Source organism: Somniosus microcephalus, chromosome 4 (genome assembly GCF_052327205.1).
Source record: "Somniosus microcephalus isolate GS21.2 chromosome 4, FLI_Smic_1.0, whole genome shotgun sequence".
Classification (NCBI taxonomy): Eukaryota; Metazoa; Chordata; class Chondrichthyes; order Squaliformes; family Somniosidae; genus Somniosus; species Somniosus microcephalus.
This window is the reverse complement of record NC_140990.1, coordinates 205,268,243-205,412,421: the sequence shown is the minus strand read 5'-3', so window position 1 is coordinate 205,412,421 and position 144,179 is coordinate 205,268,243. Positions and strand designations below refer to the sequence as shown.

General features: G+C 45.6%; 3 pseudogenes; all 3 read left to right on the top strand.

Annotated features, from left to right (window-relative positions):
- The first annotated feature begins 4,340 nt into the window (after positions 1–4,340).
- LOC147120174 (gamma-crystallin S-1 pseudogene) lies at positions 4,341–14,497 on the top strand (annotated as a pseudogene).
- A 31,351-nt stretch (positions 14,498–45,848) lies between these two features.
- LOC147120173 (gamma-crystallin S-1 pseudogene) lies at positions 45,849–47,011 on the top strand (annotated as a pseudogene).
- Positions 47,012–66,381: 19,370 nt separating this feature from the next.
- LOC147120172 (gamma-crystallin S-1 pseudogene) lies at positions 66,382–122,371 on the top strand (annotated as a pseudogene).
- Positions 122,372–144,179: the final 21,808 nt, after the last annotated feature.

Genomic DNA, 144,179 nt, shown 5'->3' with positions numbered 1-144,179 from the left:
CTCCTTTCCCTTTACCCTAGCATTATCCCAATCGATATTTGGATAATTAAAATCCCCCAATATTGTTATGTTCATTAATAACTAGACATTCTTATTATGAACAGCTAGCTTAGAGCTAGACATTTATTCGTGCCATGTGGACTTGTACAGCATCCTGTAGAGGCAGCCATCTTGACTACTGCTTTCTTCTGCTATTTGCTTTGATTTTGTGTCTGACACGGGCAGCGCAGCAGTGACCATACTCACATGAACATCCATGTCTTCTTCAGTAGAGCTCACATAACTCATTGTGGGTGCTCGGGATAGTGCATCTGCTAACACTATGTATTTGCTTGGTGTGTAGATCAGTTCAAAGTCATACCTTTGCAGTTTCATCATGAGTCGTTGAATCCTTGGAGACATCTCATTCAGGTTCTTTTTTATGATGGCAACCAATGGGCTGTGGTCTGTCTCAACTGTGAAGGTGGGATGTCCATATATGTAGCCATGAAACTTTTCTAGTCCAACTACCAAGCCTAGACATTCCTTTTCAATCTGGGCGTATTGACACTCAGTATCAGTCATGGACCTGGAGGCATAGGCAACAGGCTTCCAATCTTCACCCTCTGCTTGTAGCAAGACCGCACCTAGGCCATCTTTTGATGCATCCGTTGACAATTTGATTCTTTTTGTTGAGTCAAAGAAGGTGAGTACAGGTGTGGTTGTCAGCACTGTTTTGAGGTTTATCCACTCTTGTTCATGTCTTTCTGTCCATGCGAACTCATTTGTTTTACGTAGCAGGTCTCGCAGACAGGTTGTCTTGGCTGACAAGTTAGGAATGAACTTTCCAATGAAGTTTATCATCCCCATGATGCGTAGCACTCCTTTTTTATCAGTGGGTCGGGGTATGTTGAGTATGGTGTTTACTTTTTCCATATCTGGCTCTATTCCTTTACCAGATAGATTATCTCCTAGGAAAGTGACTTCCTGGACGCCAAACTGACACTTGGCTTTGTTGAGCTTCAGTCCATTCTGGCGTATGCTCTGTAGCACTTTAGTCAGTCTCTCACTGTGTTCTTTTATTGTGGAGCCCCAGATGATGATGTCATCAACATAGACCCAAACTCCTTCCAGACCTTCAATTATTGTGTTCCATCACCCTATGAAAGATTTCAGATGCAGATATTATCCCGAAAGGCATTCTGAGGAAACAATACCTGCCAAATGGTGTGTTGAAGGTACAGTATTTGGTGCTCTCTTCATCCAGTTTTAGTTGCCAAAATCCTTGTGAGGCATCGAGCTTTGTAAAGTATCTGGCACCTGACATTTCACTGGTGATTTCTTCTCGCTTGGGAATCTGGTAGTGTTCACGTTTTATGTTTGCATTTAAGTCCTTTGGATCCATGCATATTCTTAGATCATTGTTCTTTTTCTTTACACATACCATGGAGTTAACCCAGTCTGTTGGCTCTTTGACTTTCCTGATGACTCCTAGTGTGGTCATTCTGTCCAGTTCTTTCTTGAACCGGTCACACAGGGGTGCTGGAACTCTTCGTGGAGCATGTACCACTGGCTGAGCATCCTCCTTTAGCTGGATCTTGTAAGTGAATGGTAGAACTCCAAATCCTTTGAACACATCCTGGAAATTACTCACTACAGAATCCACTGAGTCATCTAGTCTGCTTATGGCACAGTTTATACGGTAAACTCTCTTGACCAGTTCTAAGTCTTCGCAAGCTTTGTCACCCAGTAGTGAATCAAGTCCTCCAGCCACAACAGAAAACATGAGATGATGCACTTTGTCTTTGACTGTCACTTTAAGTCTGCATACACCTAAGCTATCCATTTTCTGACCATTATAGTTCTTCAGTAGTACTGACTTTTTCTGTATTTTGGGCTTTTCTTTCATATTGTTAATGTCACTCATACTGATTAAGTTTGCTTTTGCCCCAGTATCTAGTTTCAATGTGACTAATGCTCCATTTACCTGCAGTGGGATCATCCATTTGTCCTCTTTTACTGCATTAACTTTATGTTCAGCATTGTTTATTCCTGAGGGCTGCACATTTTCTGTGTCCTTTTCTATATTGTCACATGACACCATTCGTACAAAAAATGTCTCACTTAAATCAGTGTCCTCAATCACATCGACTTGTTGCCCTTTCTTTGTTTTTACTTTTGAAAAGCATTGTTCTTTCCATGACATTTTGTGCACATTTTTCCAAATGCTGGGCATTGTTTTAACTGATGTTTGTAACCACAGCTTTTACAATTAAAAATTCCTCCCTCCGATTGCTTTTCATTTCTGTTCTGCCCATGTTTCTTCCCTTTGTAGGACACAGCACCGACAGCAGCACTTACTACATTACTGATTTCACTGAAAGTCTTCGCGTGCTGTCGAGCTAGCTCACTGGCTTGGCATATTTTCACAGCATTTTCCAATGTCAGTTCGGTTTCTCTCAACAGATGTTCCCTGACCTTTTCATCCTGAATACCAAACACAATCTGGTCACGAATCATGGATGATTTCAGCTCAGAGAAATTACATGTCTGTGCTTTCAGTTTCAGATCAGTCAAAAAGCTATCAAAAGCCTCATTTTGCTGCTGTGTCCGTGAACAGAAAACATATCTCTCATAGGTTTCGTTCGTTTTGGGAGAACAATGTGTATCAAATTTCTTTAGCACATCGTCTAATTTTTCTCTGTTCTCCTCTGGATTAAATACAAATGTATTAAATACCTCTATCGCCTGTGGGCCTGCAACCATGAGCAGCAATGCTATTTTTCTTGCATCTGGCTTCGGCAGCAATGTAGAGTTCGAATTGTTGTTTGAAAGTCCGCCAATTGTAGTCGACATTTCCCGTGAGATTCAAAAACTCCGGTGGCCTCAAATTCTCCATGTCGCTTTTCACAATTTTCAGCAGATCTTCACCAATCCTGGAACCATGTTATGTTCATTAATAACTAGTCGTTTTTATTAAGAACAGCTAGCTTTTGCTAGATACTTTATTGAGCACATGTGGACTAGGTACAGTATCTGTAGAGGCCTCCATCTTGACTGCTGCCTTGTGGGTAGCCTAGTGCATCATGGGTAGCCCACTCTTATATACATACAGCACCACCTAGTGTACCATTCCAGAATGACAGGTTACTGATCATTACAAATATCACCACTCTATAGCTCTTGCATATCTCTGCAATTTCCCTGCTGATTTGCTCCTCTACCTCTCTCTCACTATTTGGAGGCCTATAGAATACCCCCAATAGCATGATCATACCCTTTTTTTCCTCAGCTCTAACCAAATGGATTCTGTCCTTGTCCCTTCAAAACATCCTCCCTTTCCAACACTACAATGTCTTCCTTAATCAGCACTGCCACCCCACCGCCCTTTTTTTCTTCCCTATCTTTTCTGAACACCTTGTCCCCATGAATATTAAGCGTCGAGTCCTCACCATTTTTAAGCCATGTTTCCATTATTGCCACAACATCATATTGCCACACAGCTAATTGTGCTTGTAGCTCGCCAACCTTATTCACCATACTTTGTGCGTTTATGTACATGCATTCTAAACCCATTTTTGATTTTTTCGTAGTCTTTCTTAGTCTGCTCCAATCTAATATGGCACTACTACCACCTCTAGTACTATCCAACACACTCGCTCTTTTATGCACCTTATTCCTCTTTTCTACTCCTTTTTGCTGGTACCCATCTCGCGTCTGAGAACCTTGGAGCTCTCTTTCTGGCCTGTTGTTCCATTGCTGAATGTTTCCCAGTTGAAACTGCCTTCTGGAATGACTTCCAGCACCTGGTCTCGTCAAACTGTACCTCCTCTTTAAGAGGTGCAGGCTGGCTTTACGAAGTGCAGTCCAGCGTTAATTGGTGCTAGCCTTACATGAACATGGGTCCCTGCTGAGCGTGCAGCCATTCAGCATCGTGTTTAGTGCTGGGCTACACACTGCTATCATTTACATTAGCAGGCAGCACCGAGTTTGCATGCCGCGCCCGTTTTTGGGGCTATCAAATCTTTAGCCCAATATTGATCATTTTAGCATCTTTTTTTTAATTTTTTATTTCTGCTGTCTCACTGACAAAACAAAAGGCTTTCACCACTCCAGGTTACATATGAAATTATACTCTATGTCATACCGAGTGTGGTAAATTCTCCACTGTGCAAACCGAGCAGCCCTTTTGTGCTTGAAGAATGACAATGACAGATAGAATGTCGACAATTTGAAAGCTGTTACATCAGTTTTAAAGTGAATTCTGTTCTGTCATTTGCATGCCAAAGGCTTTTGACTACATCGCAGGTTGAGTGAGTTTATAAAAAGAACAACCACTGCAATATCTGACATCGCTTGCAATGAGCTATTCCTCTGAAGCAGCTGCAAAATGGGAAAGGTAGGTCTCCTTTTCCAAACCATTGCCCTCCCGGCACGCAGATCTAGGTATTGAATTTGGACACGACAATGGCACACCCAGCCCAGTCGACCCTACAAAGTCCTCCTCATTATCTTATGGGGACTTGTGTCAAAATTGCAAGAGCTGTCCCACTGGTCAAGCAACAGCCTGATGTAGTCATACCCACAGAATCATACCTATCAGCCAACGTCCCAGACTCCTCTATCACCATGCCTGGGTATGCCCTGCCCCACCAGCAGGATAGACCCAGTAAAGGTGGTGGCACACAGTCCGGTATGCAGTTGGGAGGGAGTGGCCCTGGGACTGCTCAACATTTATTCTGGACCCCATGAAGTTTCATGGTATCAGGTCAAACATGGGCAAGGAAACTTCCTGCTGATTACTTCCTACCGCCCTCCCTCAGCTGATGAATCAGTGCTACTCCATGTTGAACACCACTTGGAGGAAGCACGGAGGGTAGCAAGGGCACATAATGTACCTGGGTGGGGGGCTTCAATTTCAACGACCTAGAGTTGCTCAATAGCACAACAACTGACTGAGCTGGCCAAGTCCTGAAGGACATAACTGCTAGACTGGGCTTGCGGCATATGGTGAGAGAACTAACGTGAGGGAAAAACTTACTTGGCCTCATCCTCACCAATCTACCTGTCGCAGATGCATCTGTCCATGATAGCATTGGTCGGCGAGACCACCGCACAGTCTTTGTGGAGAACAAGTCCAGCCTTCACATTGAGGGCACCCTCCATCATGTTGTGTGTCACTACCACCATGCTAAATGGGATAGATTCAGAATAGATCTAGTAGCTCAAAACTGGGCATCCATGAGGCACTGTGGGCCATCAGCAGCAGCAGCAGAATAGTATTCCACCACAATCTGTAACCTCATGGCCTGGCATATCCCTCACTGTACCATTATCGTCAAGCCAGCAGACCAACCCTGGTTCAATGAAGAGTGCAGAAGAGCATGCAAGGAGCAGCACCAGATGTACCTAAAAATGAGGTGCCAACCTGGGGAAGCTGCAACACAGGATTACATGCATGCTAAACAGCAGAAGCAGCATGCAATAGACAAAGCCAAGTGATCCCATAACCAACTGGTCAGATCAAAGATCTGTAGTCCTGCCAAATTCAGTCGTGAATGGTGGTGGACAATTGAACAACTAATGGGAGAGGAGGCTACATGAATATCCCCATCCTCAACGATGGCAGAGCCCAGCACGAGTGCAAAAGACAGGGCTGAAGCATTCACAACCATCTTCAGCCAGAATTGCCGAGTGGATGGTCCATCTTGGCCTCCTCCTGAGGTCCCCACCATCACAGAAACCAGTCTTCAGCCCATTCAATTCATTCGATGTGATATCAAGGAATGGCTGAGCGCACTGGATATAGCAAAGGCTCTGGGCCCCGACAACATCTTGGCTATAGTGCTGAAGACTTGTGCTGCAGAACTAGCCGCAATTCTTACCAAGCTGTTCCAGTACAACTACAACCCTGGCATCTACCCGACAAAGTGGAAAATTGCCCAGATATGTCCTGTCCACAAAAAGCAGGACAAATCTAATCTGGCCAGTTACCACCCCATCAGTTTACTCTCAATCATCAGCAAAGTGATGGAAGGTGTTGTCGACAATGCTATCATATGGCACTCACTCACCAATAAACCTGATCACCGTTACTCAGTTTGGGTTCTGCCAGGACCACTCACCTCCAGACCTCATTATAGCCTTGGTCTAAACATGGACAAAAGAGCTGAACTCCGGAGGGGAGGTGAAAGTGACTGCCCTTGATATCAATGCAGCATTTGACTGAGTGTGGCATCAAGGAGCCCTAGTAAAACTGAAGTCAATAGGAATTGAGGGGAAAACGCTCCACTGGCTGGAGTCATAACTAGCACAAAGGAAGATGGTTATGGTCATTGGAGGACAATCATTTCCTCCCCAGGACATCATTGCAGGAGTACCTGAGGGCAGTGTCCTAGGGCCAACCATCTTCAGCTGCTTCATCAATGACCTTCCCTCCATCATAAGTTCAGAAGTGGGGATGTTTGCTAATGATTGCACAGTGTTCAGTTCCATCTCCAATTCCTCCGATGATGAAGCAGTCTGTGCCCGTAGGCAGCAAGACCTGGACAACATCCAGGCTTGAGCTGATAAGTGGCAAGTAACATTCATGCCACACAAGTGCCAGGCAATGACCATTACCAACAAGAGAGAGTCTAACCCTCTCCCCTTGACATTCAATGGCATTCCCATTGTCAAATCCCCCCCATCAACATCCTAGGGGTCACCATTGACCAGAAATGTAACTGGACTAGTCACATAAATATTGTGGCTACAAGAGCAGATCAGAGGCTGGGTATTCTGCAGCAAGTGACTCACCTCCTGACTCCCCAAAGTCTTTGTGCCATCTACAAGGCACAAGTCAGGAGTGTGATGGAATACTCTCTACTTGCCTGGATGAGTGCAGCTCCAACAACACTCAAGAAGCTCGACACCATCCAGGACAAAGCAGTCCGTTTGATCGGCACCCCATCCACCACCTGAAACATTCACTCCCTTCACCACCGGCGTACCGTAGCTGCAGTGCGTACTATCTACAAGATGCACTGCAGCAACTCGCCAAGGCTTCTTCGACAGTACATCCCAAAGCAATGACCTCTACCACCTAGAAGGACAAGGGCAGCAGGCGCATGGGAATACCATCACCTGCAATTCCCCTCCAAGTCACACACCATCCTGGCTTGGAAAATGTATTGTAGTTCCTTCATTGTCACTGGGTCAAAATCCTGGAATTCCCTACATAACACCACTGTGGGAATACCTTCACCACATGGACTGCAGCGGTTCAAGAATGTGGCTCACCACCACCTTCTCAATGGCAATTAGGGATGGGCAATAAATGCTGGCCTTGCCAGTGACGCACACATCCCATGAATGGATATATTTTTTTTAATGTTTCTGCTAGCTTGCACAATGGGAGAACTTATCCACATTACCTGTTTCAGATCACCTTCTACGAAGAAAGAAACTTCCAGGGTCGGCACTATGAGTGCGCTGGTGACTGTGCTGACCTGCACTCTTACTTCAGCCATTGTAACTCCATCCGTATTGAGAGTGGCTGCTGGGTGGTATATGAGAGACCCAATTACATGGGATACCAGTATGTTCTGAGCAGAGGAGAATATCCTGACTACCAGCGCTGGATGGGATTCAATGACTGTATTAGATCATGTCACATGTATACTTACGTAAGTTCTTAGAACTATGACTAGATTCTTTTAATGACTGTACTCCAAATATGTAAGTATAATTGTATGGAACTGAAAAATTGGGCGAAGAATGATAATGCAATCTTTGATGCCCACCAATCTCTTGTGCTGTGTGTTAAGTCTGTGAGTTATCTAGTTAATTAAGACACAGACTAATTAATAACAATCAAAAACAGGTCTTTACTGGTTGGAGGTAGGGACTATTCTGAATACAAGATTACTGCACAGTGCTTATATACCAGTGTGTTCACCCCCGGTATTACGTCTACAGCAGCCTGAGAAAGTAGTACATCTCTTAAGGCGGAACAGGCTTAAGCTCTCTTAAGGTGGAACAGGTTACATACACAACACTCCTCCCTTCTTAGCTTTATAGTCATCCCCCCATTTAACCTAACGTAATAACAGATATACATATATAACTTCATGTTTAACGTAACATAATAACATATATACATATATAACTTCATGTCAAAACAGATCACAGATTCAGTCTCTGCGGAAAACAGTTCACAGATTCAACCTCTGTGGTGTAGTCGGTTCACGTTACTCATTCAATAGTCCTTTCATGGATTTAACAGCTTGAACTTCCGAACTGATTTGGCTCCGTTCGGAGGGACCACGTGTGTGATCTGGTAGAGGTGATAATAGTTCAGATGGGTCATCTTCTGTTTCGACTTTTCCTTTTCTGCTTCTTGGATCCTCTCTGGGCTCCACTGTCAGCTGCCAGCTGCATGCAAAGTTTCTCCTTCTCTTCCTCCTTTTTCAGTAGTAGTGCCACCATCTCCCGGTGTTTCTTAGACTTTTTGTGATTCATCATGGTTTCTGCACTTTGGGAGTTTTCATCACAAGCTGGGCAGACCAGGTCACTATAATATTCAGTGTCACTCAATAGGTCATGGTAATATTCGGTGTCGTCCTGATCTAGGCCAGCGAGAGGGTCTTCTATTTCCTCCATACCCAGCTGGGCGTTAGCCAGCTTTTGTTCCAAGTCCAGACATCTTTCCTGAAGAGACTTCTTCATGCGTACCTCTTCATCCAGCTTTTTCTGGGCTTTCAGCAAGTCGTTTACTAATGACCTCATTTGAGATTTTACTACTTCAACTTCTTTTGGAGATTGATTGATCGGACTATTCAATCCCTCTACCGGAGCAGCTGTTTCAGCGGTCTGTTGTTCTACGTTGACGTGAGTCAGCGTACTTTTGGCATCCAAGGGCTGCTCTGTTGCAGTCATCTCAGTCTGTGTTGCCACCTCAGCTCTTCCAATAACCTTTGAGAGCTCCGAACCCCTTTCGTTTGAATATTGAAGTTCGTGTTCAAGTTTTTCCTATTTCAGAGTCCTGTCCTTCAGCATATGCAGGAGTTGGCTGACCGTTAACTCCTCTGACATCAGACGTTTTGTGTGCTCCTGCTCCATTTTCTCCATCAGCTGCTTCTGTTGTCTTTCCAGGTTCTCCAACTCTATATCAAAGAACTCTTTCGTTGCATTCAACTCTTGCTCAAAACGGCGAAGCATTTGTTCTAATTGCTGTTGTAGTTTGAAATGGAGTTGAGTTCGAGCCCGGTGTCCCTCAGAAATGGGCACATCAGTAGACTTGCCAGACTCAGAATCCACAGTTAAACTATGTTGTTGTTGCTCAGTGGAATTCTGTGCTGAAACTTTGTCTTTTGCACCTGAGTTGGGCTTACCATCATCCGTTCCAGAGTCTGGGCCGACTATCTTCACCGAGTTCTCACTCGTTATTGTTTGTAGGAAATGCCAGTCCATATTCATTTTCCTAATCCACTCCCGTCCTAGTAGTGGAGGACCTCCTTCAGATATCACATATAAGTCCATTATTTGACTGTCTTCGCCCTTGTGGACCACTGCAACCTCTATTTTCCCGATGGGGTACACTCTTTGCCCTGTGTATGTTTTCAATATAATCCCCGTATCCTGTAGGGGAATATGTTGGAATAACTTTCCGTAATCTTTCTTATTTATGACCGTCAATGCCGATCCAGTGTCCAATTCCAGTTTTACTTGGACTCCTTCTATCTGAAGAGTGACCCAAATTGTCTGGAGGTCTGCACCCTTACCAGCGTTGAGCACTCTTAAGCTAGCCAGTTCATTACAGCTTAAGCTAGCCAGTTCATTACTGCTAGCGTCTGAATCGGACTCCTGTTCGGTCACCTTGTGTACCTTTGCGTATTTTCCTTGCGGTGACTTCTTGTTGCTGGTCTTCTTCCCTGACCTGCATACTCTAGCTATATGTCCAAGCCTACCACATGTTCTACATTCTTGGTTTTTAAACCAACACTGGTTCTGATCATGCGTTGCCTTTCCACAACGATAACATTTGACAGAACTCCACTCCAATTTGTTTGCACTGAGCTCCGGTGACCGTAGCTGCATTACTGCCGTGCCTCTCGCTGCGGCTTCGTGTGCTGCTGCCATAGTGACCGCCTTCTCAAGTGTCAGCTCATTCTCCTCGAGCAGTCGCTTTTGTGTATCTTGTTTAAATAAACCACACACAAATTTGTCTCGTAGTGCATCTGTCAGTCCCGTTCCAAACTGACAATATTTCGCTAATTTACGCAATTCCAGCAAATATTCAGCATTGCTTTCATGCTGTAGCTGCCTTCTGTCGTAAAATTTAAATCGTTCCGCTAGCATCAGCGGCGTGGGGTTTAGATGATCTTTCAGGACAGTAACAATCTCATCGAACGTCTTATCCGCCGGTTCATCTGGTGATAACAGGTGTTTCAATTGCCCGTATGTCTTCACACCCATTAAATTTAATAATGTTAGTGCTTTATCAGCCTCACGAATTTTATTGGCCTTACAATAATTTTTAACTCGTTCAACATATATGGCCCAATCTTCGATGTCACTATCAAAGTTGCTAATATTCCCGTGTTTAGGCATTGCAGTACTTTATCAGATTTGCAATTCTCAGATTTTTTTTTTTACTGCTATCCAAGATGGCGGCTTCCCGCCCTTGCCGTCGTCCTCCACCCACAAAATGGCGGTTTTCCCGCACTTGGCGGTCTTCACCCGTCCCCCGACGCCGTCTCCCTTCAGCCCCGAGTGCGGCCCTTATCTCCGCCGCGATCGATGGCCCGCGCTTTTCACCGCGGTTCTCGCGCCTTCAGTGTCTGCCGACGCTGCGCCTTTCAGCCCGAGTGCGGCCCTTATCAGGGATTGCGATCAATGGCCCTTATCTCCCGATCACGATCGCCCTTGTTCCTCCGACTTCCCCCAGCCCTGTCTTTGCAGCCAACGCTGCTCGGCTTACCCACCACCGAGGTTGAAAAAGAAGCTGCAGGATGTCTTCTGTCCTCCAGTTTTCAGTCGCTGATGGAGGCTTCAGGGTCCTAATGCCTGTCGCTTCCAGTGGGGTGGTGCGGTTTGAAACCTCTCTTCAACGTCCTGTCTGTGGACGAAGCCACCGTGGAATAACTGCCGCAGGGTAAGAACCTGACTCGTCGCCAGTGTTAAGTCTGTGAGTTATCTAGTTAATTAAGACGCAGACTAATTAATAACAATCAAAAACAGGTCTTTACTGGTTGGAGGTAGGGACTATTCTGAATACAAGATTACTGCACAGTGCTTATATACCGGTGTGTTCACCTATTACGTCTACAGCAGCCTGAGAAAGTAGTACATCTCTTAAGGTGGAACAGGCTTAAGCTCTCTTAAGGTGGAACAGGTTACATACACAACACTGTGGGCATCAATGCCCATATTATTGGGTGATGAAGGCTATACAGTGCCTTATGTGCACTATGCATTACAATGTACCTCGGAGTGCTTAAAACACAAACGGCCTATACACGTGTTGCACTCAAGGTTCAGTAGATCTCCAAAATTTGTGTGGAGTAGTGCCCCATGACGTGCCTGGAATATCTAAGGAGTGTGCCAAGTGCTGAGTGCTCATTTCAGATGGGTGCTGGAAGGGAGGCTCATTCCCTTATTGTATGTTTTTCCTCTTAAAGGGGACTCATGCTGTCTCAATTACTAGCCGTCTCTGCTGTAGTTCTTTGATTCAAATGGAAAGTACTTTTGCAATGTAGTTGTTAGATACAAAGAAGCTGTATACAGGTAGCTTCGTAAACTTGCCATGCATCTGCGATTTCTGCTTCTTTTGCCAGGGATTAGCTCACACTGGGATATCTATGTGGGTATCTGTCTATAGTTGCAGGATTTGAAAGAGAAAGTTGAGGGTTCAGTGGAAGACTGTCAGACAGGGGTGTTTGCTATAACAACAGAAAATGCTGGAAACACTCAGCAGGTTAAGCAGCATCGAGGAGAGAGAATCAGAGTCAACGTTTCGAGTCAGGGACCCTTTGCTGGTTAGGCACTCAGTTTGGTGACACCCTTATGTCATCACCTTCTGCATGGGGCCAAGCAATAGTACATAGACATATCTGATGACTATGGCCAATGGAGATTATAAGCCCTGATAGAGGCAGTCAGACAGTTGTGCATACTTCTTCAACCAGTTGTAGAAAACAATGGTTCTATCAGTGGCTGTCCACGTAACAAGTGCCTTGAACTGGTATGCTGCTGGATCTTACCTACAAACGTGCAGTGCACAGTTGCATCATGCCGATTTGTCTACCCACACTTCTCAATACATCTATTTCCCCATGGAAAATTCTCAGCAACAAGAGCAACCCATACGCTTTGCCAGTCTGGCTGGATTCCCCAAAGTGCATGTGGCCACGTGGACCTCTACCGCCAATGCCCCTCCCCTCTCCTGAGTAGAAAGGAGTTTCACTCCATCAATATGCAGTTGGCCTGTGGTCATTGGTACAGACCATGGCGTGAATATCCACTACCCCTTTGCCACCTGGACCATTCTTGCCAGCGCCCATGGGTTTTCATCAATGCAACTTCATTCCTTTAATCGACTATATTCAGTACTATTCCAAACAAATTTTGCAGGTACATAAAAATTCTATTTTGAACAAATTTTATTCACCTTAATAGAGTGTGGAGTAGGTACGTAGCAGTTTGATACAACTGAGTGGTTTGCTTGGCTACTTCAGAGGGCAGTTAAGAGTCAATCACATTGGTGTGGGACTGGAGCCACATATAAGCCAGACTGAGTAAGAACTACAGGTTTCCTTTCTGATAGACACCAGTGCACTTTTACAACAATCCATCACTTTAACTGATACCAGCATTTTATTTCCAGATTTTTTTAAACTGAATTCTAATTGTCAAATTACCATGGTTGGATTTGAACCTACATTCTCTGGATTATTAGATCAGTTGCATAACCACTGCACTACCGTACCCTGATGGAATACAAGCCAAGTTTCTGCAACCTGTCTTTATAATTTAACCCTTTAAGCCCTAGTACCCTCTCCAAGGTCAATATATTCTTCCTGAGCTTTGGTGCCCAAAACTGAATGCAGTTCTCCAGATGAGGTCTGACCAAGGCTCTGTACAATTGAAGCAGAACTTACTCCCCTTTGAATTGCAGCCTCCTTGAGATACCGACTAACATTCCATCAGCCTTTTTGATTACTTTGTGCACCTGTGCACTAGGTTTTGGTGATTTGTGTCCATGGACAGCTAACTTCCTTTGCTACTCCACAGTTCATAGGTTATTGTCATTAAGAAAATATTGCGACATCTCTTTCTTGGATCCAAAGTGAATGATCTCCCACTTCCCTATAATGAACACCATCTGCCGCAGTTTTGCCCACTCCCTGAATCTGTCTATGGTCCTTTGTAACTTCTTGCTGCCATCCACGCAACCTTCCTGAGGTCAGCAGATTTCTTTCCTAGGTTTTGTGGATAGCTGGTCCACCGCTTCCATCCACACTGTTCTCACAGTATTTTTTACTGGAGGATGGCCCTCAGCTCCAAAAAAGGCTACCCTTCATTGCAGAAGACTCTGCACTTCGCCACTGAAGCACGTTCATTAAATAGAGCTCTTCGACCTCTTTATCTTGTTTCAGCCATTTCAGCATCTATTCAGCAGCAAGAAAACTTTAAGAGCTGCTACTGGCTGGGCGTATTGCCCTGATATTTAAAACTGGAGCATTATCTGGTGAGATCAGCACACACAGTGCCTGATATGGATCACACACATCACTCAGACTCCTGATTTCCCAGTGCACGGAAACTACATCATCAGCCCCCATATTTGTATCAAGCTGACTGTTTAAATGTATTTTTCCAATTTGCAGTGACAATTATTTACATTTAAATTTACAATAAATTATTACAGGTATTGAAGGTACAGTTGGCTATTGTAACAAATAAAGTAGATAGAGAGGGGGTAATCTTCAACTTAGGGCAGGGGCGTATAACTGGTGTTGTGAGTTGGTCGTCCATTATGGAAACAGCCCAATGGAACGGAAAAGCGAATAGTTTGTATAACTGGTCACCAACCCACAATGCCAGTTTAACGCTCCAGCGGTAAGTTGCAAATTATGCCCCATGGTTTCAACTTCTTGGCTCCATTTTCAAGTGGTTCATCAAATTAATGATTTCCATATCTTTTTTGTTAACACAGCCTAGGGGAGGCTCCTACAGAATGAGGATTTATGAGAGGCCTGACTTTGGAGGACAGATGATGGAATTCATGGATGACTGTCCATCTGTTTACGATCGTTTCCGCTACAGTGACATTCACTCCTGCCATGTGATGGACGGTTACTGGGCCTTCTATGAACATCCCAACTACAGAGGCCGCCAGTACTTCATGAGACCCGGTGAATACAGGAAATTCAGTGACTGGGGCGGCCACAGCTCAACTGTCGGCTCCTTCCGCCGTATCATGGATTTCTAAAACACGAATAGTCAATCTTGTTCTGCTGTAGAGGCCCTATGATTAAAAATTAAATAAATGTGTTTATAATCTATGCCTGTGCTTAATGCGTCTTTTTAAGGTTTGATACAGACATGTGAAAGGAGCTGATAATTTAGTGAAGTGTTACTCTGTGGGGGAGTTGTAGATATCACTGACACAGTACAGGTGCTCTTCTCAAGTGTGGTTCGGTCAAAGGCCAAAAAATATAATGGAAACAAATTTCTTCATAAGAGATCTTGGCTGAGACTGGCAAAAAGGGAAAGACTGAGTTAGAATGTTACAAAGGGATTAGAGTTAGAGTCTTCCTTGGGACTTTAATGTTTTATTCCTGTAGGAGCGATCAAAGCGATAATTCAGTGCTCTCTGGTAACCTTACAAACAGAAATGGAGATTACTCTAGCTATCACTAATGGGCTACTGCCCTTATCATGACAGTCAGATAAAATAAATCATCCATGGGCACATGCAAAATTCCAAACATTTCGGACCTTTTACCAAGGATTGCCAGAATTTTAGAAATACTAATCCAACTAATTCAAGTTTGGTCCCTATAGCATTGTCTGTTATTTTCAATGGAACTGAAGGCTGGGAATTCTTCCAAAGGGAGATTCCTGAAATTATGTAAGAGAAAACCATTTACCAAAAAACTGAATATAAAGAGAGTGGAGAGAGGGAGGGGGAAGAAAGGAAAATACAGAAACATGGAGAAAAGGCAGTAGACACAAACTTAGAAGAAAAATGAAATAAGCAAGACATTTTTGAAAAACTGACGGTCACAGTCACTGTGTAGTGTTCCTCCAATACATTTTGCTATGGAGCAGTAGGATGCAGGTTCAATCCAGCAAATCCCTGTCCAGTGATTTCTTCCTGTGTCAACAGTGCTGGCTTTTGAAGATAGTAATCCATCTTTGTATCTCACAGAAATAGAAAGATGGAAAATTGGCACCAAGTTCAATGTCTAATGGTCTCACTCACTTCCTGAATGGAATGTACATGTTCAGCTCTCAATTTCATTTGAGTAGAGGAAGCGGGTCATACCAGGATTATTACTGTTAAATACATATTTTAGGACCTATTATTTTATCAGAATTTCTCAATGACTTAACGATATTCATTTTCTGCTTTTGCGTATGTAATTTCAAAATGTCATTATATGCTGGTGAAATGCAGAACTGTCAATACTGGGGTAGAAATTGGTATGCATGCGCTCATTTTTTGGGCGTAAAACGGGTGTAAAACATACCAATTTAGCAGTGGGATGGCCTGTGCTGAATTGACTCAGGCATTAGTCCCACTGCCAAATTTGTGGGAATGTTTTTACGCGGGCTGGGTCTATTCCACTTCGGTCATTGGTTACATTCACTGAAGGGGTGCTGGTTTAAAGATGTTCAGATAATCCTTCAGACAAACTGTGCACAAACCATAATATTGGGTTAAATCTGCTGACCGGGCAGCCTGTTCCCACACACTGACTTGCTGCATCTTCAGGAAGTCCTTCAGGAGCAGTTTGAGATCACAATCCTCCTGAAACTTGTATCATGTTCCCCAAGGCTTGCAGGTGGAAGGTCACAGTTCTGGAGTCCATCCTTGTAAACAAACTGAGGGAATAATTGCTCTGGTAACTCAATGTAGTATCTCAATAAACATGATTTTTTTAAATACATTTATAAAGTTGCTACACAGAGCAACCCAAGCACTTCTTCCCTTACTGTCTAACAGGCTGTGAATAAAATTCAAATTCCAAAACTTGAAATTGCCATGTAATCCTGGAAGAGAAGTGATGTGGGTATATTGACTGAAATAATATTAAAATCTGCTTCCAAGCAGCAATGTTAGCTTGTGACATTTTGTTTAATCCCTAATTGTGTGTTGTTGATTGTTCACTTTAAAGATTCCCAATGGGCAGATGATCAGAAACAGATTGTTACTGAATCCGTATTATAAATAATAGATTGGAAGGAATGACCCCACCTTCCATTATCTCTCAGGTTCCATGAAGCCATTTCCATAGTGCTCAAGATAATGGCAGTGGTGAGAACAAGAGACAGAAATTCAACTGCACTAATCAGAATTAACAGTGACACATGTGAAAGGAGATCACTTGCTCCATGCTACCTGATTCACGAGAATCACTGAATTCAGTCAGATGTCTTGCTGCTGTAGCGGAAGAAAGTGTGGGGTTTTGTGATTCTTCCTCTTTCTCCGGGTCAAGATCTGCAGTATGACAAGAGGCTGGTACTGACTGTCCAAAAGAAAATGATGTTCAACATGTACCATAAAAGTGTGAACATAACCACCTAAAGCAAATGATAACAAACAATAGGTCACAAAAGAGAAGTTTCTTTTTGTATTCACCTGGCCACAGAATGGTTCAGCAGAGCCTACGGGACATTGCCTATTTTCCGTCAAATCTAAGCCTCTTGTTATGGCTTCTGATACTGACGTGTGGCTTGCTGCAAACTTCCCAACCACATAAACACTCGTCACATTCCAGTGAAAATACATCTCCTCTCATAAATAGAGCTTTATCATTTAAAGGTGCAAACACCCACTACTTACAAAACCTTAGGAGTTGAGTAGTTGCTTCTTTTAGGCTCATTTGTTATTTAAAATAAAACAATCTCTCTTTGTTGAACTGCTACCTGAAATAATCCTGCATTTTTTCCAATTAGTTTTATGGGATGTGGGCGTCGTTGGCAAGGCCAGCATTTATTGTCCATCCCTAACTGCCCTTGAGAAGGTGGTGGTGAGCCGCCCTCTTGAACCGCTGCAGTCCGTGTGGTGAAGGGACTCCCACAGTGCTGTTAGGGAGGGAGTTCCAGGATTTTGATCCAGCGACAATGAAGGATCGGCGATATACTTCTAAGTCAGGATGGTGTGTGACTTGGAGGGGAACTTGGAGATGGTGGTGTTCCCATGCGCCTGCTGCCCTTGTCCTTCTAGGTGGAAGAGATCGCGGATTTGGGAGGTGCTGCTGAAGAAGCCTTGGCGAGTTGCTGCAGTGCATCTTGTAGATGGTACACACTGCAGCCATGGTACGCTGGTGGTGGAGGGAATGAATGTTTAAGGTGGTAGATGGGGTGCCAATCAAGCGGGCTGCTTTGTCCTGTCTGGTGTCAAGCTTCTTGAGTGTTGTTGGAACTGCACTCATCCAGGCAAGTGGAGAGTATTCCATCACACTCCACACTTATGCCTTGTAGGTGGTAGAAAGGCTTTGGGGAGTCAGGAGGTGAGACACTCACCGCAGAATAATAGCCTCTGACCTGCTCTTGTTGCCACAGTATTTATGTGGCTGGTCCAGTTATGTTTCTGGTCAATGGTGACCCCCAGGATGTTGATGGTGGGGCATTCGGTGATGGTAATGCCATTGAATGTCAATGGGCGGTGGTTAGACTCTAGCTTGTTGGAGAAAGTAATTGCCTGGCACTTCTGTGGTGCGAATGTTACTTGCCATTTATCAGCCCAAGGCTGAATGTCGTCCAGGTCTTATTGCATGCAGGTATGATCTGCTTCATTATCTGAGGAGTTGTGAATGGCACTGAACACTGTGCAGTCATCAGCGAACATCACCATTTCTGACCATATGTTGGAGGCAAAGTCATTGATGAAGAAGCTGAAGATGGTTGGGCCTAGGACACAGCCCTGAGGAACTCCTGCAGCGAAGTCCTGGCGCTGTGATGATTGACCTTCAACCACCACAACCATCTTGCTTTGTGCTGGGTATGACTCCAGCCTGAGGAGAGTTTTCCCCCCAATTCCCATTGACTTCATAGAAACATAGAAACAAAGAAAAATAGGAGCAGGAGTAGGCCATTCGGCCCTTCTAGCCTGCTCAACCATTCAATATGATCATGGCTGATCGTCTATCTCAATACCATATTCACGCTCTCTCCCCATACCCCTTGATGACTTTTGCGTCTAGAAATCTGTTTATATCCTTCTTAAATATATTCAGTGACTTGGCCTCCACAGCCTTCTGTGGTAGCTAATTCCACAGGTTCACCACCCTTTGAGTGAAGAAATCTCTCCTCATCTCAGTCCTAAATGTCCTACCCCGTATCCTGAGTCTGTGACTCCTCGTTCTCGACCTCCCACCCAGGGGAGACACCTTCCCTGCATCCAGTCTGTCTAGCCCTGTCATAACTTTATACGTTTCAATAAGATCCCCTCTCATTCTTCTAAACTCTCGTGAATACAGGCCTAGTCAACCCAATCTCTCCTCATACGACAGTCCTGCCATCCCAGGAATCAGTCTGCTGAACCTTCGCTGCACTCCCTCTATGGCAAGTATATCCTTTCTTAGGTAAGGAGACCAAAACTGCACACAGTACTCCAGGTGTGGTCTCACCAAGGCCCTATATAACTGTAGTAAGACATCCTTGCTCCTGAACTCAAATCCTCTTGCAATGAATGTCAACATACAATTTGCCTTCCTAACTGCTTGCTGCACCTGCATATTTGCTTTCAGTGACTGGTGTACAAGAACACCCAGGTCCCTTTGTACATCAACATTTCCCAACCTATCACCATTTAAATAATACTCTGCCTTTCTGTTTTTGCCACCGAAGTGGATAACTTCACATTTATCCACGTTATACTGCATCTGCCATGTATTTGCCCACTCACTCAACTTGTCTAAATCGCCTTGAAGCCTCTTTACATGCTCCTCACAATTCACAATCCCACCTAGCTTTGTGTCATCAGCAAACTTGGAAATATTACATTTGGTTCCCTCATCCAAATCATTGATATATATTGTGAATAGCTGGGGCCCAAGCACTGATCCCTGCGGTACCCCACTAGTCACCGCCTGCCACCCCAAAAAAGAACCATTTATTCCTACTCTCTGTTTCCTGTCTGTTAACCAATTTTTAATCCATGCCAGTATATTACCCCCAAACCCATGTGCTTTAATTTTGCACACTAACCTCTTAGGTGGGACTTTATCAAAGGCCTTCTGAAAATCCAAATACACCACATCCACTGGTTCTCCCTTATCTATTCTACCAGTTACATCCTCAAAAAACTCCAGTAGGTTTGTCAAACACAATTTCCCTTTCATAAATCCATGTTGACTTTGTCTAATCCCATTGATATTTTCTAAGTGTCCTGTTATCACATCCTTTATAATAGACTCTAGTATTTTCCCTACTACTGATGTAGGTTTTACTAGGGCTCCTTGATGCCACACTCGGTCACATGCTGCCTTAACGAAACATCCAGGGGTATTTGACTATTAGGAAGGACAGACAAGAAGGAAAGCAAGGTGGGGTGGCTATGATAATAAAGGATGGAATCACTGCAATAGTGAGAAATGATATTGGATCAAAGGATCAGGTTAGTGAAACAGTTTGGGTGGAGATAAGGATTAATAAGGGGAAAAAGTCACTAGTGGGCGTAGTCTATAGGTCTTCGAACAGTTGCAACTCTGTTGGTCGGAGTATAAATCATGAAATAGTTGGGGCTTGTAATAAGGGAACAGCTATAATCATGGGAGATTTTAACTTTCATATTGACTGGACAAATCAAACTGGGCAGGGCAGCCTTAAGGAAGAGTTCATAGAGTGCATTAGGGACGGGTTCCTTGAGCAGTCTGTTACTGAACCAACCTGGGGCCAGGCAATCTTAGATCTGGACCTGTGCAATGAGACAGGATTAATAAAAAATGTCCTAGTAAAGGATCCCCTTGGAATGAGTGACCATAACATGGTTGAATTCCAAATTCAGTTGGAGGGTGAGAGAGTTGGATCTCAAACCAGCGTACTAAGCTTAAATAAAGGAAACTATGAAGGTATGAGAGCAGAGTTGACTGAAGTGGACTGGGAAAATAGATTAAGGTGTAAGACGGTACATGAGCAGTGATGTACATTCAAGGAGATATTTCACAACTTTTAAGAAAAATATATTCCACTGAGGAAAAAGGGGCGTAAAAGAAAAGACAACCATCCGTGGCTAAGTAAAGTAATTAAGGATAATATCCGACTGAAAACAAGGGCATATAAAGTAGCCAAATCTAGTGGGAGGATAGAAGATTGGGAAACATTTAAAAGCCAGCAAAGAATAACTAAAAGATTAATTAAGAAAGGGAAGATAGATTATGAAAGTAATCTAGCAAAAAATATAATAACAGATAGCAAGAGTTTCTACAGTTATTTAAAAAGAAAAAGGGTGGCTAAAGTGAATGTTGGTCCCTTAGCGGACGAGACCGGGAAATTAGTAGTGGGGAACATGGAGATGGCAGAAACACTGAACAAATATTTTGTATCAATCTTTACAGTAGAGGACACTAAAAATATCCCAACACTGGACAAACAGGGGGCTATAGGGGGTAGGAGCTAAACTCAATTAAAATCACCAAGGAGATGGTACTCGGTAAGATAATGGGACTTAAGGCGGAGAAATCCCCTGGGCCTGATGGCTTACATCCTAGGGTCTTGAGAGAAGTGGCGGTAGGGATTGCGGATGCATTGGTGGTAATTTTCCAAAGCTCCCTGGATTCAGGAAAGGTCCCAGCAGATTGGAAAACTGCTAATGTAAGGCCCTTATTTAAAAAGGGAGGTAGACAAAAGGCTGGAAACTATAGACCAGTTAGCCTATCATCTGTGGTTGGTAAAATGTTGGAGTCCATTATTAAGGAAGCAGTGAAAGGACATTTGTATAAGCATAATTTAATCGGACAGAGTCAGCATGGTTTTATGAAGGGGAAGTCATGTATGACAAATTTGCTCGAATTCTTTGAGGACGTAACAAACAGGGTGGATAAAGGGGAACCAGTGGATGTGGTGTATTTGGACTTCCAAAAGGCATTTGACAAGGTGCCACACAAAAGATTACTGCACAAGATAAAAAATCACGGGATTGGGGTAATATACTGGCATGGGTGGAAGATTGGCTATCTAACAGAAAACAGAGAGTTGGGATAAATGGTTCATTCTCGGGTTGGCAATCAGTAACTACTGGTGTTCCGCAGGGGTCAGTGCTGGGACCCCAACTCTTTACAATCTATATTAACGATTTGGAGGAGGGGACCAAGTGCAATATATCCAAGTTTGCCGATGATACAAAGATGGGAGGGAAAGCAGTGAGTGAGGAGGACATAAAAAACCTGCAAAAGGACATAGACAATCTAAGTGAGTGGGCAGAAATTTAGCAGATGGAATATAATGGGCCAGAAATTCCAGAACGGGGCTTGCAGCGCGTGCAAGCCCCGTATTTGCACTTACCCCGCGCTCCTGCCGATCAGCTCCAGGGACGCCTGCACTTGCAGAAACTGAAAGAAGAATCCCGGGCAGCGTATGACGTCACGCCGCCCAGGAGTGCAGCCAGCGCGGAGCCAGGAGCGTGCAGTGTAAGTGAGACACGCCCCTTGAGGTCTCAGTTTCACTGGACATGCCCCCAATGTTTCTGTCAAGCTGCTTTGCTTTTTTACATGCAAAGCAGCAGTTTAAATAGGTTTTTGGAAGTTTTTTGAAGATTTTGGTAACTTTTATAAACTTTTTTAAATGTTTACATTATTTTGAGTAATCTGAAGTAGTTTTAAAAAGAATTAAAGCAATTTAAAGACTTTTAAAAGCCCTAAAAGAATTTTTTTAATTCCATTTATTTATTTAGCAATGTCGTCGTCATACGTGTCTTCACACTGTTCCCTTTGGGGAACTGTATGAAGTGGTGGAAGGATTTATGGCCGTGATTAACGCTCATTCCGTGACCGTAACCATCTTTGAACCAGCCATTAGGGCGGTTAGTCCTATGGCGGGAGGGTTTTACGGGCTCCCACAAGCTATACAAGGAGGGGGGGCCACCCACACCCACGGACGCAAATATCCCACTGGATGTCAACCCAGAATTTAGAGCCGATTCTCCGACTCCACTTGCCGGGACTGTCTGGAGCGGGGTTCGAAACCCTACCCTGATCTGGCCCAGCGGCGGGGATCCTACCGCTATGACAAAGGCCCAATCCGATTAGCAACGTGAAATGGCAGCATAGGGCTCCAGTCACGGGGAGGGAAAAGGCGCAGGAAACGTATGGGTGTCACCTTTTGTGCGGAGTGGGCCTTTTGCGTAGCAGTAAGCATCCCCGCTGCTGGGCCAGAAGGAGTAGGGTTTTGAACCGCACTCCAGACAGTCCCGGCAAGTGGAGTCAGAGCTCCAACTTTAAAGTCTGGGTGGACATCCAGCGGGATACTTGCGTCCGTGGGTGTTGGTGGCCCCCCCCCCCTCAGATGGGTTGTGGGAGCCCGTAAAACCCTCCCGCCATAGGACTAACCACCCTAATGGCTGGTTCAAAGATGGTTACGGTCACGGAATGAGCGTTAATCACGGCCATAAATCCTTCCACCACTTCATACAGTTCCCCAAAGGGAACAGTGTGAGGATACGTCCGATGATGACCTCTTGCGCAATGCACCTCCTTGGACCCTCAGTCGCAGATGTGAGGGGGCAAGTCGTGCAATTGTTAAATTTTTTATTTTATTGACATGTAAAATGTTGGCCCAATAATTCCCTTCCAAATGCGCTAGTACGGGCAGGGTACTTACGCATCTGGCCGGATGAAATGCCGGTTTTCAGCATGCACAGTGCATGTGGGGAAAACCGGCATTTCCTGTCCTCTGAACGAAGGGGTTCAGAGACAGAACGCGTGCGACTGCACAGGCAGCGCGTGCGCAGTATAATTCGCCGCTTTCATTCATGCTTTCAGTGAGGTCCAGTCATTACAACTTACACATGAAAAAAGCATGGGTACAGTTGCTACAGAGGCTGCGGAGGAAGATATTTCTTATCGTGGAGCTTCTGAAAGTATGTATGTCTGTATATATTCCTTTGCGTGTTATGTATATATTCCTTTACTTATGTGTATGAATGTATTATTTAATTATGATTTTCAGAGAAAGTAACTTATTGGAAAATCATAATTAAAAACATACATTCATAAACATTAGTAAAGGAATATAAAACATACATACATATACGTAAAGGAATATATGTGGACATACATACATAACTCATTCTCACATTCCATTCACACAGCCACAATTGCTCCTTCTACCTACCGTTCTGAAAACACTTTTAAAAAAAAAATTTAAACTTTTAAACTTACTTAAAATTTCTTAAAATAACTTCCCTCCCTTTCCCAAACAAAAATATTGCATTTCAAAAGCTCCACGATAAAATATATCTTCCTCCGCAGCCAATGAACAACTTTACACTTGCTTTTTTCAAGTGTAACTTCTAAGGACTTACATCAGTTGTGGGCAAAATGCTGGAGTCCATCATTAAGGATGAAATAGCGGAGCACTTAGCAAATGGGGACAGGATAGGACAGAGTCAACATGGATTTACAAAGGGTAAATCGTGCTTGACTAATCTATTGGAATTTTTTGAGGGAGTAACTGGTAGAATAGATGGGGGAGAGCCAGTAGATGTGGTGTACCTGGACTTCCAAAAGGCCTTCGATAAGGTCCCACATAAAAGATTAGCATGGAAAATTGAGGCTCATGGGATAAAGGGGAAAGTTTTGGCGTGGATAGGGAACTGGCTGTCAGATAGAAAACAGAGAGTTGGAATAAACGGCTCATTTTCTGAATGGCAGGCAGTAACAAGTGGGGTACCACAGGGATCTGTCCTGGGCCCCCAGCTGTTCACAATTTACATTAATGACCTGGATCAGGGAGTCGGATGCAGCATTTCCAAATTTGCAGACGACACTAAACTAGGAGGTGGGGTGGGCTCAGAGGAAGAGACCAGGAAGCTCCAGAGCGATTTGGACAGACTGGGCGATTGGGCGGATAAATGGCAGATGCACTATAATGTGGACAAGTGCGAAGTTATCCACCTTGGGTGCAGGAACGGGAGGGCAAATTATTATTTAAATGGCAATAGATTGGGAGAGGGGGAAGTACAGAGAGACCTGGGTGTTCTTGTACACCAGTCACTGAAGGCGAGCATGCAGGTGCAACAGGCGGTCAAGAAGGCAAACGGTATGCTGGCCTTCATAGCAAAAGGGTTAGAATACAGGAACAGGGATACCTTGCTGCAGCTGTACAGGGCACTGGTGAGACCACACCTCGAGTACTGTGTACAGTTTTGGTCGCCTCATCTGAGGAAGGATGTTCTTGCCATGGAGGGGGTGCAGCGGCGATTCACCAGGCTGATACCAGGAATGGCGGGAATGACCTATGAGGAGAGACTATGTAGTTTAGGGATGTACACACTGGAGTTTAGAAGATTGAGAGGGGACCTCATAGAAGTGTATAAAATTCTGACAGGTCTAGACAGACTGGATGCAGAAGGAATGTTTCCCTTGGCGGGTGAAAACAGAACTAGAGGACATAATTTAAGGATAAGGGCTAAACCATTTAGGACAGAGATGAGGGGGAATTTCTTCACTCAGAGAGTGGTGAACCTGTGGAACTCATTGCCACAGAGGGCAGTGTACGCCAGCTCATTAAATATATTTAAGAGGGAATTAGATATATTTCTACGGGCAAAAGGGGTTAAGGGTTACGGAGAGAAGGCGGGGACGGGATACTGAATTAAAGGATCAGCCATGATCTCATTAAATGGCGGAGCAGGCATGAAGGGCCGAATGGCCTACTCCTGCTCCTATCTTCTATGTATCTATGTATCTATGTAACCTCACGGATTTCATGAATGAAATCCACGAAGTTCACTGCGCAAGCGCTGCCTGTGCAGTCGCACGCGCTCGAGGTCTGGAAATGCCGGCGTTCCCCGCATGCGCTGTTCATGCTGAACGCCGGCATTTCCAACGGCCAGAAGCGTGAGTAAGCCGACCGTACTCACGCTTCTGGCCTGGAATTTCTGGCCCAATGTTGGAAAGTGTGAGGTTATGCACTTTGGTAGAAAAAATCAAAGAGCAAGTTATTATCTAAATGGAGAGAAACTGCAAAGTGCTACAGTACAAAGGGATCTGGGGGTCCTGGTGCATGAAACACACAAGGTTAGTATGTAGGTACAGCAGGTGATCAGGAAGGCCAATGGAATCTTGGCTTTTATTGCAAGGGGAATGGAGTATAAAAGCAGGGAAGTCTTGCTTCAGTTATACAGGGTACTGGTGAGGCCACACCTGGAATACTGCGTACAGTTTTGGTTTCCATATTTAAGAAAAGATATACTTACTCTCGAGACAGTTCAGAGAAGGTTCACTCGGTTGATGCCGGAGATGAGGGGGTTGACTTATGAGGAAAGGTTGAGTAGGTTGGGCCTCTACTCATTGGAATTCAGAAGAATGAGAGGCGATCTTATCGAAACAAATAAGATTGTGAGGGGGCTTGATCGGGTGGATACGGGGAGGATGTTTCCACTGATGGGTGAGACTAGAGCTAGAGGGCATAATCTTAGAATAAGGGGCTGCCCTTTCAAAACTGAGATGAGGAGAAACTTCTTCACTCAGAGGGTGGTGAATCTATGGAATTTGCTACCTCAGAGAGCTGTGGAAGCTGCAACATTAAATAAATTTAAAACGGAGATAGACAGTTTCCTAGCTGATAAGGGAATTAGGGGCTATGGGGAACGGGCAGGGAAGTGGACGTGAGTCCATGTTCGGATCAGCCATGATTCTATTAAATGGCGGAGCAGGCCCGAGGGACCATATGGCCTACTCCTGCTCCTACTTCTTATATTCTTCTGTTATGATGGGGAAGTAATTGGCCGGATTGGATTTGTCCTGCTTTTTGTGGACAGGACATACCTGGGCAGTTTTCCACATTGTCGGATAGATGCCAGTGTTATAGCTGTACTGGAACAGCTTTGCTAGAGGCGCGGCTAGTTCTAGAGCACAAGTCCTCAGCACGATTGCCGGGATGTTGTCAGGGCCCATAGCCTTTGCTGTATCCAGTGCACTCAGCTGTTTCTTGATATCACGTGGAGTGAATCGAATTGGCTGAAGAGTGGCTTCTGTGATGTTAGGGACCTCAGGAGGAGGCCGATATGGATCATCGACACGGCACTTCTGTCTGAAGATGGTTGCAAATGCTACAGCCTTGTCTTTTGCACTCACGTGCTGGGCTCCACCATCATTGAGGATAGGGATGTTCATGGAGCCTCCTCCTCCCGTTAGTTGTTTAATGGTCCAGCACCATTCACGACTGGATGTGGCAGGACTGCAGAGCTTTGATCTGATCTGTTGATTGTGGGATTGCTTAGCTCCTACTATAGCATGCTGCTTCTGCTTTTTAGCATGCATGGAATCCTGTGTTGCAGCTTCCCCAGGTTGGCACTTCATTTTTAGCTATGCCTGGTGCTGCTCCTGGCGTGCTCTTCTACACTCCTTATTGAACAAGGGTTGGCCCCTGGCTTGATGGTAATGGTAGAGTGAGGGATATGCCAGGCCATGAGGTTACAGATTGTGGTGGAATACAATTCTGCTGCTGATGATGGGCCACAGTGCCTTATTGTTGTCCATTCCTTCTTGATTTGGAATAGATAGCAGTGTAGGGGGTGGCGTGTGCCCAGTCAGTTATGCCCCTGACTGCTTGTGAGTGGTTTGAATCACTCCCACACCCCTGGGTTCTTGACACTGGACTTAGTTACAGGCGGCGATGGGGCTGGCTTTATCTACAATGCTGTAGGGCCCCATGTACAATGGTTCCAAACTTCCTACTCGGGCATAGTTCCTTCACCATGACCTGATCTCCTACCTCCCACTCGTGGTGCTTTCGGGGTTCGAGTAGCAATCGGTTACTCCGATGCTGTCTTCCCATGTTCCTAGCTGCCTGCTCGTGGACCTGTTTAAGGTGCTCAAAAAGGTTTCGGGCGAATCTGTCCCGTTTACCTCCCTGAGCTGACCCTCCATGAGCACCAGGGCTAGTACATGGGTGGGGGTCCGCATAACCCTGCCAGTCATCAGCTCATACGGGGAGTACCCCGTGCTTTTCGACTGGCTGGCCCGGATCCCCATCAGAACCAACGGTAGGACCTCGGCCCATTTGCGGGGCGAGTCCACCGTCTCCTTCCTCAACCTTTCTTTTAAGGTCCTTTTCATTCTTTCCACAATCCCTGATGACTGTGGGTTGTGGGTCACGTGCCACTTCCCCTCGATGCCTAGCAGCATAAGGGTATTCTGCATCACCTGTCCGGTGAAGTGGCTCCCTTGGTCGGACTCCACATACTGTGGTAGTCCCCACCACGAGAACATTTCCCGGACCAGGATCCTGGCAGTACCCAGAGCTGTGGCTGTTCTGCAGGGGAAGGCCTCTACCTACTTGGTGAACACATCCACCAGGACTAGGCAGTACTTATAGCCTCCCTGGCCGGTGGGCAGAGGCCCGATGTAGTCGATCTGTATCAACTGCCATGGTCCCTCTACCCTCCTGATGTGTCCCATAGGTATCTTCCTTTTGTGGGGGTCAGGGTTATCAGCAGTGCACACAAGACAGCCGGCACAGAACTCGCGGACATCTTCCCTGAGTCCCGGCCACCATCCCACCTGTTCCACCTGCTGCCAGGTGGTCTCAGGCCCGGGGTGTCCCGCTCCTGGCCCCTCATGGGCCAGTTGAAGGAATTCCCTCCGGTGCTGTTGCGGCACAACGCACTGTTCCCCCCGGAACAGCATGCCCTCTTTGATGGAGAGGGTTGCTGTGCCGTATGGATCCTCTACCCTTTTTCGCTCAGTCACCGCACTAAGGACCGCCTTGAGGACGGGGTCTTGGGCTTGGACCGTCTTAAGGTCCGGGGCTAAAGCTACCCCTGTACTCCCTTGGGTCCCGTTCCTACCTCTGACCGCTGCCATGGGTCTGGACCCTTACGGGTCCCAGAAAGTGCCTGTGCAGGCACCCTCCTTGGCATGGCGAGCATGTCAGCCTGCTGGTTGCCTTGACTATGGGGTTCTGTGGAGGAATGGGCCTTCACCTTGTGGATGAAAACCTCCCCTTCCTCCCCCACTGCAGCTAGGATCTTTTCCAGCAGGGGTTTTACTGTGAGGGGTCTCCCATCAGCGGAGGTGTATCCGCGGCGGGACCAGATGGCCAGGTACTCCGTACACGAATTGCACGTAAACATGCTGTCCGAACAGATCGTGTATGGGGTAGGGAAGATTTTGGGGTGTGTAAGGATGTACACTACCGCGGACAGTTTAGCCTGCTGGGCGCTCATGGTGCTGGGGAGCTTAATCGCCAGGGCAATGTTTGCCGCTGGGTCATAAACTCCACACCCCGTGAGACGCTCGCCAGCAGATACTGTGCTGGAACCGTCTGCATAGACCTCGCGGCCCGTGTGTTGTATCCCGGCCCGTAAACCTATGTTCACTTCCCAAACCACTTCAATGGATATACCAGGTTGGCTGCGAGCTTTGGCTCGCAGGGACCCTTCACCTTAAGGTCCATCTGTGAGAGGAGCAGGGTCCAGCGGGCAATGCGGGCACTGCTCACTGTTCCATCCTTGATCCTCCCATTCAGAAGCATCTGGGTGGGCGTGTGATGGGTGAGGAGGGTGATGGGAGAGGTGCCTGTGAAGATTAGTGATCTCTTCACAGCCCAATGCGTGGCCAAGAGGTGCCTCTCACAATTGGAGTAGTTCCTTTCCACATCTGTGAGTATCCTGGAGGAATAGACCACCGGCCTTAGCCTGCCGTGCTGCTCTTGGAGCAGCACAGCACTCAGGCTATCCCCGCTGGCTGCTACCTCCAGGAAAAACTCTTTCCCCCCATCTATGGCCCCAAAAGCTGGTGCGGCCTGCAAGTCTTTCTTGAGCCTGACAAATGCTGCCTGGCAACCCTCATCCCAAAGCCACTCTACTCCCTTGTGTAGGAGTTGGAGCAGAGGGGCTGCTGTGGCTGCATAGTCCTCAATAAAGTCCCTGCAGTACCCGGTTAGCCCTAGAAGTGACCTCACACCCGTGACTGTATTGGGGACCAGTAACTCCTGTACCGCTTCCCTCCTAGCCTTATTATGGCCCTTTCTCCAGCACGGACGGTCAGACCCAGGAATTTCACCTCCTGCTGGCCGATCTACGCTTTCTTTGGGTTTACCTTAAAACCCTTTTGCCCAAGCAGCTCCAGCAGTTCGGCCAATAGTGGGCCATGCTCCTCCCTTGAATCAGTGAACAGGAGCAGGTCATCCACATATTGGACCAACAGTCTGGGCTGGCTAAAATCCTTTAAACTGTTTGCCATGCACTGATTGAAAATGCTGGGGCTGTTGTGGAAGCCCTGCGGCAAGCAGTTCCACATGTACTGTTGCCCTTTAAACGTAAAGGCAAACTTGTACTGATCCTCCCTCCTTAAAGGGATGGACCAAAACCCGTTGGAAATATCCAGCACCGTGAACGTGGTCGCGGACGCTGGGATACTTCCTATCAGGTTGGCAACTGCTGCTACCGTGGGTGCACAGGCTGGGATGTTACTATTGAGCACCCGATAGTCCACCGTGGCCCTCCAGGAATTGTCCGGCTTTCTAACCGGCCACAATGGAGAGGTTACGTGGGTGGCTATCGGTCTCAGAACTCGCTGCTGTACTAACGAGGACATGGCTGCTTCCATGTCTGGCTCCGCTTCCCTGTGGAAGTTATACTGTTTCTGTGGTCGGGCCATGGGGTTCCTGTCTACGCTGACTTCAAACCTGTTGACCCTCCCGCAGTCGTGTTTGTGTGTGGCAAATGTGGCTAGGTGGGCCTGCACAAATGCCTGGAACTCCTGTGGGGTGTTACTGACCATAAGCTCGAGGTTATAATCCTCTTTGGGCTTCATGGTGCATAGGGTCCCCTTCCCTTCCTTTCCCGGGATTACTACTATCTCGCCGTCCTTTCCTTTACTTGCCCCCCATAGACAATGATTCCTCAAATCTGCTAGGATTCCGTGGCCTACAATAAAGTCGGCTCCCAGGAACCCTCTTCCACCCTCCACTTCCCATTTCATCTGTACACAGGTCCACTTGGAGCGGAGCGGTCCTAACCGAATGGTTAGCGGGATGGAAAACGAGCCAGCCTGTTCTTTGCCTGTGAACCCCGGCAGACTGTATGGGACCCTGTTAGAGAGAGGTGAGGTGGTGGGGTTATCTGAATGTGTTGTGTATGTACCTTTAAGAGAATAACTGGTCTCAGACAGCAGTACCGGCAGTGACCACCCCTGTATAAAAGGCGCTAGTGAGCCTCTGTTGTTTCAGTTTCACTATTGACTTCCATCAGTAAAGACTTATTTTGTTCCACTCCTGCTGTCTGTGTCTCAATCATTCACGGACGTAATACTGGCGACGAGCAGATACGAACCTACCTACAGTCTGCACCACCTCCTGGGATCCATTCCTACAGCGAAGTGAGCAGAGGTCGAGGCCAGAAAGAAAAGAAAGTAAGAAGCAGTAGAAACGGGCGTCGACCGTGGGCATCCGCCCTGTGTTGCGGAGTTGAAGATTGCTGGAGAAGCTGTCGGAAGCGGGGCCTGGTTCCTGTCGACGGTGCTTCGGCTAATCGGGCTGGTGGCAGGTAGTGCACTGATCCTTCCTGGGCTGCGGCGGTCGCGAACTCGAGCGGGTGGTTTGCAACGGGGCCGAGCAGCGTTGTCGGGAAGAAGAGAGAGAGAGGGTGGAGCATACAGGGCGCGGCCGGTGCTACGAAGCGGGGCTGCGTATAGATCCGCGAAGAGGGAAGCAAGAGTCCCACAGGGTTGTTCCACGACGGGAAAATAATTTAAAAAAAAATATTAAACGTGCAAGAAACCGTGGAATGCAGCGCTAACAACAGCGGGGAAGAAGGCAAAGCGCGGGAGGCGCCATCTTAATCAGCGGGGAAGAAGGCAAAGCGCGGGAGGTGCCATTTTGTTAAATTGGGGAAGAAGGCAGAGCGCGGGAGGCGCCATATTAGATTTGCAAGATGCCGAAGACTGGCTGTATCACTGCTTTTGATAATACAATAGAGGACTGGACCACGTATGTGGAAAGAGTCGAGGTATATTTCGAGGCAAACGAAATAGCGGAAGAGAAAAAGGCATCGATATTGCTAAACTTAATGGGCGCTAGAACGTACGGCCTATTGCGGGACCTGATTACTCCAGCCAAACCGAAGGCGAAGAGTTTTAACGAAATTGTTGCTGTCCTACAGGAACAACTAAACCCTGCACCGCTGTTGATAGCAGAAAGATTTAAATTCCACAGGAGAACTCAGCATAAAGATGAGAGCAATGCTGAGTATCTTATGGAACTATGCAAGCTATCAAAGCACTGCCAGTTCGGAGCAGGACTGGCAGATACCCTACGGGACAAATTTGTCTGTGGACTCCTGAGTGAAGGAACACAGAAGAAGTTACTCTCAGAGAAAGAGCTGACGCTAGATAAGGCTTTCAGCGTGGCAGTATCGTATGAAGCAGCAGCCAGGGGAGCTGCAGAAATTCAACAAAAACCACAGGAATACGGCACCCACGAAATGACACGGGGATTTGCAAAATGTAATCGCTGCGGCAGAAGTAACCATGACCAGAAGGACTGCTGGTCCAAAGACAAAATATGCAGGCAATGCGGGAAGATGGGACACATTGCACGAGTTTGCAGGTCTGGGAAGAAGACCAGTGACAACAAAAAGGCTACTAAGGAACGGTACAAGAAAGTACAAAAGATGACGGACAGTAGTTCCGAAGACAAGATGAGCGATAGTGAATCCGGGAACAGGAGACTAAGCTGTCTCAAACTTCACAATGTAATCGCAAAAGAGGATCACCGAACAATTTAGGTCACCCTTACGATAGCAGGGTCCCAAGTTAAAATGGAATTGGATACAGGATCAGCGCTAACCGTCATGAATCGACGAAACTACGAGCAGCTATTTTCACACATACCCTTGAGACAGACATCCATCATCTTCACGACGTATACGGGGCAAAAAGTATACCCCAGAGGAAAAATAAGGGTGCCTGTCGAATACAACGTCAAGAAAATACGGAAATTGTATCTCTACATACTGCCAAATGGTGGACCACCATTATTGGGATGGGAATGGATCAGGAAGATAAACTTAGATTGGCACTCCATTCATGCAATGACGGTGGATGGTAAAAAAGATGAAGACGTCACTCCTGGACGATTGTCAACAATCTTAGCTAACGCCAAAGAGGTATTTCAACAAGAACTGGGCACGCTTAAAGGCGTAACCGCCTCGATAAAAATAGAAGAGAATGCGGGTCCCAAGTTTTTCAAAGCAAGACCGGTACCATATGCAATTCGCCCAGCCGTCGAGGAAGAGCTGGAGAATCTGGAGAAGGCAGGCGCATTGTCTAAGGTCGATTGGAGCGAGTGGGCGACACCCATCATTCCTGTCATGAAGAAAACGTTAAGCAATAAGTCCGGGGAGCCAAGGAAGATTCGCATCTGTGGGGATTTCAAGGTGACGGTGAACCCAGTCCTTCACACAGTACAATATCCTCTTCCAAGGATAGAAGACATCTTCGCCTCACTCTCTGGAGGGAAGCGTTTTACAAAAATTGACCTAGCACAAGCATATTTGCAGATGGAGGTTGAAGAGTCCTCTAGGAAGTATCTCACGATAAACACTCAAAAAGGTTTTTACCAGTATCATCGATTGGTATTCAGAGTAGCATCGGCTCCGGCGATATGGCAAAGAGCGATGGAACAAGTCCTGCAAGGGATTCCGGGGACTCAGTGTTACTTGGACGACATCCTTGTGACAGGTGAAGATGACAGTGAACACCTTAACAACCTAGAACAGGTGCTCACTAGACTACGGGAACATGGGCTGCGAGCCAACCGCCCCAAGTGCGAATTTTTTAAGAAAGAGATATCGTATTGTGGCCACGTGATTGATGAAGAGGGGTTACATAAGTCCCCTGACAAAATTGAAGCGGTTGTTAAGGCCCCAGCGCCTGAAAATGTGTTGCAACTGAGGTCATTCCTCGGATTGGTGAATTACTATCATAAGTTTTTGCTGAATTTGTCGACAATTCTGCACCCACTGAACGCCCTGCTACGAATGGGGGTAGCATGGAAATGGAGCGATGATGGTAAGCATGCCTTTCAGAAGAGTAAGGACTTAATCACTTCAAGGGAAGTATTGGCTCACTACAACCCAGCACTGCCGATCAGACTGGCGTGTGATGCGTCTCCCTACGGCATTGGGGCGGTACTTTCACATAAATTCCTTGATGGTTTAGAGAGGCCGATAGCTTTTGCATCACGCTCGTTAACTTCTGCCGAGCGTAACTACACCCAGATTGACAGAGAGGCCCTCAGCCTAGTGTGGGGGGTGAAGAAGTTCAATCACTACCTGCACGGTCAAAAATTTACTCTACTAACCGATCATCAACCTCTTGTCTCCATTTTCAACCCTCAGAAGGGCGTACCGATAATGACAGCACAACAGCTGCAGAGATGGTCCCTTTTCCTAGGGGCACACCAATATGACATCGAGTACAAAGGAACTAAACAGCATGGAAATGCTGATGGATTGTCACGCCTACCGTTGCCGACGGTGGAAGAAGAAGACCTTGCAGTGGATCCAATGGTGGTATTCCACTCGACCATAGTCGAATGTCTCCCTGTGACGAATGCAAACATAGAAAAGGAAACACGGAATGACCCGACACTATCACGGGTCTATGATTTAACGGTGAAGGGATGGCCAGCACATGGCGAACCACTGCTGCCAGCATTCTCGCCGAGAAGAGAACAGCTGTCAGTGTGCAGAGGAACCTTGATGTGTGGATCCAGAGTAGTAATTCCACCTAAGTTGACGGATAGAGTGCTCAATGAGCTTCATGAGGGTCATCTGGATGGGGTAAAAATGAAGAACTTAGCCAGAGCGTTTGTGTGGTGGCCGGGAATCGATAGAGAAATCGTAGAGATGACCAAGAGCTGTGCAGGATGCCAGAAGGTCCAAAACGCCCCACCACAAGCTCCTCTGCATCCATGGGAGTGGCCCTCATCTCCATGGCAAAGGGTGCACATTGATTTTGCTGGTCCCTTCATGGACTCGATGTTTTTAATTGCGGTGGATGCACATTCAAAGTGGCCAGAGGTAATAAAAATGTCCTCAACCACCACGGAAAAAACTATCACAGTTTTACGAACCATATTTGCCAGGAATGGGCTGCCTGAACAGATTTGCTTTGACAATGGACCACAGTTTGTGTCTGAAGAGTTCCGGACGTTCTTAAAGAACAACAGTGTTAAGCATTACACATCTGCACCATATCATCCAGCCACTAATGGATTGGCCGAGAGGTTTGTCCAAACATTCAAGAAGGCTATCAAGGCAATGTGTAATGAAGATATACCCCTACAACACAAGGTGGACAACTTCTTGTTTGCCTACCGGAAAGTGACACATGCGGTTACCAACCAAACTCCAGCCACGATGTTCTTCAATCGAAGACTACGATGCCGCTTGGATTTGGTTAAGCCAAACGTCCGAAGAGATGTGGAGAACAGGCAGTTTCAGAATATGAATGTGTGGTGATTATTCCTTGATTAGTAAAAGTATTGTGATTCGTTGTTTGTTAACTGCCTTGGGATATGTGTTGTAATCTCATTGGTAGTTGATGATCACATGATGTGTTGTGGCTACCTTAAATTCAGTCCTTTTCTAGCTTTAGTTGGGACTGGATGTAGAAAGATATGCTGCCGATTTTTAAAGTTAATAAAGCCTAACTTTGGAAGGCAAATCTATTCCTTATTTCAATTTATTAACTTTAATTTATGTTAGAATGGAGCGATATCTTCAACCAGAATGATTCAAGGCTGACCCCAATTCTGCTGGAGTGGATGATAAATGGAAACATTGGTATTGTACATTTAAAAACTTTTTGGGCGTGTTGGATCAAGAGGCTCTAAATAAGCTGAATATGCTGATCAACTACATTGACCCGGATGTATATAAATATATTTTGCACTGTAAAACTTATGAAGAGGCTACTTCTACATTGGAAAAGATTTTTGTTAAACCAAAGAATGAGGTATTTGCACGTCATCTTCTATCTGCCCGTAGGCAGCAGGTGGGAGAATCTTTGGATACTTATTTACAAGCACTTCGGTGCCTTAGTGTTGACTGTAATTATAAGGCTGTGACGGCTGAAGAATATAAGGACGAATCGGTACGGGATGCTTTTATTAATGGATTACTGTCTAGATCAATTCGTCAGCGGTTGTTAGAAAATAAGACTCTGGATCTTAAAAGTGCTTTTGAGCAAGCTTCTGCATTGGATATGGCTCAGAGAAGTTCGGATTCTTATGCTCTTTTTAATCGGCCTGCGACTATGGTTTCGGCAGTTTTGGATGAAAAGGAATTATGTGGACTTAATGGGAGTGGTTTACTAGATTTTGAAACAGTTTCTACTTCGGCGGCCGTTGCCTCTAGGATTCAGAAGTGTTATTTTTGTGGGAATATCCGGCACCCTCGTCTGAAGTGTCCTGCTCGGGAGGCTGTGTGTAGTAAATGCGGCAAGAGAGGTCATTATGCACGTGTGTGCAAATCATCAGGTTCAATTACCTTCCCTTCTCCTGGTGTGGGAGGGTCTTCCTCCACTACCTCTTCTGTGACTATTCAGCCTTTAGATAGGGCGTTTATTGCATCAATTTCTGCTGCATTTGCTCATGGCCTAAACAAAGCTATAGTTACGGCTCAAGTTAATGGGTTGGAAGTGAAGGCCCTTATAGATACGGGCAGTACTGAGAGTTTTATAAGTCTTCAGTTTGCGAAGGAGAAGCATTTGAAAATTTTGCCTGTTACGTATCAGGTGTGTATGGCTCAGACGACCCTTACTTCACAAATAGCTGGTTGTTGCTTTGTGAAAATGGTTCTTCTAGGTAATACGTATACTGATATACGCCTATCTGTTTTGCCTAATCTCTGTGCGGATATTTTGATTGGACATGATGTGCTTCAGTTACACGAGTCTCTTAGTCTTTCATTTGGAGGGACTAAGCCACCTTTATCTATTTGTGGATTAACCTCTTTATCTATTCCTCCATTATCACTTTTTTCCAATTTGATGTCGGATTGTAAGCCAATTGCTACCAAGTCAAGAAGATATAGTAGTCAGGATAGAGAATTTATTAATTCTGAAGTTCAACGTCTCTTATTGGAAGGAATCATTGAACCTAGTTGTTCGCCTTGGCGAGCACAGGTAGTTGTCACGACTAACGAGAGACACAAGAAACGAATGGTGATAGACTATTCCCAAACTATTAATAGGTATACTCAATTAGATGCGTACCCTTTGCCTAAGATTGATGAGCTTATCAATAAAGTATGTCAGTATAAAGTTTTTAGCACTATTGACTTAAAGAGTGCTTATCATCAGATTCCTATTGTTAAGAAGGATCAACCATATACGGCCTTTGAGGCTGGTGGAAAGCTGTATCAGTTTTGCCGAATACCATTTGGTGTGACTAATGGTGTTGCTTGTTTTCAACGGGCAATGGATGCTTTTATAAGTGATAACTCCCTCTCTGACACCTTTTCATACTTAGATGACATCACAGTGTGTGGCAAATCAAGGGTGGAGCCTGATTCTAATTTAAAAAGATTCCTTCAAGCTGCGGAAAAAGTTGGTTTAACTTTTAACAAAGAGAAATGTGTCTTTTCGACTACTGAGGTAAATCTATTGGGGTATATTATTTCGGGAAATAAGATTAAACCAGATCCAGAACGTCTGCGACCATTGATCGATTTACCTTGTCCTACTAATTCTAAGGCTTTGCAACGAGTTGTTGGACTGTTTTCTTATTATTCTAATTGGATTGCAAATTTTTCACGGAAGATCCGGCCTCTTATTCGGGTTACGACATATCCTCTATCATGGGAGGCCAGGACATGTTTTGAGAATTTTAAAAAGGATATTTTAGGAGCAGTTGTGCATTCCATTGATGAGCAGGCTCCCTTTGTGATTGAGACGGATGCTTCGGATTTTGCAATTGGGGCTACTTTGAACCAAAATGGAAGACCTGTGGCCTTTTTCTCATGTACTTTGAATAATAGTGAAAAAGACATTCCTCAATAGAAAAAGAGGCATACGCAATAGTAGAAGCATTGCGTAAATGGAGACATTATTTATCGGGGCGACATTTCACGTTGGTAACTGACCAAAAATCTGTGTCCTTTATGTTTGATGTTAAACATTTTGGAAAGATTAAAAATGATAAAATAATGAGATGGAGGATTGAGTTGGCATGTTACCATTTTGACATAGTTTATCGTCCAGGGAAGGATAATGTTGCTGCTGATGCACTGTTGAGGGCTTATTGTTCGGTGATTCACGGAGATACGCTTATTAATCTTCACAATGCCTTATGTCATCCTGGGGTTACGAGGATGATACACTTTGTACGCAGTAAGAACTTGCCTTTTTCAGTTGAAGACGTCAAGCGGATGACTTCATCATGTTCTATCTGTGCTCGGTGTAAACCAAATTTCTTTAAGCCTCAACGAGCTCATCTTATAAAGGCTACTTCTCCTTTTGAATGTTTGAGTGTTGATTTTAAGGGACCTCTTCCTTCAACTACTCAAAACCGATATATATTTACTGTTGTGGATGAGTTTTCAAGGTTCCCTTTTGCTTTTCCTTGTGCAGATGTATCAGCTGCTACAGTTATTAAATGTTTGACTCAACTATTTGTCATCTTTGGGATGCCTGCGTATATCCATTCGGATCAGGGAAGTTCTTTTATGTCTTCCCAGTTGAAGGAATACCTTCAGAGTCGGGGAATTTCTACTAGTCGAACTACCCCGTATAATCCCCAGGGTAATGGACAGTGCGAACGATACAATGGGGTGATCTGGAAGGCAGTTATGTTGGCGTTGACATCCCGGAACCTTAAGAATACACAGTGGGAAATGGTACTGCCTGATGCCCTGCATTCCATTAGATCATTGCTTTCAACGGCTACTAATGTGACCCCCCATGAAAGGCTCTTTAACTATCCGCGGAGATCTACTACGGGATATTCGGTACCTTCATGGCTTACTATGCAGGGACCTGTGTTGCTTCGACGCCATGTTAGATTGTCAAAATATGACCCCTTGGTGGAGGAGGTGGAGCTGTTGGAGGCAAATTCCCAATATGCTCATATTCGATTCCAAGATGGGAAAGAAAGTACTGTTTCAATTAAAGACTTGGCTCCTTGTGGGGGCCAGCCCTCTTCTGAGGATAATAATAATGGTCATGATTCGGATAATGTGGACGTTGTTACAGATACTACGAATATTTCCAATCCGATTGCAGATAATCATACTTCTATTAGTCAGCCTTTGATAGATGTTTATGACCGTCCCAGTGCAGCTTCTGATGGGATTTCTAATCCGGAAACCGTTGAGAATCGGGATATGGATAGCCTTCCTGTTGAAGATACTTCTGTGCCTTCTGGCGTGGGAGGGCAAGGAATTTCACCAAGGTTAAGAAGGTCGACACGAACAAGATATCCGGTCGACCGATTGAAAATGGACTTTTAAATTGATAGTAATGTTATTTTTGTTGTTGTTCATTTAGTATTGTGTTATGTAAATAGTTTTATTCTCGTGCATAGTTTAGTTGTAAATAATTAATTGTAAATTGTAAAAGTTATTAGGTTAGAGTATATTTTAAAGGAGGGGTGAATGTGGTGATTATTCCTTGATTAGTAAAAGTATTGTGATTCGCTGTTTGTTAACTGCCTTGGGATATGTGTTGTAATCTCATTGGTAGTTGATGATCACATGATGTGTTGTGGCTACCTTAAATTCAGTCCTTTTCTAGCTTTAGTTGGGACTGGGTGTAGAAAGATATGCTGCCGATTTTTAAAGTTAATAAAGCCTAACTTTGGAAGGCAAATCTATTCCTTATTTCAGAATGAAAGGCCGACCAGGAGTTTTAAGATAGGTCAACCAGTTTTGGCCCGGGACTACCGCACTGAGAAATGGCAGCCAGGAATGATTTGTGCACGACAAGGCCCTCTCATGTATACCGTGGACGTTGGGGAGAGCATTGTAAGACGCCATGCTGACCAGATTCTAGAGTCAATGGAAAACGTCAACTCCACACCACGATCTGATACACCTGGTAATGAAATCGACATTCCAATTGCAGCTACCGCAGAACCGATAATATTGGAAGCAGATGAACCAAACAACGACATTGATCCCGACTCAACATTGCCAGAAGAACCTGATACCCCAAAGAGGCGTTATCCAGACAGAATCAGGAAGCCTCCTCAAAGACTGAACTTATAATTGCTTAAACTTAACCAATGTATCTAGCAACCGTAATTGTGATTGTAATTAGTTATCATTTAGTTGTTAAATGAATGTTATGTACTGTTTATCTAAAAGGGGAGGAATTGCTGTGTATGTACCTTTAAGAGAATAACTGGTCTCAGACTGCAGTACCGGCAGTGACCACCCCTGTATAAAAGGCGCTAGTGAGCCTCTGTTGTTTCAGTTTCACTATTGACTTCCATCAGTAAAGATTTATTTTGTTCCACTCCTGCTGTCCGTGTTTCAATTATTCACGGACGTAATAGAATGGACCACGGTGCATGATGCCCCCGTGTCCAACAGATAGGTCCCCTTCACCCTTTCCACCTCCATCTCCAGGAGGGGTCTTTCCCATTCATCGTACCGGAGAGAACACAGGTAAACAGGCTGCGCTGGCTCTAGTCAGGGCTGTGGGTTGGATGGGGCTGACGGGGTTAGAGCACCGGTAGCGGCTGCTACTTTCCCGTGGCCAGTCAACAAGGACCTCATGGTGTCCAAGAATGACTCGACCGCCGCGGGAGGGATTCCCGCCTCCGCCTTTTGGGCTGGGGCCATGGAATTCTTTCCCTTGTTGTCTTTCCAAGGGTTTTTGCACTCCTTCCGCCAATGACCATCCTTCCCACACCCGTAACAATTCGTCTTTGTGTTGGGGGGGTTGTTCCCTTCCTGGTGCCACTCTTTCCTACCCGGTCCGGGTTTTACCTCATGCACCTTCCCCTTGGGTGGGTGTGCATCAGTTCCCCTACCGTTTTTATAGGCTAGAGTCAACTGTCTAATCACCGTAAGTTCAGTGGTCTGGGGGTTCTTGTGGTCGAACCAGACTTCTGCCTTGGCCCGGACCTGTGGTAAGCTGTTCGCCACCAGACAACGGAACCAATGGGCCAGGGGACCCCCTTCCAGGAACACCCGGTTCAGTGTCCCCGGACAGGCCCTCCGGTACACCGGCCATAACCAGTCCGCGAAAGCCTGCGGGGTTTCCCCTGTGAGCTGGACCGTCTTCTCCACACGGGAGAAAGGACTTCCCTCATTCATCCCCATGGCCTCTAGAACCGCATCCCTGAGCTCCTCATACCCGCTCTGCCCTTTCTTACACTCGTCAGAGAGGGATTGGAGGAGACTACTCTCCAGGGAGAATAGCAGCATTCTGGCCTGCTCAGCACCATCGCAGTCATTGACGCTGGCTGCCTGCTCTACCTCCCTGAAGTGGATCGAGGGGTCCCCTTTTTCGGAGAGCTTTGTGATATGGCTCACCATAGCCCTAAGCTGTTGGGTGCTGTAGGGTAATACGAACTGGTTTTGGAGGGGTCCCTCATCGTCGCCATTGACGGGTGGGCCGAACCTCCGATGCCGGGCTGGGCACATTGGTCCCGGCTCCGACCTCTCTGGCGGGGGTTGCTCCAGCTCCGCTTCCACCTCTGGTTCCACCCCCGCTTGCTACCAAACCTCCCTGAAACCTGGCGCTACGGGTGGTGGTCGTGAGACCTCCTGTCCCTCAACCGCGTCGTCCCTGGGCACTACCGGTGATGTTGGAACTGTCCTCCCCTCGTTCCCCATAAAATCCGCCTGACCTGCCTTCGGGCTTATAAGGCATACCATGCCTTTTGCTTTCCTGAGGGCCAGGCTCAGATTTTCTATCCCCTGCTTGCAGGAGCCGTGGTCTGCCTCCTCAAACCCCTGTTCACTCACTAGCTTATAAGCTGCCTTTACTTCCTGCAATTTCTCTTCCTGTTCCCTAACTTGCCTTGCCAAGCAGGCGTTCTTTTCCCGCAACCTTAAATCATTTCCCTTGGCTTCGGTGACTTGGCACTGTAGGTATTCCAACTGGGCCTTGTGTTCTCCCATTAAATACAATCTCTCCTGATTCAGGGCCTGCAATGCTACCATTAACTTTTCCCCTGCTAGAGCCTTATCCTGGATCTCCAGGGCTGACTCCTTTAACTTGGCTGCCTGTGCTGCAACGAGCCTGTCCAAAAGCTGGACCTGCTTTTTGAAACACATCAGCCAGACTGCCTTCTCTAAGGACTTCTTGTGTTCCTTCCCCTCTGTCCACTTAGCTGCTGCATCTACCAGACGCCCAGCCCTTAACAGAGTGGTGATCCACTTCTTAGTGATATTCACCTTGCTAAACACATAATCAGAAATCCTTTCCTCCATCATGGTTTGCTCAGCCGAACCACTGTCTACTGTATCGCAACCCTGTTGCCGGTGTCCTGCCGCAGTCGCCATTTTCTGTAGGGGGTGGCGTGTGCCCAGTCAGTTATGCCCCTGACTGCCTGTGAACGGTTCGAATCGCTCCCACACCCCTGGGTTCTCAACACCGGACTTAGGTACAGGTGGCAATACACAAAACGAGTAGACAAGTGGTTTGGTGTAAGAAAACCAAGATTTTATTAAAACAGAAAATAAAAATTACAAATACTGAAAAGTCACTATGTAGTTACAGGCTTATCAAAAGAATATACTCAAATGGGGAACACACGGCACACTGAGGGAACAACACACATTAATAAAATCCCTTAACCCTTAGCCCACCTATAATACCTAACTAGATTAAGCTAAGAGGGGCCAGGAATTCATGCTCACCAAGTCAAAATCTGCTGAGTTATAATGGTTGTGGGGTTTGGGGTTTGCTCTTTGTGCTCTCTGGGGCCTGCTGTCGTCACGTGGTCTCAGGGCACTGCAAGGGTGTCATCCCGGTAAAGTAACCCAAGATTAAAGTCTTTGCTTGGGTACTTTACCTTGCAGGGATGATGGTTCTTCTTCTTTGGGTGGCAGTTGAATTTTGCATGAAGATCATCGCAGGTACGCTGGATTGAAGACCCGATTATTCGAAGCGTTCTTCAATCTTCTTCCAAGTCATCTCATCTCATTTCATCTCATCTCGTCTCGTCTCATCTGGCCTGGTCTGCCCGTGTTCGCCTGGTGCTGTACCGGGCGTCCCTAATGGATTTGGGGAAGACACGGGCAGTGGCCAGGTAGCAAGCGCAGGAGGAAGAGCAACGTGGCTCCCAATGGGCCTCTAATTATACTCCCGTCGAAAGCCCTTATCTGCACGCCAAATCAGGTCAGTCCATTGTCCAATTTAGGCGGGCTCGTTTAATATAATTAATTATACCAATCTAAGTTAACTAGCTTTAGATGACTGTTTATCGCACCTGATGGCCCCGATGTCCGGGTTGTATTGTCATTAATGCATTTTAATCGGCCTGTCCAGCCTCAGTGGCTCCCTTGAGCTGTTTCTGATTATTTATGCGGACAAACTAATGGCCTTATGCTTAGGCCTAACTGGGCTTGATCTGTTTCGATCTGACGCAATGCATATTCAATGTTTGCCTAGCTATCTGGCTTTTCAAACACAAAGTCATTTTCACAGAAATGCATTTTAAGTTTTGATTTCCCAAAGCTGCCTGCTTGTGCTGCAGAGTCCATGCTTTTAAAATCTTACAGGCTTTTGGTCACGAGGTGCGGACGCCATCTTTTTGGGTACCCATTTTAAATTGTCCATACAGGGTCCCTTTTATTAATAACATTGGGGGAATGTGGGAATTTTGAGAACCTTACTCTGTGGAGTGAGTATTTAATTTTATTAATGGCATCTGCTATGAGAATGAGGGCTGATTTTCTTCTACTTAATTTACTAACTGAAACAATTTTTGATGAACCAGCCATTTAATCTCTAACCCTTGTTGTTACACACTCTTATGCAGTTTTTGCATTTTGACCCTCTTCCTCAAAATAAACCCATGGTAACAATCACTCTCTTCAGTCAGAATAGCAAAGGAAATCCAAATCATGAATAGCTTACAAAATGCTTTCCAAACAAATTGTTGAGACTGAAGTTTATCAGTAGTAATATGGATTTTAATATATTTTTGACTGCAATTCCATCGCTAAGTTAATTATGTTGTCTTAAAACAAAATCTTCATTCCAATCATTTCCACCTATTTTGAAATGGATCTTTCTCTTGTGATGTTAAATAACTTCCACTGATTTTCACACTGTTCGATGTCATTCCTTTGTTAAATGTACAGAAAGCTTCCATCTAACACTCTTACTCATATTATGCAGTGTTAAATATTTTGACCCTTTCAGTAATGACAGGTGTTTTACAGTCTGCAGTTTAATTGACAAGCATCCTTTGTCACTACTGTCATAAATAAAGGAACCATATGTAGTTTAATTCCCTTTTTACAATTTATCCCTCGTTGTAACTTTCTCTAATAGTCAGCTGTACCAGAGATGTAGTTTTGGCTTGTAGGCATCCCAAGTTCATGTCAGGAAACACATCCACTGCAAAATATATGGAAGAAGCAACATGCTCTGATGAAACGTTGGGCCAGAAATTTGGGTCGGAGGCTTCCCGCGGGTGCAAGCCCTCGACCTGCACTTACCTAGCACGACGGCCATTGTGCTGTGGGCCCGCGTTGGATTCTGATCCTGGGCCTGCTACAGCTGCTGGCACGCAGTGCCTGCATATCCCAGGAAGACCTGTCAAATCTATGAATAGAAATCGGCCCCAAAACATCACTAAAACTTCGAATAAATTTTTTTAAAACATCACATTTTTAAAATAACTATAAATTACATAAAATAACTATTTTAAACAATAACTTACATTTTTGAAAAAATAAATTGCAGTTTTTAACAGGGCTAAAAATAAACTTACCTTTCTTTAAAATATTTAAAAATAATAAACCTGTGGAAAAAATGTTATAATTTTACTTAATTCACCACTTATCTTGTTAAAAGCAGGCATTGCGACTGCTTTTTTAAAGCGTAGCTGCTGGAGACTTACCCTCCCGGAGAAACCTGTAAAAAAAACGGAAGTTCAAGGTGTACGCGCTGCCTCTCCAGCGCACGCGTTCGACCTGTGAACCCCTTCTTTCAAAGGAACGGAAGTTCCGGTTTCCCGCGCATGCGCAGTGCATGCAGGAAACCGGCACTTTTGTTGGCCCTATGCGTGAGTACGCAGCGTACTCACCCGTGGGGACCCGAATTTCTGGCCCATTGTATTAATTGAGTCTAGAGACGCACTGATGATCTCTTATGGAAGCTCCATTCTGACCACAGTGAGCTGCCCTCCTTGAAATTAATTCCTATAGAGATTAACAAACTGTGCAGCAGATACCAAGAAGCTAGTGTCACTGCAGCAATTGACTAAAGAGGAGTGTAGACAACTCCCACCAGAGGTGCGCTAATCATTGGCTGTTAACTGAGCTACCTGCTTCCATTTTATGTCAAAAACTCAGGTGACAACACTAGATATGAAAACACTATGAAATGGTGCGCTTTTAAATGAATTTAGTCTGTAATGCTCCATTCTCTATCAAGCTCTTTGAAACAAGCAAATTAATTTCATGGTGGGTTTCTTGGGCATGGAATACCAACACTGAGGTACCTTTCCATCTTTCTAAGTTCATATCTCACTTTTATGTAACCTCTGCAAATTTTATTTTCCATAAAGTTGAAAAGACTATGATATAAAGTAGAATTTGTGAATGGTACAGGAATAAACACATTTCCATTTGATATTGTGCTGAAAATTGACCAATTATTGTAATATGTATCATATATTACCAATTTAATATTTGAATGGAAATAAAAACTTAAAAATAATAAGCGCTTGGCTGGAAGATCATACTACTGTCATGACTTTTACTCGATGATTAATACTAGTTAACAAATAATTTGTGACTCACTGTAAACATATTGTGCTATGTCCCTAGATTTGTAAGCAATATAGAAATAAATTAATAATTCTTACATGAGGCATCTGTAATAAAGTTGCACACAATCTAGGAGCTATCATAGAATATGTGATGGAAGCCGAGCAATGTAATAGCACTGTACTTTGTGTTTGTATATAACTGACGTAGATTTGTTATAATGAATATTTTGGGGGCATCAAAAGGAGATATTTAGTATGTTCAATCTCAAAGAATGATTGTAATTTGCTGCAGTATTATTCTGTGGTACTTCCTCTCCAAATCCCTTTAATTCTCTGGACAGTTAAAAGCCTGCTTAAGATCAGTTTTTCCCATCAAGCTTCTGGTCACCGCTCCAATCCAAAGTGAAGCACTTTCACGTGTTTTTCCACATTAAAGTCCTGATATGTTGCAATCATTCCATTTGACCAATTGCAATAAAATCATATTTTTAAACGGTTATGAGTTTAAGACCAATTGTTTGAAAATGCACCAGCCATTCAGTAACTGTATAGGCAGCAAATTCCAGGGTCAGCGCTACGAGTGCAGTACTGACTGTGCTGACCTGCACTCTTACTTCAGCCGCTGTAACTCCATCCATGTTGAGAGTGACTGGTGGGTGCTGTATGAGAGACCCAATTACATGGGATACCAGTATGTTCTGAGCAGGGAAGAATATCCTGACTACCAGCGCTGGATGGGATTCAATGACAGCATCAGGTCATGTTGCACTTACCCATATGTAAGTTTTACACTTATTTTATTTATTCAGTTTTCATTGTTCTTTCTAACACTGATGTAACTATTAAGCACTTCAACTTTTAATCCCACAGTGGTTGATTTTTCATTGAACACAGCGGTAATTAATATTTAAAATATTGCACAGGTTGAGATATTCTTGTCAATGTAATTCTTCTCCCCACTAAAGAAATATTCACCATGTCACTCACCACTGGACGTACACGAAAAGTAGCTTCCATAACTCACCTAGGTATATTAAAATATACCCTTTGTAAAGGGCTTTGTGAAATATAAATAACAATCAATCAATGCTTGACTTCCATTTCAATTGATTAAGTACAAATAGCTGGAAAGTGCACAAGTGGAATGTTCGATATTTTCCCGTCATGAAGATGATTCATGAATTCACCACTGATAACTAATTGGAACCACTTTACCAAATGTAAACAAACAAGATATCCCATAATACTTCCCACCCATTGAGCATCTTGTGCATCAAGTAATAATTGAAAACATACCAAAACTATAAAGATAAATTACCTGAAAACTTCTGGCTAGTTTTATAACTGTGATAAATCTTTTGTCCATTTTGGGGCTTAAGATATTGACTGACATGATTCACTTACCATTCCAGTCCAGCAGTAACTCCTACAGAATGAAGATTTATGAGAGGCCTGACCTTGGAGGGCAGATGACGGAATTCATGGATGACTGTCCATCTGTCTACGATCGTTTCCGCTACCGTGACATTCACTCCTCTCATGTGATGGATGGTTACTGGAACTTCTATGAACAGTCCAACTACAGAGACCACCAGTACTCATGAGACCCAGTGAATACAGGAGGTTCAGTGACTGGGGCAGCAGTTGTCCATCCGTTGGCTCCTTCCGTCGTATGATGCATTTCTAAAATTTGTCTGTGCTGCTTAATTTGTTCAAACAAATGATTAAATCAAGCTGAAGTAATAAATAATTGAGATTTTATTGAGTCTTTGTCTCTTCTGATCTTTATTTGTGGGTTCTGTCATAGATACTGTAATTATAGGATATTTACAGTCTATTAACATATCCAGCCTAATCCCACTTTCCAGCTCTTGTTCCGTAGCCCCGTAGGCTACGGCACTTCAAGTGCCTATCCAAGTACTTTTTAAATGCGATGAGGGTTTCTGCCTCTACCACACTTTTAGGCAGTGTGTTTCAAACCCCCACCACCCTCTGGGTGAAAAATTGTTCTCCTCAGCTCCCCTCTAATCATCCTACCAATTACTTTAATTTATGCACCCTGGTTATTGACCTCTCTGCTAACTGAAATAGGTCCTCCCTAACCACTCTATCTAGGCCCCTCATAATTTTACCACCTCAATTAAGTCTCCCCTCAGCCTCCACAGTTCCAAATAAAACAACCCCTGCCTATCCAATCCTTCCTCATAGCTAAAATTCTCCAATCATGGCAACATCCTCGTAAATCTGCTCTAGTGCAATTACATCTTTCCTGTAATGTGGTGACCTGAACTGTACGCAGTACTCTAGCTGTGGCCTAATTAGTGTTTTATACAGTTCTAGTATAACCTCCCTGCTCTTATATTCTATGCCTTGGCTAATAAAGGAAAGTATCCTGTATGCCTTCTTAACCATCTTATCTACCTGTCCTGTTACCTTCAGGGATCTGTGGACATGAACTCCAAGGTCCCTCTGTTCCTCTACACTTCTCAGTATCCTACCATTTATTGTGTATTCCCTTGCCTTGTTAGCCCTCCCCAAATGTACTACCACACACTTCTCCGGATTGAATTTCATTTGCCTCTTTTCTGCCCACCTGACCAGTCCATTGATAATATCCTGCAGTCTACAACTTTCTTCCTCACTATCAACCGCATGGCCAATTTTTGTATCACCTGCAAACTTCTTAATCATCCCCCCTACATTGAAGTCTAAGTCATCGCTATATACCACAAAAAGCAAGGGACCTAGTATTGAGCCCTGCGGAACCTCACTGGAAATAGCCTTTCAGTCACAAAAACACTCATCAACCATTACCCTTTGCTTCCTGCCACTGAGTCAATTTTGGATCCAACTTGCCACTTTCCCTTGGATCCCATGGGCTTTTACTTTTCTGACCAGTCTGCCATGTGGGACCTTGTCAAAAGCCTTGCTAAAATCCATGTAGACTACATTGAACGCACTACCCTCATCGACCTTCCTTGTTACTTGCTCAAAATATTCAATGAAGTTAGTCAGACATGACCCTAAACAAATCCATGCAGACTGTCCTTGATTAATCCCACAACACGCCACCATCTCAGCACAACCCCAGCCCGGCATGAGGTTCAAAAGGCCATCCGACAACTGAAGAACAACAAGGCCTCAGGAGCAGATGGATCCCTGCCGAGGCACTAAAGCATGGTGGAGAAGCAATACTGGCGTGGATTCATGAAATCATTTCTCTTATCTGGAAGGAGAGAGCATGCCAGGGGATCGCAGAGATGCCGTAATTGTGACCATCTTTAAGAAAGGTGACAAGTCCGGTTGCGTTAATTACAGAGGAGTTTCCCTGCTGTCTTCCACAGAGAAAGTCATCGCAAGAATCCTCCTCAATCGCCTTCTCCCAGTAGCTGAAGCACTCCTCCCAGAGTCGTAATGCGGATTCCGCCCACTAAGGGGCACAATGGACATGATCTTCACCGTGAGTCAATTACAAGAGAAATGCAGGGAACAGCACCAACATGGCCTTCCTTCATCTCACAAAGGCCTTCGACACTGTCAACCATGAGGGATTATGGAGTGTCCTCCTCAAATTCGGCTGCCCTCAAAAGTTTGTCACCATCCTCCGCCTGCTTCACGACAACATGCAAGCCGTGATCCTGACCAATGGTTCCACAACAGACCCAATTAATTTACAGACCGGGGCCAAGCAAGGCTGTGCCATCATGCCAAAGCTCTTCTTGATCTTCCTTGCTGCAAAGCTCCATCTCACCCTCAATCAGCTCCCTGCTGGAGTGGAGCTAATTTACAGAATGCCGTCGCTTCCAGTTCAGATCCAAGGTCGTCCCATCCTCTGTCGTTGAATTACAGTAAGCAGACGATGCTTGCGTCTGCGCTCACTCGGAGGTCGAACTCCAAACCATCGTCAACACCTTCACCGAAGCGTACAAATGCATGGGCCTTACACTAAACATCCGTAAGACAAAGGTCCTCTACCAACCTGCCCCCGCCACACAGTACTGCCCCGTGATTATCAAAATCACGACAAGTCCTTGGACAACGTGGACCACTTTCCATACCTCGAGAGCCTACTGTCAACAAGGGCAGACGTCGATGGCGAAGTCCAAGACCGCCTTCAGTGTGCCAGTGCAGCCTTCAGTCGCCTGAGGGAGAGAGTGTTTGAAGACCAGGACCTCAAATTTGGCACTAAGGTCATGGTTTACAGAGCAGCAGTGATACCCGCTCTGCTCCATGCCTCAGAGACATGGACCATGTACATCAGGCATCTCAAAGCACTGGAGAGATACCACCAATGCTGTCTCCGCAAGATCCTGCAAATGCATTGGCAGGGTAGGTGCACCAACGTCAGTGTTCTCGCTCAGGCCAACATCCCCAGCAACAAAGCTTTGACCACGCTCGATCAGCTCTGATGGACGGGTCACATTGTCCGCATGCTCGATACGAGACTCCCAAAACAAATGCTCTACTCGAAGCTCCGACATGGCAAGAGAGCCCCAGGTGGGCAGATGAAACGCTTCAAGGACACCCTCAAAGCGTCTTTGAAAAGTGCAACATCCCCACTGACACCTGGGAATTCCTGGCCTAAGACCGCACAAAGTGGAGGAGAAGCATCCGGGAAGTCACTGAACACCTCGAGTCTCTTTGCCGGGAGCAAGCGGAAGCCAAGCGCAAGCAGCACAACGAGATAATGTCAACCCAAGCACCCCACCCATCCACCCCACGCATCCACCCCTTCAACCACCGTCTGCCCCACCTGTGACAGAGACTGTAGGTCCCGCATTGGACTCATCAGTCATCTGAGAACTCATTTTTATTGTGGAAGCAAGTCATCCTCGGTTCCGAGGGTCTGCCTAAGAGAAAAAGAATCAGTGCCTTTCTAAATGCTGATTAATTCTGTCCCTCAGAATTTTTTCTAATAATTTGCCCACCACCGAGCTTAGGCTGAATGGCCTGTAAGCTCTTGGCCTATCCATTTCTCCCTTTTTAAACAACGGTACATTAGCAGTCCTCCTCTCTTCTGGCACCATGCCTATAGCCAGAGAGAATTGGAAAATGATGGTTAGAGCCTCTGCTATTTCCTCGCTTGCTTCTCTTAACAGCCTGGGATACATTTCATCCGGTCCTGGTGACTTATCTACTTTCAAAGATGCTAAACCTCTTAATATTTCCTCTCTCACTAGGTTTATCTCATCTAATATTTCACACTCCTCCTCCTTAACTACAATGTCTGCATCGTCTCTCTCTATTGTGAAGACAGACGCAAAGTATTCATTAAGAATCATACCCACGTCATCTGCCTCAACACACAGGTTATCTTTTTGGTCTCTCATAGGCCCTACTCTTTCTTCAGTTATCCTCTTGCTCTTTATGTATTTATAAAACAGCTTTACGTTTTACATAGAAACATAGAAACATAGAAGATAGGAGCAGGAGTAGGCCATTCGGCCCTTCGAGCCTGCTCCGCCATTCAATGAGATCATGGCTGATCATTCAAATTCAGTACCCTGTCCCTGCCTTCTCCCCATATCCCTTGATCCCCTTAGCCTCAAAAAATATATTCAACTCTTTCTTGAATATATTTAATGAACTGGCCTCCACCGCCCTCTGTGGCAGAGAATTCCACAGGTTCACCACTCTCTGGGTGAAGAAGTTCCTCCTCATTTCAGTCCTAAATGGCTTACCCTTATCCTTAGACTAAGACCCCTGGTTCTGGACTCCCCCGGCCATCATAAACATCCTTCCTGCATCTAGTCTGTCCAGGTCTGACAGAATTTTATAGGTTTCGATGAGATCCCCTCTCAATCTTCTAAACTCCAGTGAGTATAAGCCCAATCGACACAATCTCTCCTCATACGTCATTCCGGCCATCCCAGGTATCAGCCTGGCGAATCTTCGCTGCACTCCCTCCATGGCAAGAACGTCCTTCCTCAGGTAAGGTGACCAAAACTGCACACAATACTCAAGGTGCGGTCTCACCAAGGCCCTGTACAACTGTAGCAAGACATCCTTGTTCCTGTACTCGAACCCTCTTGCTACGAAGGCCAACATACCATTTGCCTTCTTAACCGCCTGCTGCACCTGCATGCTTACCTTCAGCGACTGGCACACAATAACACCCAGGTCTCTTTGCACTTCCCCTTCTCCCAATCTATTGCCATTCAAATAATAATCTGCCTTCCTCTTTTTGCCACCAAAGTGGAAAATCTCACATTTATCCACATTATAGCGCATTTGCCATGTTTCTGCCAAATCACCCAACCTGTCCAAATCGTACTGCAGTTTCACGACATCCTCCTCACAGCTTACCCTCCCACCCAGCTTTGTGTCGTCTGCAAATTTGGAGATATTACATCCAAGTCCCTCGTCCAGATCATTAATATATATTGTGAACATCTGGGGTCCTAGGACCAATCCTTGCGGTACCCCACTAGTCACTGCCTGCCACTCGGAAAACGACCCGTTTAATCCAACTCTTTGCTTTCTGTCCGCCAACCAGTTCTCTATCCAAGTCAATACCTTGCCCCCAATCCCATGTGCCTTAATTTTGCATGCTAATCTCTTATGCGGGACCTTATCGAAAGCCTTCTGAAAGTCCAAATACACCACATCCACTGGTTCTCCCTTATCTATTTTACCAGTTACATCCTCAAAAAATTCCAGTAGATTAGTCAAGCATGATTTACATTTTGTAAATCCATGTTGACTTTGTCTGATCCTGTCACTGCTTTCCAAGTGCTTTGCTATTACATCTTTTATAATAGACTCCAGCATTTTCCCCACTACCGATGTCAGGCTTACTGGTCTATAATTCCCCGCTTTTTCTCTACCACCTTTTTTGAATTGTGGGGTAACATTAGCTACCCTCCAATCTATGGGTATCGTTCCAGAGTCTATCGAGTTCTGGAAGATGACCAGCAATGCATCTACTATCTCTAGGGCCACTTCCTTAAGTACCCTGGGATGTAGACCATCAGGCCCTGGGGATTTATCGGCCTTCAGTCCCATCAATTTTCCTAACACCATTTTCCTACAAATACTGATTTCTTTCAGTTCCTCCCTTTCATCAGACTCTATGTTCCCCGACATCTCTGGGAGGTTATTTGTGTCCTCCTTTGTGAAGACAGAACAAAGTATGTATTTAGTTGGTCTGCCATTTCCTTGTTTCCCATTATAAATTCCCCTGATTCTGACTGTAAGGGACCTATGCTTGACTTCACCAATCTTTTTCTCTTCACATATCTATAAAAGCTTTTACAGTCAGTTTTTATGTTCCATGCTAGCTTACTCTCATATTCTATTTTCCCTTTCTTAATTAATCCCTTTGTCCTCCTTTGTTGACTCTTAAACTGCTCCCAATCCTCAGGATTATTGCTTTTTCTAGCCAATTTATATGTCCTCTCCTTGGATCTTATGCTATCCCTAATTTCCCTTGTTAGCCACGGTTGAGTCACCTTTTTTGCTTTATTTTTATGCCAAACTGGGATGAACAAATTCTGTAGCTCATCCATTCAGTCTTTGAATGTTTGCCATTGCCTATCCACTGTCAACCCTTTGAGTGCCATTCCCCAATCAATCCTACCCAACTCACTCCTCAGACCATCGTAGTTTCCTTTATTTAAATTGAGGACCCTTGTCTCTGAGTCAACTACTTCATTCTCCATCTTAATGAAGAATTCGATCATATTATGATCGCTCCGACCCAAGGGACCTCGTAGAACAAGATTGCTAATTAATCCTTTCTCGTTACATAATACCCAGTCTAAGATGGCCTGATCTCTGGTTGATTCCTCAACATAATGGTCCAGGAAACCATCCCGTAAACACTCCAGGAATTCCTCCTCCACAGTATTGTTACTAATTTGGTTGGCCCAATCTATATGTAGATTAACGTCACCCATGATGACTGCTGTGCCCTTATTGCATGCTTTCTTTGATGTTACTTGCCAATATTTTTTAATGCCCTCGCTTTGCTTTTCTAAATTCCATTTTAATTTCACCCCAGCACTTTCTGTACTCCTCTAGGCTTTCTGCAGTATTTCGCTCTTGGTATCTGAAAAAATCTTTCCTTTTTTGCCTTATCCTACCCTGCATGGCCCTTGACACCCAGGGGGCTCTACATTTGGGAGTTCCACCCCCATGTTAAACATTCATACACAAGGGAGAAATAACATATTCAGATTAGTGAATAACATACTATTTGAGTGATGACCTTTACAGCAGGGGTGGCCAAAATGTTGGTCTTCTTAGATATGTATCATGGATCTTTTGGCCACCTGGGAAGATTAAATCCATGTTCCCAGTACTTTGCATATATCTCACATTGCTGATAGTGATAGAGCTTGGCATTGTGATTTTGCATTTAGCCACCAATGAGACAACAGTGAGAGAAACAATTGTTTCCAAACCTCCCGGTGCAGAACATTGAAACGGGCAATCGGTGGAACATAGATATTGGTAGGACAGCTTCACAGGCTAGACTGTAGGGCTCAGGAAGCACATGTGGCCCAGGAACAGCTGTTTGGACATCCCTGATTTACAATCTCTAATCAAATTCAGAAAATAGTCACAGTATTAAATGCTACTTCACCTAAAGTTAACCATTCCTCTTGAAATATCATGGAATATTGATGGTAAGACAAAAGTGAAAGAAATATATAACCACTGATCCTGAATATATATTTTTATTCATACTAGAGTTCACAAATCCCTTAACCGGAGGGGAAAAACATATCCATTTTGCTAAAATGATAAGGTGACATACAACACACGCAGGGGTCAATGACAGTGAAGTGCAATGACTGTGCTGACAATGTCCTCTCCCTGTCTTTGTGAAAGCCTCTAGACTCCACTGTGCACTTCTTCTTGTTATGTATTGTGTGTTCTCCTCCCACCTGTGGTGGCGCTGTCACAGGAGATAAATGGTTGGGTATTCTCTCAGTTAAGTTTAGCTCTCTTTGTTCGGAATTTGCCAGAACTTCCTTTCCTTCCAATAAAGCACTTCATGTTTGAATCTCTGAGTTCTGAGTCCTAAATTGTGTCTAGGTAGAAAGGTACCGACACAACAAGTGGCGACGAGGAGCGGATGAATCTGCGTACGTTACGGGTGCAGTGAGTAAACAGAAAATTTAATTTGAAACGTGAGATGGCTACTATATTAGGAAACATTGGTGATTTTGATGAAAATGTGGAGCAATGGAGCGCATATACGGAACGTTTTGACTATTTTGTATTGACGAATGCGGTGGCAAATGAAAAGGTCGTGCCTACCTTTTTGAGTGTAATCGGGCCGAAGACTTTCAATTTACTTCGCAGCCTCGTGCAGCCAGATAAGCCAGGAACTAAAACATATAAGCAACTGGTGGAAATTCTTGGAGCACATTTTTCACCAAAACCTCTGGTTATTGCTGAGAGATTTAGATTTCACAAACGGAATCAAGAGGAGGGGGAATCAGTGACGATGTTTATTGCTGCTTTAAAAAGGTTGTCAGAACACTGCCAGTTCAAGGAGGTGCTGAATGACACCGTTAGAGACAGACTTGTGTGTGGTCTGCAAAATGCAGCCATACTGAAGCGCCTTCTTACTGAGGACAACCTTACTCTTGAAAAGGCCATTGAAGTTAGTGCCTCCATGGAGATGGCGGAAAAGGAGGCTCACCAGTTGAGTTCAACAGGGAGAGTTCACAGGGTGTCGTCTGAGCCTAAAGGTGCGCGGAACGGCACATGTTACCGTTGTGGGAAAACGGGCCATCATGCTAATGACTGCTGGTGTACGGAGCTGGAATGCCGAAATTGTGGCAAAAAGGGTCACATTGAACGCGCCTGTAGAGGTAAAAAAAGAACAGACAGAGCTGGGAAGCATGGAAGCAAAATGTCTGTATTTGGACAAGAGAGGAAAAAGAGTGTTCATTCAGTGCAGTATGATGGAACAAGCAAAACAGAGGGGAGCGACACCTCTGAGGAGGAAGAGGTGCATATACTGACGGTTGCAGGTGGTTCAAATGGATACTGGGTGTCACCACTGGTGGAGGGACAATCAGTGCGGATGGAGTTGGACACAGGCGCGGCTGTGTCCCTTGTTTCAGACACTGCCTACAGCAAAATGCTAAAGCATCTTACCCTTCAGCCAACAAACATTGTGCTAAAGACGTATACCGGCAAACCTGTGGCCATGAGAGGCGTCACTGAGGTGACAGTTAAATTGAACGGACAGACTGCAAAACTGCCACTATATGTGGTAAAGGGAAATTACCCATCGCTACTGGGACGTGCGTGGCTAGAGAAAATCACGCTGGACTGGCCTGCAGTCCGCATGATGTCAAAAGGGGAGTCAGGTCTGACTGCAGTGTTAAACAAACATGCAGAACTCTTCAATGGGGAACTTGGGAGCATGAAAAAGATCAGCGTGAGACTGGACATTAAACCTGACAGCAAGCCGAAGTTTCACAAAGCCCGACCTGTACCCTATGCAATTAGGCCAAAAGTTGAGGCTAACTTGGAGGCCTTAGTCGAGAATGGAGTCCTGGAGCCTGTGAGCGTGAGCAAATGGGTCACACCCATTGTTCCTGTCCTGAAAAAGGATGGATCTGTTCGGATATGCGGGGAGTTTAAAGTGACTATTAACCCGGTGCTGTCTGCGGAACAGGACCCTCTTCCCCTCATTGATGATCTTTTTACGGGCCTGGCCGGAGGGCAAATGTTCAGCAAAATAGACTTATGCCAGGCTTATCTACAAATGCATGTCGATGACAAATCAAAGGAGCTGCTGACAATTGTGACACACAAGGTGCTATACAGGTACTGCTGCCTTCCGTTTGGAATTACGTCGGCCCCTGCTCTATTCCAAAGGGCAATGGATCAGATTTTGAGTGGACTGCCAGGAGTCCAGTGCTACCTGGACGACATCCTTGTCACTGGGACAAATGAGGAGAATCACCTTCTGAACTTGGATGCGACACTACAACGACTGAAAGAGTACGGACTCAGAGTTCGTAAAGACAAATGTGAATTCTTTCAGTCTTCAGTTGAGTACCTGGGGCATGTGATTGACGCTACTGGCCTGCATAAGGCGCCGTCAAAGGTCAAGGCGATCGTGGAGGCCCCAGCACCCCAGAATGTGAGCCAGTTACGTTCATTTCTGGGGCTACTTAACTACTATGGGAAGTTTATTCCAGACTTAGCAACATTGCTGAAGCCGTTACATCAGTTGCTATGTCAAGGCAAAACATGGAAATGGACTGAACTGTGCAACAAAGCTTTCGCCCAAGCAAAGAAAGCATTGCTGAATTCGGAGGTCCTGACACACTTCGGCCCAAAACTACCCATGCAGCTAGCATGTGATGCATCACCATATGGTGTGGGAGCAGTCATATCCCACATCATGCCTTCGGGTGAAGAGAATCCTATTGCCTTCGCATCACGCACCTTGAACAAGGCCGAGAATAACTATGTGCAGATCGAGCGCGAGGCCTTGGGAATCGTTTTTGGAATTCGAAAATGTCATCAGTACCTGTTTGGGAGAAGGTTCACACTCCTGACAGACCACCGTCCATTGACTTCAATCTTCGGGCCCCACACCAGAATTCCGTCTCTCGCTGCAAGCAGGATGCAAAGGTGGGCTTTACTGTTGTCAGGACACACATACGACATCAAATATCGCAAATCAGACTTGCACGGCAATGCAGACTGTCTCTCGAGTCTACCCTTGCCTGTTACTCCCCCAGAGCCTCGTCAGATAGACATCTTCTACTTTAGACAAGTGGAGGGAGCACCTGTCACTGCAGTTCAGGTGCGAAGGTACACCCGCAACGATCCAGTCCTGTCTGAGGTAATGGACGATGTCATTCGAGGGAGAGCGATAGGAGATTCTCCTAGTTTGAAACCTTACGTTTCAAAAAGAAATGAGCTCTCCGTCCAGGCAGGTTGTCTTCTTTGGGGACGCCGTGTCATCATTCCGCCACCTCTGAGGGAACCTATATTGCAACAACTTCATACAGGCCACGGTGGGATGGTTCGAATGAAAGAAATGGCAAGAAGCTACTTCTGGTGGCCAGGTATCGATGGGAATATTGAGGAGAAAGCCAAAACATGTTCCCCATGTCAAAGGGTCCGGAATGTTCCACAGCTGGCAACCCTACACCCCTGGGATTGGCCTGCAGAAGTGTGGCAGCGAGTACATGTGGACTTCGCCGGTCCTTTCGAATGGAAGATGTTTATGGTGGTTGTGGACGCTCGTAGCAAGTGGCCGGAGGTCGCTCTGATGAGGTCTACTACGGCAGAGAAAACAATTGAGAAACTTGGTGAGATGTTCAGCCGTTATGGCTCACCGGAACAACTCGTAAGTGACAATGGTCCACAATTTGTATCACAGGAGTTTGCAACCTTCCTGCATGTGAATGGTGTCCAACACATCAGGTCTGCGCCCTATCATCCCTCTACTAACGGCCAGGCAGAAAGGTTCATGCAAACTTTGAAGCACGCCTTGAAGGCATCGCAAGGTCAGGGCTCAATCCACCAACGTCTGAACAGCTTCCTGTTGTCCTACAGGAACGAGCCGCATGCCACAACCAAAACTTCCCCCGCTTCGCTCATGATGAAGAGACAGTTGCGGACAAGTTTTGACTTACTCAAACCTCCAAGGGCAGAACAGGTTGTCCATCGTCAACAACAAGCTCAAGTTGAAAAGAGAGAGAAAAGAGCCAAGGAGAGACGGTTTCATCCAGGAGAGCACGCCCTAGCTCGAAACTACAACACTGGACCGAAATGGGTTCCTGCTACGGTGATCGCGCAGACGGGCCCTGTGTCTTACATGGTTGAGACTGCTGAGGACATCGTCTGGAGAAGACACACAGATCAACTGTTGCTAGGAGCAGAGACAGCCACAGAGGCTCCAACAGCTGGTTGGCCTGAACTGTTTCCGAATGATACCGCAAACCAGCATCCTTTGCCACAGTGCTCTTCTCCAACACAGGAAGTCAAAGAGACTGGTCCACCTGTGCAAACTCCTGACTTTCAAATGACACAGGCACCTTCTCCATCCAGGCCTGTGTCAATGCCTACTGCTGTGGAAGCCAGCGATGACCGCCGGTATCCTGTCAGAGAGCGGCGGCCTCCAAGACGCTTGGATCTGTAGGCTTAGTGATTTACCCACAAGACTGGGGCAGAATAAACCCCAGGGTAAAGTCAGGGTTTAAGGCAATCTACCTCTACCCTAGGTTAGTTGAGAGTATTGAAAATAACTTACCTATTGAGGAATACTGTGGACCTTCCATTTAAGAGGGGAGGAAATGTTATGTATTGTGTGTTCTCCTCCCACCTGTGGTGGCGCTGTCACAGGAGATAAATGGTTGGGTATTCTCTCGGTTAAGTTTAGCTCTCTTTGTTCGGAACTTGCCAGAACTTCCTTTCCTTCCAATAAAGCACTTCATGTTTGAATCTCTGAGTTCTGAGTCCTAAATTGTGTCTAGGTAGAGAGGTACCGACACAACACTTCTGATGTCATGGCTGAGGCCTGTCACTCAAGATTTGGGAATTGCAGATGCTAACCCACATTCAGGCACGCAGCGGAACAATGCAGTTGCCAACCAGCGCCTATATCGTTCAGTTCCTTCACTTGTTTCTTTTTCTGTGTCTCTTCCCCAGTACTCTATTAATTTGTTACCTTTATGGTTCTTTCTTTTCATTCGCTCTTTCTGTCTCTGTTTCTCTCTTTCTGTTTCACTCACTTTTCATCCTTTTTCTGTCTATGTTTTCCACTCATGCCTGTGTTGTGTCTCTGTGACAGTTTTGATGAACACTGAAATGCGACCATTCTAGCTGTTTTCAGAAACTGTATTCAGATGCAGGAGGGTCGCTAACCAAAGGACACAGAATTAACGTAATTGGCAAAAGAACCAGAGGCAAGATGAGGAGAATTTTTTTTTACGCAGTGAGTTGTTGTGATCTGGAATGCACTGCCTGAAAGAGCGGTGGAAGCAGATTCAATAATAATTTTCAAAAGGGAATTGGATAAATACTTGAAGAGCAAACATTTGCAGGGCTATGGGGAATGGGCAGGGGAGTGGGAGTAATTGGATAGTTGACGTCAGAAGAACTGCACAAGTGGAGTCTAGAGCCTTTTACAGAGAGAGGGAGAGGACATTGTCAGCACAGTCATTGTACATCATTGTCATTGAGCCCTGAATGTGCTGTGTGTTGCCTTATCATTTTATCACTGGATGGCCTCCTTCAGTGCTGTATCATTCTATGATTCTATTCCAATTCTCAACAGAAAATGCTTTTAAAAAATTTACTAATGGGCCAATGCAAAGATGATAAAATTGAAGAGTTCTTCAGATAAATAACTGGGGGCCAATTTTTGCTGAATACTTTAGGTGCTAACGAGGTGCACAAGACGGGGTCTTAAGCTGAAATGCTGGTTTAGCCACATTTAGTGCAAGACGTCATCCTGGTAAACGGGTTGGAGCAGCACTAGGAATGGCCACCCAGAGGCTCGTTAAACAGCTGATTGCCACTTAAAATGCCAGCCAGCGCTCATTAAAGAGGCTGCACAGCATTTTGGTGTCCAACACTTCAAATGATGGCCGCTCCAAACAGTGACCAGCTGTTTGGGAGTATACAAGGCATTGATGTCGATTTCAAGCACTACGTAAAGGGATGCTCACCATTTCATGATCATTGCATGATGTGAGAGGACCTCTGAAACAATTCGGGAGACTTCCTGGGACACTTTGTCAAGACATCACCAATACTTGTGCAACATTTATTCCAGGAACACTCTGAGGACTTCAGCTAATAAGAGTGAATGCTGTGCTACTCCACCTTATTGGACAACTTATAGGAGTCACCAAGAGAAAGGGAGTGCATGGCCATGAGCATCTTGCTAGGGCTCCCCTTGGTCTGGAGGAGGAATAGGAGGAGGAGATGAGGCCAGGCGGAGCAGCTCCAGTTGCTGCAGGAGAGAGGGACAGGAGGGCAAGGTGGACTCCTTCCCCCCTGTAGGTACAGGAGATCCCTCCTCCACTGGCCCTCCTGTACCAGGACTTCTTGTAGTGCATTCGAGAACCTGTGCATCGTCTCCCTCAGTCCCTGAGCCATCCTGCATCGTGCCGCTGTGTGCCAATCAGAGCACGCCACACCTCCACAAAAATTGCATCTAATCAGTACTTGAGTGTTAAACCTGCAGATGTCTGTTTAGCACCTCCCGGCAAATTCAAGTTATGGTAATCAGCAATTAGGATCAAAATTGTGTGCTAAATCCAGACATTCAAACAGGTGTGTCTTTAGTGCCTGTTTTCACACTTGGGCCTTTTGATCGGTAATGAAAATCTTCTTTTTTTAAATTTCTTCAAAGGCATATCTCCTTTATGGCTCTTGCGGGTCCAAACAATAACTACCACCACTTACTTTTCATGGATGTCCCTTCGTCTACATCCTCTCATGCCTAAGTATCGCCTCTGCTACTAACATATAACTACCAAAGTTAAAGCTATTTCCAAGAAGCCCAGTTTTATTTTTCACCGCAAGCACTACTTTTCTTTTCAATAACTGTTTCCTGAAGCAAAACTTGATCCAAAGCTTGTTGTTTGATAGTCAATATATCTCTCCTCTCCAGCCTCAATCTGTTAATCCATTTCAATCCTTTTTGTCACTGTGTTTTATCACAGGAATATAGGAGCATGCAGAACCAGAAAAGACTAATGCAGCTCATCTGGCCAAAGCCAGTGTCGAGAGAATATCATATCCCACGATACCTCTCATACCCTGCTAGCAAATTCTTCACCAGATACTTATCCTACTCTCTCTTAAATCATTCATTACTGCCTCCCTCTGCAGTCAATGACGTGTGAGCACTAGCCACTGCCTAAACTGTTTTTTCACCCACCCTCTTCTAAGTTTTGGGCTCTGACCTCTTGTTCTGAAGTCTGTAAAATGTTAAAACATCTTGAAGTTTATCTCGTCTATACCATTTTGAATCTTCAATACTTCAGTAAGATCACCCTAAGCCTTCTTTACTCCTGTGTAAACATTCCTTGATACTGCAGCCTCTCCTTATAACTCAGGTGCCTAAGTGCAGATATCAATTTAGTTACCCTTTGCTGCACCCTCTCCAAAGCTGGGCTAGCTTTTTTATAATATGGTGACTGGAATTGAACCCATGATTCCAGGTGAGACCGAACCAGCAGTCTGTAAAAAACCCAGAATCACTTCCTGAGATGTGAGCTCTATTCCTCTGGCTATTCAGCTCCCCAGTCTATCCCGATCCTATTTTCTGTTTATTGTTGCCACTCACTGTGCTGACGACTTCAGCAATCTATCCGCCAGTATATTTAAATCACTCTCGTTTGTTGTGCTGGAGACTAGTATCACTTAACTTGTATTGCTAGCGTTTATTATTCTTTTATAGTCTCATGACTTTGCATTGGTTTACATTAAATGATATTTACCATTCTTCAACTCAACTCCCCAAGCTATCCAGGTCCTTCTGTATTTCATCAGCCTATACCCTATTGTTTGTACTCCCTCCCAGCCTGGGATCACCTGCAAATTCAGGGAGTTTGTTTATGTTCTCACTTTCAAGTCATGTATATACATTGTAAACAGCAATGGCCCCACCAGTTATCTCATTTCATGGCAATCTAACTTCACATGCAATGACCCTTTGCTTCCTCTGCTTCAGCCAATTCTTGGTCCATTTCCAAAGCACCCATCTATGCCAAGCTTTCCAACCTGATGGACCAATCTCCTATGTGGCACTGTATCAAAAGCTTTGCTGAAATTGAAATAACTAACATCCACTGGGGAGCTCCTGTCCACATTGTTTGTTATTTCCTCAAAGAAGTTCATGAGTTTTGTCAGATATGATCTACCTCCAATAAAGTCATGCTAGCTCCCTGCTAAAATTCTATATTGCTCCAGGAAGTTCATCATTTGTTCCTTCAGGACGTCACCCAATACTTTCCTTACAATGGACATCAGGCTGACTAGCCTATGGTTCCCTGGTTTATTTCTTAACCCCTTTTTATACAGTGTCATCATGTTCCCTTTTCTCCAATCCTTGGGCAAAGTGCTAGTTTCCAGAGATGCTCTAAAGATACCTTCTAGATCTGGTCAATTCTATTAGTGTCATGGTGGGATTTAAACCCACATTCTCTGGATTATTAGATCAGTAGCATAACCACTGCACTACCGTACCCTGATGGAATACAAACCAAGTTTCTGCAACCTTCTTTATAATTTAACCCTTTAAGCACTAGTACCCTCTCCAAGGACAATATATTCTTCCGGAGCTTTGCTGCCCATAACTGAACGCAGTTCTCCAGCTGAGGTCTGACCAAGGCTCTGTACAATTGAAGCAGAACTTACTCCCCTTTGAATTGCAGCCTCCTTGAGATACCGACTAACATTCCATCAGCCTTTTTGATTACTTTGTGCACCTGTGCACTAGGTTTTGGTGATTTGTGTCCATGGGCAGCTAACATCCTATGCTCCTCCACAGTTCATAGGTTATTGCCATTAAGAAAATATTGCGACATCTCTTTCTTGGATCCAAAGTGAATGATCTCCCACTTCCCGATAATGAACACCATCTGCGGCAGCTTTGCTCACTCTCTGAATCTGTTTATGATCCTTTGTAACTTCTTGCTGCCATCCACGCAACCTTCCTGAGGTCAGCAGATTTCTTTCCTAGGTTTTCTGGACAGCTGACTCAGCATAGACCTGGTCCACCGTTTCCATCCACACTGTTCTCACAGTATTTCTTACTGGAGGGTAGCCCTCAGCTCCAAAAAAGACCACCCGTCATTGCAGAAGCTTCTACAGTAGCGCCACTGAAGCACTTTGATTAAATAGAGCCCTTCGACCTCTTTATCTTGTTTCAGTCATTTCAGCATCTGTTCAGTAGCAAGAAAACTTTAAGAGCTGCTACTTGCTGGGAGCATTGCCCTGATATTTAAAACTGGAGCATTATCTGGTGAGATCAGCACACACAGTGCCTAATATGGATCACACACATCGCTCAGACTCCTGATTTCCCAGTGCACGGAAACTATATCATCGGCCCCCATATTTGTATCAATCTGACTGTTTAAATGTATTTTTCCAATTCACAGTAACAATGATTTACATTTAAATTTACAATGAATTATTACAGGTATTGCAGGTACAGTTGGCTATTGTAACAAATAAAGTAGATCGAGAGGGGGTAATCTTCAACTTAGGGCTGAGGCGTATAACTGGTGTTGTGAGTTGGGCGCCCATTATAGAAACGGCCCAATGGAAAGGAAAAGCGAATAGTTTGTATTCACCAACCCACAATGCCAGTTTAATGCGCCAGCGGTAAGTTGCAAATTACGCCCCATGGTTTCAATTTCTTGGCTCCATTTTCAAGTGTTTCATTAAATTAATGATTTCCATATCTTTTTGTTAACACAGCCTAGGGGGATTTTAACTATCATATTAATTGGTCAAATCAAATTGGGCAGGGCTGCCTTGAGGATGAGTTCATTGAGTGTATTAGGGATGGGTTTCTTGAGCAGTATGTAACTGAACCGACCAGGGGGCAAGCAACCTTAGATCTGGTCCTGTGTAACGAGTCAGGATTAATTAAAAATGTCCTAGTAAAGGATCCCCTTGGAATGAGTGACCATAACATGGTTGAATTCCATATTCAATTAGAGGGTGAGAAGGTTGGATCTCAAACAAGCGTGCTAAGCTTGAATAAAGGAGACTATGAAGGTATGAGAGCGGAATTGAGTAGAGTGGATTGGGAAAATAGTTTAAAGGGTAAGACGATACATGATCAGTGGTGTACATTTAAGGAGTTATTTTACAACTTCCAAAAAATATATATTCCACTGAGAAGAAAAGGGTGTAAAAGAAAAGACAGCCATCCGTGGCTAAGTAAAGAAATTAAGGATAGTATTCGACTAAAAACAAGGGCATATAAGGTAGCCAAATCTAGTGGGAGGATAGAGGATTGGGAAAACTTTAAAAGACAGCAAAAAATAACAAAAAGATTGATTAAGAAAGGGAAGATAGATTATGAAAGTAAATTAGCAAAAAATATAAAAACAGATAGTAAGAGTTTTTATAGTTATATAAAAAGAAAAAGGGTGGCTAAAGTAAATGTTGGTCCCTTAGAGGATGAGACTGGGAAATTAATGGTGGGAAATATGGAGATGACAAAAACACTGAATGACTATTTTGTATCAGTCTTTACAGTAGAAGACACTAAGAATATCCCAACACTGGACAAACAGGGGGCTAAAGGGGGGGAGGAGCTAAACACGATCAAAATCACTAAGGAAGTGGTACTCGGTAAAATAATGGGACTCAAGGCGGATAAATCACCTGGACCTGATGGCTTACATCCTAGGGTCTTGAGGGAAGTGGCGGTAGGGATTGTGGATGCATTGGTAATAATTTTCCAAAACTCCCTGGACTCGGCAATGGTCCCGGCAGACTGGAAAACTGCTAATGTAACACCCTTATTTAAAAAGGGCAGTAGATAGAAGGCTGGAAACTATAGACCGGTTAGCCTAACATCTGTGGTAGGTAAAATTTTGGAGTCCATTATTAAGGAGACAGTAACAGGACATTTGGATAATCATAATTTAATAGGACAAAGTCAGCATGGTTTTATGAAGGGGAAGTCATGTTTGACAAATTTGCTGGAGTTCTTTGAGGAAGTAACATATAGGGTGGATAAAGGGGAACCAGTGGACGTAGTGTATTTAGACTTCCAAAAGGCATTTGACAAGGTGCCACACAAAAGATTATTGCTTAAGATAAAAAATCACGGGATTGGGGGTAATATTCTGGCATGGATAGAGGATTGGCTATCTAACAGAAGGCAGAGAGTTGGGATAAATGGTTCATTCTCAGACTGGCAATCAGTAACTAGTGGTGTTCCGCAGGGTCCCCAACTCTTTACAATCTATATTAACGATTTGGAGGAGGGGACCGAGTGTAACATATCAAAGTTTGCAGATGATACTAAGATGGGGGGGAAAGTAGTGAGTGAGGAGGACATAAAAAACCTTCAAGGGGACATAGACAGGCTAAGTAAGTGGGCAGAGATTTGGCAGATGGAATACAATACTGGAAAGTGTGAGGTTATGCACTTTGGCAGGAAAAATCGTAGAGCAAGTTATTATCTTAATGGCAAGAAACTGGAAAGTACTGAAGTACAAAGGGATCTGGGGGTCCTGGTGCACGAAACTCAAAAGGTTAGTATGCAGGTGCAGCAAGTGATTAAGAAGGCCAATGGAATGTTGGCTTTCATTGCTAGGGGGATAAAATATAAAAATAGGGAGGTATTGCTTCAGTTGTACAAGGTATTGGTGAGACCGCACCTGGAATACTGCGTACAGTTTTGGTGTCCATACTTAAGAAAGGACATACTTGCTCTCGAGTCAGTACAAAGAAGGTTCACTCGGTTAATCCCGGGGATGAGGGGATGGACATATGAGAGGTTGAGTTGATTGGGACTCTACTCATTGGAGTTCAGAAGAATGAGAGGCGATCTTATTGAAACATATAAGATTGTGAAGGGGTTGGATTGGGTGGCTGCAGGGAAGATGTTCCCGATGATGGGTGAAACTAGAACTAGGGGGCATAGTCTTAGAATAAGGGGCTGCTCTTTCAAAACTGAGATGAGGAGGAACTACTTCATTCAGAGGGTGGTAGGTCCATGGAATATGCTGCCCCAAAAAGCTGTAGAAGCTACATCATTACATAAATTTAAAACAGAAATAGACAGTTTCCTAGAAGTAAAGGGAATTAAGGGTTACGGGGAGCGGGCAGGAAATTGGACATGAGTCTAGGTTCAGATCGGTCATCGCCCTGTGGGTAGCGGAGCGGGCCCAGGGGCCGTGTAGCCTGATCCTGCTCCTATTTCATGTGTCTAATTCTGTTAGATTCAGGAGATGGTTCTGTGATAGTGGATTGGCAGTTAGGATCAGATCAGCCATGATCTTATTGAATGGCGGAGCAGGCTCGAGGGGCCGATTGGCCTACTCCTGCTCCTATTTCTTATGTTCTTATGTAGGCTCCTACAGAATGAGGATTTACGAGATGCCTGACTTTGGAGGACAGATGATGGAATTCATGGATGAATGTCCATCTGTCTATAATCGTTTCCGCTACAGTGACATTCACTCCTGCCATGTGATGGACGATTACTGGACCTTCTATGAACATCCCAACTACAGTGCCCGCCAGTACTTCATGAGACCCGGTGAATACAGGAGATTCAGTGACTGGGGCGGCCACAGCTCAACTGTCGGCTCCTTCCACCGTATCATGGATTTATAAAACACGGATAGTCAATCTTGTTTTGCTGCAGTGGCCCTATGATTAAAAATTAAATAAATGTGTTTATAATCTGTGCCTGTGTTTAATGCGTCTTTTTAAGGTTTGATACAGACATGTGAAAGGAGCTGGCAATTTAGTGAAGTGTTACTATGTGTGGGAGTTGGAGATATCACTGACACAGTACAGGTGCTCTTCTCAAGTGTGGTTCGGTCAAAGACCAAAAAATATAATTGAAACAAGTTTCCCTTTCTTCATAAGAGATCTTGGCTGAGACTGGCAAAAAGGGAAAGACTGAGTTAGAATGTTGCAAAGGGATTAGAGTTAGAGTCTTCCTTGGGATTCTAATGTTTTATTCCTGTAGGAGCGATAAAAGCGATAATTCAGTGCTCTCTGGTAGCCTAACAAACAGAAATGGATATTACTCTAGCTATCACTAACGGGCTACTGCCCTTATCATGACAGTCTATAAGACATGAAATAATTCATCTATGGGCACATGCAAAATTCCAAATATTTCGGACCTTTCATCAAGGATGCCAGAATTTTAGAAATACTAATCCAACTAATTCAAGTTTGGTCCCTATTGTAGTGTACGTACCTTTAAGGGGAGAACTACTTTTTACAGCTCCTGTATACTGTAGTACCGGCAGTGACCACACCTGTATATAAACCCTGAGTAGGGATCTGTACAGTTAGTTTTAGAGTAACCCTCATCCAGTAAACACCTGTTGATTGTTCCCTGCAGTCTCTTGTCTAATTATTGAAGGACACACAACATCAAGATACACGGATCTAACACCTATAGCATTGTCTGTTATTTTCAATGGAACTGAAGGCTGGGAATTCTTCCAAAGGGAGATTCCTGAAATGATATAAGAGAAAACCATTTACCAAAAAACTGAATAAGGATGATGACGTCACACCTGGACGACTTTCAAAAATGCTAACTGACGCACAAGAAGTGTTCCAGGAGGGACTCAGAACACTAAAAGGCATAACAGCAATGATCAAAATAGAGGAAAATGCAAGCCCAAAGTTTTTTAAGGCCAGACCGGTGCCTTATGCGATCCGCCCAGCCATCAAAGCAGAGCTGGAAGGGTTGGAACATTCTGGAGTACTGTCCAAAGTGGACTGGAGCGAGTGGGCTACACCCATCATTCCTGTAATGAAGAGGTCGTTGAGTAATACGCCTGGGGAACCAAAGAAGGTTCGCATCTGTGGGGACTTTAAGGTGACAGTGAACCCAGTCCTTCACACTGTACAATATCCGCTTCCGCGGATTGAAGATATTTTCGCCTCGCTATCTGGAGGGAAACGCTTCACTAAGATTGATCTGTCCCAGGCGTACCTGCAAATGGAGGTAGAAGAAGCCTCAAAACAGTACCTCACGATCAACACTCATAAAGGTCTCTACCAATACAACCGGCTGGTGTTCGGGGTAGCATCAGCTCCAGCTATTTGGCAAAGGGCAATGGATCAAGTCCTGCAAGGGATTCCAGGGACCCAGTGTTATTTGGACGACATCCTGGTCATGGGCGAAAATGACGGTGATCACCTCGCCAACCTGGAGTAGGTGCTCACTAGATTGAAGGAATATGGGCTCCGAGCTAATCACCACAAATGCGAGTTTTTCCAGAAGCAGATCTCATATTGTGGCTACATTATTGATGAAGAGGGGTTACATAAGTCCCCTGAAAAGATTGAGGCAGTAGTCAAGGCTCCAGCACCGGAAAATGTGTCACAACTGAGGTCGTTCCTCAGGCTGGTGAACTACTACCATAAATTCTTGCTGAATTTGTCTACAGTACTACACCCACTGAACACCCTACTGCAAACGGGGGTACCATGGAAGTGGAATGACGAATGTAAATGAGCTTTCCAGAAGTGCAAAGAATTGATCACATCAAAAGAGGTGTTGGCTCATTTCAACCCAGCACTACCAATTCGGTTGGCGTGTGATGCATCACCCTATGGCATTGGAGCGGTACTGTTGCACAAATTCCCAGACGGCTCGGAGAGGCCAGTAGCCTTTGCGTCTCGGTCACTAACCTCAGCGGAGCGTAACTACGCCCAGATTGACAGGGAGGCCCTCAGCCTAGTGTGGGGAGTGAAAAAGTTCAACCACTATCTGCACGGGCAGAAGTTCACCTTGCTGACTGACCACCAACCACTTGTCTCCATTTTTAATCCAAAGAAGGGCTTTCCGGTGATGACTGCGCAACAGCTACAAAGATGGTCCCTTTTTCTAGGGGCGAACCAATATGAAATCGAGTATAAGGGCACGAAACAGCATGGAAACGCTGATGGGCTATCACACCTGCCACTGCCTACTGCGGAGGAAGCACCAGCAGTGGACCCTGTCGAAATATTTTATTCGACTATAATTGAACGCTTGCCAGTAACTAACGCTGATATAGAGAAGGAGACCCGAAATGACCCGACACTGTCTCGGGTATATGACTTGACGGTGAAGGGATGGCCAACACATGGCGACTCACTGTTGCCAGCATTCTCATCCAGAAGAGAACAGCTGTCAGTTTGCCAGGGGACCTTGATGTGTGGATCCCGAGTGGTAATTCCACCGAAGTTAAGGGAGGGAGTGCTCAATGTGCTTCACGAAGGCCATCTGGGAGGGGTGAAAATGAAAAGCTTTGCTAGGGCTTATGTGTGGTGGCCGGGGATCGATCAGCAAATCGAGGACCTGACAAAGAGCTGCTCAGGATGCCAGAAGGTCCAAAATGCACCACCACATGCCCCTCTACACCCATGGGAGTGGCCCTCATCTCCATGGCAACGGGTGCATATTGATTTTGCTGGTCCATTCATGGACTCAATGTTTTTAATAGCCGTGGATGCGCACTCGAAATGGCCTGAGGTGATCAAAATGTCCTCCACCACCACGGAGAAAACTATTGCAGTCCTACGGACCATATTTGCCAGGAACGGCTTGCCAGAGCAGATTTGCTCTGATAATGGACCACAGTTTGTGTCCGAAGAGTTTCGAAGATTGATGAAAAGGAATGGGGTAAGGCATTACACATCCGCCCCGTATCATCCAGCCACAAATGGATTGGCTGAGAGGTTCATACAAACCTTTAAAAAAGCAGTAAGGGCCATGTGTGATGACGACATTCCACTGCAGCATAAGTTGGACAATTTCCTGTTAGCCTACAGAAATGCGACACATGCAGTCATCAACCAGACCCCGGCCATGATGTTCTTTAACCGAAGGTTGAGACCTCGTCTGGATTTGCTCAGACCAAATGTACGAAGAGATGTTGAGAATAAGCAGTTCCAGCACATCAATGAGAAGCCGACAAGGAGCTTCAATGTCGGGCAACCAGTCTTGGCCCGCGACTACCGAACAGAGAAATGGCAACCAGGAACGATATGCACACGGCAGGGGCCACTAATGTACAGAGTGGATGTTGGGGAGAACATTGTGAGACGCCATGTTGACCAGATCCTAGAGTCACAGGAACGAGTCAACCCCATGTCTCGCGTACCTGGTGATGAACCCAACATACAGGTAGCATCTACCCCAGAAACAGTAGCATCGGAAGCTGATGAACCAACCGACGACAGGGGGCCAGAATCGCCTCCGCACCAAGAGCAAGACACGCAGGAAAGGTGCTATCCAGGAAGGATCAGGAAGCCGCCCCAAAGACTGAATTTATAAATAGACTATTTTCAGTTAATGTTGCATGTTAAAAGTGTTAATTGTAATTCGTTGATATTTAATTGTTAAATGAATGTTATGGTACTGTTAATCTAAAAGGGGAGGAATTGTAGTATATGTACCTTTAAGGGGAGAACTACTTTTTACAGCTCCTGTATACTGTAGTACCGGCAGTGACCACACCTGTATATAAACCCTGAGTAGGGATCTGTACAGTAGTTTTAGAGTAACCCTCATCCAGTAAACACTGTTGATTGTTCCCTGCAGTCTCTTGTCTAATTATTGAAAGACACACAACATCAAGATACACGGATCTAACACCTATAGCATTGTCTGTTATTTTCAATGGAACTGAAGGCTGGGAATTCTTCCAAAGGGAGATTCCTGAAATTATATAAGAGAAAACCATTTACCAAAAAACTGAATATAAAGAGAGTGGAGAGAGGGAGGGGGAAGAAAGGAAAATACAGAAACAAGGAGAAAAAGTATTAGACACGAACTTGAAGAAAAATGAAATGAGCAAGACATTTTTGAAAAACTGACGGTCACAGACACTGTGTAGTGTTCCTCCAATACATTTTGCTATGGAGCAGTAGGATGCAGGTTCAATCCAGCAAATCCCTGTCCAGTGATTTCTTCCTGTGTCAACAGTGCTAGCTTTTGAAGATGGTAATCCATCTTTGTATCTCACAGATATAGAAAGATGGAAAATTGGCATGAAGTTCAATGTCTAATGGTCTCACTCACTTCCTGAATGGAATGTACATGTTCAGCTCTCAATTTCATTTGAGTAGAGGAAGCGGGTCATACCAGGATTATTACTGTTAAATACATATTTTAGGACCTATTATGTTATCAGAATTTCTCAATGACTTAACAATATTCATTTTCTGCTTTTGCGTATGTAATTACAAAATGTCATTATATGCTGGTGAAATGCAGAACTGTCAATACTGGGTTAGAAATTGGTATGCGCGTGGGGGTTGTTTGTCAGCTTCACCTCTGACTCCTTTGAGCTGTTCGAATCGCTCCCACTCCCTTTTGTTCTAGACTTTGGACTTATTTGGGGGTTGTAATAAACTTGCAACAGACACCTGGGTTAGTCAAAAGAATTCAGATCTTTATTTTGAGACAGGAAAATATACAATACAATAAAACTTATACTTTAAAAGGGTGGGGAACACTCGGAATAAGCGAGGGAGAATTACAATACACAAAAACCCTTACCCTCCCAACCCCACTATGCTAGCTAGGCTTGAATCCAGAGGACCAGGAAATTCTCACCAAAACGACTTTCTTGACAGATGTAGAGGTTCGCGATTTCGGGGTTCTCTTTAGTTGTGACGGTTGGGGCCTGCCGTACCTCGGACGTGGTAGAAGACTGCACCTGCGTTGGGTCTTCAGTTTGGGTTTGTCTGCAGATGCGGTTAGTCGCACTGATGGATCTATCGGGTAAATACTCAATTTTCTTCGGTTAGGGCTAGTTTTAGGGTCTTTTGTGTCCAAATCTTATCCAGGGGTAAGTCAGACTAGTCTGTAGAGTGGAAACAAGTCTTTGGTTCGTGAGTTTTTCGGCGGTTGGTTTCTTGTTGGTCGCGGTGGCCCAATATTACCTGGTTGGTGGTAATGTTGGCGGTTGTTGGTTTCTGTAGGCCTTTGGTTGCTGCGATCTCTATTTCTTCTTTCTTCCTTCAAGTCTCCGATGATGATCTCTCTCTTGAACTGATTGGCTGAACTTGAACTGACTCGAACTGGCTGTCTTCTGAGCTGACGAACGAATTGAACTGTTTGAACTGTCTGTTGAACTGAAAAGGTAGGCCACAATTATACTAATTTTGGGGCCTGGCTTATCTGACCACCAAATCTCGGGTTTCTTTGTTAAATTTGGCGGGCTTGTTATTTTTAACCTGTTTTAAAACTTTAACGAGCTTCGGGGATGGCCCATCCAAACTTAACGAGTTTAGGGGATGGCTCATCTAAACTTAATCGGCCTTTAACTGGTTTCGGGATTGCCTTGAAACTAGTTTAAAAATGCAAAACATTTGTCAATCTCTTTAATTGGTTTTGGACTGTGGTTTGTTTACTGTATCCTGTAGGGCTAAATGTTCCTTAGTTTGTGTTGCTGAGGACATGTCCTGTTTATTCAATACCTGGCTCTGCGAATTCTCGGCGGGAAACAGGCTTCATTGTCCTTATCTAAAACTGGGGCGGCCAGGACATCTCTAGACAGTCCAATATCCAAACTCGGGGGCCCACCCCGCCTCCCCTTTGTCCCAGCCTTTTGCAAGCCTGAACATGTCTTTTTTTTTAAACCAGCCAAAAATCTTCCTGGGATTTTAATTTTAAAATCCCTTTGGCCCAATAACTCCTTAAAACAGTCCAAAATCTCTACTTTCTTACACTTAGAAAAACTGTGTAAATTAACTCTTTGAAATTCTTCTGTTTGGCCCAACCACACTTTTATCCCTTTTACAGATTTCTTCTGTAATGTTCCAAAATCCTTTTAAAAATGACTTTCCTTCTGTTCTGGGGTTGTGCAGAAATTTTCGAACCTTACATGCGTGCGCTCATTTTTTGGGCGTAAAGCGGGTGCAAAACATACCAATTTAGCAGTGGGATGGCCTGTGCTGAATTGACTCAGGCATTGGTCCCACTGCCAAATTTGTGGGGATTTTTTTAGGTGGGCCAGATCTATTCCACTTCGATCATTGGTTACATTCACTGAAGGGGTGCCGGTTTCAAGATGTTCAGATAATCCTTCAGGCAAACTGCACACAAACCATAATATTGGGTTAAATCTGCTGATCGGGCAGCCTGTTCCCACACACTGACTTGCTGCATCTTCAGGAAGTCCTTCATGTTTGATATCACAATCCTCCTGAAACTTGTATCATGTTCCCCAAGGCTTGCAGGTGGAAGGTCACAGTTCTGGAGTCCATCCTTGTAAACAAACTGAGGGAAGAATTGCTCTGGTACATCAATGTAGTATCTCAATAAACATGATCGTTTTTAATACATTTACAAAGTTGCTACACAGAGCAACCCAAGCACTTCTTCCCTTACTCTCTAACAGGCTGTGAATAAAATTAAAATTCCAAAACTTGAAGTTGCCATGTAATCCTGGAAGAGAAGAGATGTGGGTATATTGACTGAAGTAGAATTAAAATCTGCTTCCAAGCAGCAATGTTAGCTTGTGACATTTTGTTAAATCCCTAATTGTGTGTTGTTGATTGTTCACTTTAAAGAGTCCCAATGGGCAGATGATCAGAAACAGATTGTTACTGAATCCGTATTATAAATAGTGGCCCAGAAATTCGGGTCTCCACGGGTGAGTACGCACGGGGTACTCACCCGTAAGCCCAATGGAAGTGCCGGTTTCCTGCATGCACTGCGCATGCGCGGGAAACCGGCACTTCCATTCCCCTGAAAGAAGGGGTTCAGAGGTCAAACGCGTGCGTGGGAGAGGCTGCGCGTGCGCATCGAACTTAGTTTTTTTTTTACAGGTTTTCCCGGGAGGGTAAGTCTGCAGAATTTACACATTTAAAAAGCAGGCATAAGGCTTGCTTTTTACAAGGTAAGTGGTGAATTAATTAAAATTAAAACATTTTTTCCACAGGTTTATTATTTTTAAATACTTTAAAGCAAGGTAAGTTTATTTTTAGCCCCGTTAGAAAATAAAATAATTTTTTTCAAAAAATTAAATTACTGTTTAAAATAGTTATTTCATGTAATTTATAGTTTATTTAAAAAATGTGATGTTTTTTTAAAATTTATTTGAAGATTTAGTGACGTTTTGGGGCCCTAGTATTTATAAGTTTTGACAGCTCTTCTTGTCAAACTTATGAATGGAGCATTCCCTGCTCCGATTGGCTCCCCATGGCCCACGTGATCCCAGGGGACGCATCGAACTAACTGCGCCCCTGGGATATGCAAGCACTGCGTGCCGGCAGCTGGAGCAGGCCCAGGATCGGAATCCCATGCGGGCCCACAGCTCAACGGTCGGCGCGCTAGGTAAGTGCAGGTCGGGGGCTTGCACCCGCGGGAAGCCCCCGACCCGAATTTCTGGGCCAATAGATCGGAAGGAATGACCCTACCTTCCATTATCTCACAGGTTCCATGAAGCCATTTCCATAGTGCTCAAAATAATGGCAGCGGTGAGAACAAGAGACAGAAATTCAACCGCACTGATCAGAATTAACAGTGACACATGTGAAAGGAGATCACTTACTCCATGCTACCTGATTCATGAGAATCACTGAATTCAGTCAGGTGTCTTGCTGCAGCAGCTGAAGAAAATGTGGGATTTTGTGATTCTTCCTCTTTCTCTGGGTCAAGATTGGCAGCATGACAGAGGCTGGTACTGACTGTCCAAAAGAAAATGATGTTCAACATGTACCATAAAAGTGTGAACATAACCACCTAAAGCAAATGATAACAAACAATAGGTCACAAGAGAGAAGTTTCTTTTTGTATTCACCTGGCCACAGAACGGTTCAGCAGAGTCGATGGGACATTGCCTATTTTCCGTCAAATCTAAGTCTCTTCTTATGGCTTCTGATACTGACGTGTGGCTTGCTGCAAACTTCCCAACCACATAAACACTCGTCACATTCCAGTGAAAATACATCTCCTCTCATAAATAGAGCTTTATCATTTAAAGGTGCAAACACCCACTACTTGCAAACCTTAGGAGTTGAGTAGCTGCTTCTTTTAAGCTCATTTGTTCTTTAAAATAAAACAATCTCTCTTTGTTGAAATGCTAGCTAAAATGATCCTGCATTTTTTCCAATTAGTTTTATGGGATGTGGGTGTCGTTGGCAAGGCCAGCATTTATTGTCCATCCCTAATAGCCCTTGAGAAGGTGGTGGTGAGCCACCTTCTTGAACAGCTGCAGTCCGTGTGGTGAAGGTACTTTCACAGTGCTGTTAGGGAGGGAGTTCCAGGATTTTGACCCAGCGATGATGAAGGATCGGCGATATACTTCTAAGTCAGGATGGTGTGTGACTTGGAGGGGAACTTGGAGGTGGTGGTGTTCCCATGCGCCTGCTGCCCTTGTCCTTTTAGGTGGTAGAGGTCGCGGGTTTTGGAGGTAGTCGAAGAAGCCTTGGCGAGTTGCTGTACTGCATTTGTAGATGGTACATACTGCAGCCACGGTACGCCGGTGGTGGAGGGAGTGAATGTTTAAGGTGGTGGATGGGGTGCTAATCAAGCGGGCTGCTTTGTCCTGTATGGTGTCGAGCTTCTTGAGTGTTGTTGAAGCTGCACTCATCCAGGCAAGTGGAGAATATTCCATCACACTCCTTACTTGTGCCTTGTAGATGGTAGGAAGGCTTTGGGGAGTCGGGAGGTGAGACACTCGCCACAGAATACCTAACCTCTGACCTGCTCTTGTTGCCACAGTATTTATGTGGCTGGTACAGTTAAGTTTCTGGTCAATGGTGACCCCCAGGATGTTGATGGTGGGGCATTTGGTGATGGTAATGCCATTGAATGTCAAGGGGCGGTGGTTAGACTCTCGCTGGTTGGAGATAGTAATTGCCTGGCACTTGTGTGGCGCGAATGTTACCTGCCACTTATCAGCCCAAGCCTGAATGTCGCCCAAGTCTTGTTGCATGCAGGCATGGTCTGCTTCATTATCTGAGGAGTTGTGAATGGCACTGAACACTGTGCAGTCATCAGCAAACATCCCCATTTCAGACTTTATGTTGGTGGGAAGTGTAACGTCCATGTGTAATTGAGACACGGACTGCAGGAGTTGGTTATAACAGGTGTTTACTGAATGGAGACAAAACTGGAACTACTATACAAAGTTACTGACATAGAAACATAGAAACATAGAAGATAGGAGCAGGAGTAGGCCATTCGGCCCTTCGAGCCTGCTCCGCCATTCAATGTGATCATGGCTGATCATCCAAATTCAGTACCCTGTCCCTGCCTTTTCCCCATATCCATTGATCCCTTTAGCCTCAAGAAAAATATCCAACTCTTTCTTGAATATATTTAATGAACTGGTCTCCACCGCCCTCTGTGGCAGAGAATTCCACAGGTTCACCACTCTCTGGGTGAAGAAATTCCTCCTCATTTCAGTCCTAAATGGCTTACCCCTTATCCTTAGACTATGACCCCTGGTTCTGGACTCCCTGGCCATCAGAAACATCCTTCCTGCATCTAGTCTGTCCAGACCTGACAGAATTTTATAGGTTTCGATGAGATCCCCTCTCAATCTTCAAAACTCCAGTGAGTATAAGCCCAATCGACACAATCTCTCCTCATACGTCATTCCTGCCATCCCACGTATCAGCCTGGTGAATCTTCGCTGCACTCCCTCCATGGCGAGAACGTCCTTCCTCAGGTAAGGTGACCAAAACTGCACACAATACTCAAGGTGTGGTCTCACCAAGGCCCTGTACAACTGTAGCAAGACATCCTTGTTCCTGTACTTGAACCCTCTTGCTACGAAGGCCAACATAAGCAGCACGGTGGCATAGTGGTTAGCACTGTTGCCTCACAGCGCCAGAGACCCGGGTTCGAATCCGGCCTGGGGCGACTGTCTGTGTGGAGTTTGCACATTCTCCCCGTGTTTGCGTGGGTTTTCTCCGGGTGCTCCGGTTTCCTCCCACAGTCCAAAGATGTGCGGGTTAGGTTGATTGGCTATGATAAATTGACCCTTAGTGTTAGGGGGATTAAATACGTGGGGTTACAGGGATAGGGTGGGATATGTGTTGGTGTTGGTGTAGGGGTTACGGGTATCGGGTGGGATATGTGTCGGTGCAGGCTCGATGGGCCGAAATGGCCTCTATCTGCACTGTGGGGTTTCTGTGATTTCTGATTTCTGTGATACCATTTGCCTTCTTAACCGCCTGCTGCACCTGCATGCTTACCTTCAGCGACTGGTGCACAAGGACACCCAGGTCTCTTTGCACTTCCCCTTCTCCCAATCTATTGCCATTCAAATAATAATCTGCCTTCCTGTTTTTGCCACCAAAGTGGATAACCTCACATTTATCCACGTTATAGTGCATTTGCCATGTTTCTGCCCAATCACCCAACCTGTCCAAATCGTACTGGAGTTTCCCGACATCCTCCTCGCAGCTTACCCTCCCGCCCAGCTTTGTGTCGTCTGCAAACTTGGAGATATTACATCCAATTCCCTCGTCCAGATCATTAATATATATTGTGAACAGCTGGGGTCCTAGGACCGATCCTTGCGGTACCCCACTAGTCACTGCCTGCCACTCGGAAAACGACCCGTTTATTCCAACTCTTTGCTTTCTGTCCGCCAACCAGTTCTCTATCCAAGTCAATACCTTGCCCCCAATCCCATGTGCCTTAATTTTGCACGCTAATCTCTTGTGTGGGACCTTATCGAAAGCCTTCTGAAAGTCCAAATACACCACATCCACTGGTTCTCCCTTATCTATTTTACCAGTTACATCCTCAAAAAATTCCAGTAGATTAGTCAAGCATGATTTACCTTTTGTAAATCCATGTTGACTTTGCCCGATCCTGTCACTGCTTTCCAAGTGCTCTGCTATTACATCTTTTATAATAGACTCTAGCATTTTCCCCACTACCGATGCCAGGCTTACCGGTCTATAATTCCCCGCTTTTTCTCTACCACCTTTTTTGAATAGTGGGGTAACATTAGCTACCCTCCAATCCATGGGTACCATTCCAGAGTCTATCGAGTTCTGGAAGATGACCAGTAATGCATTTATTATCTCTAGGGCCACTTCCTTAAGTACCCTGGGATGTAGACCATCAGGCCCTGGGGATTTATCGGCCTTCAGTCCCATCAATTTTCCTAACACCATTTTCCTACAAATACTGATTTCTTTCAGTTCCTCTCTTTCATCAGACCCTATGTTCACCGGCATCTCTGGGAGGTTATTTGTGTCCTCCTTTGTGAAGACAGAACCAAAGTATGCATTTAGTTGGTCTGCCATTTCCTTGTTTCCCATTATAAATTCCCCTGATTCTGACTGTAAGGGACCTACGCTTGACTTCACTAATCTTTTTCTCTTCACATATCTATAAAAGCTTTTACAGTCAGTTTTTATGTTTCCTGCTAGCTTACTCTCATATTCTATTTTCCCTTACTTAATTAATCCCTTTGTCCTCCTTTGTTGACTCCTAAACTGCTCCCAATCCTCAGGATTATTGCTTTTTCTAGCCAATTTATATGTCCTCTCCTTGGATCTTATGCTATCCCTAATTTCCCTTGTTAGCCACGGTTGAGTCACCTTTTTTGTTTTATTTTTACGCCAAACTGGGATGAACAAATTCTGTAGCTTATCCATTCGGTCTTTGAATGTTTGCCATTGCCTATCCACCGTCAACCCTTTGAGTGCCATTCCCCACTCAATCCTACCCAACTCACTCCTCAGACCATCGTAGTTTCCTTTATTTAAATTGAGGACCCTTGTCTCTGAGTCAACTACTTCATTCTCCATCTTAATGAAGAATTCGATCATATTATGATCGCTCCGACCCAAGGGGCCTCGTACAACAAGATTGCTAATTAATCCTTTCTCGTTGCATAATACCCAGTCTAAGATGGCCTGATCTCTGGTTGGTTCCTCGACATATTGGACCAGGAAACCATCCCGTAAGCACTCCAGGAATTCCTCCTCCACAGCATTGTTACTAATTTGGTTGGCCCAATCTATATATAGATTAAAGTCACCCATGATGACTACTGTGCCCTTATTGCACGCTTCTTTAATTTCCCTTTTAATGCCATCCCCAACCTCCACCTTACTGTTTGGAGGTCTATATACCACTCCCACTAATGGTTTTTTCCCCTTAGTGTTAAATCCGTGAATGATTGAGACACGGACTAGCAGGAGAGAACAAACAGAACTTTACTGGTGAAAGGCATAAACGAATCTAACAAAACAGAGGCTCTCTAGCACCTTTTATACAGGGGTGGTCACTGCCGGTATTGCAGTCTGAGACGAGTTATTCTCTTAAAGGTACATACACAATAATTCCTCCCCTTTTAGATAAACAGTACATAACATTCATTTAACACTAATGATAACGAATTACAATCACAATTACTGTTGCTAGATACATTGGTTAATTTTAAGCAATTATAAGTTCAGTCTTTGAGGAGGCTTCCTGATTCTGTCTGGATAACGCCTCTTTGGAGTATCAGGTTCTTCTGGCAATGTTGGGTCGAAATCAATGTCGTTGTTTGGTTCATCTGCTTCCAATATTACCGGTTCTGCGGTAGCTGCAATTGGAACGTCGATTTCATTACCAGGTGTATCAGATCATGGTGTGGAGTTGACGTTTTCCAGTGACTCTAGAATCTGGTCAGCATAGCGTCTTACAATGCTCTCCCCAACGTCCACGGTACACATGAGAGGTCCTTGTTGTGTACAAATCGTTCCTGGCTGCCATTTCTCAGTGCGGTAGTCCCGGGCCAAAACTGGTTGACATATCTTAAAACTCCTGGTCGGCCTTTCATTCATATTCTGAAACTGCCTGTTCTCCACATCTCCTCGGACGTTTGGCTTAACCAAATCCAAGCGGCATCGTAGTCTTCGATTGAAGAACATCATGGCTGGAGTTTGGTTGGTAACCGCATGTGTCGCATTCCGGTAGGCAAACAAGAAGTTGTCCACCTTGTGTTGTAGGGGTATATCTTCATTACACATTGCCTTGATAGCCTTCTTGAATGTTTGGACAAACCTCTTGGCCAATCCATTAGTGGCTGGATGATATGGGGCAGATGTGTAATGCTTAACACCATTGTTCTTTAAGAACCTCCGGAACTCTTCAGACACAAACTGTGGTCCATTGTCAGAGCAAATCTGTTCAGGCAGCCCATTCCTGGCGAATATGGTTCGTAAAACTGCGATAGTTTTTTCCGTGGTGGTTGAGGACATTTTTATTACCTCTGGCCACTTTGAATGTGCATCCACCGCAATTAAAAACATCGAGTCCATGAAGGGACCAGCAAAATCAATGTGCACCCTTTGCCATGGGGATGAGGGCCACTCCCATGGATGCAGAGGAGCTTGTGGTGGGGCGTTTTGGACCTTCTGGCATCCTGCACAGCTCTTGGTCATCTCTTCGATTTCTCTATCGATTCCCGGCCACCACACAAACGCTCTGGCTAAGCTCTTCATTTTTACCCCACCCAGATGACCCTCATGAAGCTCATTGAGCACTCTATCCGTCAACTTAGGTGGAATTACTAATCTGGATCCACACATCAAGGTTCCTCTGCACACTGACAGCTGTTCTCTTCTTGACGAAAATGCTGGCAGCAGTGGTTCGCCATGTGCTGGCCATCCCTTCACCGTTAAATCATAGACCCGTGATAGTGTCGGGTCATTCCGTGTTTCCTTTTCTATGTTTGCATTCATCACAGGGAGACATTCGACTATGGTCGAGTGGAATAACTCCATTGGATCCACTGAAAGGTCTTCTTCTTCCACCGTCGGCAACGGTAGACGTGACAATCCATCAGCATTTCCATGCTGTTTAGTTCCCCTGTACTCGATGGCATATTGGTGTGCCCCTAGGAAAAGGGACCATCTCTGCAGCCGTTGTGCTGTCATTATCGGTACGCCCTTCTGAGGGTTGAAAATGGAGACAAGAGGTTGATGATCGGTTAGTAAAGTAAATTTTTGACTGTGCAGATAGTGATTGAACTTCTTCACCCCCCACACTAGGCTGAGGGCCTCTCTGTCAATCTGGGCATAGTTACGCTCGGCAGAAGTTAACGAGCATGACGCAAAAGCTATCGGCCTCTCCAAACCATTAAGGAATTTATGTGACAGTACCGCCCCAATGCCGTAAGGAGACGCATCACACGCCAGCCTGATTGGCAGTGCTGGGTTGTAGTGAGCCAATACTTCCTTCGAAGTGATTAAGTCCTTACTCTTCTGAAAAGCATGTTTACAATCATCACTCCATTTCCATGCTACCCCCGTTCGTAGCAGGGCATTCAGTGGATGCAGAATTGTCGACAAATTCGGCAAAAACTTATGATAGTAATTCACCAACCCGAGGAATGACCTCAGTTGTGACACATTTTCAGGCGCTGGGGCCTTAACAACAGCTTCAATTTTGTCAGGGGACTTATGTAACCCCTCTTCATCAATCACGTGGCCACAATACGATATCTGTTTCTTAAAAAATTCGCACTTGGGGCGGTTGGCTCGCAGCCATGTTCCTGTAGTCTAGTGAGCACCTGTTCTAGGTTGTTAAGGTGTTCACTGTCATCTTCACCTGTTACAAGGATGTCATCCAAGTAACACTGAGTCCCTGGAATCCCTTGCAGGACTTGTTCCATCGCTCTTTGCCATATCGCCGGAGCCGATGCTACTCCGAATACCAATCGATGATATTGGTAAAGACCTTTGTGAGTGTTTATCGTGAGATACTTCCTAGAGGACTCTTCAACCTCCATCTGCAAATATGCTTGTGCTAGGTCAATTTTTGTAAAACGCTTCCCTCCAGACAGTGAGGCGAAGATGTCTTCTATCCTTGGAAGAGGATATTGTACTGTGTGAAGGACAGGGTTCACCGTCACCTTGAAATCCCCACAGATGCGAATCTTCCTTGGCTCTCCGGACTTATTGCTTAACGTTTTTTTCATGACAGGAACGATGGGTGTCGCCCACTCGCTCCAGTCGACCTTAGACAACACGCCCGCCTTCTCCAGATTCTCCAGCTCTGCCTCGACGGCTGGACGAATTGCATATGGTACCGGTCTCGCTTTGAGAAACTTGGGAACTGCATTCTCTTCTATTTTTAACGAGGCGGTTATGCCTTTAAGCATGCCCAGTTCTTGTTGAAATACCTCTTTGGCGTTAGCTATGATTGTTGACAATCGTCCAGGAGTGATGTCTTCATCTTTTTTACCGTCCACCGTCATTGCATGAATGGAATGCCAATCTAAGTTTATCTTCCTGATCCATTCCCGTCCCAATAACGGTGGTCCACCATTTGGCAGTATGTGGAGATACAATTTCCGTATTTTCTTGCCATTGTATTCGACAGGCACCCTTATTTTTCCTCTGGGGTATACTTTTTGCCCCGTATACGTCGTCAAGACGATGGATGTCTCTCTCAAGGTTATGTGCGAAAATAGCCGCTCATAGTCTCGTCGATTCATGACAGTTAGCGCTGATCCTGTATCCAATTCCATTTTAACTTGGGACCCTGCTATCGTGAGGGTGACCCAAATGGTTCGGTGATCCTCTTTTGCGATTACATTGTGAAGTTTGAGACAGCTTAATCTCCTGTTCTCGGATTCACTATCGCTCATCTGGTCTTCGGAACTACTGTCCGTCATCTTTTGTACTTTCTTGTATGGTTCCTTAGTAGCCTTTTTGTTGTCGCTGGTCCTCTTCCCAGACCTACAAACTCGTGCAATGTGTCCAATCTTCCCGCATTGTCTGCATATTCTGTCTTTGGACCAGCAGTCCTTCTGGTCATGGTTAGTTCTGCCGCAGCGATAACATTTTGCAAATCCCCGTGTCATTTCGTGGGTGCTGTATTCCTGTGGTTTTTGTTGAATTTCTGCAGCTCCCGTGGCTGCTGCTTCATACGATACTGCCACGCTGAAAGCCTTATCTAGCGTCAGCTCTTTTTCTGCGAGTAACTTCTTCTGTGTTCCTTCACTCAGGAGTCCACAGACAAATTTGTCCCGTAGGGTATCTGCCAGTCCTGCTCCGAACTGGCAGTGCTTTGATAGCTTGCGTAGTTCCGTAAGATACTCAGCATTGCTCTCATCTTTGTGCTGAGTTCTCCTGTGGAATTTAAATCTTTCTGCTATCAACAGCGGTGCAGGGTTTAAGTGCTCCTGTTGAACAGCAACAATTTCGTTAAAACTCTTCGCCTTCGGTTTGGCTGGAGTAATCAGGTCCCGCAATAGGCCGTACGTTCTAGCGCCCATTAAGTTTAACAATACCGATGCCTTTTTCCCCTCCGCTATATCGTTTGCCTCAAAATATACCTCTACTCTTTCCACATACGTGGTCCAGTCCTCTAATGTATTATCAAAAGCAATGATACAGCCAGTCTTCGGCATCTTGCAAATCTCAAATGGCACCTCCCGCGCTTTGCCTTCTACTCCGATTTAACAAAATGGCGCCTCCCGCGCTTTTCCTTCTTCCCTGCTGGTGTTAGCGCTGCTTTCCATGGTTTCCTGCGCGTTAAATATTAATTTGTTTTCTTTTATTATCTTCCCGTCGTGGAGTGGACCCTCTGGAACACTTCCCTCCCTCTTCTGAGGTCCGAACGCTGCCCAGCTTCGAAACACCTGCCGCGCCCTGTATGCTCCACCCTCTCTCTCTCTTCTTGCTTCCCGACTCGCTGCCCGGCCCCGTTGCAGCCCAGGAAGGATCAGAGCACTACCTGCCACCAGCCCGATTAGCTGGGAAACCACGGACCGAGGAACCCAGTCTGACTCTGGAAAGTCGCTCCTGCAAAGCCTTGAACCCGATGATTGACGGTCGACGCCCGTTCCTCGAGTTTCAATGGACTCTATTTTTTTTTTTCTCCCGACCTTCAACTTCGTCGGAGCTGCTGCTGAGTTGCAGGTAAGTTCTTTCTACCTCGTCGCCAGTGTTAAGTCCGTGAATGATTGAGACACGGACTAGCAGGAGAGAACAAACAGAACTTTACTGGTAAAAGGCATAAACGAATCTAACAAAACAGAGGCTCTCTAGCGCCTTTTATACAGGGGTGGTCACTGCCGGTATTGCAGTCTGAGACCAGTTATTCTCTTAAAGGTACATACACAACACTTAGTATTTCTCAATTCTACCCATACAGATTCAACATCATCAGAGCTAATATCCTTCATTACAATTGTATTAATCCCTTCTTTAACCAGTAATGCTACCCCATCTCCCTTTCCTTTTTGCCTATCTTTCCTGAATATCGAATACCCCTGGATGTTGAGTTCTCAGTCTTGGCCATCCTTGAGCCACGTTTCTGCAATCCCAACCAAATCGTATTCGTTTACCTCTATTTGCGCAGCCAATTCATCCACCTTATTACAAATGCTCCTCGCATTAAGACACAAAGCCTTCAGGCTTGTTTTTTTAACGCTCTTAGACCTATTAGAATTATTATTTACTGTGGCCTCATTTGATTTAAATCGTTGATTTCTCTGACTGCCACTTTTGTTTTTCTCCTTCCTATCTTTTGCTTTTATCCCTGTTTTCCTTTCCTCTGTCTCCCTGCTCAGGTTCCCAACCCCCTGCCATTTTAGTTTAAACCCCCCCGAACAGTGCTAGCAAACCTCCCCGCAAGGATATTTGTCCCGCTTTGGTTCAGGTGCAACCCGTCCGACTTGTACAAGTCCCACCTTTCCCAGAAGCAGGCCCAGTGATCCAGGAAACTAACGCCCTCCCTCCTGCACCAACTCTTTAGCCACGCATTCATCTGCTCTATCCTCCTATTCCTATACTCACTAGCACGTGGCACCGGGAGTAATCCAGAGATTACAACCTTTGAGGTCCTGCTCTTTAATCTGCTACCTAGCTCCCTAAATTCTTGTTGCAGGACCTCATCCCTCTTCCTACCTATGTCGTTGATCCCACTGTGAACCACGACCTCTGCCTGTTCACCCTCCCCCTTCAGAATGCCCTGCAGCCGTTCAGTGACATCCTTGACCCTGGCACCAGGGAGGCAACAAACCATCCTGGAGTCACGTCTATGGCCACAGGACCATCTATCTGTTCCCCTTACGATAGAATCCCCTACCACTATTGCTCTCCCACTCTTTTTCCTCCCTTCCTGAGCAGCAGCAACACCCCCGGTGCCAGGAAGTTGGCTGCTGCTGCCTTCCTCTGATGAGTCATCCCCTCAACAGTATCCAAATTGGTATACCTGTTTGAAAGGGGGATGGCCACAGGGGTCTCCTGCACTACCTGCCTGCTTCTACTGCTCTGCCCGGTGGTCACCCATTTCCCTTCTGCCTGTGCAGCCCTACCCTGCAGCGTGACCAACTCATCATACGTGTAATCCACGACCCTCTCAGCATCGTGAATGCTCCACAACCCATCCATCTGCAGCTCCAGTGCCTCAATACGGCCCGTTAGTAGCTGCAGCTGGATGCATTTCTGGCACACGTGGTCATCAGGGACACCGGCAGCGTCCCTGAATTCCCACATAGAGCAAGAGGAGCATAACACGGGGCTGAGCTCTCTTGGCATGACTTATCCCTTTAATTAATTTAAATTAATTCAATACCACCAGTTAAAGATATACTCTAGGGCGCTTATTTACCAACTGTCCCCACTACACCACAGAGACCCAAGAAAATATAAACCGCAGAATTTAAGCTTGTAATAAAAGAAATACTCACCAACCAATCACTTACCTGCTTCCTGGTGACGTCACACTTGGATTACTTTTTACCTCTCTCCTCTGCTGTTGAAGTGCCGCCGGTCGCGCTGCTGCTCTCCTCCAGGTCCAAGCTCTCTGGTCGGGCCTCGCTGAATCCGCCGCTTTTAAGTGCCACCGGTCGCGCTACTGCTCTCCCCCAGGTCCAAGCTCTCTGGTCGGGCCTTGCTGAATCCGCCGCTTTTAAGTGCCGCCGGTCGCGCTGCTGCTCTCCCCCAGGTCCAAGCTCTCTGGTCAGGCCTCGCTGAATCCGCCGCTTTTAAGTGCCGCCGGTCGCGCTGCTGCTCTCCCCCAGGTCCAAGCTCTCTGGTCGGGCCTCGCTGAATCCGCCGCTTTTAAGTGCCGCCGGTCGCGCTGCTGCTCTCCCCCAGGTCCAAGCTCTCTGGTCGGGCCTCGCTGAATCCGCCGCTTTTAAGTGCTGCCGGTCGCGCTGCTGCTCTCCCCCAGGTCCAAGCTCTCTGGTCGGGCCTCGCTGCATCCGCCGCTTTTAAGTGCCGCCGGTCGCGCTGCTGCTCTCCCCCAAGTCCAAGCTCTCTGGTCGGGCCTCGCTGAATCCACCGCTTTTAAGTGCCGCCGGTCGCGCTGCTGCTCTCCCCCAGGTCCAAGCTCTCTGGTCGGGCCTCGCTGAATCCGCCGCTTTTAAGTGCTGCCGGTCGCGCTGCTGCTCTCCCCCAGGTCCAAGCTCTCTGGTCGGGCCTCGCTGAATCCATCGCTTTTAAGTGCCGCCGGTCACGCTGCTGCTCTCCCCCAGGTCCAATACTACACAGGCTTATATACAGGGGTGGTCACTACTGGTACTGCAGTATACAGGGGCTGCAGAATATAGTTCCTTCTTCAAAGTACATACACTACAATTCCTCCCCTTTTAGCTAAACAGTACATAACATTCGATTAATAATTAAATAACATATTTACAATTACAGTTGCTATATACATTAGCTGAAGTTAAGCAATTATAAATTCAGTCTTTGAGGAGGCTTCCTGATTCTGGCCGGATAACGCCTCTTTGGGGTATCAGGTTCTTCTGGCAAAGTTGATTCGGGATCAACGTCGTTGTTTGGTTCGTCTGCTTCCAATATCACCGATTCTGAGGTAGATGCAATTGGTACTTCGGTTTCATCACCAGGTGTATCGGATCGTGGTGTGGATTTGACGTTTTCCAGTGACTCTAGAATCTGGTCAGCATAGCGTCTTACAATGCTCTCCCCAACGTCCATGGTACACATGAGAGGTCCTTGTTGTGTACAAATCGTTCCTGGCTGCCATTTCTCTGTGCGGTAGTCCCGGGCCAAAACTGGTTGACCTATCTTAAAACTCCTGGTTGGCCTTTCATTCATATTCTGAAACTGCCTGTTCTCAACATCTCTTCTGATGTTTGGCTTAACCAAATCCAAGCGGCATCTTAGTCTTCGATTGAAGGACATCATGGCTGGAGTTTGGTTGGTAACCGCATGTGCCGCATTCCGGTAGGCAAACAAGAAGTTATCCACCTTGTGTTGTAGGGGTATGTCTTCATTACACATTGCCTTGATAGCCTTCTTGAATGTTTGAACAAACCTCTCAGCCAATCCATTGGTGGCTGGATGATATGGGGCGGATGTGTAATGCTTAACACCATTGTTCTTTAAGAACCTCCGGAACTCTTCAGACACAAACTGTGGTCCATTGTCGGAGCAAATCTGTTCAGGCAGCCCATTTCTGGCGAATATGGTTTGTAAGACTGTGATGGTTTTTTTCTGTGGTTGTTGAGGACATTTTTATTACCTCTGGCCACTTTGAATGTGCATCCACCGCAATTAAAAACATCGAGTCCATAAATGAACCAGCAAAATCAATGTGTACCCTTTGCCATGGAGATGAGGGCCACTCCCATGGATGTAGAGGGGCTTGTGGTGGGGCGTTTTGGACCTTCTGGCATCCTGTACAGCTCTTGGTCATCTCTTCGATTTCTCTATCGATTCCCAGCCACCTTACACAAACGCTCTGGCTAAGTTCTTCATTTTTACCCCTCCCAGATGACCCTCATGCAGCTCATTGAGCACTCTATCCTTCAATTTGGGTGGAATTACTACTCTGGATCCACACATCAAGGTTCCTCGGCACACTGACAGCTGTTCTCTTCTCGGCGAGAATGCTGGCAACAGTGGTTCGCCATGTGCTGGCCATCCCTTCACCGTTAAATCATAGACCCTGGAGAGTGTCGGGTCATTTCGTGTTTCCTTTTCTATGTTTGCATTCGTCACAGATAGAAATTCGACTATTGTCGAGTGGAATATCTCCACAGGATCCACTGCAGGTGCTTTTTCCACCGTCGGCAACGGTAGACGTGACAATCCATCAGCATTCCCATGCTGTTTAGTTCCTTTGTACTCGATGTCATATTGGTGTGCCCCTAGGAAAAGGGACCACCTCTGTAGCCGTTGTGCTGTCATTATCGGGATGCCCTTCTTAGGGTTGAAAATGGAGACAAGAGGTTGATGATCAGTTAGTAGAGTAAATTTCTCTCCGTGCAGGTAGTGATTGAACTTCTTCACCCCCCACACCAGGCTGAGGGCCTCTCTGTCAATCTGGGCGTAGTTACGCTCGGCTGCAGTTAACGAGCGTGACACAAAAGCTATCGGCCTCTCTGAACCATCAAGGGATTTATGTGACAGTACCACTCCAACGTCATAGGGAGACGCATCACACGCCAGTCTTATCGGTAGTGATGGGTTGTAGTGAGCCAATACTTCTCTTGAAGTGATCAGGCCTTTACACTTCTGAAAGGCCCGCTTACATTCATTGCTCCATTTCCATGCTACTCCAGTTTGTAGCAGGGCGTTCAGTGGGTGCAGAATTGTGGACAAATTCGGCAAAAACTTATGGTAGTAATTCACCAATCCGAGGACTGACCTCAGTTGCGACACATTTTCAGGCGCTGGAGCCTTAACTACCGCTTCAATTTTGTCAGGGGACTTATGTAACCCCTCTTCATCAATCACGTGGCCACAATACGATATTTGTTTCTTAAAAAACTCGCACTTGGGGCGATTGGCTCGTAGCCCATGTTCTCTTAGTCTAGTGAGCACCTGCTCTAGGTTGGCAAGGTGTTCACTGTCATTTTCACCTGTCACTAGGATGTCGTCCAAGTAACACTGAGTCCCCGGAATCCCTTGCAGGACTTGTCCCAATGCTCTTTGCCATATAGCCGGAGCTGACGCAACTCCGAATACCAGTCGATTATACTGGTAAAGACCTTTGTGAGTGTTTATCGTGAGATATTTCCTAGAGGATTCTTCAACCTCCATCTGCAAATATGCTTGCGCTAGGTCAATTTTTGTAAAACGTTTCCCTCCAGATAGTGAGGCGAAAATATCTTCTATCCTCGGAAGAGGATACTGTACTGTGTGAAGGACTGGGTTCACAGTCACCTTGAAGTCCCCACGGATGCGAACCTTCCTTGGCTCTTCAGACTTATTGTTTAACGTTTTCTTCATGACAGGAATGATGGGTGTCGCCCACTCGTTCCAGTCTACCTTAGTTAGCATGCCTGCATTCTCCAGATTCTCCAGCTCTGCCTCGACGGCTGGGCGAATTGCATACGGTACCGGTCTTGCTTTGAAAAACTTGGGAATCGCATTCTCTTCTATTTTTATCGAGTTGGTTACGCCTTTAAGAGTTCCCAGTTCTTGTTGAAATACCTCTTTAGCGTTAGCCAAGATTTTTGACAATCGTCCAGGTGTGACGTCGTCATCCTTTTCACCAGCCACCATCAGTGCCTGAATGGAGTGCCAGTCTAAACTTATCTTTCTGATCCATTCATGTCCCAATAACGGTGGTCCACCATCTTGCAGTATGCACAGATACAATTTCTGTATTTCCTTGCCGTTGTATTTGACAGGCACCCTTATTTTCCCTCTGGGGTATACTTTCTGCCCCGTATATGTCTTCAAGACAATGGATGTGTCTTTCAAGGGTATGTGTGAAAATAGCCGCTCGTAGTCTCGTCGATTCATGACGGTCAGGGCTGATCCTGTATCCAATTCCATTTTGACTTGGGACCCTGCTATCGTGAGGGTGACCCAAATGGTTCGGTGATCCTCTTTTGTGATTACGTTGTGAAGTTTGAGACAGCTTAGTCTCTTGTTCCCGGATTCACTATCGCTCTTCTGGCCTTTGGAACTACTGTCCGTCATCTTTTGTACTTTCCTGTACTTTTCCTTAGTAGTCTTTTTGTTGTCATTAGTCTTCTTCCCGGACCTGCAAACTCGTGCAATGTGTCCCATTTTTCCGCATTGCCTGCATGTTTTGTCCTTGGACCAGCAGTCCTTCTGGTCATGGGTTGTTCTGCCGCAGCGATAACATTTTTCAAATCCCCGTGTCATTTCATGGGTGCCGTATTCCTGTGCCTTTTGCTGTATTTCCGCAGCTCCCCTTGCTGCTGCTTCGTACGATACTGCCACGCTGAAAGCCTTATCTAGCGTCAGCTCTTTCTCTGAGAGTAACCTCTTCTGGGTTCCTTCACTCAGGAGTCCACAGACAAATTTGTCCCGTAGGGTATCTGCCAGTCCTGCTCCGAACTGGCAGTGCTTTGATAGCTTGCGTAGTTCCGTAAGGTAATCAGCATTGCTCTCATCTTTATGCTGATTTCTCTTGTGGAATTTAAATCTTTCTGCTATCAGCAGCGGTGTAGGATTTAGGTGTTCCTGTAAGATAGCAACAATTTCATTAAAACTCTTCGCCATCGGTTTGACTGGAGTGATCAGGTTCCGCAATAGGCCGTACGTTCTTGCGCCCATTAAGTTTAGTAGTACCGATGCCTTTTTCTCATTGGCTACTTCATTTGCCTTGCAATATACTTCGACTCTTTCCACATACGTGGTCCAGTCTTCTATTGCATTATCGAAGGCAGTGATATTGCCAGTCTTCGGGATCTTGGAGATCTAAGATGGCGCCTCCCGTGCTTTGCCTTCTTCTCCGATTGAACAAAGTGGCGCCTCCCGCGCTTTGCCTTCTTCCCCGCTGATTAAGATGGCGCCTCCCGTGCTTTCTGTCTTTTCCGCTGCTGCTAGCGCTGTTGCTGGCGTTTTTATGCCTTGATGGTGACGCCCTATGGTCTTCGCGCACTTCCCCCCCACGCTGCTGCCAACGCTGCTCTCCGCGGTCCCCGTGGCAAACTGCAGCTCCTCGCGGCTTTCTGCTCTTCTAATTTCTTTTATTTTAATTACTGTTCCCGTCGTCAGAGCAGACCCTATGGGACACTTTCCTCCCTCTTCTCGGGTCTGTACGCTGCCCGGCTTCGTAGCACCGGCCACGCCCTGTGTGCTCCACCCTCTCTCTCTCTCTCCTCTTCCCGACAACGCTGCTCGGCCCCGTTGAAAAGCCACCCGATCGAGCTCTAGCCCGCCGCAGCCCAGGAAGGATCAGTGTACTACCTGCCACCAGCCCGATTAACTGGAACACCATAGACTGGATAACCAAGCCCAGCTCTCGACAGCCTCTCCTGCAAATCTTCGAATTCGATGAATCAGAGGGCGGTTGCCCACGGTCGACGCCCGTTTCTTCTGTTTGTTTTTTTCTTTTTGGATTTCTTTCTTCTGGCCTCGACCTCTAACAACTTCGCTTCAGGGATGGATCCCCGTGAGGTGGTGCAGAACTGTAGCTAAGTTCGGATCTGTTCGTCGCCAGTGTAACGTCCGTGTGCAATTGAGACATGGACTGCAGGAGTTGGTTATAACAGGTGTTTACTGAATGGAGACAAAACTGGAACTACTATACAAAGTTACTACACATGCTTATATACCGGGGTGGTCACTACTGGTACTGCAGTATACAGGGGCTGCAGAATATAGTTCCTTCTTCAAAGTACATACACTACAGGAAGGTCATTGATGAAGCAGCTGAAGATGGTTGGGCCTAGGACATTGCCCTGAGGAACTCCTGCAGCAATGTCCTGGGGCAGTGATGATTGACCTTCAACCACCACAACCATCTTCCTTTGTGCTAGGTATGACTCCAGCCTGAGGAGAAGTATCCCCCCGACTCCCATTTACTTCATAGAAACATAGAAACAAAGAAAAATAGGAGCAGGAATAGGCCATTCGGCCCTTTGAGCCTGCTCTGCCATTCAATATGATCATGGCTGATAATCTATCTCAATACCATATTCCCACTCTCTCCCCATACCCCTTGAGGCCTATTGCATCTAGAAATCTATCCATCTCCTTCTTAAATATATTCAGTAACTTGGCCTCCACAGCCTTCTGTGGTAGAGAATTCCACAGGTTCACCACCCTCTGAGTTAAGAAATTTCTCCTCATCTCAGTCCTAAATGTCCTACCCCGTATCCTGAGTCTGTGACCCCTCGTTCTAGACCTCCTAGCCAGGGGAAACATCTTCCCTGCATCCAGTCTGTATAGCCCTTTCAGAATTTTATACGTTTCAATGAGATCCCCTTTCATTCTTCTAAACTCTAGTGACTACAGGCCTAGTCGGCCCAATCTCTCCTCATACGACAGTCCTGCCATCGCAGGAATCAGTCTGCTGAACCTTCGCTGCACTCCCTCTATGGCAAGTATATCCTTTCTTAGGTAAGGAGACCAAAACTGCACACAGTACTCCAGGTGTGGTCTCACCAAGGCCCTGTATAACTGTAGTAAGACATTTTTGCTCCTGTACTCAAATCCTCTTGCAATGAAGGTCAACGTACCATTTGCTTTCCTAACTGCTTGCTGCACCTGCATATTTGCTTTCAGTGACCCAGTACACCCAGGCCCCTTTGTACATCAACCTTTCCCAATCTATCACCATTTAAATAATACTCTGCCTTTCTGTTTTTCCTACCGAAGTGGATAACTTCACATTTATCCACGTTATACTGCATCTGCCATGTATTTGCCCACTCACTCAACTTGTCTAATTCGCCTTGAAGCCTCTTTGCATCCTCCTCACAATTCACAATCCCCCTAGTTTTGTGTCGTCAGCAAACTTGGAAATATTACATTTGGTTCCCTCATCCAAATCATTGATATATATTGTGAATAGCTGGGGCCCAAGCACTGATCCCTGCGGTACCCCACTAATCACTGCCTGCCACCCTGAAAAAGAACTATTTATTCCTACTCTCTGTTTCCTGTCTGTTAACCAATTTTCAATCCATGCCAGTATATTATCCCCAATCCCATGTGCTTTAATTTTGCATACTAACCTTTTATGTGGGACTTTATCAAAGGCCTTCTGAAAATCCAAATACACCACATCCACTGGTTCTCCCTTATATATTCTACAAGTTACATCCTCAAAAAACTCCAGTAGGTTTGTCAAACACAATTTCCCTTTCATAAATCCATGTTGACTTTGTCTAATCATTGATATTTTCTAAGTGTCCTGTTATCACATCCTTTATAATAGACTCTAGCATTTTACTGACTACTGATGTAGGTTTTACTAGGGCTCCTTGATGCCACACTTGGTCAAATGCTGCCTTTATGTCAAGGGCAGTTACTCTCACCTCACCTCTGGAATTCAGCTCTTTTGTCCATGTTTGGACCAGGGCTGTAATGAGGTCGGGAACTGAGTGGCCTTGGCGGAACCCAAACTGGGCATCAGTGAGCAGGTTATTGTTGAGTAAGTGCCGCTTTCTGGCACTGTCGATGACACCTTCCATCACTTTGCTAATGATTGAGAGTAGACTGATGGGGCAGTAGTTGGCCAGATTGGATTTGTCCTGCTTTTTGTGGACAGGACATACCTGGGCAGTTTTCCAGCTGATAGTCTTCAGCACGATAGCCGGGATGTTGTCAGGGCCCATAGCCTTTGCTGTATCCAGTGCGCTCAGCCGTTTCTTGATATCACGTGGAGTGAATCGAATTGGCTGAAGAATGGCTTCTGTGATGGTAGGGACCTCAGGAGGAGGCTGATATGGATCATCCACACGGCACTTCTAACTGAAGATAGTTGCAAACGCTTCAGCCTTGTCTTTTGCACTCACGTGCTGGGCTGCACCATCATTGAGGATGGGGATATTCATGGAGCCTCCTCCTCCCATTAGTTGTTTTATGGTCCACCACCATTCACGACTGGATGTGGCAGGGTTACAGAGCTTTGATCTGATCCGTTGATTGTGGGATTGCTTAGCTTTGTCTATAGCATGCTGCTTCCGCTTTTTAGCATGCATGTAGTCTTGTGTTGCAGCTTCCCCAGGTTGGCACCTCATTTTTAGGTACGCCTGGTGCTGCTCCTGGTGTGCTCTTCGACACTCCTTATTGAACCAGTGTTGGCCCCCTGGCTTGGTGGTAATGGCAGAGTGAGCGATATGCCGGGCCATGAGTTTACAGATTGTGGCGGAATACAATTCTGCTGCTGGTGATGACCCACAGTGCGTTATTGTTGTCCATTCCTTCTTGATTTGGAATAGATAGCAGTGGGCTGGGTATTTAATTTTATTAATGGCATCTGCTATGAGAACGAGGGCTGATTTTCTTCTACAGGAAACTTTGGTTTAACCGGAGGTTGTATGTCCGGAAAACTCGCTCTACCGGCAGAATTCACCCCCCCGAAAACAGCGCCTGAGTAACCGACAATGTTGCCGGTTCCGAGTCCGAGTCTCCAACGGTTGCCGAGTTCGTCAGTGGGGGTAGTTCTACAAACTGCCACTACTCGGCCTCTTGGCGCCAGCGGAACTCGGAACACCTCAGAAACCCTGCATCAGGAGTCTCACCCTCCCACGCTGCCGGTAGCCTCTTCTGATCCGCCATTTTTTGGGGTTCCAGTACAGTACGTCTCCAACGCTGTTGCAACTCATTGGACTGCATTATGGAAATCCCAAAAGTTGATCCAACCAAAAGGAAGAGAGTGGTGTTAACTTTAAAGCAGAAAATTGATATATGCAAATGACTAGAAATGGGAGCGAAGCGTATGCACATTATGAAAGAATTCAAAATCGGTTCGTCAACAATGTACGACATCAAAGCGCAGAAGGATAAGCTGCTCAAGTTTTATGCAAGCTCGGAGACATCTAAGAGTGTAGAGAAACGGTGCACGCTTCGTAAGCCTAAGCTTGAAGAGCTGGATACCGTGCTTTATGAGTGGTTTGCTCTGAAGCGTTCAGAGGGTGTTCCGATTTCCGGACCCATGCTAATATCAAAAGCGAAGGATTTTTATGCAAAGATGGAGCTCACTGACAAGTGTGCTTTCTCTGATGGATGGCTATCGTGCTTCAAGGCACGGCATGGGATACGACGACTCGATGTTTGCGGGGAGAAGAAATCAGCTGATCACGACGCCGCAGAAGAATACTGCGATTATTTCAATCGGATTGTGCAGCAACATGATTTGTCGCCAGCACAGCTATACAATGCCGATGAAATGGGCTTATTTTGGAGGTGTTTGCCAGAATCAACACTTGCTGGGGCTAGTGAGGCTAACGCTTCAGGTTACAAGAAAAATAAAGATCGTGTAACCGTGCTAACATATGCGAACGCTGCTGGATCACACCGGGTTAAACTTCTTGTCATTGGGAAGTATAAAAATCCCTGTGCATTTAAAAATGTGAGGCACTTACCTGTTGAGTACAAAGCTCAAGCAAATGCTTGGATGGATAAGGAAATCTTTTCAAATTGGTTCCATCATACTTTTGCTCCATCTGTGAAGGAACATTTCCGTAGAATAAGGAAACCTGAAGATAGCAAATGCATTTTATTGCTGGATAATTGTAGAGCCCATCCGCATGAATCCGAGTTGGTTTCTGGAAATATTTTCACCATTTATTTGCCACCAAATGTAACTTCTCTCATACAACCCATGGACCAGGGCTTTATCCAAAATCTCAAGTGTATTTACAAAAAAGACTTCCTACGTAGACTGATAAGCCAAGATGACAATACAGGTGTTCAGGCATTTCAGAAGGAATACAATCTTAAAGATGCCATCTTTAATGTTGCATGTTCCTGGAAATTGGTGAAAGGTCACACTTTGAGACAAGCCTGGTGCAAATTGTGGCCTTCTGTAATGTTTGCTGAAGGTTCTTCTTCAGGGGAGGAATTTCGTGGGTTCAATGTTCGTCCGCGGAAGACTGCAGTAATGGAAATGGCTGACATGGTGAAAGATGTAGGCCCAGCAAACCCTCTACATCACCTCAGTGAAAGTGATATTGAGCAGTGGGTTGATGCCGATAGAAAAGTTGCTGTTGTGCATTTGCTAAGTGATGATGAAATAATGGAGAATGTTTTGAATCCAAGGAAAGAAAAGGAAAGTGTGATGGAAAATGAAGACGATGAGATTTCTGAAATGAACAAGATTTCTTGGGCTAAAGCTGCAGCAGATCTTGCTTCATTCATCAAATTTGCTGAAAGCTGTTCTTGCTATTCTGCCCAAGAAGTTATGCAGCTCCATATTCTGCAGTCTACCTTTCTGCAAAGAAGGCAAGAGTCCACTAAGCAAGCAGACATCCGGGACATGTTTAAGAAAGCTTCCAAAAGAGTTGGAGCACTGGAAGTGCCTGAAGAATCTATTGAAGTGCATGATCCTGATGAACCAGTTGGCTTGGAATAAGTGTACAGTCAACCACTGTACAGTACTTTATACTGTACTGTACAGTCGTTTAAGTTTTGGTGCACTGCACAGTCGTTTATAAGTTTTGTTTTACTGTTAAGTCGTTTATAAGTTTTGTTTTACTATTAAGTCGTTTATAAGTTTTGTTTTACTGTTAAGTCGTTTATAAGTTTTGTTTTACTGTTAAGTTATTAAAGAGTTATGGATTACCATCAACTGGCAGTACTATACTTAATCAAGCATCTTTCACCATCCATTTAACACAACATTCTGTAGGTGAGTACCCAATTACTGTATATTGCACATTTCTTGATTTTTAAATTTTTCTTAGTTAAAAACAGCCTGGGTAGATAATCCGCTCACCACTCCGGAACTTTTGATAGATCGGCATCACGCCGGCCCCGTCGGTGCCGGATATCAGAACTTTTCCTGTACTTAATTTACTAACTGAAACAATTTTTGATGAACCAGCCATTTAATCTCTAACTCTTGTTGTTACACACTCTTATGCAGTTCCTCCATTTTGACCCTCTTCCTCAAAATAAACCTATGGTAACAATCACTCTCTTCAGTCAGAATAGCAAGGGAAATCCAAGTCATGAATAGCTTACAAAATGCTTTCCAAACAAATTGTTGAGACTGAAGTATATTAGTAATAATATGGATTTTAATATATTTTTGACTGCAATTCCATCACTAAGTTAATTATGTTGTCTTAAAACAAAATCTTCATTCCAATCATTTCCACCTATTTTGAAATGGGTCTTTCTCCTGTGATGTTAAATAACTCCCACTGATTTTCACACTATTCGATGTCATGAGGATGTAACTGGTAAAATAGATAAGGGAGAACCAGTGGATGTGGTGTATCTGGACTTTCAGAAGGCCTTCGATAAGGTCCCGCATAAGAGATTAGCGTGTAAAGTTAAGGCACATGGGATTGGGGGCAAGGTGTTGACTTGGATAGAGAACTGGTTGGCAGACAGAAAGCAAAGAGTTGGAATAAACGGGTCTTTTTCAGAATGGCAGGCAGTGACTAGTGGGGTACCGCAGGGATCGGTCCTTGGACCCCAGCTATTCACAATATATATAAATGATCTGGACAAGGGAACTAGATGTAATATCTCCAAATTTGCAGACGATACAAAGCTGGGTGGGCGTGTGTGCTGTGAGGAGGATGTCGAGAAACTCCAAGATGATTTGGACATGTTGGGTGATTGGGCAGAAACATGGCAGATGCAATATAACGTGGATAAATGTGAGGTTATCCACTTTGGTGGCAAAAACAGGAAGGCAGATTATTATCTTAATGGCAATAGATTGGGAGAAGGGGAAGTGCAACGAAACCTGGGTGTCCTTGTGCACCAGACACTGAAGGTAAGCATACAGGTGCAGCAGGCGGTTAGGAAGGCAAATGGTATGTTGGCCTTCGTAGCGAGAGGGTTTGAGTACAGGAACAAGGATGTCTTGCTGCAGTTGTACAAGGCCTTGGTGAGACCACATCTTGAGTATTGTGTGCAGTTTTGGTCGCCTTATCTGAGGAAGGATGTTCTTGCCATGGAAGGAGTTCAGCGAAGATTCACCAGGCTGATACCTGGGATGGCAAGAATGACGTATGAGGAGAGATTGGGTCGATTGGACTTGTACTCGCTGGAGTTTAGAAGAATGAGAGGTGATCTCATTGAAACTTATAAAATTCTGACAGGACTGCACAGACTAGGTGCAGGAAGGATGTTCCCGATTGTCGGGGAGTCCAGAACCAGGGGACACAGTCTAAGGATAAAGGGTAAGCCATTTAGGACAGAAATGAGGAGGAATTTCTTCACCCAGAGAGTGGTGAACCTGTGGAACTCTCTACCACAGAAGGCGGTGGAGGCCAGTTCATTAGTTTGATATATTTCTTAAGGCTAAAGGGATCAAGGGTTATGGGGAGAAAGCAAGGACCGGGTACTGAATTTGGATGGTCAGCCATGATCGCATTGAATGGCGGAGCAGGCTCGAGGGGCCGAATGGCCTACTCCTGCTCCTATCTTCTATGTTTCTATGTTTCTATTCCTTTGTTAAAAGTACAGAAAGCTTCCATCTAACACTCCTATTGATATTATCCAGTATTAAATATTTTGACCCTTTCAGTATGAGGGATGTTTTAGAGTCTGCAGTTTAAATGACAAGCATCCTTTGTCATGACTGTCATAAATAAAGGAACCATATGTAGTTTAACTCCTTTTTTACAATTTATCCCTCATTGTAACTTTCTCTAATTGTCAGCTGTACCAGAGATGTTGTTATGACTTGTAGGCATCCCAAGTTCATGTCAGGAAACACACCCACTGCAAAATATATGGAAGAAGCAATAGGCTCTGATGAAACATTATTATATTAATTGAGTCTAGAGACGCACTGATGATCTCTTATGGAAGCTCCATTCTGACCACTGTGAGCTGCCCTCCTTGAAATGAAGGATCACGGTCCTCATTTCTGGGCTTATTACTCAATTGATATAAAGTCCACATGTCCTCAAAGTCACACCACCATTTGTAGGAATTCTTATAGAGATTAACGAACTGTGCAGATACCAAGAAGCTGGTGTCACTTGTAGGGTTCTCAAAATTCCCACATTCCCCGAAATTATGGATAAAGGGACCCTGCATGGACAAGTTATGAAAAAGACAGGGTACCCAAAATGGCTTCTGCAACCTCATGACCAAAAGGACAGGATTTTAAAAGCAAGGCTCTGCAAGCAGGCAGACACCTTTTTTTCAAGCCTGGAATGAAACTTAAAATGCATAGACCTGTGAATAGACTCTGTGGGGCCAGACAGTGCAAACACAGAATATGCATTCCATTCGCTTTGGAACAGATCAGGTTAGAATGGGCCGCAATCAAGGCCATCAGGTTTCTGCATATTTAATCGGTAACAGCTCACAGAAGCCATCAAGTCAGGGAAACCCGATTAAGTCTCATACGTAACCAACAACCAGGACATCAAAACCATTATAACACAGAGACAGCCATTTCAGGAGTCGTTAAAGTAAATGGCTGTAATCAGTTTAAACGAGTCCGCCAAAATTTAGACAAAGGACTGACCTGATTTGGCGCGCAGATAAGGAATGAAGAATCGGGTATAATTGTAGGCCCATCGGTAGTGATCGGTCTCTTAGCTCTCATATCATGGTTGGCTCTGAGCTCTTGCTCTTAGTTTTTTCATGCCCTGGCCTCGTGGCGGGCTCTCTTCTCGCTCCCCGCAATGCTCAACACCAAGGACGCCCATTACTACATCGAGGGCCCAATGCGGGAGGAGAACGAGACCCGAGATCGAAACCACACAGGACACACAGGCCACAAACGGGCAGACGAGATGAAGAATTACGGTAAACCGGTAAGAGCAGAGAAGGGCAGTGAAAAACGCATTGGGGAACCAAACGCCTGGTTATAAGCTGGCGTTTGGTGAATAAGTTGGCGTTACATGCACGGACAGTAAAACCCCAATTTAAGAATATGCTGGTATTCGAAGAGTGGATAGCAAAATCTACACAAAACGGCCTAGTTATAAGCTGGCGTTTGTCACATGGACAGTAATAGCCCAGTTGAAGAATAAGCTGGTGTTCCAAGCATGGATAGCAAAATCATTAGATGGTAAAGACCGCCAACCGACCCCCGACCACAGCAATACCGTCGGCGACCGCCCAAAGGAACAGAAGGCCCATCGCGAAGAAGTACTCAACGAAGAAGTTAACGGAGAAAAAAAAAGGGAGGGTGCCTTTTGCACAAACAACTTCAGCGCCATGCCCTGTGACCACGTGGCAACGGTGTTACGTCCGTGTATAATAAGACACAGACTGCGGAGAATGGTACAACAGGTGTTTACTCAACGAGGCTCACACTGCAACTGATCTGTACAGATTACCACTCAGTGTTATATACAGGTGTGGTTACTGCCGATACTGCAGTATACATGAGCTGTAAAAAATAGTTCCCTCCTTAAAGGTATATACATTACAATTCCTCCCCTTTTAGATTAACAGTACCATAACACACATTTAACAATTAAATATCAAACTAATTACAATTAACACTTTTAACATGCAACATTAGCTGAAAATAGTCTATTTATATATTCAGTCTTTGGGGAGGCTTCCTGATCCTTTCTGGATAGCGCCTTTCCCGAGTGTCTTGCTCTTGGTGCGGAGGCGATTCTGGCCCCCTGTCGTCGGTTGGTTCATCAGCTTCTGATGCTACTGCTTCTGGGGTAGATGCGACCTGAACGTCGGGTTCATCACCAGGTATGTATGGGCGAGGCATGGGGTTGACTTTGTTCCTATGACTCTAGGATCTGGTCAGCATTGCGTCTCACGATGCTCTCCCCAACGTCCACTGTGTACATTAGTGGGCCCTGCCATGTGCATATCATTCCTGGCTGCCATTTTCCTGTTCGGTAGTCGCGGGCCAAGACTGGTTGCCCTACATTGAAGCTCCTTGTTGGCTTCTCATGGATGTGCTGGAATTGCTTACTCTCAACATCTCTTCCTACGTTTGGTCTGAGCAAATCCAGGCGAGATCTTAACCTTCGGTTAAAGAACATCATGGCTGGGGCCTGCTTGGTGACTACATGTGTCGCATTCCGATAGGCGAACAGGAAATTGTCCACCTTGTGCTGCAGCGGAATGTTGTCATTGTACATAGCCTTTATTCCCTTCTTAAAGGTTTGTATGAACCTCTCAGCCAATCCATTTGTGGCTGGATGATACGGGGCGGGTGTGTAATGCCTTACCCCATTCTTTTGCAAGAACCTCCGGAATTCTTCGGACACAAACTGTGGTCCGTTGTCGGAGCAAATCTGTTCTGGCAAGCCATTCCTGGCAAAAATGGTCCGTAGGACTGCAATAGCTTTTTCCGTGGTGGTGGAGGACATTTTGATGACCTCAGGCCATTTCGAGTGCGCATCCACGGCTATTAAAAACATTGAGTCCATGAATGGACCAGCAAAATCAATATGCACCCGTTGCCATGGAGATGAGGGCCACTCCCATGGGTGTAAAGGGGCATGTGGTGGTGCATTTTGGACTTTCTGGCATCCTGAGCAGCTCTTGGTCAGGTCCTCGATTTGTTTATTGATTCCCGGCCACCACACATAAGCCCTGGCTAGGCTATTCATTTTCACCCCTCCCAGATGACCCTCATGAAGCTCATTGAGCACTCTATCCCTTAACTTGGGTGGAATTACCACTCGGGATCCACACATCAAGGTCCCCCGGCACACTGACAGCTGTTCTTTCCTTGTCGAGAATGCTGGCAACAGTGAGTCGCCATGTGCTGGCCATCCCTTCACCGTCAAGTCATATACCCGAGACAGTGTCGGGTCATTTCGGGTTTCCTTTTCGATACAAGCGTTAGTTACCGGTAGGTATTCAACTATAGTCGAATGGAATATTTCGACAGGATCCACTGCTGGTGCTTCCTCTGCAGTAGGCAGTGGCAGGTGTGACAGCCCATCAGCATTTCCATGCTGTTTCGTGCCCTTATATTCAATCTCATAGTGGTGCGCCCCTAGAAAAACCGATCATCTTTGTAGTCGTTGCGCATTCATCACCGGAACGCCCTTCTTCGGATTAAAAATGGAGACAAGAGGCTGGTGATCAGTCAGCAAGGTGAATTTCTGCCCGTGCAGATAGTGATTGAACTTTTTCACTCCCCACACTAGGCTGAGGGCCTCCCTGTCAATCTGGGCGTAGTTACGCTCGGCTGAGGTTAGTGATCGTGACGCAAAGGCTATTGGCCTCTCTGAGCCGTTCGAGAATTTGTGCGACAGCACCGCTTCAATGCCGTAGGGTGACGAATCACATGCCAACCGAATTGGTAATGCCGGGTTGTAATGGGCCAATACCTCTTTCGATGTGATTAGTGTTTTGCTCTTCTGGAAAGTTCGTCTACATTCGTCACTCCACTTCCATGGCGCCCCAGTTTGCAGTAGGGTGTTCAGTGGGTGTAGTATTGTGGACAAATTTGGCAAGAACTTATGGTAGTAGTTTAGCAGCCCGAGGAACGACCTCAGTGTAAAGTCTGTGGGTTGTGCAGTTAATAAATACACAGACTTCAGAAATAACAACAAACAGGTCTTTTCTATTCGAAGGTCCGGGCGAATCTGCCCCAGTTATCCTGTCACAACACTTATATACTGGTGTGGTCACTGTCGGTATTACAGTATACAGAAGCCAAACAAGTAGTGCCACACTTAAAGTAGTTCCCTTAAAGGTGAACGGTTACATACAATAATTTCCTTAAGGGTAGACGGGTACATACACTACAATCCTCCCTTTTTAGCTTTCAACATACTGAGTCCATAGTGGACATACATTATCACATATATATATACAGATTTATTTAAGACAGTTCATAGATTCAGTCTTTCGGGAGGTTTCCGGATTCTGTCCGGGTAACGCCGCAGTGGTGTCGTCATTGCAAGCGGGCTAGTAGGTGTTTCTGGTAAAGTTGAATCGGCTCGAAGCACAGTGTCAGGTTCCTCTGACTCCAGAACTACCAGATCGGACGTAGGTGTTCTGGGTAACTCAGTCTCAACCTTATCCGGGTAAGGTGGTGAAGTCGGGGGCCCATTTGTGGCGGACCCTATGATCTGGTCAACATGGCGCCTTATTATATTGTCTCCAATGTCCACAGTGTACATCAACGGGCCTAGCCTTTTTCCAATCGTTCCAGGCTGCCATTTCTCAGTACGATAGTCCCGGGCCAAAACTCGTTGACCGGTCTGGAAGGATCTAGTGGCCCTTTCGTTCATGCCCTGGAATTGCCGGTTCTCTACGTCCCTTCTGACGTTTGGTTTGAGTAAATCCAGCCGACATCGTAGGCGTCTATTACAAAACATCATCGCGGGAGTTTGATTTGTGACCGCATGGGTTGCATTTCGGTATGCCAACAAAAAACTATCCACCTTATGCTGTAAACTTATGTCTTCATTACTCATGGCCTTTACGGCCTTCTTGAAGGTCTGGACAAACCTTTCAGCCAATCCATTGGAGGCGGGATGGTATGGGGCTGACGTGTAATGTTTAACCCCATTGCTCTTTAAGAATTTCTTAAATTCCTCAGATACAAATTGCGGTCCATTGTCAGAACAGATCTGTTCTGGCAGGCCATTCCGAGCAAACATAGTCCTTAACACCGTGATGGTTTTTTCCGTCGCGGTGGTGGTCATCTTAATTACTTCTGGCCACTTGGAGTGGGCATCTACCGCTATTAGGAACATCGAGTCCATAAATGGACCAGCAAAGTCGATGTGTACTCTTTGCCAGGGAGATGAGGGCCACTCCCATGGGTGCAGAGGAGCCTGTGGTGGCGCATTCTGAACCCTCTGACATCCTAGGCAGTTCTTCGTGATCTCCTCTATGTCTCTATCAATGCCTGGCCACCACACAAACGCTCTTGCTAGATTTTTCATCTTTACTCCCCCCAGATGTCCTTTGTGCAGCTCCTTTAGCACCTTCTTTTGGAGTTTGGGTGGAATCACCACTCTAGATCCACACATCAGGGTTCCTCGACACACTGACAGTTGTTCTTTCCTCTGTGCAAATGCTTGAAGTGTTGGTTCGCTCTGTGCTGGCCATCCCTCCACCGTTACATCATAGACTCGTGAAAGAGTCGGGTCATTCCTTGTCTCATTCTCAATCATTGAGTTTGTTATCGGTAGACACTCCACTATGGATGAGTGGAACAACTCTACTGGGTCCACTATACTCGCTTCTTCTACCATCGGCAATGGCAAGCGTGACAACCCATCAGCATTTCCATGCTGTTTAGACCTTTTGTACTCAATTTCGTATTGGTGTGCCCCAAGTAACACGGACCACCTTTGTAACCTTTATGCTGTCATGGTGAAAACGGCCTTATTTGGGTTGAATATGGACACCAACGGCTGGTGGTCTGTCAGCAATGTGAACTTTTTACATTGTAGGTAATGGTTGAATTTCTTCACACCCCACACAGACTGAGGGCCTCCCTATCTATTTGGGCGTAATTTCACTCCACGGGTGTCAATGATCGGGACGCGAAAGCCACTGGCCTTTCCGAGCCATTTGGTAGCCTATGCGAGAGTACTGCCCCAATTCCGTACGGGGAAGCATCACAAGCTAGACGAAGGGGTAATGCTGGGTTGAAATGAGCCAACACTTCTTCAGAGGTAATCAACTCCTTGCTTCTGCGAAAAGCCTTTTTGCATTCCTCACTCCACTTCCATGGTGTTTCTTTCCGCAACAGGTCATTCAGCGGATGCAGTACCGTGGATAAATTTGGCAGAAACTTGTGATAGTAATTAATCAACCCCAAGAATGATCTTAACTGTGATACGTTTCCTGGGGCGGGGGCCTTCACAACCGCTTCTATCTTTTCGGGTGACTTATGCAGTCCCTCTCGGTCAATGACATGACCGCAGTATGAGATCCGTTTTTGGAAGAACTCACACTTCTTGCGATTAACCCGAAGGCCATACTCCTTCAACCTGGTGAGTACCAGTTTCAAATTCGTGAGGTGTTCTTCCTCATCTTTTTCCGTGATTAAAATGTCATCTAAGTAGCACTGCGTGCTTGGAATTCCTTGTAACACCTGTTCCATGGCCCTCTGCCAAATTGCTGGCGCCGAAGCTACCCCAAAGACCAGTCTATTGTAGCGATACAAGCCTCTGTGAGTGTTCATGGTGAGGTACTGGCGTGACTCTTCCTCGACCTCCATCTGTAGATATGCTTGAGCCAGATCTATTTTCGTGAAATGTTTCCCTCCAGCCAACGAAGCAAAGATATCTTCAATCCGCGGAAGCGGGTATTGTACCGTGTGAAGCACCGGATTCACAGTAATCTTGAAATCTCCGCAGATACGGACCTTCCCCGGTCCCCCAGGCTTATTACTCAGTGAGGACTTCATGACGGGAACAATGGGCGTGGCCCACTCACTCCAGTCCACTTTTGACAGAACCCCTGATTGTTCAAGTTCTTCCAGTTCTGCCTCCACAGCTGGTCGTATTGCGTAAGGAACTGATCTGGCCTTAAAAAACTTTGGGCTTGCATTTTCTGCAATCTTAACCTTTGCTTTAACACCTCGCAGCGTTCCCAGTCCTTGCTGGAATACCTCCTTAGCTTCGTCCAATATTCTGGACAACCGTTCAGGTTTGACATCCTCTTTTTCAGAATCCACCGTCATGGTGTTTAGGGACTGCCAGTCCAATTTTATTTTTCGGATCCACTCCCGTCCCAGGAGTGGTGGTCCTCCCTCAGGCAATACATACAGGTCCAACCGGTGATGATCTTTATCCTTGTATCTCACCTTGACTTCTATCATTCCGATGGGGAATACTTTGTGCCCCGTGTATGTCTGTAGTAATAGTTCCGTATCCCGTAGTGGAATATGCTTGAAAAATTTCTTATAGTCATGCTTATTCATGACCGTCAACGCCGATCCGGTGTCCACTTCCATTTTTACTTGGACCTTTGCAATCTGTAGCGTTATCCAGATAGTTTGTCGGTCAGCTTCATTGCTCACGTTGTGGATTCTCAGACTGTCCAGTCCTTTGCATTTGGAGTGTGAGTCCGACTTCTGTTCCTTCAGACTCTTCCTAGTCGCCTCTTGTACCTTTCTGTACCATTTTTGTGAGGACTCGTTATTGTTGTACGTCGTTCCTGACCGGCACACTTTAGCTATGTGCCCGATCTTGCCACATTTCCGGCATTCTTGGTTTTTACCCCAGCAACGCTTCTGGTCGTGTGTTGTCTTCCCACAACGATAGCATTTCGTAGTCCTCGAGGTGATGTGGTCCACCCCTAGTGCCACCGCCTTCCGCTGCATTACCGCCGTTCCTTTTGCTGCGGCTTCGTATGATGCGGCTATAAGGACAGCCCTGTCAAGTGTGAGGTTGTTCTCTTCCAGTAGTCGCTTTTGCGTCCCTTCTTTGGACAATCCACATACGAACTTGTCTCGCAGTGCCTCTGTCAGATTCCCTCCGAACTGGCAGTGTTTCGCTAGCCTCCGCAGTTCGACCAAGTATTCCGCGTTGCTTTCGTCTTTCTTCTGCGTTCTCGCATAGAATCTGAATCGTTCAGCCAGCTTCAATGGTGTGGGGTTCAAGTGATCCTTCAGCACCGCTACTATATCCTCGAAAGTCTGATCCGCCGGTTTAGCTGGAGAGAGAAGATGTTTCAACAACCCGAATGTTTTCGCACCCATCATGTTAAGTAAGGTTACAGCTTTTTCCTCCTTAGCTATTTTGTTAGCCTTACAATGAATCTCAATACGTTCCACGTACGTGGGCCAGTCTTCTATTTCGGAGTTAAAATCATTGCTGTCCCCACGCTTAGGCATCTTCCTTTCTTTGGGTACAACACAAATATTTCTTTAAATTCTTATGTATTTTTTTTTTCTAAGATGGCGGCTTTTCCCGCGAATTTGGCGGTTTCCCGCTCTTCCTTTCTCTCCCCGCCCACTTCAATGGCGGTTTCCCGCTTCTGTCGGCTCCTCCGCCTAATGGCGGCTTCCCGCGTTTCTTCCTGGTGGAAGGGGTACGCTTTCCCCGCAGCGGACAGATTCAGCCGCTGGGCTGGCTCTCGCACAGCTCCCCCTACTCGGCTCTGTCTTCTCCTCCCGCCCGCACGGCTCTACCGGCGCTGGGTACACCCCGTTAACGGAGGACAGTTCAGCCGCTGGGCTGGCTCTCGCGCAGTCTCTTACCCCGTTTTCGGCTGTGTCTCTCTCCCACTCCCGCACGTTCGGTTTTGCCGGCTCTGAGTACCCCGTTGGTGGAGAACAGCTCAGCCGCTGGACTGGCTCCTCGCAGTCTCTCTCTCCGCACCCGGCTCTCACCCGCACGGTTCCCGTTCGCCTCCCCAGCCCTCTCGCAGACCGGTGTTTCCCTCCCCGGCTGCGGCTGGGTTTCTCTTCCCGCGCCTACTCACAGGCTCAGCGCTTCGTGGCTGCGGTCGCTGCCCGGATTTTTCCCGCCGATCGCGGTCCGGCTGTCACCCGACGCCGTTGGACCCGACTTTTGACCGGCTCAGCTCCCCCTCGACCGAGGTCGAGTGCTCTGCCCTTATCCTCCGGATATTCTCTACACCTTCCCCTACTCACAGTCTCTTCGGCCGCCTTGTTCCCTGCTGATCGGCTCACTCTGTACCATGGTAGAAGGGTAGTCAGTGCCTGTTGCAGACGGAAGCTTTTGTTGCTAAAGTCTTCCACCTTTCTCCTGCTGCAGCCTCGTGTTTTCTTCCAGCAGCACGACGAGGGCGGTTGCCTCTCTTCGACGCTCTTCTTGCTTTGGTAATCTTGCCGCAGGGTACGATCCCATCCTCGTCGCCACTGTAAAGTCTGTGGGTTGTGCAGTTAATAAATACACAGACTTCAGAAATAACAACAAACAGGTCTTTACTATTCGAAGGTCCGGGCGCATCTGCCCCAGTTATCCTGTCACAACACTTATATACTGGTGTGGTCACTGTCGGTATTACAGTATACAGAAGCCAAACAAGTAGTGCCACACTTAAATTAGTTCCCTTAAAGGTGAACGGTTACATACAATAATTTCCTTAAGGGTAGACAGGTACATACACTACACTCAGTTGTGACACATTTTCCGGTGCTGGAGCCTTGACTACTGCCTCAATCTTCTCTGGGGACTTATGTAACCCATCTTTATCGATAACGTGGCCTCAATACGAGATCTGTTTTCTAAAAAACTCGCATTTGGGGCGGTTAGCTCGGAGCCCATATTCCTGCAATCTAGTGAGCACCTGCTCCAGGTTGGCAAGGTGATCACTGTCATTTTCGCCCGTGACCAGGATGTCATCCAAATAACACTGGGTCCCTGGGATCCCTTGCAGGACTTGTTCCATTGCCCTCTGCCAAATAGCCGGAGCTGATGCTACCCCGAATACCAGCCGGTTGTATTGGTAGAGACCTTTATGGGTGTTGATTGTGAGGTATTTTTTTGATGCTTCTTCTACCTCCATTTGCAGATACGCCTGGGCCAGATCAATCTTAGTGAAGCGTTTCCCTCCAGATAGCGAGGCGAAAATATCTTCAATCTGCGGAAGTGGATATTGTACGGTGTGATGGACCGGGTTCACTATTACCTTAAAGTCCCCACAGATGCGAACCTTCCTTGGTTCCCCAGGCGTGCTGCTCAACGACTTTTTCATCACAGGGACGATGGGTGTAGCCCACTCGCTCCAGTCTACCTTGGACAGTACACCTGAACGTTCCAGACTCTCCAGCTCTGCTTCGACGGCTGGGCGGATCGCATAAGGTACCGGTCTGGCCTTAAAAAATTTTGGGCTTGCGTTTTCTTCAATTTTAATCATCGCTGTCATGCCTTGAAGTGTTCCGAGTCCTTGCTGGAACACTTCTTTCGCGTCAGTTAGGATCTTTGACAGTCGCCCAGGTGTGACGTCGTCATCCTTTTTGTCAGCCACAGTCAGTGCCTGTATGGAATGCCAATCCAGTTGTATTTTCCAGATCCATTCACATCCCAGTAATGGTGGTCCTCCATCTTGCAATACATACAGGTCTAGTTTTGGTGTTTCCTTACCATTACATATAACGGTCACCCTTATTTTTCCTTTGGGGTAGACTTTTTATCCCGTGTACGTCTTCAAAATAATTTTTGTGTCTCTCAAGGGTATGTGTGAGAATAGCCGCTCGTAGTCCCATCAGTTTATGACTGTTAGGGCTGATCCTGTGTCTAATTCCATCTTTACCTGGACTCCTGCTAACTTGAGAGTGACCCAAATGGTTCGGTGATCCTCCGTTGTGATCACATTATGTCATTTCAGACAACTCAGTTCCCTGCTTTCGGAGTCGTTATCACTCTTTTGTCCGTCTGAACTATTCTCCGTCATCTTATGTACCTTCTTGTACTTTCCTTTGGTAGGTTTCTTATTGTTGGTTTTCTTTCCTGACCTGCAGACTCGTGCTATGTGTCCTACTTTTCCACACTGTCTGCACACTTTGTCTTTGAACCAGCAATCTTTCTGGCCGTGTGTTGTTCTGCCGCAGCGATAGCACTTCTCTGTTCCATATGACATTTCGTTTGTGCCATATTCTTGCGGTCTCTGTTGTATCTCTGCAGCGCCCCGTGCTGCTGCTTCATATGATACCGCAATGCTGAAAGCCTTTTCCAGCGTAAGGTCCTTCTCAGCTAAAAGCCGTTTCTGGGTTCCTTCACTTTGAAGCCTGTTAGATCCGTGGTTCAGTGGATAAATAATCACACGGATGCTGTACATTAACAAATAACAGGTCTTTACTGGAGGAGGGTAATCTCTAGACTGGGGTATAGAGGCATGCGCAAAGCTTATATGCCAGTGTGGTCACTGCCGGTACTACAGTATACAGGATCTGTAAAAAGTAGTTCTGACTTAAAGGCACATACACTACAATTCCTCCCTTTTTAGATTAATAATACCCCCTTAATATTCAAATAACAATTACATTTTTACATGTACATTCAATAACAAAAGTCCATTTATAGATTCAGTCTTTGGGGCGGCTTCCTGACCCTTTCGGGATAGTGCCTTTCCAGAGGTTCTTGTTCTTGGTGCAGAGGCGATTCTGACCCCATCATCGGGTAGTTCATCGTGTTCCACTGCTACTGGGTCTGAAGTAGATGCTACCGGTATGTCGGGTTCATCCCCAGGTACTCGAGACATGGGGTTGACGCATTCCTGTGATGCTAAGATCTGATTGACGTGGCGTCTCAGAATGTTCTCCCCGACATCCACTGTGTACATTAATGGCCCCTGCCTTGTACATATCGTTCCGGGTTGCCACTTCTCTGTTCGATAGTCCCAGGCCAAGACTGGTTGCCCTACATTGAAGCTCCTTGTCGGCTTCTCGTTGATGTGCTGGAATTGTTTGTCCTCAACATTTCTTCGCACATTTGGTCTGAGCAAGTCCAGACGAGATCTCAACCTTCGGTTAAAGAACATCATGGCCGGGGTCTGGTTGGTAACTGCATGTGTCGCGTTTCGGTAGGCTAATAAGAAATTGTCCATCTTATGCTGTAGTGGAATTTCCTCGTCGCACATGGCCTTTATCGCCTTCTTAAAGGTTTGTACGAACCTCTCAGCCAATCCATTGGTGGCTGGATGATACGGGGCGGATGTGTAATGCCTTACCCCATTCCTTTTCATGAATTTTTGGAACTCGTCAGACACAAACTGTGGTCCATTATCAGAGCAGATCTGCTCTGGCAAACCGTTTCTGGCAAATATGGTCCGTAGGACTGCAATTGTTTTCTCTGTAGTGGTTGAAGACATCTTTATCACCTCAGGCCACTTTGAATGAGCATCCACTGCTATTAAGAACATTGAGTCCATGAATGGACCAGCGAAATCAATGTGCACCCGTTGCCATGGAGAGGAGGGCCACGCCCATGGTTGTAGAGGGGCATGTGGTGGTGCATTTTGGACCTTCTGGCATCCTAAGCAGCTCTTAGTTAGGTCTTCAATTTGTTGATCGATTCCCAGCCACCACACATAAGCTCTAGCAAGGCTTTTCATTTTCACTCCCTCCAGATGACCTTCATGTAGCTCATTTAGCACTCTCTCCCTTAACTTGGGTGGAATCACCACTCTGGATCCACACATCACTGTCCCCTGGCATACTGAGAGCTGTTCTCTTCTGGATGAGAATGCTGGCAACAGTGAGTCGCCATGTGTTGGCCATCCCCTCACCGTCAATTCATATACCCGTGACAGCGTCGGATCATTGCGGGTCTCCTTCTCTATATCCGCATTTGTTACTGGCAATCGTTCAATTATCGACAAATAAAATATCTCGATAGGGTCCACTGCTGGTGCTTCCTCCACCGTAGGCAGTGGCAGGCGCGATAGCCCATCAGCGTTCCCATGCTGTTTCGTGCCTTTATATTCTATTTCATATTGATTCGCCCCTAGAAACAGGGACCATCTTTGTAACCGCTGTGCAGTCATTACTGGCACGCCCTTCTTAGGATTAAAGATGGAGACAAGTGGTTGGTGGTCAGTCAGCAAGGTGAACTTCTGCCCATGCAGATTGTGGTTGAATTTTTTTACTCCCCATACTAGGCTGAGGGCCTCCCTGTCAATCTGGGCATAGTTGCACTCGGCTGAGGTTAGTGACCGAGACGCAAAGGCTACTGGCCTCTCCAACCCGTCTGGGAATTTGTGCGACAGCACCGCTCCAATGCCGTAGGGTGATGCATCACATGCCAAACGAATTGGTAGTGCTGGGTTGAAATGGGCCAACACCTCTTTTGATGTGATCAATTCTTTACACTTCTGGAAAGCTCGTCTACGTTCGTCATCCCACTTCCATGGTACCCCTGTTTGCAGTAGGGTGTTCAGCGGGTGTAATACCATCGACAAATTTGGTAAGAACTTGTGGTAATAGTTTACCAGCCCAAGGAACGACCTCAGTTGTGACACATTTTCCGGTGCTGGAGCCTTGACTACTGTCTCAATCTTGTCAGAGGACTTATGTAACCCCTCTTCATCGATGACATGGCCACAATATGAGATCTGTTTCTGGAAAAACTCGCACTTGTGGCGATTAGCTCGTAGCCCATATTCCTTTAATCTGGCGAGCACATTCTCCAAGTTAGCGAGGTGATCACCGTCATTTTCGCCCGTGACCAAGATGTCGTCCAAATAACACTGGGTCCCTGGAGTCCCTTGCAGGACCTGATCCATCGCCCTTTGCCAGATAGCCGGAGCCGAGGCTACTCCAAACACTAGCCGGTTGTATTGATAGAGACCTTTATGGGTGTTGATCGTAAGGTAATGTTTCGAAGCTTCTTCTACCTCCATTTGCAAGTACGCCTGGGCCAGATCAATTTTGATGAAGCGTTTACCACCAGATAGCGAGGCGAAAATATCCTCAATTCGTGGAAGCGGATATTGCACCGTGTGAAGGACTGGGTTCACTGTCACCTTAAAATCCCCACAGATGCGTACCTTCTTTGGTTCCCCAGGCGTATTACTCAACGACCTCTTCATTACAGGAATGATGGGTGTAGCCCACTTGCTCCAGTCCACTTTGGACAGTACTCCTGAACGTTCCAACCCTTCCAGCTCTGCTTCAACCGCTGGTCTGATCACATAAGGCACTGGTCTGGCCTTCAGAAACTTTGGGCTTGCATTTTCCTCTATTTTAATTGTTGCTGTTATTCCTTTTAGTGTTCCTAGTCCCTCCTGGAACACTTCTTTTGCGTCAGTTAGCATTTTTGACAGTCGTCCAGGTGTGACGTCGTCATCCTTTTTGGCCTCAACCTTCAGTGCCTGTATGGAATGCCAATCTAATTGTATCTTTCGGATCCATTCACGTCCTAGCAGTGGTGGTCCTCCATTTGGCAATACATATATATCCATTTTAGGTATTTCCTGACCTTTATATGTCACTTTCACCCTTATTTTCCCTTTGGGGTAGACTTTTTGCCCCGTATACGTCTTCAAGACAATCTCTGTAGCTTTCAAGGGTATGTGTGAAAATAGCCGCTTGTAGTCTCTTTGATTTATGACTGTTAGAGCTGACCCTGTGTCCAATTCCATTTCCACTTGGACTCCGTCTATCTTGAGTGCAACCCAGATAGTCTGGTGATCCTCCATTTCGGTTACATTATGTAGTTTCAGACAACCCAGCTCCTTGCTTCCGGAGTCTGTGTCACTTTTCTGTTCATCTGAACCACTGTCCATCACCTGGTGTACCTTTTTGTACTTCTCTTGTGGAGATTTCTTACTGTTGGTTTTCTTCCCAGACCTGCAGACTCTTGCTATGTGTCCTGCTTTCCCACACTGTCTGCACACTTGGTCCTTGAACCAACAATCTTTCTGGTCATGTGTTGTTCTGCCGCAGCGATAGCACTTCCCTGTTCCATAGGTCATTTCGTTGGTGCCATATTCTTGCGGTCTCCATTGTATCTCTGCAGCGCCCCTTGCGGCTGCTTCGTGTGATACTGCCATACTGAAAGCTTTGTCCAGCGTAAGGTCCTTTTCTGATAGAGGCCGTTTCTGGGTTCCTTCACTTTGTAGCCCACACACAAACTTGTCCCTTAACGTGTCTGCTAGTCCCGCTCCAAACTGGCAGTATTTTGATAGCTTGCGCAGTTCCGTTAGGTACTCAGCATTGCTTTCGTCTTTGTGTTGGTTCCTTTTATGGAACTTAAATCGTTCTGCTATCAGCAGTGGTTTGGGGTTTAAGTGGTCCTGTAGGATTTCTACTATGTTTTCAAAATTCTTGTTTACCGGCTTCTCTGGGGTTATTAGATTTCACAGTAACCCATAAGTTTTTGCACCCATGGAATTTAACAGAACCAGTGCTTTATTAGCATCTGGCACTTCATTCGCCCTGCAGTACACCTCAATACGTTCCACATATGTCGCCCAATCTTCGACTTCATTGTCGAACGTAGAGATTACTGCCACTCTTCGGCAACCTTGGTTGTGCGTTAACTATCACCAATGGCACCTCCCACGCTTCCCCTTCTTCTCCGCTGGCACAAAATGGCATCTCCCGCGCTTTCCTTCCTTCCCGCGCTTGCCCGTCTTCTCCGCTGCAGCTTCGCAAAATGGAGTCTCCCGCGCTCTTCCTTCTTCTCCGTGGCTCAATGGCGCCTCCCGCGCTCTCGCTGCTTCTCTGCGGCTCAATGGCATCTCCCGTGCTCTCCCTGCTTCTCCGCGGCTCAATGGCGTCTCCCCTTGCTTCGCCCCACGGACCCTGATCAGCCCATGATCCCTGGCTGTGCTCTGCGCGTTCTTCTCTTGATATTTGTCGACGCCGCTCAGTCTAGAACCCGTCTGTTTATTACCCTCTCTCTCTCCGGTTTGCAGCATTTTTCCTCGACGCCACTCGGTGATCAACCCCCGGCTGCACCCTGCTCTCTTCACCCTCTTTCTTACCCCGTCGACGCTGCTCGGCTCTCTCTCTCTGCCGTCGGTCGGCTCCAGCCGCCGCTGCTCGGGAAGGGTCTGCTCTGGACCTGTCGTCAGTCTCTTACTACTCGTTGTGGCTGGGGAACCAAGCCCGGCTCTCCACAGCCTCCCCAGCGAAGTTGGATCTCTGCCTGACTGCTGGGCGGTTGCTCGCGGTCGATGCCCGTGTTCCTGGACTCGACTATTTTAATTTTTAAAATTTTTTTTATGTTGCAGGTAGATTCGAATCGACACTCGTCGCCACTGTTAGATCCGTGGTTCAGTGGATAAATAATCACACGGATGCTGTACATTAACAAATAACAGGTCTTTACTGGAGGAGGGTAATCTCTAGACTGGGGTACAGAGGTGTTAAATCTGTGAGTTATCTAGTTAATTAAGACACAGACTAATTAATAACAATCAAAAAACAGGTCTTTACTGGTTGGAGGTAGGGACTATACTGAATACAAGATTACTGCACAGTGCTTATATACCGGTGTGTTCACCCCCGGTATTACGTCTACAGCAGCCTGAGAAAGTAGTACATCTCTTAAGGTGGAACAGGCTTAAGCTCTCTTAAGGTGGAACAGGTTACATACACAACACTCCTCCCTTCTTAGCTTTATAGTCATCCCCCCCATTTAACATAACGAAATAACATATATACATATATAACTTCATGTTTAACGTAACATATCACAGATTCAGTCTCTGCGGAAAACAGTTCACAGATTCAATCTCTGTGGTGTTGTCGGTTCACGTTACTCATTCAATAGTCCTTTCATGGATTTAACAGCTTGAACTTCCGAACTGATTTGGCTCCGTTCGGAGGGACCACGTGTGTGATCTGGTAGAGGTGATAATGGTTCAGATGGGTCATCTTCTGTTTTTACTTTTCCTTTTCTGCTTCTTGGAGACTCTCTGGGCTCCATTGTCAGCTGCCACAGCTGCCTGCGCAGTTCCTCCTTCTCTTCCTCCTGTTTCCGTCGTAGAGCCAGCTTCTCCCGATGTTCCGTAGACTTTTGGTGCTCCTCCATGATTTCTGCACTTTGGGAGTCGAAGTTACAAGCTGGGCAGGACAGGACATCGTAATATTCGGTGTTGTCCACCAGGTCATGGTAATATTCGGTGTCGTCCTGAGCTAGACCAGTGAGAGGGTCGTCTATTTCCTCCATACCCAGCTGGACGTTAGCCAGCTCTTGTTCCAAATCCAGACATCTTTCCTGAAGAGACTTCTTCATGTGTACCCCTGCATCCAGCTTTTTCTGGGCTTTCAGCAAGTCGTTTACTAGTGACCTCATTTGTGATTTTAACCCTTCAACTTCCTTTGGAGATTGATTGATCGGACTATGCAATCCCTCTACCGGAGCAGCTGTTTCAGCGGTCTGTTGTTCTACATTGACGTGAGTCAGCGTACTTTTGGCATCCAATGGCTGCTCTGTTGCAGTCGTTTCAGTCTGTGTCGTCACATCAGCCATCTCAATGACTTTTGAGAGCTCCGAACCCTTTTCCTTTGAAGATCGCAGCTCGTGTTCAAGTTTTTCCCATTTCAGAGTCTTGTCCCTCAGCATATGAAGGAGTTGGCTGACCGTTAACTCTTCTGATACCAGATTATGGCACGCACCTTCAGAACCTGAATCAGCTTTGATTCGTTCGGCCTCCTCGCGCAGATGGTTGGTGTGCTCCTGCTCCATTTTCTCCATCAGTTGCTTCTGTTGCCTTTCCAGATTCTCCCACTCTGTAACAAAGAACTTTTTTATTTCATTCATCTCTTGCTCAAAACGGCGAATCATTTGTTCTAATTGCTGTTGTAGTTTGAAATGGAGTTGAGTTCGAGCCCAGTGTCCCTCAAAAATGTGCATATCAGTAGACTTGACAGACTCAGAATTCTCTGCTAAACTATGTTGTTGTTGCTCAGTGGAATTCTGTGCTGAAACTTTGTCTTTTGCACATGGGTTGGTCTTACCATCATCAGTTCTAGAGTCTGGGCTGATTATCTGCACCGAGTTCTCACTCTTTATGGCTTTTAGCGAATGCCAGTCCATATTTATGTTTCTAAATCACTCCCGGCCTAGTAGTGGTGGACCTCCCTCCGGTAGCACATATAAGTCCATTATTTGACTTCCTTCGCCCTTGTTGGCCACTGCAACCTTTATTGTCCCGATGGGGTACACTCTCTGCCCCATGTAGGTTGTCAATATAATCTCCGTATCCTGTAGGGGAATATGTTGGAATAACCTTCTGTAATCTTTCTTGTTCATGACCGACAATGCCGATCCAGTGTCCAATTCCATTTTTACTTGGACTCCTTCTATCTGAAGAGTAACCCAAATTGTCTGGGGGTCTGCACCCTTACCAATGTTGAGTACCCTTAAGCTAGCCAGTTCAATACTGCTAGCATCTGAATCGGACTCCTGTTCGGCCACCTTGTGTACTTTTGCGTATTTTCCTTGCGGTGACTTCTTGTTGCTGGTCTCCTTCCCTGACCTGCATACTCTAGCTATGTGTCCAAGCCTACCACAAGTTCTACATTCTTGGTTTTTAAACCAACACTGGTTCTGATCATGCGTTGTCTTTCCACAACGATAACATTTGCCAGAACTCACACCCAATTTGTGTGCACTGAGCTCCGGTGACCGTAGCTGCATTACTGCCGTGCCTCTCGCTGCGGCTTCGTGTGCTGCTGCCATAGTGACCGCCTTCTCAAGCGTCAGCTCATTCTCCTCGAGCGGTCGCTTTTGTGTATCCTGTTAATAAACCACACACAAATTTGTCTCGTAGTGCATCTGTCAGTCCCGTTCCAAACTGGCAATATTTCGCTAATTTACGCAATTCCAGCAAATATTCAGCATTGCTTTCATGCTGTAGCTGCCTTCTGTCGTAAAATTTAAATCGTTCCGCTAGCATCAGCGGCGTGGGGTTTAGATGATCTTTCAGGACAGTAACAATCTCATCGAACGTCTTATCCGCCGGTTCATCTGGTGATAACAGGTGTTTCAATTGCCCGTATGTCTTCGCACCCATTAAATTTAATAATGTTAGAGCTTTATCTTGGTCACGAATTTTATTGGCCTTACAATAATTTTTTACTCTTTCAACATATATGGCCCAATCTTCGAGGTCACTATCAAAGGTGCTAATATTCCCGTGTTTAGGCATTGTAGATTTGCAATTTCTCAGATTTTATTTTCTTTACTTGTTATCAAAGATGGCGGCTTCCCGCTCTTGCCGTCGTCCTCCGCCCACAAAATGGCGGTTTTCCCGCGCTTGGCGGTCTTCACCCATCCCCCGACGCCGTCTCCCTTCAGCCCCCGAGTGCGGCCCTTATCTTCGCCGCGATCGCCCGAGTGCGGCCCTTATCAGCGGATGCGATCGATGGCCTGGCTGTGCCTCACACTCCAAAGCCCTTATCTGGAGATGCGATCGCTCTCGTGGCTCTCGGCCCTTATCAGGAGATGCGATCGCTCTGTTGAAACGCCTCCCGCTCGAAGCGGCTCTCGCGCCCTATTCCTCCGGCTCCCCCAGCCCCGTTCGTGCGGCCAATGCGGTCGACTGCCTGTCGCGTCGCTGCCCGGCTCAGACAACGGCTTACCCACCACCAAGCTGGAGAAGAAGCTGACGGTCGCCGATGGAGGCTCCGAGGTCAGGATGTCTTCCAGTGGGGTGGAGAGGGTGGAAACCTCTCTGCAACGTCCTGGCTGTGGGCGAAGCTGCCGTGGAGTGACTGCCGCAGGGTCCGAATCAGACTCGTCGCCAGTGTTAAATCTGTGAGTTATCTAGTTAATTAAGACACAGACTAATTAATAACAATCAAAAAAACAGGTCTTTACTGGTTGGAGGTAGGGACTATACTGAATACAAGATTACTGCACAGTGCTTATATACTGGTGTGTTCACCCCCGGTATTACGTCTACAGCAGCCTGAGAAAGTAGTACATCTCTTAAGGTGGAACAGGCTTAAGCTCTCTTAAGGTGGAACAGGTTACATACACAACAAGAGGCATGCACACAGCTTATATACCAGTGTGGTCACTGCCGGTACTACAGTATACAGGAGCTGTAAAAAGTAGTTCTGACTTAAAGGCACATACACTACAAAGCCCACACACAAACTTGTCCCTTAAGGTACCTGCCAGTCCCGCTCCAAACTGGCAGTGTTCCGATAGTTTGCGCAGTTCTGTTAAATAATCAGCATTGCTTTCATCCTTATGCTGGTTCCTTTTGTGAAACTTGAATCTTTCTGCTATCAGCAGCGGTGTGGGGTTTAAATGTTCCTTTAGTATCGTTACTATGTCTTCAGAACTCTTTTCCATTGGCTTCGTTGGGGTTACTAGATTGCGTAATAAACTGTGCGTCTTTGCACCCATTAAATTTAACAATACCGACGCTTTCTTGTCATCTGACACCTCATTTGCCTTGCAATACACCTCTATTCGTTCGACATCTGTAGTCCAATCTTCGACTTCATTGTCAAATGCGGTGATACTGCCACTCTTCGGCATTTTGGGTGTGGTTTAAAATGGCATCTCCCAATGGCTTAAAATGGCGTCTCCCGCGCTTTCCTTCCTCCCCCGCTGCTGCCAACGCCGCTCCCGGCGATTCTCGTGGCAATGGCGGCGCCTCGCGGGTTTCTGCGCATCTCTCTCTCCCTCTCTCCGATGCTGCTCGGCCCCTGAACACCGGCTGCGCCCTGTGCGCTCTGCCCTCTCTCTCTCTCCGCCGTCGATGCTGCTCAGCCCTTTGCTGTGCCGCTTGGTCGGGCTCTAGCCCGCCGCTGTCCGGGAAGGGTCTGCGCACTTCCTGTTGCCAGCCCGTTTCACTGGACCACCTCGACTGGAAAGCCAAGCCTGGCTCTCGACAGCCTCCCCCGCAATTCTCGAGTCTCTGCTGGGTGACTGGGCGGTTGCCCATGGTCGACGCCCGAGTTTCTGGCCTTGACCTCCAATCCACTGATCTCCAGGAACGAATCCCCGGGAGGTGATGCAGAGTTGCAGGTAGGTTCGAACCTGCCTCGTCGCCAATGTCGTGTCCGTGTATAATAAGACACAGACTGCGGAGAACGGTGCAACAGGTGTTTACTCAACGTGGCTCACACTGCAACTGATCTGTACAAATTACTACTCTGTGTTATATACAGGTGTGGTCACTGCCGGTACTGCAGTATACATGAGCTGTAAAAAATAGTTCCCTCCTTAAAGGTATATACATTACAGACGGGACACCCTAAAGGACAGGAGGAGCAGACCTCAAACCCCACCATCTAAAGCGACATGTTTTGAATTCGTGAGCATGAATTCCTGGCCCCTCCTAGCTTAATCTAGTTAGGTATAGGGGGTGGGATTAAGGATAAGGGGATTTTTAATGTATTTGTTTCCCTCGATGTGGCGTGTGTTCCCCATTCCCATATAAGTGTATTAACTGTTTTGTGCCTGTAACTATACCAGTAATTCTCAGTAGTATTGTGTTCTATTCAGCCTTTTAATAACATTTGGTTTTCTTGCACCAAACCACTCGCCTACTCAATTTTCTGTATCGCCGCCTGTACCTAAGTCCGGTGTCTAGAGCCCAGGGGGTGTGGAGCGATTCGAACCGCTCAAAGGAGTCAGAGGTGAAGCTGACACACACACAACTAAAACCCACTACACACTGCAGCAATTGACTAAAGAGGAGTGTAGACAACTCCCACCAGAGGTGCGCTAATCATTGGCTGTTAACTGAGCTACCTGCTTCCAGTTTATGTCAAAACCTCTGGTGAAAACACCAGATATGAAAACCTTATGAAATGGTGCGCTCTTAAATGAATTTAGTCTGTAATGCACCATTCTCTATCAAGCTCTTTGAAACAAACACATTAATTTCATTGTGGGTTTCTTGGGCATGGAATACCTTTCCATCTTTCAAAGTTCATATCTCACTTTTATGCTACATCTGCAAATTTTATTTTCCATATATTTAAAAAAATATGATATAAAGTAGAATTTGTGAATGGTACAGAATTACACTCATTTCTATTTGATATTGTGCTGAAAATTGACCAATATTGTAATATGTATCATATATTACCAATTTAATGTTAGAATGGAAATAAAAACTTAAAAACAATAAGCACTTGGCTGGGAGATCATACTACTGTCATGACTTTTACTCGATGAATAATACTAGTTAACAAATAATTTGTGATTCACTGTAAACACATTGTGCTATGTCCCTAGATTTGTAAGCAATATAGAAATAAATTAATAATACTTTCATGAGGCATCTGTAATAAAGTTGCATACAATCTAGAAGCTATCATAGAATACGTGATGGAAGCCGAGCAATGTAATAGCACTGTACTTTGTGTTTGTATATAACTGACGTAGATTTGTCATAATGAATATTTTGGGGGCATCAAAAGGAGATATTTAGTATGTCCAATCTCAAAGAATGATTGTAATTTGCTGCAGTATTATTCTGTGGTACTTCCTCTCCAAATCCCTTTAATTCTGCTTAAGGTAAAATTTTCCCATCAAGCTTCTGGTTACCGCTCCAATCCAAAGTGAAGCACTTTCACATGTTTTTCCACGTTAAAATCCTGATATGTTGCAATCATTCCATTTGACCTCATGCAATAACATGCAATTTTTTTTAAGGTTATGAGTTTAAGACCAATTGTTTGAAAATACACTAGCCATTCAATAACTGTATACGCAGCTGAACCTTCCACTCACTGCAATTAGAATGTTTGACAATACAAAGATGCCCAAAATGCAGTGTGGAAATACAATGAAATTAGACCTTTGCAACAAAAGATGGAAGGTGTCAGGGACAATTCTGCTTACATAGGTCTACAGTGATTTCACTAACAATGTGTTTTGCTACTTTGCTCTTTCAGAGGGATGTATAAATAGCCCAGCTCCACTGTCCCTCGTCACAGTCACTGAATCACTCAGAGCAAGGTGGGAAAGGTAAGAAGTTTTTACTGAACAATATTATAATATTATTTTATTACTGCTTTGTAGAAATGTTACCTGAAGTAATTATTTTTCTCTAGATCACCTTTTATGAGGACAGGAATTCCAGGGTCGGCACTACGAGTGCAGTACTGACTGTGCTGACCTGCCCCTTACTTCAGCCGCTGTAACTCCATCCGTGTTGAGAGTGACTGGTGGGTGATGTATGAGAGACCCAATTACATGGGATACCAGTATGTTATGAGCAGGGGGGAATATCCTGACTACCAGCACTGGATGGGATTCAATGACAGCATCGGGTCATGTCGCACCTACCCATACGTAAGTTCTAAACTTGTTTTATTTATTCAGTTTTCATTCCTGATTTTGGGCCGCAGGCCCCTTCCAAGGGGTGGGCTTATAGCTGTGAACATTGGGACAATCCTAATACCTGAACCCAGGCAGCTAAAAGTCATGTCAGGTGGACAGCACCTTGGATGCACCGCACCTGACCTGCTCCCAGGGCTGGTGGTGGCAGGGAAGGAATGCTCCCAAACTATGTTTGCAATATTCTTCGCTAAATATAATTTATAATTGATTTTTGATTTCCTTTTAAACTGATTACACAACAGAATTTTTAACAAGCAAGAATGCAATACTCAATAATTCCAGTTGTGACAAAGATTTCAATAATCGTTGATGAATTCATCAATCATGACTATTTGATCTTCTTTATCAAGGGTAAATAAACAAGACATTCCATTGTACTTCCCAGCCATTCAGAGTCCTGTGGATCAATTAGTAATTGAAAATATTTTAAAAAAATTGTTAAGGTAAATAACCTGTAGACATCTGGCTATTTATATAAACACGACTAAAGATAAAGCACGTTGTCCAATTTGTGCTTCAGAAATTTCCTACAAGTTCTGCTATGTAAGTGGTGCAGATGATAAAATCAGTAAAAATAGAAAAAAATTGCTGACATGACTCACTTATCATTCCAGTTCAGCAGTAACTCCTACAGAATGAAGATTTACGAGAGGCCTGACTTTGGAGGACAGATGACGGAATTTATGGATGACTGTCCATCTGTCTACGATCGTTTCCGCTACCGTGACATTCATTCCTGCCATGTGATGGACGGTTACTGGACCTTCTATGAACAGCCCAACTACATGGGAAGGCAGTACTTCATGAGACTCGGTGAATACAGGAGATTCAGTGACTGGGGCGGCAGTTGTCCATCCGTTGGCTCCTTCCGTCGTATGATGTATTTCTAAAATTTCACTGTGCTGGCTGACTTGATTTGTTCAAACAAATGGTTAAATCGAGCTGAAATAATAAATAATTGAGATTTTATTGAGTCCTAGCCTTGTTTGATCTTTATTTGCTAGTTCTGTTGTAGATACAGTAATTAAAGGATATTTGCAGTCAATTACCTGTATTTTAAACACAACCTGACAACATGCGATGTTGATCTTAGGAAACGCTTTGTTGAACAGCAGCAATTTGTCTGTTGAAGATAATCCGAGTGATGTCATGTCAAACATAAATACACAAGAGGGGACTAAATCATTCCACATTAGTGAATAAAATATTATTCAAATGATGATCTTTTCCAGTCTCAAGTTATATGCAGAAATCATATTAGTATGAAGTAAAATAGTAAAAACCTACTTATCATGAGTTTTTGACAAGAAAACCAAAGTGAGTTAAACATTTATCCACTGATCCACAAAGCATACTTCACTTCATAGGTGGAGCTCACAAAGTCTCTATCATCAGGACAGAAACATATCCATTTCAGTAGAAATCAAAGGACCTTTGAACACATGACATTGGGGTTGTCAATGGGACTGATGCACAATCATTCTACTGTGACCCTCCTCTTGGGGGAATGCACCTAGATCCCACTTTTCAGCTTCTTCACCAGTCATAGTTGAGGTCAGCATCTCATCACATGTGGAACTGAAGGTGCTAACCCACAACCAACCCCAAAGTGGTATAATGCATTGCACAACCTGCATGTAGGACCTATACGTTTCAGTTCTTTCACTTGGTTGTCTTTCTCTGTATCCTATCCGATATTCCATTTGGTTCTTTTGTTCCTTTTGTGTCTGTATGTTTCCATTCTCACATCTTTCTTCTGCTCCTCTTCCTTTGTCCCTTTGTCTTGGTCTCTCTTTGTTGTTTCACTCTTCCTGTATCTGTATTCTATCTTTGTGTCTATTGTCTCTTTTGTGACAGTTCGTGACAAACTTTTGAAATGGCATCTTTCTAGATATTTGTGAAACAACACCAATTCAGAGTGATGTGCAGACTTGACTATTGTTCCCATATCTGAAGCAGCTCTTCTAATAACTCCCTTACCCTCATGGATAGGATACAAGAAAAAGCTTGTCATCTTCCTAGATGATGCTTCTCTCATCTCCAGCCTTCAATCTCACTATAACTTTAATTTGCCTTTTTGTCTCTGTGTTATCAATGCTCGACACTTTTGATCCTCTTAAATTTGTCCTCTTGCACGCTCTATCTCATCCCTGTTTCTCCACTTCATTGAAATGTTGTTTCATATGACAGGAACAGCTTATAATGGAATGTCTAGTTTGGCTATCCATTCGATGGCCTCCTGAGATGCCAAGTGGAGAAATGAGGTGCCTCCCGCAACAGACCTTAGTGGGCAGGTTGATGTGATGTGTTCCTTGGTCTGGGACTCATGGGCACATCGCACTTCGGGTCGTCCCTCATCTTTCACCTGTGGAGCAGGTGGATGCATCGTCCATGCCCTGTGCGGATTGGGTTGAGCCTGTGCACTGTCTTCGGGGGACCTCTGCTGTTGGGATTCAATGACAGCATCAGGTCATGTCGCACTTGCCCATATGTAAGTTTTACACTTATTTTATTCATTCAGTTTTCATTGTTCTTTCTAACACTGATGTAACTATTAAGCACTTCAAATTTAATCCCACAGTGGTTGATTTTTCATTGAACACAGCGGTAATTAATATTTAAAATATTGCACAGGCTGAGATATTCTTGTCAATGTAATTCTTCTCCCCACTAAAGAAATATTCACCATGTCACTCACCACAGAACATCCATGATAAGTAGCTTCCATAAATCATCTAGGCATATTAAAATATACCCTTTGTAAAGGGCTTTGTTAAATATAAATAACAATCAATCAATGCTTGACTTCCATTTCAATTGATTAAGTACAAGTAGCTGGAAAGTGCACAAGTGGAATGTTCGATATTTTCCCGTCATGAAGATGATTCATGAATTCACCACTGGTAACTAATTAGAACCACTTTACCAAATGTAAACAAACAAGATATCCCATAATACTTCCCACCCATTGAACATCTTGCGCATCAAGTAATAATTGAAAACATTCTAAAAAGTATAAAGATAAATTACCTGTAAACTTCTAGCTAGTTTTATAACTGTGATAAATCTTTTGTCCATTTTGGGGCTTAAGATATTGACTGACATGATTCACTTACCATTGCAGTCCAGCAGTAACTCCTACAGAATGAAGATTTATGAGAGGCCTGACTTTGGAGGACAGATGACGGAATTCATGGATGACTGTCCATCTGTCTACGATCGTTTCCGCTACCGTGACATTCATTCCTCTCATGTGATGGGCGGTTACTGGACCTTCTATGAACATCCCAACTACAGAGGCCGCCAGAACTTCATGAGACCCGGTGAATACAGGAGATTCAGTGACTGGTGCGGCAGTTGTCCATCTGTTGGCTCCTTCCGTCGTATGATGCATTTTTAAAATTTCACTGTGCTGCTTTAATTTGTTCAAACAAATGATTAAATCAAGCCAAAGTAATAAATAATTGAGATTTTATTGAGTCTTTGTCTCTTCTGATCCTTATTTGTGGGTTCTGTCATAGATACTGTAATTATAGGATATTTACAGTCTATTAACATATCCAGCCTAATCCACTTCCCAGCTCTTGGTTCGTAGCCCCGTAGGCTACGGCACTTCAAGTGCATATCCAAGTACTTTTTAAATGCGATGAGGGTGTCTGCCTCTGCCACCCTTTCAGGCAGTGAGTTCCAGACCCCCACCACCCTCTAGGTGAAAAAAGGTTCTTCTCAACTCCCCTTTAATCATCCTACCAACTACTTTAAATTGATGCGCCCTGGTTATTGCCCTCTCTGCTAAGGGAATAGGTCCTCCCTATCCACTCTATCTAAGCCCCATGTAATTTTATACACCTCAATTAAGTCTCCCCTCAGCCTCCTCTGTTCCAAAGAAAGCAACCCTTGCCTATCCAATCTTTCTCATAGCTAAAATTCTCTAGCCCTGGCAACATCCTCGTAAATCTCCTCTAGTGCAATCACATCTTTCCTGTAATGTGGTGACCAGACCTGTACGCGTACTCTAGCTGTGGCCTAACTAGAGTTTTATACAGTTCAAGCATAACCTCCCTGCTCTTATATGCTATGCCTCGGCTAATAAAGAAAGTATCCTGTATGCCTTCTTTACCACCTTATCTACCTGCCCTGCTACGTTCAGGGATCTGTGGACATCCACTCCAAGGTCCCTCTGTTCCTCTATGCTTCTCAATATCCTACCATTTATTGTGTATTCCCTTGCCTTGTTAGCCCTCCCCAAATGCATTACCTCACACTTCTCCAGATTGAAATTCATTTGCCCTTTTCTGCCTACCTGACCAGTCCATTGATATTATCCTGCAGTCTACAGCTTTCTTCCTCACTACCAACCACACGGCCAATTTTTGTATCATCTGCAAACTTCTTAATCATCCTCCCTACATTGAAGTCTAAATCATTGATATATACCACAAAAAGCAAGGGACCTAGTACTGAGCCCTGCAGAACCCCACCGGAAACAGCCTTCCAGTCACAAAAACACCCATCGGCCATTACCATTTGCTTCCTGCCACTGAGCCAATTTTGGATCCCACTTGCCACTTTCCCTTGGATCCCATGGGCTTTTACTTTTCTGAACAGTCTGCCATTTGGGACCTTGTTAAAAGCCTTGCTAAAATCCATGTAGACTACATTGAATGCGCTTCACTCATCGACTCTCCTTGTTGCCTCCTCAAAAAAGTCAATCAAGTTAGTCAAACATGACCCTTAACAAATCCATGCTGACTGTCCTTGATTAATCCGTGCCTTTCTAAATGATGATTAATATTTTCCCTCAGATTTTTTTCTAATAATTTGTCCTCCACCGAGGTTACGCTGACTGGCCTATAAGCTCTCGGCCTATCCCTTTCTCCCTTTGTAAACAACTGTACATTAGCAGTCATCCAGTCCTCTGACACCATGCCTATAGCCAGAGACAATAGGTAAATTATGGTTAAAGCCACCACTATTTCCTCCCTTGCTTCTCTTAACAGCCTGGGATACATTTCATCCGGGCCTGGCGATCTATCTACTTTCAAAGATGCTAAACCACTTAATATTTCCTCTCTTAGTATGTTTATCTCATCTAATATTTCACACTTCTCCTCCTTAACTACAATGTCTGCATCGTCTCCCTCTATTGGGAAGACAGACGCAAAGTATTCATTAAGAATCATACCCACGTCATCTGCCTCAACACACAGGTTATCTTTTTGGCCTCTCATAGGCCCTACTTATTCTTCAGTTATCCTCTTGCTCTTTATGTATTTATAAAACAGCTTTAGGTTTTCTTTGATTTTACTTGCCAATATTTTTTCATGCCCTCTCTTTGCTTTCCTAAATTCCATTTAATTTCACCCCAGCACTTTCTGTACTCCTCTAGGCTTTCTGCAGTATTTAGCTCTTGGTATCTGACAAAAGCTTTCCTCTTTTGCCTTATCCTACCCTGTATGGACCTTGAAACCCAGGGCGCTCTAGATTTGGGAGTTCCACCCCCATGTTAAACATTCATTCACAAGGGAGAAATAAATTATTCCAGATTAGTGAGTAACATACTATTTGATTGATGACCCTTTACATCAGGGGTGTCCAAATTGTTGGTCTTCCTAGATATGTATCATGGATCTTTTGGCCACCTGAGAAGATTAAATCCATTTTCCCAGTAATTTGCATATATCTCACATTGCTGATAGTGATAGAGCTTGGCATTGTGATTTTGCATTTAGCCACCAATGAGACAACAGTGAGAGAAACAGTTGTTTCCAAACCTCCCGGTGCAGAACATTGAAACGGGCAATCGGTGGAACATAGATATTGGTAGGACAGCTTCACATGCTAGACTGTAGGCCTCAGGAAGCACATGTGGCCCAGGAACAGCTGTTTGGACATCCCTGATTTACGATTTCTAATCAAATTCAGAAAATAGTCACAGTATAAAATGCTACGTCACCTAAAGTTAACCATTCCTCTTGAAACATCATGGAATTTTAACTGTAAGACAAAAGTGAAAGAAATATATAACAACTGATCCTGAATATATATTTATTCATATTGGAGTTCACAAATCCCTTAACCTGAGGGGAAAAACATACCTTTTTGCTAAAATGATAAGGTGACATACAACACACGCAGGGGTCAATGACAGTGAAGTGCAATGACTGTGCTGACAATGTCCTCTCCCTGTCTTTGTGAAAGCCTTTAGACTCCACTGTGCAATTCTTCTGATGTCATGGCTGAGGCCTGTCACTCACGATATGGGAACTGCAGATGCTAACCGATATTCAGGCACGCAGTGGCACAATGCAGTCGCCACCCAGCGCCTATATCTTGCAGTTCTTTCACTTGTTTCCTTTTCTGTGTCTCTTCCCCAGTACTCTATTAATTTGTTACCTTTATGGTTCTTTCTTTTCATTCGCTCTTTCTGTCTCTGTTTCTCTCTTTCTGTTTCACTCACTTTCCATCCTTTTTCTGTTTATGTTTTCCACTCATGCCTCTGTAGTGTCTCTGTGACAGTTTTGATGAACACTGAAATGCGACCATTCTAGCTGTTTTCAGAAAGTGTATTCAGATGCAGGAGGGTCGCTAACCAAAGGACACAGAATTAACGTAATTGGCAAAAGAACCAGAGGCAAGGTGAGGAGAATTTTTTTTTTTACGCAGTGAGTTGTTGTGATCTGGAATGCACTGCCTGAAAGAGCGGTGGAAGCAGATTCAATAATAATTTTCAAAAGGGAATTGCATAAATACTTGAAGAGCAAACATTTGCAGGGTCGTTCTACAGAAACGGTGGCATATGGAATTGCAAGATGTCTTGAAATGTATTTCATTTTACATAATCAAAACTTATTGTACAATATTAATTTACCTCTTAACTTTATCAATCCACAAAAATGAAAGCTTAATGTATTTTAATTATTTTTATACATTCACTCAAAGAATGCTTGTGCCGTCTTTTTGTCATTGGTGTTACTTATACCTTAAACAAAATTAAAGGCTTATCAGAATGCTATTTCTCAATTCAATCTGCACATATACTGAAAGACAGAGTAGGTTGATAATAATTTAAAGAAAAGTTTTGATTATTTATTTATTTATTATAATCAGGTATGTGTAAAGTTACATTGAGTGACATTTTTTCATTTGCGCCATCATGTTTTTGCTATAATATCAACAAAAACTGAAGGACAGTCATCAAAATTGAATGATACTATCTGTAAACTGCTAACTCATGAATAAAGCAACAATCAACAAACACAAAATTATTATAAAGTCAAAAATGACACCTTTGCTATCATATCACTGAAAAAAACATGCAGTAACACCAGTGACACAATACAACACCAATGACTTGACCCCAGACTATTTCAAACAACTCAATGAATTTATTACATTTCATCTAACTAATGTGCCATTTTTTTCAGTTAACTCATTTACAGCACTGAGAGATTCATATAATTTGAGTAATAACATAAAAAAAACTTAGCCAAAGCACTTTAAGACCAAAGAGGAGCACATTAAAGAGAGCACATTAAGACCAAGACCAAGAATGATTGTGTCTGAACATTGTCATCAACATCGTAGTCAACATCACCATTTTCATAGAAACTCATAAAACATGTAGCCTAGTTCTATCCTGATTGAGCCAGATATAAAACATACTCATTAGAACACAAGTAAACAAAGTAATCTGTCTTTACATCAACTTTAGGCTTCCAGCAACTGGTTTTTGACTTGTGGTCACACATCCAACTGCCCCTTCAAATATGTCCAGATCCTCTGGTCAACCTGAACTGATCGTTTGTTCACAGGAACTGGCTGTGGCATGAAACACATTATCTGGTCGTCCCCATACCAGTTAACGTCATCTCTTGGGCTTGGCCAGAAAAACCTGTTCACGCCATTCCTGTGCATGCACTTGACTTTTATGTTGTGCTCTTCCACCTCCAGTATAATGCCAGGGTATGGCTGGTCATCATACCTCACAATACACCACTGCCCGCTATGGTGAGTCTCAATGACATCAGGTCGGTGTGGTTGTTGTGGAGCAGAGTGGTCACGTCCTGTAGGCGGCACAGCTCCTACAATGATTTCTTGGAGACTGTAACATGGGCAATCCCACACACCCTCTGCTGCGTGGCAGAAACAACTGATGTCTCTGTATTTGAGGATGCCAGGTGTGATGCTCAAAACTTGATGCATTTTCATGGTCCCCTTTATTGCCACAAGAGGCACCTCCAGCATTTTCTGTGCTTTAGTCTCAACATTTTCCTCGCTCACATAGAACAGTTTCACCTGCATTCCAGAGTCCTTTAACTCCTGGAAGAGAGTGCATCTGGGATATCCCTTCCCTGATGGACCAAGATGTCGGCTGACCTCTTTAATGCACCCCCCACCCCATCCGGAGCACCCTTCCCATGGCTTGCCTCGAAGAAGTTCCAAGTGGTTTTGGGGAAGCTCTTCTGGTGAGGTTCTGAGCAAATCATGTAGAAATTGCCCTTCTGCTTGTATTGGGTGGCAGGGCCATCGCTGAAAAAATGAAGGTTCTGGACTTCAGGGCACTGATTTTTCACCATCTCCAGGATGGGGTCAAGATGAGCCCATATAGCCACTGGGTCGTGCCTTCTACTTGGGGAGATCGTACTAAAGGGCATGGGGGGCTGGTCCTGCACATAGAGAACACCAGTGTGGAGGGTCACTTGTTGATGTGACCCCCCAAAGTGCACAGACTGGATTTCATTTGCATACTTGCAAGTGTAGTTTTCACTAAAATCTATGTGTATAAGGCAGTCCTTGGAGGTCAGGTTCTCTCTTAGATTTCTGTAAGCATTGTACTGCCAACGGATGTTGAAGATGTGTCTGCGGAACTTAAAGAGCCTATCTTGAAAATGGGTAGCAAGCTCATCCTCTGTTATTGGCACATCTTTCTTGACAGTGATTGTTCTTCTCTTCTCAGACTCTTCACCTGGTTTGGAATGGTCAATCTTCCCCAGACACCACTGGGTTAAAGTTACCAGTGTATTTGATGTTGATTCGGTGAGGGGATATGTGGTGCATTCACATTCTTGGCATTCACCATAGGCACATGACTTTGAGTTGTTGCAGACGGTGCTGTCAGCCATTTCATCCAGGTTTTTACACTCTGAGAGCCCAAGTTTGTACAGTGTATCTGCCATAAACTGAAGATTTTCATGAGTCTTGCACTGACATGTTTCTCTGTCCCGCTCATTTGGTGTCACAACCCAAAAGGGTCTCTGCCTGCAGAAGAAGGCATAAGAAATCTGTTCTCCATGCTCAGCAACAAATCTCTTGTGGAGGTTGAGCAGGGAGTCACAGAGTAACCTCCTCTGTTTCTTCACCTTCTGGAGAGTGATTGTGTTCTTCTTTCCTGTGGTCAGTCTGCTGACATCATCTCTGAGGTAGAACTGTCTCACAGTCTTCCTATTTTGCCCTAATAACTTTTGTTGAAGCTTTTATAAAAGCTCATTTACACAAAAACATCACTGGTGTTACTGATTGTCATTGGTGTTACCAGGAGGAGTAGTAACACCAATGACGGTAACACCAATGACAATTTGCAGAAAAAATGTTTTTTACAACATGGACGCCACCGTACCTCAGACCACATGTCTTCAATCATATTAAAATCATTCAAATATCTAATTTAATCAATTTCTATGATCAATTTCTCATTTCCCTTCCTATGAAATGACTAACACCAATGACATACTTAAAAGCCTCGCATTAAATTATCAACTAAATCATCAAATTTATAACAAATGAAGAGAGACAGCAGACTCACCAGGTGCCTCTGTTGGTCGCACTTCCTCCAATGACCTCTTGAACCAGGAAGTACTTCCAAAAGTCATTGCATTTTTTCAAAATAGTGTGTTTTGTGAAGCAGTAACACCAATGACATAACATGGGGTTACCGCTATTACCGTTATATTATTTATAATATTTAGTTGGTATTTTAGTTTTTTTAGGTTTCCATTCCATAAATGTGACATTTGTGTTTACTTAATGACATTTAAAGTAGGAGAAAAATATATTTTTAAACTCAGAATATGTCTCTAAACTTCCATACATGATCTGAGTGACAAGCAAATTGCTTGCACTTGGTTTTTTATATAAATTATAAAAAACAAGCATTGCTCATTACATGACTCAAATATGTTTTATTATTAAAAGAACAGTGTATATTTATCAAAAATATATATTACATGTGATCATTAAGTTCATTTAAAGTATTTTGCTTGCTGCAAAGGTGAGAGACAGGAATGCCACCGTTTCTGTAGAATGACCCTGCAGGGCTATGGGGAATGGGCAGGGGAGTGGGAGTAATTGGATAGTTGACGTCAGAAGAACTGCACAAGTGGAGTCTAGAGCCTTTTACAGAGAGAGGGAGAGGACATTGTCAGCACAGTCATTGTACATCATTGTCATTGAGCCCTGAATGTGCTGTGTGTTGCCTTATCATTTTATCACTGGATGGCCTCCTTCAGTGCTGTATCATTCTATGATTCTATTCTAATTCTCAACAGAGAATGCTTTTAAAAAATGTACTAATGGGCCAATGCAAAGATGATAAAATTGAAGAGTTCTTCAGATAAATAACTGGGGGCCAATTTTTGCTGAATACTTTAGGTGCTGCTACTTGCTGGGAGTATTGCACTGATATTTAAAACTGGAGCATTATCTGGTGAGATCAGCACACACAGTGCCTAATATGGATCACACACATCACTCAGACTCCTGATTTCCCAGTGCACAGAAACTACATCATCAGCCCCCATATTTGTATCAACCTGACTGTTTAAATGTATTTTTCCAATTTGCATTAACAATGATTCACATTAAAATTTACAATGAATTATTACAGGTATTGCAGGTACAGTTGGCTATTGTAACAAATAAAGTAGATGGAGAGGGGGTAATCTTCAACTTAGGGCTGAGGCGTATAACTGGTGTTGTGAGTTGGTCGCCCATTATAGAAACAGCCCAATGGAAAGGAAAAGCGGATAGTTTGTATAACTGGTCACCAACCCACAATGCCAGTTTAATGCTCCAGCGGTAAGTTGCAAATTACGCCCCATGGTTTCAATTTCTTGGCTCCATTTTCAAGTGGTTCATCAAATTAATGATTTCCATATATTTTTGTTAACACAGCCTAGGGGAGGCTCCTACAGAATGGGGATTCACGAGAGGCCTGACATTGGAGGACAGATGATGGAATTCATGGATGACTGTTAATCTGTTTACAATCATTTCCGCTACAGTGACATTCACTCCTGCCTTGTGATGGACGGTTACTGGGCCTTCTATGAACATCCCAACTACAGAGGCCGCCAGTACTTCATGAGTCCCGGTGAATACAGGAGATTCAGTGACTGGGGTGGCCACAGCTCAACTGTTGGCTCCTTCCGCCGTATCATGGATTTCTAAAACACGAATAGTCAATCTTGTTTTGCTGCAGTTGTCCTATGATTCAAAATTAAATAAATGTGTTTATATTCTATGCCTGTGTTTAATGTGTCTTTTTCAGGTTTAATACAGACATGTGAAAGGAGCTGATAATTTAATGAAATGTTACTTTGTGTGGGAGTTGGAGATATCACTGACACAGTACAGGTGCTCTTCTCAAGTGTGGTTAGGTCAAAGACCAAAAAATATTAATTGAAACAAGTTTCCCTTTCTTCATAAGAGATCTTGGCTGAGACTGGCAAAAAGGGAAAGAATGAGTTAAATGTTAGAAAGGGATTAGAGTTAGAGTCTTCCTTGGGACTCTAATGTTTTATTCCTGTAGGAGTGATCAAAACGATAATTCAGTGCTCTCTGGTAACCTAACAAACAGAAATGGAAATACTCTAGCTATCACTAATGGGCTACTGCCCTTATCATGACAGTCTATAAGACATGAAATAAATCATCCATGGGCACATGCAAAATTCCAAACATTTCGGACCTTTCACCAAGGATTGTCAGAATTTTAGAAATACTAATCCAACTAATTCAAGTTTGGTCCCTATGGTATTGTCTGTTACTTTCAATGGAACTGAAGGCTGGGAATTCTTCCAAAGGGTTGATTTCTGAAATTATATAAGAGAAAACCATTTACCAAAAAACGGAATATAAAGAGAGTGGAGAGAGGGAGGGGGAAGAAAGGAAAATACAGAAACATGGAGGAAAAGACATAAACTTGAAGAAAAATGAAATGAGCAAGATATTTTTGAAAAACTGACGGTCACAGTCACTGTGTAGTGTTCCTCCAATACATTTTGCTATGGAGCAGTAGGATGCAGGTCCAATCCAGCAAATCCCTGTCCAGTGATTTCTTCCTGTGTCAACAGTGCTGGCTTTTGAAGATGGTAATCCATCTTTGTATCTCACAGATATAGAAAGATGGAAAATTGGCACCAAGTTCAATGTCTAATGGTCTCACTCACTTCCTGAATGGAATGTACATGTTCAGCTCTCAATTCCGTTTGAGTAGAGGAAGCGGGTCATACCAGGATTATTACTTTTAAATACATATTTTAGGACCTATTATGTTATCAGAATTTCTCAATAACTTAACAATATTCATTTTCTGCTTTTGCGTATGTAATTTCAAAATATCATTATATGCTGGTGAAATGCAGAACTGTCAATACTGGGGTAGAAATTGGTATGTGTGCGCTCATTTTTTGGGCATAAAATGGGTGTAAAACATACCAATTTAGCAGTGGGACGGCCTGTGCTGAATTGACTCAGGCATTGGTCCCACTGCCAAATTTGTGGGGATTTTTTTAGGCGGGCTGGGTCTATTCCACTTCGATCATTGGTTACATTCACTGAAGGGGTGCTGGTTTCAAGATGTTCAGATAACCCTTCAGAAAAACTGTGCACACACCATAATATTGGGTTAAATTTGCTGATCAGGCAGCCTGTTCCCACACACTGGCTTGCTGCATCTTCAAGAAGTCCTTCAGGAGCAGTTTGAGATCACAATCCTCCTGAAACTTGTATCACATTCCCCACGGCTTGCAGGTGGAAGGTCACAGTTCTGGAGTCCATCCTTGTAAACAAACTGAGGGAAGAATTGCTCTGGTAACTCAATGTAGTATCGCAATAAACATGATCTTGTAGGAGTTCTCAACTCCTAACGAAAGTACTGAGATTGAAACTAGCAGTTAACCAAACGTGGTTTAATGCACTGATAAAAGTTAAAAACAAAAACGCAGGAGAAACTCTAAACAGGTCTGTACAATACTTGGTTCCATGAGGACTGAAAGGACACGCCTCTCCCCTCTGACGTTATGACGTCATCAAGTTTCCCACAGTTGGGTACGTCACGTGGCCTGCATGATGACGTCATCGCACTGGATCGACATTTTACCGAACACGCGCTATTTATACAGAGCAAACATTTAAAGATAACAAACCCCTGTTAAAGGCAATTATATACATTACTGCAAGAGTCTCTTGGTGGCTTTGCCACATACGCCCCCCCAGAATTGTCTTTAATAAGAAAAGTCAATCGCCGAGGCGGTCAGACGAGCCTGTTGGAACGACTCCTAAATTCCCGGAGAGGAAAACGCTGAGCAGGCGGTGAGCTGGCGGGTGGAGTGGCTCGGTCAGTGGCGGCAACAGCTGGTGGTCGGCCCCGGCGCGGTGGTTGAGCAGGCTCGACTGGCTGTTCTAGGTCCAGGTGCGCGGGCTTGAGGCGTTCGACGTAGATGTGGTCCGGCCGGCCCCCGAGGTCGACCAAAAAACTCTTAGCCCCCGTCTGTTAAACCCAGAAGGGACTCGTATACGGAGGCCTGAGCGGGCTGCGGTGGGCGTCGTGACGAACAAACATGAATTTGGCCTTCATCAACTCCACTGGAATGTGGGACGCAGGAAAACCGTGCTGTGACGTCGGAACCGGCCTGAAGCACTGGGCCGCTTCCCGGTGGGCTTCCCGCTGACTGGCCGCAGACCACGACTGTGTAGGGGACGGCAGGAATTCACCTGGAACCCGGAGTGGCTGGCCGTGAACCATCTCCGCGGCAGAAGACTGCAGGTCCTCCTTCGGCGCCGTGCGCAACCCCAGCATAACCCAAGGTAGTTTATCGAGCCATGCCACGTCCAGGAGGCTGGCTCTGAGCGACGCCTTCAACGAACGGTGAAAACGCTCACACAACCCATTCGCCTGCGGGTGGTAGGCCGTGGTGCGATGGAATGTGGTGCCTAAGGCCGAGGCCACCGCGTTCCAAAGCTCAGATGAGAATTGCGGACCGCGGTCGGATGAAATATCCGTTGGAACTCCAAAGCGTGCTACCCATGACGAGATAAAGGCTCGAGCGACATCCGCAGAGGTGGTAGACGTCAGGGGAACCACCTCGGGCCATCTCGTGGTGCGATCGACCATCGTCAGAAGGTGCGTGAAACCCTGCGACGGCGGGAGTGGCCCCACAAGTTCGACGTGGACGTGGTCGAACCGGCGTTCCAGCACCTCGAATGTGGCCAAGGGGGCCCTGATGTGTCGTTGGACTATGGCTCGTTGACAAACCACACAAGTGTTCGCCCAGTCGCGGACGTCCTTGCGCATCCCTCTCCATACGAATTTAGATGCCATCAACTTCTGCGACGCCCTCACACCAGGACGCGAAAGCCCATGTATGATGTCGAAAACCGTCCGGCGCCAGGCAGACGGAACAATCGGTCGGGGGTCCCCCAAGGAGACGTCGCATAGTAAAGCGGTGTCAACCGAATGGAATGGCACATCCCTCGGCTGAAGGCTGGCGGAGTCGGAACGAAAGGCTTGAGTCTCCAGGTCAGCAGCTTGGTCGGCCGCCATGTGCGCATAATCAATTCCCAATTGAATGGCCTGGACGGTGGCGCGGGACAGGCAATCCACTACCACATTGTCCTTCCCGGCCAACATGCCGGATGTCGGTGGTAAATTCGGAAATATATGTAAGCTGCCGTTGCTGACGAGCCGACCACGGTTCGGCAGTCTTGGCCATCGCGAACGTGAGCGGTTTGTGGTCGACAAACGCAGTAAAGTGGCAGCCCTCAAGGAGAAAACGAAAATGGCGAATGGCCAAAATCAACGCCAACAGCTCCCTGTCAAATGTACTGTACTGGCGTTCGTGCCATCGCAGCTGTCGGCTAAAAAACGCCAGTGGTTGCCACGTGCCGTCGACCCATTGCTCTTGGACGGCTCCAACGGCGTAGTCCGACGCGTCAGTTGTGAGGGCGATGGTGGCTCCTGGCAGGGGGTGTGCCAACATCGTCACATTTGTGAGGGTGGTCTTCATGTCTCCGAAGGCGCGGTCCATCTCCGGCGTCCAAACCACGGGCTCCTTACCCGGCTTCACTCTGAGGGCCTCGTAGAGCGGCCGCATTAGTTGCGCGGCCCTGGGAACAAAACGATGGTAAAAATTTACCATACCCAGGAACTCCTGGAGCGCCTTCACGGACTGCGGCCGCGGGAAAGCCGCGATCACCTCCACCTTGGCCCAAAGCGGCATGGCCCCCTCTGAAGTGATGCGGTGGCCTAGGAAGTCGAGCTGCTGCAGGCCGAACTGGCATTTGGCCGGGTTGACAATGAGGCCGTGCTGTTGAAGGCGACGAAAGAGGATGCGCAGGTGCTGGAGATGTTCCTCCTTTGTGGCGCTGGTGATCAGTATGTCATCCAGATAGACGAACAAAAATTTGAGATCCCGCAGCACTGAATCCATCACGTGCTGAAACGCCTGCACCGCATTTTTAAGTCCAAACGGCATGCGGAAGAACTCAAACAGGCCAAAAGGAGTGATGACCGCTGTCTTTTGGATGTCCTGGGGATGCACCGGTACCTGAAGGTGCCCACGGATGAGGTCGACCTTGGAGAAAACCGAAGTCCCCACCAGATGTGCGGAGAAATCTTGTATGTGTGGTATGGGATACCGGTCGGGAGTCGTGACATCGTTGAGGCGACGGTAGTCACCGCAGGGCCACCATCCACCCCCAGGCTTGGGGACGATGTGGAGAGGTGAAGACCAGGGACTCTTCGACCGGCGAATAATCCCCAACCTCTCCATCGCGGCGAACTCTGCCTTAGCAGCCGCGAGCTTACCGGGCTCAAGCCGCCGTGCCCTGGCGTAGACGGGAGAGCCGGTCATCGTTATATGGTGCTCCACCCCATGTTTGCTGGTCGAAGCCGAAAAGGTGGGCTTGGTCAGCTCGGGAAAGTCCCCGAGGAGGCGGGAGAAGTCGTCGGGAGGTGGCCGAGCGCAGGAGACCGAGTGTGGCGCGACCGTGCCGCGTACACATGGAATACAGTCGAACGTGGTGGCGTGAACGAGCCGACGATTTTTTAAATCAACCAGCAGGCCGTTGCCGCATAAAAAGTCAGCGCCTAGGAGTGCCTGTGAGATGCTGGCGGTGACGAAATCCCATCTAAAACGTTGGCCACCGAAGCAGACCTGGACCCGGCGGGTCCCGAAAGTACGAATCGCGCCCCCGTTGGCAGCTTGGAGGGGAGAATCCCACCTGCCGGACTGAAGGTCGAGGACCGACATGGGAAGGATACTGCATTGCGCCCCTGTGTCGCACAAAAAACGACGGCCCGAGATGGAGTCGGTTAAATAAAGTAATTTCCCGGAATCACCGACTGCCATTGTGGCTGTGGGGCACGCCCCGGATCTGGTGCTCTTGATGCGCAGGGGTCTGTTCATTGCTTTGGGCGCGAAACTGCAAGGCGGACGGCAGCATCTGGCCTTCATGCCAAACCGAGCGTGGTAATAGCAGAAGCCGGTTGGAGGAGGCGTCGAGGCAGGGCCCTTTGGGGCGGGGCGTCCCACGATGGCACAGTTTTGCTGTCGGACCGCATATATTTTATCCGCCTCTTTGGCGAGCGCTATGCAATCCCCGGCGTCCGATCTGGCGAGGGCCGCCTGCACCTGTTCGGGCAGTTGAGTGAGGAACAGTTCGCGGAACAGGAAACATTGCGGCTCCGACCCCAGGAGAGTGAGCATCTGGCTCATCAACTGCGAAGGTTTGGAGTCACCCAACCCGGGCAGCGTGAGTAGGCGGCGTGTGCGCTCTGCCTTCGTAAGGCCGAATACCTGCATGAGCCGAGCCTTAATGGCGACATACTTGTCGGTAGCTGGGGGGTTTTCCAGTAGGCTGATGATCCTCGACGCCGTCGAGCTGTCGAGTGCGGAGACCACGTAAAGATAACGGGTCTGATCTTGCACGACATTGCGGAGCTCGAACTGCCCCTCCGCTTGCACGAACCAGGAGGCCGCCTGTTGTTCCCAAAATTGGGGGAGCTTCAAAGCCACTGCGTTGGCTTCCATCATGGCCTGCGTTCCGTTTCCGCCGCGAAAAACGTCCGCGAGGATTCGGGGTCACCAATGTAGGAGTTCTCAACTCCTAATGAAAGTACTGAGATTGAAACTAGCAGTTAGCCAAACGTGGTTTAATGCACTGGTAAAAGCTACAAACAAAAACGCAGGAGAAACTCTAAACAGGTCTGCAAAATATTTGGTTCCACGAGGACTGAAAGGACACGCCTCTCCCCTCTGATGTCATGACGTCATCAAGTTTCCCGCCGTTGGGTACGTCACGTGACCTACGTGATGACGTCATCGCGCTGGATCGAAATTTTACCGAACCCGCGCTATTTATACAGAGCAAACATTTAAAGGTAACAAACCCCTGTTAAAGGCAATTATATACATTACTGCAAGAGTCTCTTGGTGGCTTTGCCACAATCTTTTTGAATGCATTTACAAAGTTGCTACACAGAGCAACCCAAGCATTTCTTCTCTTATTGTCTAACAGGCTGTGAATAAAATTAAAATTCCAACACTTGAAGTTGCCATGTAATCCTGGAAGAGAAGAGATGTAGGTGTATTAACTGAAATATGACAGGTGTTTTTAAAGTCTGCTGTTTAATTGTCATGACTGTCATTAATAAAGGAACCATATGTAGTTTAACTCCCTTTTTACAATTTATCCCTCATTGTAACTTTCTCTAATAGTCAGCTCTACCAGAGATGTTGTTATGGCTTGTAGGCATCCCAAGTTCAGGTCAGGAAACACACCCACTGAAAAATATATGGAAGAAGCAATAGGCTCTGATGAAACATTATTGTATTAATTGAGTCTAGAGATGCACTGATGATCTCTTATGGAAGCTCCATTCTGACCACTGTGAGCTGCCCTCCTTGAAATGAAGGGCCAGGGTCCTAATTTCTGGGCTTATTACTAAATAAATTGATATAAAATCCACATGACCTGTAAATCACATCATCATTTGTAGGAATTCCTATAGAGATTACGAACTGTGCAGATACCAAGAAGCTAGTGTCACTGCAGCAATTGACTGAAGAGGAGTGTAGACTACTCCCACCAGAGCTGCGCTAATCATTGGCTGTTAACTGAGCTACCTGATTCCAGTTTATGTCAAAACCTCAGGTGACACCAGATATGAAAACCTTATGAAATGGTGCGCTTTTAAATGAATTTAGTCTATACTGCACCATTCTCTATCAAGCTCTTTGACACAAACAAATTAAGTTCATTTTGGGTTTCTTGGGCATGGAATACCAACACTGAGGTACCTTTCCATCTTTCAAAGTTCATGGGCTCGATTTTCCCAGCCCCGAGGAGGCAGGTTTGGAGGCGTGCGAGTTGTTTAAATCACCGAAACTGGCGGGTGGGCCTGTTCCCGCCTCCTTCCCGCCTCCGAGCAATTTTCCCAAGTGCATGTTTTCTGACCCGCTTTCCATCCCACCTCCAAGAGGCCCTTAACAACCACTTAATTGCCTCTATAATCCCATTTTGAGAGGCCTTTCCGATTTTAACACATTTCCCCCATCCTACACACCTCCTCTGCAACACGCCAGGTAATCCTGGTGGCCTCACTAGTGGATTGCTGACGAACAGCTGCAGCTCCACCATTACAAAGGAGCTTTCACCGATGATCATTTGCAGGTGGCAGAACTTTGTTGTTTCAGGTCTGGGGGAACTTTTAGCAGGCATACACAGTGTTGTGGAAGTTTGGAGCCTGACACCCATCTCCAGTGTGACCTCCTTTGAAACCCCTCTCCGCACCTTGACTAAGCGCTTCCTCAACTGAGGCATATATACCAGAAGCATGGCGACCATTTAATTCCTTTCCTCCTGGACATCAGATTCGGATGAAGACCAGCCGTGGCAGCAGCAGATCCATGAGCAACAGCAGCACCAACAGCAGGAACATCAACAGGAGCGCCAAGCTGCTAGTCACCCACCTGAAGATGCACAGGCCAGAAGGCGCCAGAGCGCCACCATATTGCTGCGCGGGATGCAAGGGATGCACTCATCCTGGCCGGATTTGCTTAGCCTGCACAATCAAACACTTTAGTCTCGCTCCTTCTTACCAGATCATTGACAATGGAGAAGAACCTATGGAATCCTATCACTCTGACCACCATTCTGATAATCGCAAGGCGCCCTAAGCCCTCAATGTGAAAGTCCCATTTGCAAAATGACACAGGCCACAACTTCAACAGTTTGCCATCAAAACACTTTATAATACAATCACAATGATGGCTGATCCAAAAACAAAACAACACAGCACCCAAGTGACTACCCTTGTGACTACTTGTGCTTTATCTTCCTCTTACATGTGCTCCTACGTGGTGCTTCCCCTGTGGCTTCAGCAGATGTGGAGGCCCCTTGCTAGCTCTCTTGCTGCTGCTGTCTTGACGCCTTTGGCGGGCCTCCTCTGGGGTGGCGAACCTGTGCAGGCTCACCAACAGTCTGCTGCTCCTACGGCTGTGCAGGGGCTGAGATGTCCATCTCATTTGGGTGAGGACTCTGGTGGGGCTCTGACCGAAGGCTTTGCTGTGGCATGGTCGTGTGAGCGCTTGGAGAGGAGCCCCCACTTCCTTGTTGTCTGCCACCAACATCCCTCTCATGGGTCAGCCCCACTTCAGAGGTAGCAAGTGGCTTGACAGCACCTGGCTGCACTGCAGGGGGGCCATGAGGACCCATTTATGCACTGGAAGTCCTACTCCAGAGGACTTGCATGAAAGTCTGCTTTGTTTGCCCAATAGCTGACCATCGCTTCTCAAGAGATGTCGTTCTATTCTGAACAATGACCATGTTTTCAATACCCTTGCGACTAAGCTCCTCCATGGACCATGGAAGGAGTGAGTATAGTGAATGCATAGCATAGATGCTTAGAAGAATACAAAGGACCCTCCCTGTGTGTTGTAAGTAGTTGTTGTCATGGCATCACAGTGATAGGAAGTGTGAGGGCTGCATGGTCAAATAGTTAAGTGTTTGTGACCATAGAGAGAGAGGGAATGGGTAAGGGTGCAGGAATGTAAGTGTCAAGTGGGATGTGGAGGAAGAGGTTGGCAAAGCATAGTGCTGGTGAGGAGAGGCGATGGGGATCAGATTGAGGGTGATGGGAAAGTCATACTCACTTTTCTGGTGCGGAGAAGGTCATGAAACCTCTTCCTGCATTGCAGGTAGGTTCTGCGGCTCATTGAAATGGAGTTGGTAACCTGGGCCACTTGTAGCCACACAGCTTTTGTCTGCTGGGGTGGCTTTTTTCTGCCTGAGGAAGGGAATAGCACCTCCTTATTACAGCTGGTTCCGTACACCAGAGCTTGGAGGGAGGGCTCATCAAACCGAGGAGCACACTTTTGCTTGATCGTTGACATTTTCCACAATTCAACTCCTTCATATAAATTGCAGAGCCTTTGCAGTCTCTAGAAGAATCAAGGCTGCTTGCAGGCCTTAAACCCAATAGCATTGATGACGTAATCGGAGGCAACTTTCTGTATGAAAAGACTAATTGGGCCAGTGGTTCCCACATGCAGGAAATCAATTGGCCAATTAGGGGAAAGTCGCACTTTTTCAACAATTCATTAAGGAGTCGGGGTCCTGACACGATTTCCACCTGACATGCCCCAGCCCACCCACACTGGCAAAATCCAGCCCACTATCTCACTTTTATGTAACCTCTGCAAATTTTATTTTCCATTAAGTTGAAAAGACTATGATAAAAAGTAGAATTTGTGAACGGTACAGGAATATATTTGATATTGTGCTGAAAATTGACCAATATTGTAATATGTATCATATATTACCAATTTAATATTTGAATGGAAATAAGAACTTGTGGCAGAGCCACCAAGGGGTTCTTATATTGTTGTACATAATTGCCTGTAACAAAGTCAATCGGTATCTGTATTCGTTTGCTGCATGTTAACAGCGTGGTCTCTAAAGGGTTAAGACCAAGCGCGATGACGTCATCACGTGGGTCACGTGACGTTCCCAACGGCGGGAAATGTGATGACGTCATGACGTCAGACTGAGAAGCCTCCCCTCTCAGTCCTCATGGAGCCAGCTTTAAGCAAAGACCTGTGTTTGAGTTCTCCTGTGTTTTTGAATGTTACTTCCACCAGTTTGCATTAAACATCGTTTTGGTTAGCTGATTGCCTCGCTCTTAATAATTTCGTCAGGAATTCACGAATTCCTACAGTGGTGACCCCGATTCTTCGTGGATGATCTTTGCAGAGGAAGCGAGACGCAGTGACATGATGGAGGCCAAAGCAGTGGCTTTGAAGCTACCTCAGTTCTGGGAACAACAGGCGGCCTCCTGGTTCGTGCAAGCGGATGCTCAGTTCAAGCTCCGGAACGTAGTGCAGGATCAGACCTGTTGTGTATGTAACTGTTTACCTTTAAGGGAACTATAGAATGTAACCGTTCGCCTTTAAGAGCACTACTTTCGGTGTGGCACTATTTGTTGGCTCATGTATACTGTAATACCGATAGTGACCACACCAGTATATAAGGGTTGTAATACGTTAACTAGGGCAGAATCGCCCGAGCCTCAGAATAGTAAAGACGTGTTTTATTTTGTTAACCGTGGAGTCTGTGATTATTTATAATACAACCCACAGACTTAACATTGGCGACGAGTCAGGATTCGAACCCTGCGGCAGTTGTTCCACGGCGGCTTCGTCCGAAGACAGGACGTTGAAGAGAGGTTTCAATCCTCACCAGTCTGGAACCGACAGGCTGGAAGCGACAGGCATTAGGACCCTGAAGCCTCCATAACCTCGTGGGTAAGCCGAGCAGCGTAGGCTGCAAAGACAGGGGCACCGATCGGGAGATAAGGGCGATTGCAATCCCTGATAAGAGCCGCGGTGAAACGCGCGAGCGGGTAAGCCAGAGCCCGGGAGGGAGCGAGCAAGAGCCGCGCGAGCGGGTGAGCCAGAGGCCGGGGGCCGCTTTCAAGTGCGAGGCGCAGCTGGGCCATCGATCGCATCCACTGATAAGGGCCGCACTCGGGCTGAAAGACAGCGTCGGGGGACGGGTGAAGACCGTCAAGCGCAGGAAAACCGCCATTGAAGTGGGCGGGGAGAGCGAGAAGCGCGGGAAAGCCGCCATTTTTCGCGGGAAAACCGCTGGGGAAGAAGGCAGAAGCGGGAAACCGCCATCTTAGAAAATTAATTAGAATTTTCAGAAACAAGAAATAAGTAAAGCAATACTTGTGGTGTTCTCGGAAAGAGAAGAAGATGCCTAAGCGAGGAAATATTAATGATTTTAATGCTGAAATAGAAGACAGGGCCACGTATGGGGAACGCATAGGAATATATTGCGTAGCCATATACAAGGCAATAACTTTGTTAAATTCGATGGGAGCAAAAACATACGGGCTCTTGAAACATCTAATAG